This window comes from Lynx canadensis, chromosome B4 (genome assembly GCF_007474595.2).
Source record: "Lynx canadensis isolate LIC74 chromosome B4, mLynCan4.pri.v2, whole genome shotgun sequence".
Lineage (NCBI taxonomy): Eukaryota > Metazoa > Chordata > Mammalia > Carnivora > Felidae > Lynx > Lynx canadensis.
In genome coordinates this window covers 54,470,549-54,573,255 of record NC_044309.1, presented here as the reverse complement: position 1 = coordinate 54,573,255, position 102,707 = coordinate 54,470,549, and the positions used below count along the sequence as shown (strand labels likewise).

The 102,707-nt window shown below is 37.3% G+C and overlaps 3 protein-coding genes and 2 non-coding genes across 9 annotated transcripts; 1 reads left to right on the top strand and 4 right to left on the bottom strand.

Moving 5' to 3' along the window:
- Positions 1-4,122: 4,122 nt before the first annotated feature.
- Positions 4,123-17,104, bottom strand: GOLT1B (golgi transport 1B). Its single transcript, XM_030321908.2, has 5 exons — positions 16,958-17,104; positions 11,407-11,498; positions 9,627-9,805; positions 8,421-8,502; positions 4,123-6,562 (listed from the first exon to the last, which is right to left on the bottom strand). The coding sequence occupies exons 1-5, from the start codon at positions 16,980-16,982 to the stop codon at positions 6,524-6,526; spliced, it is 417 nt and encodes a 138-aa protein (XP_030177768.1). The 5' UTR covers positions 16,983-17,104; the 3' UTR covers positions 4,123-6,523.
- A 136-nt stretch (positions 17,105-17,240) lies between these two features.
- RECQL (RecQ like helicase) lies at positions 17,241-74,613 on the top strand. Of its 2 annotated transcripts, XM_032593934.1 has the most exons (16): positions 17,271-17,374; positions 18,473-18,666; positions 24,164-24,210; positions 39,739-39,936; positions 41,058-41,237; positions 43,849-43,955; positions 47,974-48,172; positions 58,900-59,066; positions 59,787-59,868; positions 61,061-61,209; positions 61,299-61,416; positions 61,938-62,076; positions 63,995-64,086; positions 72,543-72,762; positions 73,060-73,189; positions 73,780-74,613. In XM_032593934.1, exons 3-16 carry the CDS (start codon positions 24,195-24,197, stop codon positions 73,936-73,938), a joined length of 1,956 nt encoding a protein of 651 aa, XP_032449825.1. In that variant the 5' UTR covers positions 17,271-17,374; positions 18,473-18,666; positions 24,164-24,194; the 3' UTR covers positions 73,939-74,613. The 2 variants fall into 2 exon arrangements, with proteins under 2 accessions (XP_030177761.1, XP_032449825.1); XM_030321901.2 differs by lacking the exon at positions 18,473-18,666 and having other exon boundaries at positions 17,241-17,374.
- On the bottom strand, positions 69,338-69,410 carry TRNAK-UUU. Its single transcript has one exon. It is a non-coding gene; the product is annotated as a tRNA-Lys (tRNA).
- LOC115519555 lies at positions 72,239-72,341 on the bottom strand. The gene has a single exon (XR_003970561.1). It is a non-coding gene; the product is annotated as a U6 spliceosomal RNA (small nuclear RNA).
- Positions 73,175-89,662, bottom strand: LOC115518431 (pyridine nucleotide-disulfide oxidoreductase domain-containing protein 1-like). 4 transcript variants are annotated; one of them, XM_030321904.1, is made up of 6 exons: positions 89,470-89,608; positions 80,188-80,311; positions 78,040-78,188; positions 75,583-75,717; positions 74,610-74,873; positions 73,175-73,290 (listed from the first exon to the last, which is right to left on the bottom strand). In XM_030321904.1, the coding sequence occupies exons 3-6, from the start codon at positions 78,118-78,120 to the stop codon at positions 73,222-73,224; spliced, it is 549 nt and encodes a 182-aa protein (XP_030177764.1). In that variant the 5' UTR covers positions 78,121-78,188; positions 80,188-80,311; positions 89,470-89,608; the 3' UTR covers positions 73,175-73,221. The 4 variants fall into 4 exon arrangements, with proteins under 4 accessions (XP_030177764.1, XP_030177766.1, XP_030177765.1 ...); XM_030321907.1 differs by having other exon boundaries at positions 73,206-73,290; positions 74,708-74,873; XM_030321906.1 differs by lacking the exons at positions 80,188-80,311; positions 89,470-89,608 and adding an exon at positions 89,615-89,662.
- Positions 89,663-102,707: the final 13,045 nt, after the last annotated feature.

Below are 102,707 nucleotides of genomic sequence, written 5' to 3'. Positions count from 1 at the left end.
AAAACAAGTTGAGGTGAAGCAATAAAAAAGAAGAGAAATTTCCAGAGATCATGAGGCCATGGAAGCCAGCAGAAGATCTAACAATGTTGGAAGGTCAAGCTAGATGAGCACTAGGAAGTGTGCACTGGATTTGGGAATGTGATAGCTTTTGAGGCCATAAGCTATATTGGAGTGGGTCTAAAGTGAATAGGATATGAGGAAAGAAAGACAAGTGTGCACAATTTTTGGGTTAGTTTCACTACATTTCACTAAAAGGGGGAAAGAAAAAGTGAATTTTTTTTTAAAGAGTAGATGCTTGAGGATGGTGGAAGTGTGTTACTAATTTTTGGCCTTTCGGTAATATCTGAACCCTTTCATTTTTAGGGAATTCCGAAAGTTTTCTAAATTATGAATTATGGAATAAGAATCTTGGTGGGAGGCAGAGTCTTCCTTCTATTGTACAAGCTGAAAATGCCAGGCACTCACTTTCCCAGCCTCCCTTTGAGCTAGGATATGAGCACATGACACAGGCTTCACCAATCAGACATGCCCACTTGGATGGGAAATCTGGAGCTAAAATGGAGGAAAGTGGGAATTAGGAGAAGTATGTTCTGGTGCCGAAGTGGTTGTGGTAAGTTTAAGTTTCTGGGGGCAATATTGCCTGCCTACAGGGCTAAAGTCAGATTCCAGGATGGTGATACCACCTGCAGTGTCCTGCTAAAATCAGGTTTGTTGGTGTGTCTGAATAACAATTAAGAAACCATTTACCGAACATGTATGCTGATCGAGATGACCAGGGGAAGGGGACATTAATGATGCTGAACATAAGGTAACTTCAAACAGGAATGTGTAGAATGCAAGAGGGAAAGGATGCAAAGTATATCAATATTCAGTCGAAACAGTTACATACATAGGCAGATACTGAACAAGGACTTGAGTACCCACCATATGCTAAGGTACCATAGATAAGCAAGATAATCCCTTTCCTCTAAAAGTTAGAGTAGTGCTCCTCAGGAACTAAAATGCATATGAATCACTTGGAAAACTTGTAAAAATGCGGTTTCTGATTTAGAACAGCTAGGGTGAGGTCTGAAATTCTCATTTCTAACAAACTCCCCGGTGACGCTGATGGATGTTACTCTACTGATCCTGAGACATTTTGAGTAGTAAAGCTTTAGATGATATAAGTGACAAAAATGAAACTTTGTGAGTCTGTGTGGCTGGGAAAATGGCTAGCAATAGAAATATCAGGGAGTGTACGGGGAGAGAACAGATACAGTTGATTTGGGATTGAAGTTTGAGGGGCTGATGCTCTCTATCTGCAAATAGATTGTGTAAGAGAGATTAGGATTTGGGCACTTGATATTTAGACTTGCCAGCTGTGAAGACATGAACATAAGGTTAGGTTAGTAAATGAGAATGGAATATAGAAAGTAGTCTGTAGGTAGAAACTCGAGGAATATTTATTCCCTTTAAAGCATAAGTCAAGCAAGAAGGAGACAAAGCTGCTCCTGTAGTGTTTCCCAAGGTCTTAGAAGAAGGAAAACATTAAAAACTAAGGACTAAAAGGTTACCATCCAAACTGGATAAAATCATAATATTTCTTTAAATATTAGATTTTAGGATTTAATTTCAAGGGATGGTAGCAACTTCCAAAAATGAGCAATAAACTAGATAAAATTATATATTGTTTCAAATGAAGTCCTAAGTGAAACCCAAATGTTAGGTCACTCAACAAACAAATAAAATGCCTCTTCCCCCTCTCCCTACCAAAAACACAGAAACATTTTTAGGAAGAGGGACAGGAAAGTGAATCACCAATAAAACCATGTTTTGAATTTATAATTTGAAGGAAAAATGTATGATGTGGCTTGTTTATAAAGGTTTAGCTGATGAATTCACAAGCAGATGCTTTACGTCAAAGCTGCCATTTTCAGTGTAATACGCACAAACGAAGAGAATGGTTTTGACATATTATCAATATTGTAGTCTTATCAAAAGCGGCATAATGCATTTGTTCTAAAATGGCATTGCCTCCCAATATATTTTTTGTTAAATCACAACATTTTAGGACTTTTACATATCTAAACTTAGAGATAGGCTAAGAAAAGTTACTTGATCAAAAAACACTTGAGGGATAAAACCATTCAATTTTGTTCTGCTGATATTATGACCAGGCACCAGACAACTTGGATAAACCTTTTTTTTTTTTTTTAATTTTAATGTTTATTTATTTTTGACAGAGAGAGAGAGAGAGAGAGAGAGAGAGAGAGAGAGAGAGAGAATGAGCGGGGGAGGGGCAGAGAGAGAGGGAGACATAGAATCTGAAGCAGGCTCCAGGCTCTGAGCTGTCAGCACAGAGCCCGATGCGGGGCTTGAACTCATAGACCGCTTGAACTCATAGACCGTGAGATCATGACCTGAGCTGAAGTCGGATGCTCATCTGACTGAGCCACCCAGGCACCCATTGGTTAAACCTTTTTTAAAGACATATTCAACGAAGACCATTTTGCCTGTATTACTGATGCTACCTGAATTCTTCCAATCGGCTGCAGTGTGCCCAGGCCATTTATACAATAATGGTCACTGTTTAAATCATATTTTTACAAGGTTAGTGATTATTGTGTTCATATAGGCAACACATCTATTTTGGGTAAAGTTACTTGGATAATATGGCTATTATACTAATAAAATATCCAAATTACTTCTTTGATGACAGAATAGAGGATTTTGGTATATATGAATGAGGTCATTGGTTCAATCTTCTACTTTGGCTTTATTCTATGCCAGGGCCAGTCTGCCACGTAGGTCAGCTGTCTCACAAATAGAAGTATCTTTCTCAAAGGGCTACCCGTTTCTGATTCAGGGACACAGAAAAGGCCTGCTATCCAAAATAAAACTCCCTATTCATTGGCCAATGTCTACTGTCTTTCTTTTACTTAAGGTTTTGAACCTTGGGAATCTCTTTTCCATAACCAAATAATACAAAACAAGTGGAAAGTTCTGAGAGGACAAGGATGGACCAGATGTTTCGGTATAGTGGGTCAAAGAAGATATGACAGAGGTGCACTTTTGATTTGGTCTTGAGAGCTAATAAAGACAAGGTTGTGGAAGAGTGTGCCAGAGGCTCCTGGGTGGACCACTCAGTCCGTTAAGCATCTAACTCTTGATCTCAGCTCAGGTCTTGATCACGTGGTAGTGAATTTAAGCCCTATGTTGTGCCCCATGCTGGGTGTGAAGCCTATTAAAAAAGAAAAAAATGTGTGCCAGTTGTTGGGTTTGGGGCATCCTACTTCTGTGTCCAATCTCTTACATGGGTACAGGTAACAGAAGGGTAGAGGTTGGAACATTTTAGCACAGAGGACAAGGTTAGAAAGATAAACAGATTTAAGACTTCTGGTTTGCCGGACAATAGTCAAGACTTGACGTTCAATTATTGGATTCAACAAATACTTATTGGGTACCTTAAGTGGTAGACATAGCCAGTGATTTTTGGTCTTACCAAAATTTATAATCAAAACACCGCAGAAGTGGTTTCGTCACAAAATACTTACGAATTGTTACTATTCTTTCCATTTTGAGAAAAATAATTTAAACATTTCTCCAGTTTCTAACTGCCAACTTTTTAACCTACGGTTTCTTTGAGTACATCTAAACAATTTGGAAATGAAAAATGCAATGACCATTTTATAGAAAACTGCATATAAGGCTAATTTAAAAAAAAAATGAGGCAAGCTATTGTGCAATGCTAAACTAATTTTTTAGGATTTCATTATAAAGATTTATTTGACTGCTCTTAAGGACTGAATATGTATCCTCCCCAAATTCATTATGTTGAGACCTTAACCCTTAATATGAGGGTATTTGGAGGTTGTGTTTTGGGGGAAGCAGTTAGGTTTAGATGAGGTCATGAAGATGAGCTCTCCATGATGGGATTAGTGTCCTTATAAAAAGATGAAGAGACTAAAGCTGTCTGCCACACGAGGACACAGCAAGAAGGCAGCTGTGGTCCTTACCACTGAGTCTACCCTCACCTGTCTTTTTGGACTTCCCAGCATCCAGAACTGTGAGAAACAAATGTCTGTTTACACTACCCAGTCTACAGAATTTTGTTATAGCAGCCGGAGCTAAGACAACCACCAATTAATAGAAAAGTACCCTTTTATTGAGAGGTAAGACAAGTGTATTTACAATATTCAATTGTTAGATCATATAATCTGACTGTGAGACTTTTTAAAGCAGCAGTATTCCAGGAATTACAATTTATAAGGGGAAAAGTAAAACATTGCAAGTATGTTTCTGTTACAGAAAATACATTTGAACAATGCCAGATACACTTAAGGCTAAGTAGTATTAGACCTTTTCCTCCATCTTTATAGCAATGATCAAAGTACATTTTTGTCACAAAGACAGAAGGCTAATTTTGGAAAGGAAGAAACAATACAATGTACAGTGCTTTCAATAGAGCCTCATCAGTGGTTATGAATAAGAAATATACAGTGCTGCCGAGCAGTCCCAAACTCACATTTGAGATTAACTGTGGACTCTTTGAAAACTGAAAACTGCTCCAGCCTCTCAATCTTACTAAGGACTGGGAAATTATCAAATCCTTTACACAACTTCTAATAATGCTTCTGAAATAAGATTTTGAAAAAGTTATCTGTTACAGTGCAAAGAACATTTTGATAGAAATTCATGTCTACAAAGGAGTTAAATAATACACATGTTCCTTACATTAACAGATACTGTTCTTGTTCTAAAAAGGTAGAATTATCTAGCCACTGAAAATAATATGGATCAGTCAAAAATATGTAGAAGAGTCCTACAGGGCAACTTGTATAAGTCGATCCCCAAAATATGTATATATTTGACACTCTCCCAAATGAGGATATTACTTTTTTGAAGAACATTAGACACAACACTAGGTCTCTTATTATTCCATGAACTATTGAGGTAGGAGTCTCATTTTGTCAATATCATCTAGTTTCACAGATTATGTCATAAGTCAAATACCAGTACCAAAAGGCAGTAATCCACAAGACTGAACCATTAAACTACATACCAAGTCTTTCCTTCTTTGGACAAGCAAGAATGGGAGTTCCCTGTGTATTGAGATTTAACTAAAAATAATATAAGCTATGATATATTTTGTAGACATGTTTCTAAATAAAAATCACAAATTTCAATTATGATTTTGTGCATTAAAAAGCTTTGCAACTGTTAAAAAAAAAAGGTAAATAATGCAATCATTAGTGGTATAACAAATAGTACTGTGGCTGTTGAAATGTGTTCTTACATCTACCAGAAAAGCTGTCAACTTGGAAAACTACCAAGAAACAACCACTGTTTCTTACTGCCAGTCAAGCATCAATAGTAGGAAAAACAACATATTTTTTTAGTGTCATGTTTTTAAGAAACTATAGCCCATTTAATTACAGTAAACTAAACTTAGCATGTGAATTCTGGTATTTTCTCCATGAACTCAAGACAAAGCATCTTATGAAGCATTCGTCATGCGTATTGATGTTTATGTTATGAAAAAGCTAAAAGTAAAGGAAAACTCAATTTTACATGAAAAGCCCTTAACAAATACCTGTAAGTTTAACTTTTTAACATATTACATCTTAAAGTAAACATTACCAATAGTTATTTATGAAAAGCAAAACAGTAAAACCACTGCTAAAATCAAAAACAAAAACAAAAACAAAAAAGAAAGGAAAACTACACCATGACATGGAAAAAATCCATTTGGTTTGCATCATTTAGTATCTTAAATAAAAGACTATTCAATGTAACAGACTACTTCATGGTTAAGAATGCTTTTTGTTAGATGCTTACATGTAATGTAGGATATAGATAACCAAGTTAGACTCTCAAGACTTATGAGTAGTTCTGGAGTGTTCAGTTATAAAGAATAAATGACCTTTGCGTATTCCAACAGTGAATATCTAGTTCAGCTTTCATCTGGCTCTAAAATATTAAGAATCAGAAGAACCACAAATGTTTTATTTTAGCCATATGTTTACAAAAAAAAAGTGATTCATACATCAAAACTGGGTTTTCCTTGGTTTTAATACATTAAAATGACATAATCCAATCTAACTCATGCATCACTTTCAGAGACACAGTGCAACTGGAAATATTTTTGCCATTCCAGTGGATATTTCTAAAAAGCAAATGCCTATGCGTGCTCCTGCACCTTCAAAATAAAAAGGAAAGAAACAGGCACCACAGTTCTCCAAGGATGGCTGTTTTTCGCACATTGTGGATAAACAATAAAAATCGCCTTCAAGAGTTTCAATAAGTACTGTAACCTAGAGTTCATCTCCTTTAGTTTGCTTGCTGACTTCTCAGATCACTTGATTAGAAGCCTGTTCTCATTGCTTCTTTGTTAACTGCTATTGGTACTTTGTAGACTATGCGTTTTAAACTTCTGTAAAGAACATTACAAGCTATTTCATGTAATTTAATTTTGTGCTGAATATTCTTCAAAGGATTTTATAAATAATACAATATTTTAAATGAGTCTTCAATTCACTTGTTGTTATACCATATTGTTGCTTTCTCCAACTTTATCTACAAACTGCAAGGAGAAGAAAAACAGATAATTAAAAGAAAGCCCAGAGCATTACAAAAACATTATATCAACATTTTATATGTTGATTTAAAAAACCCAACTTCGTAAGATTCGTGGCAATTTAAGGTGTGACTGACAATGATTAATCCAGTACTACTCACCACAATCTTCTGACATGTAAATGTGTATAAAAATTTTTCTTTTCTGAGGTTGTTTTTGCATGACATGTTATGCATATGACTTTAAGGGTGCAACACAAGAAATGCAACACAATGAATAAAAAAACTGGATAAAATGAAGGTAACACTGCTAGCTTAACAAAACAATAAAAAAATAAAAAGCTGAAATGTCAGCCATTCATGCATTAATGAACCCAATAAGATATTTCCACTGACCATTACTGTGGATCTCTTCTGGGCCTATGTAGTCTTTGAACAAACAGATTTAACTCCATTAAGTTCAACAATTAACAACAGCTATTGACTAAAAATACTTTAAATGTGTATTCTGGACTTCAGACTGAAAGTGGCAATGACATTAAAAATAGATGTAATGAGGCAAGCACAAATTAATAATTACAGAATATAAATTTTAACACACGTTAATGTTAAGTGGTTATTTACTTTGGCTACTCCACCCCAAATATAAAGCAATTGGGCCTTCTTCAGCATTCCAGATGGTGATGCAAATATTGAAACAAAATAATTAGTGGATATATTAAAAGTTGTGTAACCCAAGTGGTCACAATACTATCAAACTCTAGCAATCATTTAACCCTTCTTTTCATTTCACTATTCACACTTTTACTTAAGAATTTATTATAAGAAAGTAATAATGATAGGAAACATAACTGACAGCATTGGGTGTTTATGCAAACAATGAAGGATCCTTAAATTAAGGACATGAATAATGATTACAACTGCATAACTAGAAATTTCAGTAAATTCAAAAGCTATTCTAAGTAAAAACAACATTTACTACAGTATGAGTTTGGAGATTAATGCAAATGAAATCAGAATATACATATTCCAACCTTTTATATTATTATAAATAGGTAATGGGTGCACTAAAACTAAATGTTGCTTTGAAAGTACCATGGATTCATTAGGATTTTCAGTTAAATTTATGTGTAGAGAAAGCACAACATTCTCTCTCCAAAAGTAACATCAAACATCAAGGTTGTCCGGGCTGTAATATTCTGACTCTAAAATCGACTTGAGGTTGAAAATGAGATTTTTGTCTTACAGTGGTACCTATTCTTCTGTGGGTGAGCCATCCTTTAGCTCTCTGAGAATCCAGTAAATGCTATGGACTTTGTTAGTAACATCTACAAATGTCTGTAAACAACTTTAGGATGTTGATGGCCCATCTTGAAGGAACAGATTTGATGAGATCATTCAAACTGTGGAACAGAGTTGGGAACAGCATTTTATCATCTGACTTCCAGTATAATTAGTGCTTGATTTAATTGTCTTAATGCATGCTATTGGTGATACTAAGAAAGAAAATAATATTTACTAGAAATAATGATGTCCTTTTTATATAATGGCTTCTAAAATTAGAGATCATATAAAAGTTAATTGAAAAGTACCAGAACTTTCAAAGAGAAAGGCAGCATATAAATTTGAGTTACATTAAAAAAAAATAAATAAAACAAGAATATTAAATGGATATAGTGAAACAAAATTCCAGGTTTTATAAGGTCAGCAATGATTATTTTCTCTGGTATTCATGGTAATCTATGGCAATGTAACAATTTATATCATAATAAAAACATCAATTACTTGTATTTCTAGAAGTAAAGAACATCACAGTATTTATTTTGTAGGTTTAAAAATTTTATTTCTAATACATGATTACTTACTGATCTAATTCCAGGTAAATTCAAGAGGGATCCAAGGACTGGTACTCTTCTAATAAAGCCAATGACCACAGGAAAGAAGCCCCTAGGAAAAAGGAAAAAAAGGTTCTCAGAACTTACATATTCTTTATTATCAAAATCAATTGCTAACCAAGTAAAAAGAAAGGATCCTATTAAAATTTTAAATGTTTTGGAGACTTCAAATTTCAAATGTTACCTTTAGTGGTAATGTTTCTTTCCTCTCCCTGGATTTGATCTTTCTTAATTATGCTCATATAGTATTTTGCTTATACATTTGTAACAGCATTACTACTATTATTACTACTACTATATTCTTTTTTTTTAAGTTATTTATTCATCTTGAGACAGAGAGAAAGTGCAAGCAGGAGAGGGGCAGAGAGAGAGGACAAAGTGAGAATCCTAAGTAGGCTCTGTAGCAGTGCAGAGCCTGATGCGGGGCTCGAATCCATGAAACAAGAGATCATCACCTGAACTGAAGTCAGATGCTTAAACGACTGAGCCACCCAGGCTCCCCTACTACTGGATATTTATAGTCTAGTGCCCATATCAGAAATGAGAGATTTTCTAAGGCGGATTTGACACTTAATTCATTTTCATGTCTTCCCATGAAGAATATGGTATTTGGCAGATAGAAGACAAAGGATATACATTTCCTGAATAAATAAACTTACCTTATATAAAGGTATTTTCTCACATTGCATGCTATTATTTACTCACTTAGTAACTAGCATTTGTAAAATGTTAACTGGTCAAAATCTAACATAGTTCATTTAGCACAAAATTTTCTAATATGAGTATGTACTAAAAGAATTGTCATCAAGTGGCAGTAACTATGCAGTATTAGGTTCTATGTATTAAAATGCTGTATGTATGTATCACTGTTTAGTTGATAAAAATAGCAGACACAGTGCCTTAATAGAAAAGACAGTGCCTTAAAATCCCAATAAAATGAATTTTATTGCATTGAAAATACAAGATAATGTATACTATTTATACATTTGATAAACACTTTTATAGTTGACTGAATTATCTAAAGCTGTAATAAAAGATTCAATGTAAACAAAAAATCCATTTGAGAAAATTATGGTCTTTGTATTCATGCTGATGCAAATATCTGGGCTTTTGTAATAATTATTTGAGGTACTGATTCATTGAAAGAGAAAAGGTAAAATAAAAAAATTGCCTTACCTGAACAATAGAAAGAATCCATAAATTTCAAAGATCATGCCTATCAAAGGCCAACCAATAAGGACTACAAATACTCCACCCAGGAAAAATCCTGTCGCTTTCATTTTATGTTTTTGGAAGAAGAATCTGAATGTTCTTTCTAAACCAATTACAAAAGCCAAGCCAGCCACAAATAAAACCTAGGAGAGAAAGAAAATGCAAGATAGAAAAAGCAGTTACACACACTGCATGAATTTGAAAAGCAAGGTCAAAGCTAAATATAATAAAAAGAAATACATCTGGCTCTTAGTGTGGGCAACTGGCTGGAGAAAACTACAGTGCACACGAAGAGGCAGAACCAAGGAGTGTGCTAAGCATGCTAATGTTGTAGTTGTAGTCCAGTCTTCTCAGTCCTCTTCTATCTTGATTAAATGCAGAAAAAGAGAACTAAAGATTAGATGTTACCGAAGGGCATGTGCACATGCAGTGGTTTTCCCAGGTAAACTAGATGGAGAGGGCTTGGCTAAGCAGATGAGAAGCAGGGCAAAAAAAGAAGGCTGCCCATAAATATGTCACCCGAAGGTATTCCTGGTTTTGCACACTTCACCCTAGGCTAGAGGTGTTCTGTGGGTGGGAGAAGTACTGACATGGCCAAGATGATGAAGAAACCATGAAAAGCCAGGAAGAGGAATTAGTATTACTAATTCCAGAATATCTGGTGGCAGAGAAATAAAAATAAAGCCACGTTCTCAAATATATATTTTGTATGTTTTCAGATAGTGAACAAGAAATGGTGATCTAGTAAAAGCTTGTTTTTTCCCAGGCTTTACTCCCAATACTTGCCTTCCTTCCTATCTTTTTTTTTTTTTAATGGGATGAAACATTTTTATTTACTTATTATTTTTTTTTGAGAGAGCGAGCATGCACACACGTGTGCACACATACATAATTAGGGGAGGGTGAGAGGGAGAGAAAGAATACTAAGCAGGCTGAATGGCTCAGCGTCCACAGGGTGATGGTGGTGGTGGTTTCCAATCCCTTGAACCTTGAGTTCATGACCTCAGCAGAAATCAAGAGTTGAAGGCTTAACCGACTGAGCCTCCCAGGTGCTCCATTTCATAACTGTGTTTAATGAAAAATTTTCATACAAATATTGATTGAACCTAATGGTTAAGCTTTGTATTCTCAGATACCAATGCTACTTATATGTTATTAATTAACCTGTCGATTTTGAACAATTTTGTTACCCTTTATATCTTCCAATTTCCAATTACAAGCCCAACAGTAATACACACTTCTAAGATATTTCACTCTTGCACAACCTCCACACATGGACAACAAAGTACAGTCCAAATAAACAATATACACGTTTCTTAGGAAGTCAACTCTTAAAATATACAGATATAAAGAGGTTTAAATGGCTTTTAAAAACCTATTTCATGCTACTGAACCAAATGTCTAAAGTCATATGTTTTAAGTTAAACATATTTATAAATTTACCAAGACATGGGGGCTACCAAGTCATTTATTTTGAACTCCTATTTAGAGGCAGCCTTGATTTAATCTATTGTATATCACACATCAAACACTTAACAGAGTAGTTATTCAAAAACTTCTTTAAGTGTTTACCTTTTATTTAAACAGAAAACAGGTTTTACTCCTGATGGAAACAGAGAAGCTAACAGGAATCTTTACATGAATAATAGGGAATTGTTTCCCCCCAACCTAACAGCAGGCAATAATTCATTTGCAGTTAAAATTTCCTTACGAATTTAGTTAAAATATATATTGAAAAACTCACATTTCCAATAGCCAGTAGTGCTTTGTCAAAAAAGAGAATCATTCCAAAGAACAGGAAAAACACTCCAAATCCTGTTAATCCCATTCCAATTTCTGCAATATAAATTATATAGTTAAGGGTAGAGAAAAATTAAAGTTACATTAAGATCCCTATAAATTAAGTAAGAAAGTTTCTCAGTTTTTCTTTTGGATGATATAAGAAAATAGGTTCCTAACATTGCAGGTTAACTTTATGACATTCATTGAGGTCTATAACAAAGTAACATCAGCAAATAACCTCAACATATAAAATATGAATTTATGAGAGACAGCACTTCTCATAAACATATGCATAACAGAGAAAGATAATCAGGATTCTAAATCTTGGGTTGTAAATTTTTTCCCTCCCAAGAACTCCTCTGTCACCAGGCATAAATATATGAGTTTACTTTTACTATTTATCTCTTTCATATTCTATGATATTATTTATATGCACAATATCTCCAGTTACTTCTTCCTTCTTTTCATCTAACTCCTTCTTTAACCCAGTGGAAATGTTACAGTGGGTCTGCACGGTATACTTCACTCCATGATACACTTCTTACAACAACAGTATTTTGAGAATCACATTGCCATCTCCTCAAAAGTTAATTTTCAGAAGGTTATGTATAACTTTTAACTTCTTGATGGTATGGGTTTATCTTCTATAAATTACCTAAACCATGAATCCAATCACATGTTTAGTGTACGAGTCCTAAAAGCAGCACTCCAGAGTTTCAAAGAACACAGTTGTACTTAATATTAATATTCTGGAGTTTTACTCTTTTTATTCAAAGACTCCGAAATGCCTGTATCTCTTCTAGGTACTATCTGATGGTGAATGAAGCATAAGCACTGAAGTTTATGTTCATCCTGTATATAAAACTAATAATTTTATTACCTTCACATTCTCTTGGTCTTCTCTTTTCAGTCTGAAGATTCCTAACTTTCTAAGATTACAGTTATCCTTTTCTGTTAATGCTAAAAGCATAACCCACTAAGTCACCTTGATCATTTTAGTTTTGCTGTCAGGAAATACTCACCAATCCTTATTTTACCTAGACGCTTACTATCTGCTTGAAATAATCAGAGCAAAAACTACCATATTTTTGGAAACTCAATTTTATTTTATTTTATTTTTTTAATGTTTATTTATTTTTGAGAGGCAGAAAGAGAGAGACACAGAATCTGAAGCAGACTGCAGGCTCCGAGCTGTCAGCACAGAGCCCTATGAGAGGCTGGAACTCACGAACTGAGAGATCATGACTTGAGCAGAAGTAGGATGCTTAATTGACTGAGCCCCCCACGCACCCCTGGAAACTCAATTTTAAATACACCATTAATGATTTCTGATCTGTTACTTAACTTTTTGGCTGTGGCTCCAGAAAGCCCAAATCTAGGTCACAGCCACTTAAAAAAAAATTTAAGACTTGTAAAATGTTCTGATGAGTTGAATACTTCTATCATATACCTTTTCTATATCCCCCATGTCCTCAATTTGCAGTTATCTACTGCCTTCCATTCCAGCTACCTTTTCTTCCAAAGTTAGTCTAAAAGAATTCAGGTACTAGTCTATAAATATACTGATAAATGTATTCCACAGACACAAAATCCTATGAAAATGTGAAGCTAATGCTTTCATGCTTAAATCCCTTAAGAGAATTCAACAAAATAACTGTTTAGCTGTCAGACATAATTTCCTAGAGGAAAACATGGACAAAAGAACAAGTAAAATTCCATTGTATAACTATTTAGTAGTTAGGATTTAGTCATCGACAGCTGAGTTACTTGAGTATGACTAACTTCCAACTTTTCATAAATTGTCCTAATGATTTCATAAAAATTTTGAGAGGTTTGTTCAGCAGAAAGGAATTATATAGAAATACACCTACTATGTACTGAGAATTTACCATGAATTAGCCATTAGGAGGTGCTTTGCATGCCTTACATAACTTAATCCTCCCAATACTAATGCAAGGTAGGTATCATTACATCATTTTAGAGATCGAGTAAGAGGAGTTTAGAGAGATGACTTAATATACCTGGAGTCACACTTCTGGCTAACCATTTGGACTCAGTCCCTGTCCTTACCTATTACATCATACCCCTTCCTACAGGATTTTCTTACCTTTTTTTTAGGTTAAATATGTTTGATTAAATGAAATTCAAGGGCACTGGAGCATACTGAGCTTCTGGGAGAAGCATCTCTAGGTGACTCAAGTTTAATAGGATTAGTTTGTTACCTAACACAACTAAGTAGGTGTTAGTAGAAGTATTAAAAATTGACTGCTGTGAAAAAAGATAATATCTGGATATGGTTTCATATTCACTGAAGTGTTTATACAAATATGTTGTAATTCTTTTAACAAAAATGTGAGGTGAAAAGTAGCACCTGCCCCACGTATCACAGATTAGGAACTCATCTGTTCATAGAATCAGCAAATGTATGTATGTGGTGCCTTGGAGGTGGCGGGACAGCTGGGCAGGAAGAGTGATGGTTGCGTGGAGTCAGGCTAGAATTCAAACCCTGTTTCTGGACTCCACAGCTTAAAAACCATAACAGGGGAACCAAAACTATTTCATCCAGTGTAGTCCAGGAGGAGACAGTTGCCTGTGACATATTTGCCCAAACTGGTACTGGCATCATGTTGCCAAGTTATTTCCGGACCTGAATGGGCCAAAAGTCTCTAACTGGCCTCACTGTGCCCTTTTCTCATCTCCCGAATTCCCATCTTCCCTAGGCTTATGCATTCATAAGCCCTCTGGTTAGTAAAGCCCTACATGGAGTTGCCCGCTCATCACCAGGATCATATCCAGAAAAACAAATTTACCTTCCTCTCTTGCAGCTATCAAATCTGCATTCCTCTTGCCCATGTGTGTGGGTTTTTTTTTTTAAAGAACAATCTAATAAAAACAACTTAATGAAATTTGTCTAAAATAAAAAGAGAACTTATTGTGGAAACTTTATAAGGAAAGATACGCTTAATCCAATAGCAATCACTAACATTTTGGTATCTTATTTAAAAATTTTAATATTAGCTTTCTCTTTCTTCCTATGCCTTTTAAAAAACAGAAAATTTCATTATAAAGAACTCGACTGAATATCAGCTAATTGAACCACTCAACTGAATATTACGGTAGAATTTCAGACAAAGTGACATAATGATGTAAAGATTTACAGGCAGCATGGGAAATACCCTACTCCATCCCCTCAATAAATCTTGTGTTTTTATGGAGGGGGTGGGGAGAGTGCTATTATAGAATCCCTTAAAACAATCATGAATTGCTATTGATTCTGTTCAGTGCTCTGTCACCCTCTCCCAGAATCAGGATTCCAGAATAATCTCGGCAAATCACTTGAATGATGGCCAATTTCTGCAGTTAAACACACACACACAAACACCATTTGAAATCCAAGAGCTTTTGGTTCACTAACCATTTTGTGTTCCAATCCACTGTCCTAACTAAAACATATGGCAAATGAACATCAAAGAGTATAATTTAACCTTTCTCATCAATTTAATAAGGGGGAACACTCCCTACCTATTCTGCCCACATTCCAACTCAATCCCCTGGTTCTGGATTTTGGAAGAATGTAAATCAGGCACCTGTCCCTATAAGAAGTCTTCAACAGAAGAGAATCTCTGTGCAAAGGATAATAGTTCATAGTTTTAATCTGTGTAATAATCAGACTCAGATAAAAAAATAATACTTTATAGTTAGAATAACTGTGTAGAGATTAAGTACTTCTTCTAATTAGTAGAATTAGAAATAAATTTCAGCAATTTAGGTATACAATTCTCCTAATTTCCTGTAACAACCTCATTTTAATTTTGGGTCTCAGTCAAGAGGAACAGAACACGGCATCACAAACAGAATAGGATCTGACTATCCTACACAGTCTCTCTCAAAAAAAAAAAAAAATCAATGCATAATTGTGTAGGATAAATATCTACTGTTGCAACTATTCTTGCTATGAAAGAATTACATCATTCTAAGATAGATCTCAAATAAGATTTATGTCAAGTCTTCTTAGATGCTAGTATGGTCCAGTGAACACAAAGTTTCTGAGCCAGGAGAACTGGGATCAAGCCTTGCTTCTGTCACTTTCCTTATGACCACACATTGAATTTCTTTTGAGCCTCTTTTAATTTATAGAAGAGATATACCTCTCCCTGCCTTATAGGGCTCTAATAAAAATTCAGTGTAATGATTTACATGAAAGCACTTGATAAAATAAAAGAAGATGCCTTTATACAATTGCTAGTTTCTATTATAACAGTAAGGGGGGGGGAAGGAGAAAAAAAGAAAGAAAAGAAAAAAGGAAAAAAAGAAACAAAAAAGGACTTTATGTTTTCTAATCAGAGCAGGCCAACAGACCAAAAGGGGTCAGTGCAGGTGGCACGAAGGTGTAGACCCATCCAACCACTGGAAGGAAAAGCACCTGATTGGGGTGGTAGTGTATATAGGACACAACAGAAGCTCTGTCAAGTTCAACTCAGCCATGACTTGAATCCAAACTTTAAGACTCCGCTTTAATATAGAGCATTTTAAATGAAACTCTATTTTCAATAGACTGTTTAGATTTTAAAATCTTGAAAATCAAAGTAAGTTAAGCATAATTAAGAAAAAAATCATGACAGATAAAGCAAGGTGAGACAAAAAGACTATCATGACCATTAAAAGATAGGACCCATTGTTGGGCAGATATGTAAATACAAAAACTATTAAGATTGACAAAAGCGTGAGAAAAGTAGAAGTGTTATAATGAAAGAAATGGTAACAGATAGCAATGCTAACCTTAGATATAAAATAAGCCTGGAGAACTCTGTGGTAGGCAGAAAGAAATGCTAAAATAATAAAACAAACCACAAAGCACAATAGACAACATTAAGGAAAGAAATCGTTTAACTGAACACAAAGTGGCTTTTTACTACTGCGGAAACATTAGGTGGTAGAAAAGTGAAGTCGTTTCAAGGAATTTTTGGAAGGTTTCCAGAGGTGGCAAAAGGCGAAATACTCAAAATATTTAAGTGTAAGCATATTTTTTAAAAACCCAAACACCTACAATAGGTGACATCTAAAATACCGCCTCCCAAACAACCGGCCAGTAACTTGTAGAGGACCCCAAGTTTGTCATGTGCAGAAACGTCCCCAAGGATGAACCGCGGGTACCGCGCATCAAACTTTCTCTTGTGGCCATCTGCAGGAACAAAGCGTCCATCTCACTGGGGGTGAGAGCGGCGAGACCCTGGTGCAAGACAGACGCTCAGCATAGGCTTCCCCCCACTCCACATCGGACTTCTCCCTAGACCCCGCCGACCCGCCTCCCAGACCAGGTCTGCCACTGCAAGTCCAGCCCCCGACCCCTCAAGGCAGCCCTCCCAGTCCCGCATCCCTCGCTCAGTCCGGCAGGCCGCCGCCCCCAACACGGAGCTTCATTCATTGACCCGGGCAGAGGGGCGGGCGAGCGAAACGAGCTCGAGCAACGGGTGTGTGAGGCTCCAGGCGGGGATACCGGGGCGAGTGCTTACTCTGGGTGTCCGTTAAGGAGATCATGGCTGCAGCGGTGAGGGGAACGGCTACTGCACCTCCGGGCGCCCAGGGCGTTAAGCAAAGTGGGGAGAAAAGAAGCCGGGAAACAACCCAGGGGAGAGCCGCCACGTCTTCCGGAAACACGCAGCCACCCCTACCCTAGCCTCAAGACAGCTTCCCATTGGCGAAATCCGTTCCCAATATAGACCAATCATCCTTAGTCTTATTCGGTGACGCAAATGGTGGCCACACCCCTTCACCAATTAGAGAAGAGTGTTACTTGCAATTGGTTGAGGAGACCGAACCGGAAGGGCGGATGCTCCCAGCTAGAGAAAAAGGAAAGCTTGGTGGCGGGAAGTTTTCATTGGAGAGTGGCTGAAAGCAGTACCTAGTGGTCCTGAGCCGGGCGCTTTGAGGTGGGAGACCGAGGAAGCGGGTGGGGTGGGGTAGGGGTGGAGTGTGGAGGGGTGGGGATCTGGGGGTAACTCTGCTTTGAATGGGCTAACCTTTCTTTTTCCTTCCTGAGGGCGAGGCCGGTCTGTCGCGGATCACTTCCTTTCACCAATATATTGGCAGGAGAGAAACCGGCGTTAATCGTCGCCCGTCTCTAATGGAGTTCGGGCCTTTAGGGGCACCTTGAACTTTCTGCTCCTCTCTTTTTATCTCTAGCCTTTCCCATGCAGGAAGCTTGGTTACCAAAGTCTGTTTATTGGCAACCACCATTTATTGGTGAACAGCACGGTGGACGCATAGGCCAAGTGGAGGGTATTATTAAATTAATGTTGTCTTTAAAAAGCAGGTGCTGGGGAGCCTGGTGAATTAGCCTGTGGTACCGTAGTGACGGTTACTCCAGTATCAATGACTGGCTGTGACCCCGTGAAATATTTGCTGTGGGTGCTGTTAAAAGTTAAGAAATAGCGGGAGTAAAACCAATGAATCACTGAAATAGTAATTAAAGTTTGTGGTGCACCCACCAAAGAGACAGCTAGGGAACCAGGAGCACTCAAGCCAAAAAGGGAATGAGGCTCTTGGGTATATTGTTATAAAGCGGCTTATGTACTAAGAAGTCAGTGACCTTATTCCTCGCAGTGATTCGAATATTAACCTTTTCTTAAGGTAGGGAATTGGTTAGTGGTTATCTCATATCAGCCTTGGGAAACGTTTCAAGTTTTGTTTATGATTTCTGGAGGCATAAAAAGGAAATTACCTAGGTCAAGTTAGTCTTACAACAACGTAAGGTCAATTGACTTTGTTTGACTAAACTGGTTTTGTCCCTTTGAGGAATTTTCAAGGCTCTTCTCCGTTTGTTTTTGATTTTAACATTTTCCCCCTTTTGGTTCTCTCAGCAGGGTGAGAGTATGATCAACCAGTATAGTGTTATTTTCAGGTTCTACCATTGAAGTACTCAGGCTGAAGAATCACATTTTTGCTGTTGTCATTAGTTGGATTATTAGGCTAAGGGCCACGTGGTCACCATCTTCATCATTTATGTGGTTATTGTTGATTTCATACAGTTGTCTGATCCTGATGGATACCATTTGGTCTGTGAGTGGCTGCTGACAGGCATTTAAAACCTTGGAGAGTATGCAGCGCATTAGAGGTGATTTAAGGAGAACAATAGCCAAAGATTGAAAATTTCCCAGAGCAGATTCCCAGGTGCCAAGATTTAACCAAGTAAATAAATCAAATGGATTTCAGTTTTTTAAAGGTATTTACATAAGCATAATATGATATATTAACAGTCACATCTTTGTCATGACTCAGGACTGGATGAAGGTGAAGATGTTTTATTTTAAGTGGCTGTGTTGCAGGTGAACTTCCACCTAAATTAAGCCTCTATGGTGTGAGCAATCAAGTAATTTAAAGAGAGGCATTTCTGTGGAAGCAAAAGAAAAATAAAAGCTAATATTTTAAGAAGATTATAAATTCAGTGTCTGAGTTTGGAGAGAAACCAGTTGAGAAAATTTCTAGATGTTGGGTTCAAATTATCTTTAGATGGATGAAGGCAAGAGTAACAATCTGACAGATTTTCCTGGTTTGCAGTTTGAATGTCACTGGTGATCTTGCTGAGTGACCACATAGCAACAGGCACGTTGTCCTCCTCACATGAGCTGCTTTGGTGGTTTCTCTGAAGTTTACATCAGGTTGTTCAGCTTTAGTTTGCATGGCTTTGAGAAAAGGGCAGTTTTATTTTCACAGTGATTGCAAGTTACAAGAATGGGAGGAAATTGGAAATGTTAGTTTGGAGAGTTCTAGCCAGATATTGGAGGAAACTAGAATTCAGGATCCAGTTCAGTTTATAAGTAGAAAATAAAACCTTAAGGAAAATTAATAGCACTAGATGTATTACCAAAACATAATCATAATTTTTCCGTCATCATCCCATTTCTATTAGGGTAACTACAGTTAGGCTAATTTGTTTGCAAATTGAGTCTAGTTTCAATAAATTTGGCCTATTTACATAAGTGCTGCAAAAATAGTGACTGACCATATAGGCTCTTTTAAATCTGCTTTGCTGGAACTTTTTCATAAAGAATCTTAGATTGAACTTTTCAGGGCTCTTCAGGCTAAGCAGCCAAGCTAAGGACTTGTCTAATTGTGTCCTATTACAAGGAAATCAGATCGAGCTTAAGTAAATACATATATTGTCATGAAAAATAGACTATTTAATAAAAGGTTTTAAATTCTGGTGGGATCAGGTAGAAAGAAAAAGATAAATGTTTCAACCTTTGTTTACAAAAGTAGTTTTTACTGAATCACTGTAAGCTATAGATAGCTTAAAAGAGAGGAGAAAATGGAGCTTTTTATTTTTTTTTTATTTATTTTTTTTAAATTTTTTTTCAATGTTTATTTATTTTTTTTGGGACAGAGAGAGACAGAGCATGAACGGGGGAGGGGCAGAGAGAGAGGGAGACACAGAATCGGAAACAGGCTCCAGGCTCCGAGCCATCAGCCCAGAGCCCGACGCGGGGCTCGAACTCACGGACCGCGAGATCGTGACCTGGCTGAAGTCGGACGCTTAACCGACTGCGCCACCCAGGCGCCCCGAAAATGGAGCTTTTTAAATCTGGAAAGCAGGACATTGAAGAACCAGCAATATTTTAAATGAAATCATAAAAAATTACAATCATCTTCGTTAGTTCATTCAGTCTCCTGTAATTCTTGTTTTGCTTCACCTTAGGGTTAATAGCTTTATGAATCAGTTTTTCATTAGATTTTTAGAAATTCTTACCCAGTTCACTGTTATGATCTTAAAGTTAACAGAAACCTGTACTTCTTAGTCTTTTCCATGAATCTCTTTGCAGATGAAGCACTATCGTAGGAACAGTTTTGCAAAAACAAACTTAAATCCAGTTCAATTTTAGCTAGACCACACAAAAAATTCCTTTCTCAAGATCCCTTTTCCATAAACCTTCTACACTTTATATCCATCCAGTTTTTGTTACGTCTTTTTTTTTTTTTTTTCTCATTCTGGAATAATCATTTTACTTTTGGACAAAATTACTTCCTTTATTTCCTTTACCAAAACAACATACCCATGTTCTTCATATCTTTCCTTGTCCAAAAACATGTTCTATTTTCTTTAACTACTTTTCATATACTGTTGTTTTCTTTTAATCTTACTCTTTCTAGTAGTTTTAATTAAATATATTAATTAGATTTAACTCTTATCTTTAATTCCTAGTAAAAAACAAGAATTAAGCAATTGTGGACTGGCAACTTTATACATACACAATTATAAAAACCTTTTAGAGATCTATGTTTTTTATAATATAGTTTTTAATGTGACAAAGGATATAGTTATTAATAGACCCAAGTATCTATTGTCTGTCTGTAAAAATTAAAAAGCCAAAAGTTGGGGTTGTTCTAATGAATCCTAGGCCACTAACGTCTGAGTGACTCTTTTGAGACTGTCTGAGCAAGTGAGGCTAGGGTAAAACAATGTTGGCAGGTGCCAATAGAAAGCAATTTGTCATTAATAAAAGGAGAGTTGCCAAAGCTTGAATTTATTGGAAGAGTTCTCCTAGAAGATGAACTAGATTTAGGTTATCTTGTAGCAGATGATACAAATGGAACTAGAAATTAAACATAAATAAGAGCCTTGCATAGTAGTGCAAGGGAGATGCACAATGAAAACCATTCACTCTGAGGTAGATTTGAGACACTGTAGTAGTACTGAGGGACTGCCATGATGGGAACCAATTCAGAGAGCAGACTTTAAGCATCCTTTAAATGGCATTTCCAAAACACTGATTTGCTCAGGTCAGTTTTAGTTGGCCCTCAGACTTGATGAAAAGTATATTGAATGGTATAGTTATACTTTCTTTTTAACTTTCTGTAGTTCTTATTAGCTTCAGGGAAAAATTATTAGTTGAGGTTGTATGTCCTTAGTAATTTTCTTATATCGGCTAATTACTCATTTTAACAAAAAGAGCAGTTACCAAGCTCCAAACTGTAGCAGGTAGAAATATCATTGGTTTATGTTTATTACAGTCATAGGTATGGTTACTTTCTGTTTTTAGCAAGTGACAGTTTTTTGTTTTGTTTTTTTTGTTTTCATTTCTGGTAGTGATGTATAGTTTTATTTCAGTAAAAGTTTAAAGTTAGTTTCCTTAAATAAAGTATTAGTAATACTACAATACTGTACAAAAAAAAGAAAAGCTTAAAGTAGATAAACTTATGTTTTGCATTTAATGATTCAGTATATTATCTCATTTGCAAATGATTTAGATACTCAACAAATATTCATGATTTAGTTTAACTTGTTATAAACTTTTTATTTACATTTATTTAAATTATTTATTTTTACCAATTATTCTTGGATTAGACATTAAACAGCTAACCATCACACTATTTTTCTTATCAACAAATTTTGAAGTCATGCTTGCTTTTGTTTTAATGTTTTTGTTTTTGAGAGAGCGAAAATGGGGGAGGGGCAAGGAGAAGGGAACAGAGAATCTGAAGCAGGCTCTGAGCTGACAGCAGCGAGCCTGATATGGGGCTCAAACTCATGAAACACTAGATTATTACCTGATCTGAAGTCGGGTGCTCAACCAACCAAGCCACCCAGACACCCAGACATGCTTGCTTTTTTTTAAGTCAACAAACTTAAACTAGGTTTTACATATCAAAGGTTGTATCAGGTCATGTGAACTTGAAAAACATTTTGGTTTGTTTTTATATGTCTGAGGGTTTCAGGAGTACTTAATTTATAAGTGCTTATTTTTCTTTAAGCCAATTAAATAGAGCTCCTTACATATTCTGGCAATAGCATCTGGAATTAGAAAAATATTACCCATCTATAACATGCATACATAGACATACATAAACATACAGACAGAGGCAAACAGATCTTGTAGCTTTTGTTTAAAAAAGTTTAGCCATGAGCTGATAGCCATAATATTGCAAAATTCACCAGTTTAGAAAAGAACAGTTGGATCTAAATTGTCTTTCTGGGAAGTTGAGGTTACCTGCTCAGATAGCAAAGTTGTTTGTTTTCCCCCTAGTAACTTTTTTTTTGTTTGCATGATGCAAAGATCTTTTAGAGCTATTTTTGCAGTCATTGTGTCTTTTAGAAGTTTCTGCTTATCAGAGAATGCATTCTGTTGTCTCTGAGAGGTTTGAAATCTTCTCTTGTCAAAGGCACAGCTTTAAGATACACTTCTCTAAGTTAAAGTTGCCCTCCAGTGGCCGCTACAATTCTAGAAGTTCACCCATTTTTCCAAAAAGGCACAAAATCCTGGTCCATAGACCAACCAGGTAGAATACATCTTTACCTTTAAATTCCCTAAGAGTTCTTAGATATGAGGGGCCCTGCTTTCTAAAAGCTATTCTAAAACACAGGGAACCATGTGTTTCCCTGCCCTCCTCTCTTTGGAGTAGAATAGGAAGATTTACCTAGAAGCTTCAACAAACAAAATACAGGTATGCAAATTAAAGTCAGCTCAAAATGGAGAGAACAGAGCTCAGATATAAGAGAGACTTGACTTCAAACTCTAGAGTCAGTGAGAAAGTGAATTAAATGGACTCTGTGGGTTCCATGACCATAGGGGCCTCAGAGTTAAGGAGGAAGGGAGGTTGGGGGGGGTGTCTTTGGATTCCATTAAAAAAATTTTTTTTTAATGTTTATTTATTTTTGAGAGAGAGAGATAGAGGGCAAGTTGGGGAGGGGCAGAGAGAGAGAGGGAGACATCAGAATCTGGAACAGGCTCCAGGCTCTGGGTTGTCGCACAGAGCCTGACGTGGGGCTTGAACTTGGCAACAGCAAGATCAAGACTTGAGCCGAAGTCAGACACTCAGCCAACTGAGCCACGCGGGCACCCCTTTTGGATCCCATTTTTACACCACAGACTGTCAAAAGTTTAGAATTACCAGAGGTAAAACCAATGAATTATTGAAGTAGTAATCAGGAAAAGTTTATTGTGCACACACCAGAAAGACAGACTGCAAACCAAGAGCATTCAAACCAAAACATGGAAGGAAGCTCAGAGGTATATTGTTAGAAAGTGGTTTATATAGTGAGAAATTCCTGCTCTCAAGCCTCCTCTCCTTCTACTTGTTCATCTGTATGTAGTCTTAAGTTTTAGTCATTCATAGGTATTTAAAGTTCCTTAATTACATACCATGTGTTTCCCCCACTTCTGATATTTTCATGTTTTTTCCTGAAATCTAGTCCCTCCGTGGAATACCAGTTCCTCTTTTAAGATTGAACCTAAATTGTAACTGTAAAGCAGGTATTCAATAAAATGTTGAATGATTAATTTGAGTGTTTATGTGGGTGGATTTTACCTAATCTGGGATGTTTGAATCTGTTATTTATAAGATAGGTTTTACCATCCCAATTTTACAGATAAGGAAAGAGGTGAAGAGGAACAGGTTGTTTAACTTTGCTAAGATCATACAGTAATTTATTGCTAAAACTGTTTAACCTCAAAGCTTTCTTTTTTGCTAATTGCTTTGTATGTGGTGTTTAAGTGTCATTGATGTTATACTTGTTTATGTGATTTTGGACACTTCTCTGAAATCTAGAGAATTCGCTATAAAAATTAGTGTGGGAATAACCATGTAGTCCTTATTTTAAAAGTCACTATAATATATAATTTACTTTCTGACATTTTTCATGCTTAGTAGTGATAAATTATTGGGTAGGCATTATCAATACTATGGTTTAAAAAAATTTGCTGTGATTTTTCTTTCACTTTTAGAAAGAAGTTTGTATCCCAATTCAATTTTAGGATGGAAGCCATTTCAGGTTAGTGGAAATGATTACATTTTATAGTATATTCTGTTTTGTTTCTAACTGCATGCTCTTTGAAAAAAATTGTTTTTCTCTGTACTTTCAATTTTGCTGTGAACCTTAAACTGCTCTAAGAGGAAAGTCTTAATAAAAATAAAGAATAATAAATTATAAAAATATTTGTTTTAAAAATTCTGATTTTTATGTTTTGTGTTTTTTTTTAAATTGTAAAACATACCAAAATGTACCATTTTAACTAATTTTAAGTATACAATTCAATGGGAGCAATTCACATTATTGTGTAACCATCACCAATATCCATCTCCAGAACTTTTTCATCATTCCAAACTGAAATTCTGTGCCCATCGTACAATAATGCTCTCTTACTCCCTTTCTCCCAATTGCTGGTAACACTACTCGTACTCTGTATGAATTTGACTACTCTAGGTACCTAAGATAACTGGACTCATGCAATATTTGTCCTTTTGTGTCTGGCTTGTTTTCTTTAGTATAATGTCTTTGAGCTTCATCCATTTTATATGTATCTTTTTAAGGTTGAATAACATTGCATTGTATGTATATACCACCTTTTGTTTATCAGTTTGTCTGTCAGTGGACATCTGGGTTGTTTTACCTTATGGCAATTGTGAATAATGCTGCTATGAACGTTTAAATACAAATGGGCTTGAGTCTCTTTTTTCAGTTCTTTTGGGTATATATACTTAGAGGTGGAGCTGCTGAATCACATGCTCTTTCTTCTATTTAAGTTTTCAGGAACTGCTGTATTTTTCTCCATACTCACTGTTCCATTTTACATTCCCAGCAGTAGTACAGAAGGGTGATGTTTTTTGATAGAATTATGGGAACCTCAGAAATCACAAAGTAGAATATATCAATCACTCCAAATCCCACTATTCAAATTAATACTGTAATATATGGATGCATTATTTTTCAACAGATTTTTAGTTTGCAAAGAGTTTTTATTATTTTTTTAATGAAGTATAATTAACATATAATGTTATGTTAGTTTCAGGAGCACAACATATTCCTCAGTTCTATCCATTAATCAGTGCTTATCATGATAAATGTAGTTACTATTTGTCACCATAAAATATTGTTGTAATATTATTGACTATACTACCTATGCTGTACTTTTCATTTCTGTGACTTATTTTATAATTGGAAGTTGGTACCTCTTAATCCCTCTACCAATTTCATTATTTTCTCTACCTACTTCCCGTTTGCCAACCACCAGTTTGTTCTCTGTATGAGTTTTTTTTTTTTTTTTTTTTAAACATTCCACATGTAAATGATTTCATATGGTATTTGTCTTTCTCTGACTTATTTAGCCTAATACCTCTTAGGTCCATCCATCTTATTTCAAATAACAAGCTCTCATTCTTTTTTATGGCTGAGTAATATTCCATTGCATGCATATATATATATATATATATATATATATATACACACACACACACACACCACATCTTCTTTATCCATTTGTCTATCAATGGATGCTTGGTTTGCTTCCATATCCTGGCTATTGTAAATAATGCTGCAGTGAACATAGAGATGTGTATATCTTTTTGAATTAGTATTTTCATTTTCTTTGGATAAATACCCAGAAGGAGAATTGCTAGATTATATGGTATTTCTACTTTTAATGTTTTTTGGAACCTCCATACTGTTTTTACATATGCATGAAAGTTCTTTTTTCTCCACATCCTTATCAATATTTGCTACTTCTTGTGTTTTTGATAGTAGCCATTTGGACTGGTGTGAGGTGATATTCTATTGTGGTTTTGATTTGCATTTCCCTAATGATTAGTGATGTTGAACATCTTTTCATCTGTCATCTCTGTCTACAGAAAAATGTCTATTCAGGTAATCTGCCAAATTTTTAATTGGATTGTTTGGGTTTTTCTGGTATTGAGTTGTGTAAGTTCTTTATGTATTTTGGGTGTTAATCCCTTATTAGATATCATTTGCACATATCTTCTGTCATTCACTATGTTGCCATTTTGTTTTGTTGATGGTTGTGCAAAAGCATTTTATTTTGATGTAGTCTCAATAGTTTATATTTGCATTTGTTTTCCTTGCTTGAGAAAACTTAGATAATGTTGCTAAGGGCAGTGTCTAAAAAATTTCTGCATGAGTTTTCTTTTGGGAGTTTTATGGTAAGGTCTCACATTTAGGTCTTTAATCCATTTTGAGTTTGTTTTTGTGTATTGTGTAAGAAAATGGTCCAGTTTCATTCTTTTGCATGTAGCCACCCAGTTTTCTCAACACCATGTATTGAAAACACTGTCTTTTCCCCATTGTATATTCTTTCCTTCATTGCCATAGATTAATTGACCACATAAGCGTAGATTTATTTTTGGGCTCTCTTGTCTGTTCTATAATCTGTGTGTCTGTTTTTGTGACAATAGCATACTGTTTTGATTACTATATTTGTGTAGTATATCTTGAAATCTGGGATTGTCCAGCTTTGTTCTTCTTTCTGAAGATTGCTTTGGCTATTTGGGGTCTTTTGTGGTTCCATAGTTTTGGAATTATTTGTTCTAGTTCTGTGAAAAATATATTGGAATTTTGGTTGAAATTGCATTGCATCTGTAGGTTGCTTCAGGTATTATGAACATTTTAACAATGTTAATTCTTCCAGTCTGTGAGGAGAGAATATCTTTCTATTTATTTGTGTTTTCTTCAGTTTCTCTTAGCAGTATCCTCTAGTTTTCATTATATAGGTCTTTGATCTTTATGGTTAAGTGTATTTCTGAGTATTTTATTCTTTTTGGTGCAGTTGTAAATTTCTCTTTCTTCTACTTCATTATTAGAGTATAGAAATGCAACAGATTTCTATATATTAATTTTGTATCTTGCAACTTCACTGAGTTTGTCAGTTCTAGTAGTGTTTTAGTGGAGTCTTTAGTGTTTTCTAATAGGGTCATGTCACCAACAAATAGTAACAGTTTTATTTACTCCTTACCAATCCGAATGCCTTTTGTCTAGTTTTTTAAATTATCTGATTGCTTCTACTACAAAGCTGTAATGATCAAGACAGCATTGTATTGGCACAAAAACAGACACATAGACCAATGGAATAGAATAGAAACCCCAGAACTAGACCCACAAACGAATGGCCAACTAATCTTTGACAAAGCAGGAAAGAACATCCAATGGAAAAAAGACAGTCTCTTTCACAAATGGTGCTGGGAGAACTGGACAGCAACATGCAGAAGGTTGAAACTAGACCACTTTCTCACACCATTTACAAAAATAAACTCAAAATGGATAAAGGACCTGGAAGTGAGACAGGAAATCATCAAAACCTTAGAGGAGAAAGCAGGAAAAGACCTCTCTGACCTCAGCCGTAGCAATCTCTTACTCGACACATCCCACGGGCAGGGAATTAAAAGCAAAAATGATTACTGGGACCTTATGAAGATAAAAAGCTTCTGCACAGCAAAGGAAACAACCAACAAAACTAAAAGGCAACCAACGGAATGGGAAAAGATATTTGCAAATGACATATTGGACAAAGGGCTAGTATCCAAAATCTATAAAGAGCTAACCAAACTCCACACCCAAAAAACAAATAACCCAGTGAAGAAATGGGCAGAAAACATGAATAGACACTTCTCTAAAGAAGACATCCGGATGGCCAACAGGCACATGAAAAGATGCTCAACGTCGCTCCTTATCAGAGAAATACAAATCAAAACCACACTCAGATATCACCTCATGCCAGTCAGAGTGGCCAAAATGAACAAATCAGGAGACTACAGATGCTGGAGAGGATGTGGAGAAACGGGAACCCTCTTGCACTGTTGGTGGGAATGCAAATTGGTGCAGCCGCTCTGGAAAGCAGTGTGGAGGTTCCTCAGAAAATTAAAATAGACCTACCCTATGACCCAGCAATAGCACTGCTAGGAATTTATCCAAGGGATACAGGAGTACTGATGCATAGGGGCACTTGTACCCCAATGTTTATAGCAGCACTCTCAACAATAGCCAAATGATGGAAAGAGCCTAAATGTCCATCAACTGATGAATGGATAAAGAATTTGTGGTTTATATACACAATGGAGTACTACGTGGCAATGAGAAAGAACAAAATATGGCCCTTTGTAGCAACGTGGATGGAACTGGAGAGTGTGATGCTAAGTGAAATAAGCCATACAGAGAAAGACAGATACTATATGTTTTCACTCTTATGTGGATCCTGAGAAACTTAACAGAAACCCATGGGGAAGGGGAAGGAAAAAAAAAGAGGTTAGAGTGGGAGAGAGCCAAAGCATAAGAGACTCTTAAAAACTGAGAACAAACTGAGGGTTGATGGGGGGTGGAAGGGAGGGGAGGGTGGGTGATGGGTATTGAGGAGGGCACCTTTTGGGATGAGCACTGGGTGTTGTATGGAAACCAATTTGACAATAAATTTCATATATTGAAAAAAAATAAAATGTACCAGGTTAGGAAAAAAAAAATTGTCTGATTGCTGTTTCTAGAACTTTCAGTACTATGTTGAATGAAAGTGTTGAGAGTGAACAACATCTTGCCTTTTCTGATATTAAAGGAAGAGCTCTCAGTTTTTCACCTTTGGAGTATGTTAGATGTGGGTTTGTCTTATATGGCCTTTATTATGTTGATGTATATTCCCTCTAAACTCAACTTTGTTGAGAGTTTTTATCATGAATGGATGTTGAATATTGTCAAGTGCTTTTTCTGCATCTGTTGAGATGATCATATGAGTTGTATCCTTCATTTTGTTAATGTGGTATGTCACGTTGATTGATTTGTGAATATTGAATTATTCTTTCCTCCCCAGAATAAGTCCCACTTGATTGAGGTGAATGATCCTTTTAAGGTATTGTTGAATGTGCTTTGCTAATATTTTATTCAGGACTTTTGCGTCTATGTTTATTAGCAATATTGGTCTCTGGTTTTCTTTTTTTTTTGGTAGTATCTTTGTGTGGCTTTGGCATGAAGATAATGCCAGTCTTGTAGAATGTATTTGGAAGTTTTGCTTCCTCATTTTTCCAATAGTTTGAGGAGAATAGGTATTACTGTTCTTTAAATGCTTGGTAGAATTCACCTGTGAATCTATCTGGTCTTGGACTTTCCTTTGTTGGTAGTTCTTTGATTACTGATTTAATTGTGTTGCCTGTAATTGGTCAGTTTCTATTTCTTCCTGATCAGTTTTGGAAGGTGGTAAGTGTCTAGGAATTTATCCATTTCTTCTAGTTGGTCTTATTTTCTAGTATATAATTTTTCATTGTAGCCTATTATGTAATCTTTTGTATTTCTGTGGTCTCAGTTGTTATGTATTTGCATTTCTGATTTTATTTATTAGTTTTCAGTTTCTCTTTTTGTTTAATATTATTTATTTAGTTAGTTAGTTAGTTAGTTATTAATGTTTATTTACTTTTGAGGGAGAGAGAAACAGAGAGAGTGTGTGAGCAGGGAAGGGGCAGAGAGAGGGAGACACAATCCATAGTAGGCTCTGGGCTCTAAGCTGTTTCCCTCGCATATAACTTTTGCTTCTTTCTTGCTACTTTTAAAACTCTCTCTTAATCTTTAATGTTTGCCGTTTTAATTATTATATGACTTGATATGGCCCTCCTTGGCTTCACCTTGTTATGGGCTCTCAGTGCTTCCTGAACCTAGATGTCTGTTTCCTTCTGCAGGTTAGGGAAATTGGAAAAGTTTTCTGCCCCCTTTTCTTTCTCTTCTGCTTTTGAGGCCACTAAAAATGCAAATGTTATTATGCTTGAGGTTATTGCAGAGGTCCCTTAAACTATCCTGTGAAGTGTTGATTCCTTCTACTATATTTTTTAATTTCAGTTATTCTATTCTTCACTTCTGATTGGTTCCTTTTTCTATTTTGTATCTCTTTGTTGAAGTTTCACTGAATTCATCCACTCTTCTTTCCAGTCCAGTGAGCATCTTTATGACCATTACTTTGAATTCTTCATTAGTTAGATTTGCCATATCCATCTTTCAGTCTTTTTTCTGAGGTTTTGTCTTCTTGTGTTGGGAACATATGCTCCTGTCTCATGTTTTTTGACCTTCTGTGTTTGTTTCAGCTACTTCTCCTAAACTTGAAGGAATGGTTTTGTGTATGTATAGTTGTCTTCTGTGCAAACTGTGTGTGCTTGGTGACTTTTTGCTGGCTGGCTGAGGCTTTGACTGGTGTGGGCCAGGGTTTCTGGGGCACTCTGTACTGATGTTGCTTTGGTGGGATGGCCAGAGCTGAAGTGGGCATTGGCTGAGGCAGTCCCAGGCCTTTCTGTACAGATGGTGCCCTGGCAGGAGAGCTGTAGCTGAAGTGGGTGCAAGCCAGGGTGTCCCAGGGTTTTTAGCATAAGGGGCACCCGAATGGTGTGGCTGGAGCTGAAGTGGACATGAGTTGGTTGTGGTGGGGCTGCTGGAACAGAGGCAAGGTTTGGGAAGGAGGGGAGTCCGAGGGCACTCCATGTAGGGGGTGCCTTGGCAGAGTGGCTGTAGCCAAGGTGTGTGCAAGCCAGTGGCTCCTGTGCACACTGTGCAAGTGGCGCTCTTGCAGGGTGGCTGGAGTGGAAGAGAGCAAGAGCCAGGAGGGTCCTGGAGTGCTGTTCACTGTGGTGTCCTAGCATGTCATCTGGAGCCAGTATGGTACAGATTTGGATTGTTCCAGGGTGCTTTGGGCCTGTGTCACTTTGGCAAGATGGCCATAGCTGTGGTGAGTGCTGACCAAGGGTTTCCTGGCATTCATTGTACCGTGGCTGCCCTGGTAGGTCGGCTTGGGATGGTGTGGGCTAGGGGACCAGGACTCACTGAGGCAATAGGCCAGTTAAGGTGCCTAGACCATGCTCCCATCCATGTAATCAAGGTGGAAAGTAATGTATACTCGCCACTCAACCAGCCCCTTCAATCCAGAGAGATTTCCAGCAGCTTCCCTGCCATTGGTGGAGTTCTAGGGCTGGATCCTTTATATTTCAGTTGTTCTGTTAAACTGTGGCTTTTTTTCTGTGTCCTAGGGGGTTCAGGGCTAGTATGACCAGGGCTCGCAGAGGCAGCAGGCCAGCTATGGCTTCTGGAACCCGCTCCCGTCTGTGCTGTCAAGGTGGACTGGGAACGTTAACCATGGCACTTGCCAGCGCCTCAGATCTGGAGAGAGTTCTAGGAGCTGCCCCACCATTTGGTAGTGGCCTAAGGCTGATTCCTTTATATTCTAATTTCCCTTCCAAACTGTGGCTGTTTTTCTGTGTCCCAGGGCAGATGAACCTGCTCCCGGCCCTTCAATAGTATCCTTTCCCACTGTAGTTTGCAGCATAGGGGCTGGGAGTTTTCTTTGTTACAGTGTATGTCTCTTGCTGTTTTTCATGTGCTCTATCTTTTGTTGTGCAGAAGCTGTTCAGTCTGCTCGCAGTTCTTCAGAAGGAATTGCTCTGTTAATAGGCGTAGATTTGTTGTGTCTGTGGAGGAGATGAGTTCAGGTCTTCTATGTTGCCATCTTGGATCGGAAGTCTCTGTCAGTTTAGGGTTTGATCAGAGAAGCAGAGGCACTATGCATGATACAAGGAATTTACTGGAGGGATTTAACCTTATTGATTGTGTGAAGTGGTCAAGCTCTTCCCTGGTGTTTTGTCACCTGTGTGTTGGCACTTGAAGTCCACGCCAACGGTCAGGAAGAGAAGGTGATGTACAGTGGGGGTGCAGAGGCAAACTGCAAAACCTGTGAATCATGAATCGTGTTTCTTAGCAGAACCTGTATTAGTCTCAGTGCCTCACAGTCTCCAGTGTGGATGATTCAGGAGTGGGTGTACATGCACATGGACTGGCATACTGCTTGGCTGAGGGTTCAGAGAAGCTGAAGGAGAACCAACAGCATCTGGGGGAGCTACAGACTCTGCTCTTTCCCCGAGGATATCTAGCAGCACCCAGAGTTGTGGGCTCGGTGCTTGCCCTGTGCCAGTGAGGTCATCAATCCTGGCCTTAATTAACCTTTTCACATATGGAAAACAAGGGCACTCTTTCACTTCTACCTTCCATATATCTGGCTGCCCAAGGAAACAACTGTCCCTTGTACAACCAAAGACAAACTCTTCTTCTCCCCAAAAAAGGGCACAGGTTCTTGTTATTCATCTTTGGATGATGCTCATTCCTCTTCCTGCTGAATCACATCCTTCTTGGTAATCCTCTAACTTAATTCCTGAGATATGAAGTCAGCTACTATTAGCACATTTTATTTAGATGTTAGGAAAATAGGAAAAGGGACCTAGATATATACATACATACATACCTACCACCAACAACAAAAAGGAAGAGATGCTTATAGTTATTACAGTCCTGTTTCTCACCTGGTCATGTGGTCATTAGATGTTATTTTATAACTATGTTCTTCACTTTTGTATTCCTTCTTTGCTGTCAACAACACCTCACCTGGTTACAAATCCTTGCCCGGTGTGTGGACTTGACTTAGCAGTTTGCTTGGATTTAGCTTTTGTAGTTTTGCATTAACTTTGATCACAGAACGTGGGAATACCAAAAGGTACCCTAGAGGTTTTCCTACATTTCACACATACTCTTCCTTATTTCAGTAGTGTTGTAGCAATCCAGTTTCCCTTGAATAGTCAGAATCAGTCACCAAGCCAGTACAGTAACCTCCATCTTTCCTGTTGATTTACTGGCATGAGGAGCTCAAAGTGGTCAAGAGGCAGTCCACTTCCATTTATTTTTATTTTTTGTTTTTTAATTTAAATTTTAGTTTTAGTGAACATACACCGCAATATTGGTTTCTGGAGTAGAATTCAGTAATTCATCACATATAATACCCAGTGTTCATCACAACAAGTGCTCTTAATACCCATCACCCATTTAACCCACCCCCTGCCCACCTCCCTCCATCAACCCTTTTGTTCTTTATCGTTAAGATTCTCTTATGGGGTGCCTGGGTGGCTCAGTGGGTAAGCATCTGACTTTGGCTCAAGTCATGATCTCATGGTTCGTGAGTTTGAGCTCCACACTGGTCTCCTTGCTGACAGCTCAGAGCCTGGAGCCTGCTTTGGATTCTGTGTCTCCCTCTCCTCTCTTGCCACTCCCCTGCTCACACTCTGTTTCTCTCTTTCAAAAGTAAACATTAAAAAGTTCTCTTACGGTTTGTTTCTCTCTCTTTTTCCTTTGTCTCTTCCCATATGTTCACTGTTTCTTAAATTCCACATATGAGTGAGATCATACAGTATTTATCTTCCTCTGACTGACTGATTTCACTTAGCATAATACCTTCTGGCTCCATCAATGTCGTTGTAATGGCAAGATTTCATTTTTTTTGAGAGTAATAGTCCATTGTGTATATATACCACATCTTTTTTATCCATTCCTCAGTTGTTGATGGACATTTGGGCTGTCTCCACAGTTTGACTATTGTTGATAATTGCTGCTGTAAACATCAGGGTGCATGTACCCCTTTGAATCAGTATTTTTGTGTCCTTTGGGTAATACCTAGTAATGCAATTTCTGGGTTATAGGGTAGTTCTTGAGGAGCCTCCATACTATTCTCCAGAATGGCTACACCAGTTTGCAATCCCACCAACTTCTGTTTAAATGGAACCACTGCATTTTCCCCTGGTAGAAGCATTCCTTCCTGATAAGACCTCTAAACCAACAAGGTTCAAAGTTTCAGGGATGGGAAGCAAACATTTTATTAGTGGATCACTAGTAAGTGGTAATAGTAAGAAGAGCCACTCTCATTTCCACCCTGATCCCTAGGCTCAAGAATCCGATCTATAGGACAAACAGCATTATTCATTGTTTTGGTAGGTAAGGGCAGTTATACTGGCTTCCACTTAGTCTTTCCTAAGAGGGGACTGATATATGTATTTGGCCCATTGCTGAATGTATCTATTCTGATAATATGATCTAGAACTGGAGAAATAACCATAGAATGGGTTAGAGGATCTCCTGAGCCCACTGTATGATGGACATGAGCAAAACCGCATTGATCACGTGATTTGCATAAGTCCAGTCCCTGTTTTGACTGGTGGATCACCATGGCATTTGTCTTCCAGGAGCTGTCCATTCAGAGTTAGTGTCCAGTAATTTATGAGAAGCTATTTTCTTTTCCCCAATACATAATTACCCTGATACGTTTCTTTGGAGAACACTAGTGAGAAGATTTACTATATAAATTTTTAGTTGTGTCTTTTCTCACAGGGTCCCAATCTCTATTCAGGGGACTCTGGGTCTATAAATTGGTTCTTTTCTGGGAGCTGGTTGAAAGACTCTGACTCTATAGTGATTCAAGTCAAACTTAGTTTACCAGAATCAGGGCTTTGCATTCTGCATATTCAAATCAAGTAAACCGTTTCAAGGACATCATGATCAACTAGCCAATGCCAGAGTTCTCTGCGGATCAGACTATTCTGATTACTGTTTCTGCTCTGTTGCCTATTATAGCAACCACATATATCTTTTCTTTGGTTGTGAACTGAATTAGCCCTCATACCTTGGAAAATCCATTATTCTCATTGATTCTGTTGATCTGCTTCAAAGGCAGTACTTCCCTCGCTGTCATTCCCAGCTTACAGAGGACAGTCACTGTGAGCTCTTCAGGGAAGCTGGGTAGCATTCTCCTTTCCTGAAGCCTCTGGATCACCTCCTTTAGTGTATACCCAGAAAGTTCTAGCCCTTCAGTATCATTGAGATCTACACCTGTGTCATTCTATCTCAACTTTCTAATAATGCATCTTTGGAGCCAGGTTTCTGGCAACCAACGAAGTAAATTATTAGAGCCACTCCTGGCCACTGTACTACTGCACTAAACCATAATTTCATATTGAGTCTGTATCAGTGAATTTAGCTTCATTTAATATTCTATTCACTCTGATTTAGTACCGTTGGGATCTGTTCCCTCACATATTCCCACCATATTTCTGGTGATATAGGCATACCTCAGAGATCTTCAGATTTGTTTCCAACCACTGCAATAATAAGTCAATATCACAATAAAGCTAGTCAAATGAACTTTTTAGTTCAGTGCATATAAACATTATGTTTATACTGTTCTCTATTAAGTGTGCAATAGAACGTCAAACAATGATGTTCATACCTAATTAGAGATACTTGATTGCTGAAAAATCCTAGCTATCATCTGAGCTTTCAGTGAGTGTAATGTTTTTGCTGGTAGAGGGTCTTGCTGTAATGTTGATGGCTTCTGACTGATCAGGGTGGTGGTTTTGAAGGGTGGGGTGGCTGTGGCAATTTCTTAAATAAGACAACACTTAAGTTTGCTGCATTAATAGATTCTTCCTTTCACGAATGATTTCTCTGTATGTGTGATAGCATTTCACCCACAGTAGAACATCTTTCAGAATTGGAGTCAGTCCTCTCAAAACTTGTCACTGCTCTATCAACTAAGTTTATGTAATATTCTAAATCCTTGGTTGTCCTTTCAACCATCTTCACAGCATCTTCACTGGGAGTAGATTCCATCTCAAGAAACCACTTTCTTTGTTCATTTAACTTCTGTTAAAGTTTTATCATGAGATGGCAGCAATTCAGTCACATCTTCAGGCTCCACTTTTTTTTTTTTTTTAAGTTTATTTATTTATTTTGAGAGAGAGAAAGAATGAGCAGGGGAGGGACAGAGAGAGAGAGAATCCCAAGCAGGCTCCACACTGTCAACACAGAGCCAATGCAACACTTGAACTCATGAACCGTGAGATTGTGACCTGAGCCGAAACCAAGAGATGGACGCTTAACCCACTGAGCCACCTAGGTGTCCCAGGCTCCACTTCTAATTCTAGTTCTCTTGCTATTCCCACCTCATCTGCAGTGACTTACTCCACTGAAATCTTGAGCCCTCTAAGTCATCCATGAGGGTTGGAATCAACTTCCAAATTCCTATTAATGTTGATATTTTGACACCTTCCCATGGATCATGAATTTTCTGAATGGCATCTAGAGTGATGAATCCTTTCCAGAGGTTTTCAATTGATTTTACCCAAACCCATCAGAGCAATCCCTATCTGTGGCAGCTATAGCCTTATGAAATGTATTTTATAAATAATAAGACTTGAAAGTAAATGACCCATGAATTACAGATGGATGTTGTGTTATCAGGCATGAAAACAAGATGAATCTCTTTAAACATCTTCATCAGAGCTCTTGGGTGACCAGTGCATTGTCAATGAAAGAAATCTTTTTTCTGAGCCCTAGGGCTCAAATAGAGCTCATATATAACCCACGTTATAAACAGATGTACATAATTATAGATTCAGGCTTATAGTACACAGGCAGAATAGATTTAGCATAATTCTTCTTGCCCCTATGATTTTTGGAATTATAAATGAGCATTGGCTTCAACTTAAAGTCACCAGCTGCTTTAGATCCTACCAAGAGAGTCAGTCTGTTCTTAGAAGCTTTGTAGCCAGGCATTGTCTTCTCCTCTCTATGAAAGTCTTACATGGCATTTTCCAGTAGAAGGCTACAATAAAAATCTGTTGTTTCTTGTGGCCACCTTAATTAACTATTTTAGCTAAATCTTCTGGATAACTTGGCGTTTCTACATCAACACTTGCTGCTTAACACTTTTGTGTTGTGGAGATTAAACCTAGCAAACCAACCTTGACTAGCTTCAAACTTTTCTTCACCTTCCTCACCTTTCTGAGCTTTCGTAGAATTTTAGTAAATGTGGTGCCAAAGTGAGCACTCAGCCTTCCTAGAATTGAAGAGAGTCAGGGCCTTGCTCTGGATTAGGCTTTGGCTTAGGGGAATGTTGTGGCTGGTGTGATCTTCTGTTCGGATTACTAAACCTCTCTTCATATCAGCATTAAGGCTGTTTTCCTTTCTTACGTTTCATACGTTTACTGGAATAGTACTTTTAATTTCTTTCCAGAACTTTTCCCTTCCATTCACAACTCAGCTAACTGACTCAAGAGGTCTAACTTTCAGCCTGTATTGGCTTTTGACATTCGGTAGTCTTGGCCCAGTACCTATAGGAGATAAGAGGTTCTTCTGGGACAATCATAGAGACTTTGAGGTTCCTTTATACAGATCCTACATTTCTCTCAGGTTTTTCAGCATATTTAGGAGGGGCCAATCAACCGCGTTATTCTCAACAGAAATATTCTGTGACAGCAAACACTTGGTCACCCAGAGCCTTTCCCTCCCTAGATACTTAATTACTGGTGTCTAGATTGTAATCTAAATAACTTTGTCTACTACATGCCATGGAATACCAACTGAACTGCAGGCAAGGGTCATTAATGCCTTTAAATCTAATCAGATCAGAGACTATTCTAGGTGGCATAGAAGCAATTTAGAGAACCTGCTTTTAAGTTTCTTTTCCTCTGGAACAACATTTGGTATTGGTTAGGGTTCACTCAGGGAAGCTGAATCATGAGTGATTTAAGGGATTTATTGTAGGGATCAGTTCCTGTATGATCATGGGGCCTGGTTAAGCAGTCCATTGCTAGTCCTGAAGTCAGCAGTGCCAGCAGTAGGAACGGGAAGATGGAGATGGAGTGTGGGAGGGTAAAGATGAGCTCAAACCCAGGAGGACAAAATGGAGCTTGTCTGCCTTTCACTTGGACTCATGTTGGTTGTGTAACCGCCTCCAACACTCTGACTCCACATGCTGGTGCCCTGCAGAAGAGCTAGTACACTTGCCATAGAAAATTGCACAAGAACATCGCCAGGGATTCAGGGAAGCTGAAGAAGCTGTGGGCCAAGCTGCTGCCCCAAAGAGGTTCAGTAGGAGCTGGTGGAACTGGGTTCTGCTTTATGCCAGGAAGGTGAAGCAGCAGATCCATGACAATGTGAATGAGCCCCAGCAGCACCTGACATTATGCCAACCATCTGAATGTAAACCTGACTGCTGTTACATTTTTACCTTCCAGGTCTGAAGCAGAGTTCACTTGTGACCAATCCTAACCAGAATCATGCAGGGAAGGCAATTCTGGTATTGGCATAATACAAAAACACGATAACATCCTATTTTAAATCATAACCATGAGATTTCATCTTATGAAAATTTGGGGCATTAAAGCTGGACACTGATTAAAGCAGGCTAATGTTTTAGAGAGCATCAAGGACATCTTTAAAAATTTTTGGTTTCTATTGGTATGGTGTCAAAAAGAATCTCACTTTGACTTTAATACTCGGATTGATTAGAATCATACATTAAGTCTGCTTTATAAATTAGTGATGATGGACTTGTCAATTCCAGTAGCACACTCAGTTTTTCTTTTAATTGTTACATCAGCTTGTTTATAATCTCCAATGCCTTATCTTGCCAACATATGAACCCAAATATGTTTTCATGAAATAATAGCTAAGTAGTTATGGGCTGAATATCACTCATCATCAGGGAAATACAAATCAAAACCACAATGAGATACTACTTCATAACCTGTCAGAATGGCTAAAATTAACAACTCAGGAGACGACAGATGTTGGTGAGGATATGGAGAAAGGGGAACCCTTTTGCACTGTTGATGGGAATGCAGACTGGTCTAGCCACTTTGGAAAACAATATGAAGGTTCCTCAAAAAATTGAAGATAGAGCTACCCTATGACCCAGCAATTGCGCTACTAGGTATTTATCCAAAGGATACAAAAATGCTGATTTGAAGAAGCACAACACACCAGTATTTATAGCAGCACTATCAACAATAGCCAAATTATGAAAAGAACCCAAATGTACATCGACTGATGAATGGATAAGGTAGGTGTGGTATATGTATACAATGGAATATTACTTGGCAATCAAAAGAAAGAAATCTTGCCATTTGCAACAACATGGATGGAATTAGAGTGTATTATGCTAAGCGAAGTAAGTCAGAGAAAGACAAATTAAGATTTCATTCATGTGTGGTGTTTAAGAAACAAGCAGATGAACATAGGGGAAGGGAAGGAAAAATAAGGTAAAAACAGAGAGGAAGGCAAATCATAAGAGACTTTCAAATACACAGAATAAACAGGGTTACTGGAGGGGAGGTGGGTGGGGCAATGAGTTGAATGAGTGATGGGCATTAAAGAGAGCACTTGTGATGAGCACTGGGTATTATATGTAAGTGATGAATCACTAAATTCTACTCTTGAAACCATTATTGCATTATATGTTAACTATCTTGGATTCAAATTAACAAAAAAAAAGCTTCCTTTTGTTTCAAAGTTTGGTCACTTAAATGACTTAGGAGACTGTTGGACCACTGCCCTACAACACAGTAAAAATAATGATCATTTATTAAATGCATAACTATGTGCCAGTTACTATGTTAAAACTTTCCATATATTATCTCACTTAATTCTTTAAAACAATACTATGAAAGCTAGATATTGTCCCCTTGTACAGATGGGGAAATTGAGGCTTGGTTTAGTGCTTAGCCTGAGCTAAGAGAAGGACCTAAAATTTAGGTCTATGTGACTCCAACACACATGCTCTTAACCACCTTTCTCTACTACTGTAAGTTTGTCTATAATTCTGATGGTGAGGAATAGCCAAAAATCAACAGAGATACCTAAAACTAATTAATTATTGCATCTTTTTTTCCTTCCTCATAGCTCTAACTGAAGAATTGGAGTCTGTAACCAATGAGCTACATGCAGTAGACGTTCAAATTCAGGAACTTCTGGAAAAGCAACAAGAGCTTATTCAGAAAAAGAACATCCTAACAAACCAAATAAAGCAGCATTTTGAGGATTCTGATGCTGGGGAAAGCAGTGAATGGGATTCTTCACCTGCTGCTTGGAATAAAGAAGGTTTGCTCTGTTTTTGTTTGCTAGTCTTGTTTCTGCTTGTTTCTTTACACAGGAGTTAAATCATTGTTCCTGGATCAGTGCTTTCTAGGCACTTGGAAGGGAAACTGGCTGTTCCTTAAGTGCATGGGAAACCAGTAGGCAAACCATTCTTTGCCCATGTTCTTTTTGAATGAAGCTTTTATTATTCACACTTCATTATTTTTTCCAAATGTGGTTCTTTTTTTAAAATTTTTTTTAATGTTTATTTTTGAGAGAGAGAGAGAGAGACAGAGCATGAGCAGGGGAGGGGTACAGAGAGAGGAGAAGGAGACACAGAATCCGAAGCAGGCTCCAGGCTTTGAGCTGTCAGCACAGAGCCCTGACGCAGGGCTTGAACCCACGAACCATGAGATCATGACCCGAGCCAAAATCGGACGCTTAACTGACTGACCCATTCAGGCGCCCCTCCAAATATGGTTCTAGCAGCATCAATCAATGCTTGGAAAAAGAAGATTTTTTACTAAATTTTCTAAGTTTTAATTAGAAAAAAGTTAAACAGTTAAAAAAAAATTCAAACTTGCCAAAGTCTAGTTCATTTTCCTGCCCTAGTGAACACCTTCCTTGATTCAAGATCTTGCCAAGTCTCATGTTTATCATGAACTATCACTTATACTGGAGTTCGTAACAGTGCTTTTGTAGCCCTTGCTTTTCAGGGGATTTGCTTCTAAACAAGATATTTACATAAAAAACTCCGCATAATTGTTAACTTGATGGTATTTGAGATTTTTATGATACTATGAATTCCTTGATCAACAATCAGACTGGTTTTCAAATGCCTGGTCAAGGACCTTCCTCTTCTGTGTAGGTTAATTCTCAACTGGCAAATGTTTTCATTTTTTCTGATGGATTGTTTCTTACTATATATCATTAAATCTTTTTGCCTAAGCTTCGGAGTTAAACTAATCTCAAATTGTCAGTATAAAGGTTAAATTGTCAGTAATATTAAAACTTACATACATTCTTAACTGCTTTTCTCTAATATAAAAGCTGCCATTTACATTTGTATTGCATTTATAATCCTAAATAATTCTAATATTTGGCTTATTATTATTATTATTGTTTTATTATTATTTTTTGTCTAGATTTTCCCTGGTCTGGTAAAGTTAAAGAGGTTCTGCAAAATGTCTTTAAACTGCAGAGGTTCAGACTGCTTCAGCTTGAAACTATTAATGTAACAATGTCTGGAAAGGAGGTATTTCTTGTTATGCCTACAGGAGGTGGAAAGAGCTTATGCTACCAGTTACCAGCATTATGTTCAGATGGTATGTATTAATAAAGATTCGTTTTAAGTTGAACAAAGGAATTTCTCTCTCTTTTTTAAATGTTTATTTATTTTTGAGAGAGAGAGACACACAGAGCACGAGTGGGGGAGGGGCAGAGAGAGGGAGACACAGAATCTGAAACAGGCTCCAGGCTCCAAGCTGTCAGCACAGATCCTGACGTGGACTTGAACTCATGAACCATGAGATCATGACCTGAGCCAAAGTCGGACATTCAACCGACTGAGCCACCCAGGCACCCCAAGGAATTTCTCTTTTAAGTCTTAAAAAAAATAATTTCTAACCGTACTTATGTATAAATCAAGTGCATTTTTAATTTCATTTATCTTAATGTTAATAGACATTTTAAAAGGTTCACTTAAAGAGGGAATGTTAAAGACTTTGAGCAGAATTGGTTCTTTTATATGGTTCTTCAAACATAATTAAAAAACATGTTGTGGGACAAAAAGTACTAGAAAAGGAATCTATAGACCTAGAGTCTAGTCCTAGATCTTTATTGAATGTCAGCTAGGGGTGTTAGGCACTGGAGATAACAGTAGTGAGCAAAATGGGCAAGGTTCTCATTTTCACAGAGCTCATAGTATAAAGCAGAACTTTCTCAAACTATAATGTGTGTAAGGATTACTGGTGACATGATTGACATGCAGATTCTGAGTTTGTGTGAGACCCAAGATCTTGCATTTCTAACAAGCTCCCAGGTACTGGGTTGCTCTTTGAGGACTAGCAGTGGTATAGATAGAGAGGGGTCAGCAAACTTACCTTTAGAGAGGCAGTCAGTAAATGTGATAGGTGTGGTTCATATGGTCTCTGTGGCAACTACTGAACTCTGCCATTGTGGTACAAAAGTAGCCATAGACAGCATGGAAACAAATGGATATGCCTGTATTCTATTAAAACTTTACTCAAACAAGCAGCTAGTTCTTAGTTTATTGATACCTGGACTAGAAAATAGAGGTAATTGTAGGCAATTGCAATAAAAGTTTTGTGATAAAGGTTTTTTTATTTTAATTAATTAATTTTTAATTTTATTTATTTATTTATTTATTTATATTATTTATTTATTTGAGAGAGAGAGAGAGCACGAGCAGGGAAGGGGCAGAAAGAAAGGGAGACACGGAATCCAAAGCAGGCTCCGGGCTCTGAGCTGTCAGCACAGAGCCCAACGCGGGGCTTGAACTCACAAACTGTGAGTTGGACACTTAACCAACTGAGCCACCCAGGTGTCCCATGAGAAAGGTGTTAATAGGGAATTAAGTCAGTGCAAAGATCTGGTCTAGGGACTGTCCAGAGAAGGCTGTCCTGAGGAAGTGGCATTTGAGCTGAAAGCTGAAGGATAAGTAGGCAAAGATAGACAGGAGAGGAAGGAAGAATGTTCATGCAGGGGAGCAGTATTTCTGAGAGCCCAAAAGTAAGAACATGCATGGTAGGGAGTATCAGTAATCTGGAAGAATTTCAGTGTGGCAGGCAGTGAGGGGCAAGGCACATGTAAAGAGTCTTGAAAGATATTATAAAAATTTCCTTAGATGAGTGGGAAACCATTGAAGGTTTTATATAGGTAAGAGACTTGCCAGAATTGTGGTTTAGAAGATGGAGGAATTCCAGAAATAATTAGGAGGTAGATTCAGTAGGACTTGGTATTCATTGGATTGGGGGTAGGAGAAGGGATAGTGTAGAATGTTGCCCAAATTCTAGGCTGGGACAAATTGTTCACTGAAATAGGTTACATTTGGAGACATAATTTACATGGGAATGGAGAGAGAGGGAAGATGAGTTGAGGAAGGGGAGGTAGTGAATAGGACATTCTTTGGAAAGAATTGCTGTGAAGGGAAAAAGAGAGGGGACCCTAAATTAGGTGTCCAGGGTTTTTCAAAGATGAGAGAGGCTTGCCCATGTTTAAATGTAATGTGAAGTTATCATTGATGAGGGAGAATATGAAAATACAGCAGAGAGACTATTTGAGATGTCAAAATCACTGATAAAGTCCGAACCTGGTATATTTTTTAATTGGTCTGCTCTCTGGTTTATTTTAAGGAACAAACTGTAGAAACATAAGGTCAGTGATTTTAATAATGTAGAATAGCTCTTACAGCTGTGCACAATTTCAATAATAAGAGAAAGGGGACACTATCAGAATTTCATCCAGTCAATAAATGTTCACTGGTTTCTATGTGGCATATATTAATCTGGTACAGTAAGTGGAAGAATAGTCTTGTAACTATCATTCTTAATTATACGGGTTGCTTATGTTTTCTTTGGAAACTTTGGAATAACTTTTTTCTGATATAACTGCTTACTACTTGACTTGATTTATGTTATTTTGCTAAGGTTACAAGTGCTGATTGTTAAAAATGATAGTAAAGTAAAAATTCACAATCATATCTATTTTTATCTTTATAGTAACGAATGAGGGAAGAGATTTCTGTCTAATCTTATATCTGCTTATTTGACTAATGATCATTTATTTATATCTATCTCCTCTATTAATGAGGCTAAAAAAATAGGTAGTATATTGATGTTGTGATGTCCTCAGGTGAGTGGTTGAAACTCATTCTGGAGGTAGTATAAAATTTAAAGTAGATACTTTCTCTTTTAGGTTTTACCCTTGTGATTTGCCCATTGATCTCTCTTATGGAAGACCAGTTAATGGTTTTAAAACAATTAGGAATTTCAGCTACCATGTTAAATGCTTCTAGTCCTAAGGTATGCTTCTGTGGTTCTTTTTTTTTTTTTTTTTTAATTTGTTTTTTAAGTTTATTTATTTTGAGAGAGAGAGTGTGTGAATGCCTGTTTGGGAGAGGGGCGGAGAGAGAATCTCAAGCAGGCTCCATGCTCTTAGCACAGAGTCTGAAGTGGGGCTCAATCCCGTGAAAAAGATCATGACCTGAGCTGAAACCAAGAGTTGGATGCTTAACCAAGTGAGCCACCTAGGCATGCCCTTTTTTTAAAATTCAAACTCTTCACTAAAGTAGGAGCCTTGGTTACAATTGAATTGGTTATAAAATTATAAGCTAATAACTATATCAAGAGTTACAAAGTACTGTTGATGGGCCAGTTCTAGTCTACTACCTATTTTTATATGGTCTGTGAGCTAAGAATGGTTTTTACATTTATATTTATATTTTTTAATTTAATTTGGTTTATTTGAGAGAGAGAGAGAGCATGAGCAAGGGGGAGGGGCACAGGGAGAGACAGAGAGAATCTTAGGCAGTCTCCACACTTAGCACGGAGCCTGACACAGGGCTTGATTCCACAGCCCTGGGGTCATGACCTGGGCTGAAATCAAGAGTTGGATGCCCAACCAACTGAACCACCCAGGTGCCCTGGTTTTTATATTTTTAAATGGTTAAAAAAAAATTAAAAAGAATAACACTTTGTGAAGTGTGAAAATTATAAGGAAGTCTGTAAAGTTTTATTGGAACACAACAGTGCTCGTTCATTTATGTGTTTTCACACAATAATGGCAAAATAGTTGTGATAGATACTGTATGGCCCACAAAACCTAATAATATCTACTATCTGGCACTTTACAGTAAACATCAGCTGAGCTGTTTTTTTTTTTTTTTTTTTAATTTTTTTTTTTTTTCAACGTTTATTCATTTTTGGGACAGAGAGAGACAGAGCATGAACGGGGGAGGGGCAGAGAGAGAGGGAGACACAGAATCGGAAGCAGGCTCCAGGCTCTGAGCCATCAGCCCAGAGCCTGACGCGGGGCTCGAACTCACGGACCGCGAGATCGTGACCTGGCTGAAGTCGGACGCTTAACCGACTGCGCCACCCAGGCGCCCCATGAGCTGTTTTATATTATCTATTAGAAAATAGTAAATAAGAATTCCTAATTATACAATATTATTAAATAAATGGTGCACTACTAACAAGATAACCTGTCCCTATGGAATCTTTTTGGTTTCGAAATGGACTCTCTTACTTTCATCTGTTGAATAAGCATTTCCCAACTATTCTTTTTTAAAAAGGATGTTATTGAAATTTTTTAAAGTGCAGAAAAGTAGTGAGAATCATAATAAAACTATAAGTACCCATTAACCACCTTTAACATTTATCAACATATGACCAATCCTTTTTCAATTATATACCTGGAATTTTCCCTGCCTCCTCCCCTTGGTTTATTTATTTGAAACAGTTCCCAGATATCATATCATTTTAGTTGTAACTCCTTTAATATATATCAGAAAAAAAAATAATTGCAATGGCATTATCATACCTAAAACAATTTAATATTGATTCATTAAAATCATCAAGTAAATGGGTGTCTGTGTGACTCAGTTGGTTAAGTGTCTGACTTTGGCTCAGGTTATGATCTCAGGGTTTGTGGGTTCGAGACTGCCATCGGGCTCTGTGCTGACAGTGTGGACCTTCTTTGGATCCTCGGTCTCCCTTTCTCTGCCCTTGCCCTGCTCGTTCTCTCTTTCAAAAATTAAAACATTAAAAAATATTCACATTTTGGGGCACCTGGGTGGCTCGGTTGGGCATCTGACTTTGGCTCCGGTCATGATCTCACAGTTCTTGGGTTCGAACCCCGTGTTGGGCTCTGTGCTGACAACTCAGAGCCTGGAGCCTGCTTCGGATTCTGTGTCTCCTTTTCTCTCTGCCCCTGCCCCACTTGCTCTCTGTCTGTCTGTCTCTCTCTCTCAAGAATAAACAAACAACAAAACAAACAAATTCACATTCCTTTGTCTCATCAAATCTTACTTTTCTTTTTTAAAATCACGGTCCAGAATAAATTCATGCATTATGTTGTATTTTGTTGATCTCTCTGTAGATTCCCCTTATTTCTTATTTGTTTCCCCATGCAAATTTAATTTTTTTATTGAAACTAGGGTCTTTTTCTAGTTTGCTACATTCTGGTTTTTCTGATAACCTTCTTGTGATATTGTTTAACTTGTTATTTTTAGTTAGACTTAAAAGCGTGACTGTATTTGGTCTTTTCTTTTTCAAGACTTTATTCCCCATGGCATAAGTAGGAGGTACATCATAACCTGGTTATTTTGTGTGATGTTAAGTTTGGTCAGTGGGTTCAGGTGATAACTGCTTGTTCTGTTATTATCAAGTTCTTTGTCCCCTTTTCATCTATTGACTTTAAAGCCACTGATGATTATTGCCTGCCTTTAAGTAACAGCTCTAATTAGGGGCTTACAAAGTGGTGATTTCTCCTTCTGTCACTCCTTCTTTTATTAGCTAGGCATTTTCTATAAAGAACTTTTTCCTTATAAACCTTTGCAGGTTGAGAATTGTCTCCCATTCTTTCCCAGTTGTCAGAGAGTTGTTTTCTTAGCATTCTCCAAAGGTGGTCAATAAGATCTTTTTTTTTTTTTAAAGTATCATTATAAACTTATGAGTATCTAGCGTATTTGATAGATCTTAATCCATATTATTGTTTTTTGTGCTGAAATAGCCCCATCTTTGAGCAGTGAGCATCTCTTCAAGTTGGCTCCTGAATCTTTATTCTTCATCCCATAGTTTTTGACTCCTTGCTTTTTTGTGAAGTTACTCCATGCTCAGTTTGCATATTTCCTCTCAGACCTGGCATCAGCCATATCTCCAGGTAGCCCTGGTTCCTTGGTTTTTCCCATCTATTTCTATTTTATTGAAACTGTCATGTCCTAACTGCTCTCTTATTCAATGGGTGAATGTGGAGAACATTGCTTTCTAATACTGTACTTCTTTAACACTGAAAAAGAGTTATAATTTGAACTGTATCACGACTGAAAAGTTGGAGAGAAAATAAAGAGAAGGGATATGTCAAGTCCAAATTTCTGTTTGCTTTCACTAGCAGTTCATAGGATGTGAATACAAATCTTTTTAACCTTGCTGCTCCACTTTGCCAGAAATTCTGGTGGTTTTTTTTTTTTCTTTTTTAACTCCTCCATTTCTGAGGAAATAGCCTTATGTTTGCTCCCCTAAGATTTCTGAGACATTTAGGACCAGTTGAAATGTTTAATGTACTTTAGTCATTCCTTAAGAAACTTAAGGATATCTTGAGGAATTAGCAAATGGTTTTGCTGGGATACTGAAAGCAGTTTGGACTTTGTCCATCACGTTCACCATTGTTTCTTTACACTTCTTTGGTCCTAATTAGGTTAGAAGGAAAAATATGACACCTAATGTGCTAAATATTTTATGAAATAGAGCATTAAGAACCTAATAACTGTGAGCTTTTAGGATTTATTTTTATTATATATAAGTATATATTTTATTTTATAAAATCATAATTCAATGAATAAGATACTTTATAAAACCTAAAGAGATTGCGTAGATTTGATAGCATCATTACAGTAGCTAATAAAGAATAGATTTTGTTCAGATACATGAAGAGATCACAAATACAATGTTAAAATTAGTAAAACCCAACTTTATAACCATCCCTATTGCATTTAACTCATATTTTGGCATTTATATGAACAACTTAGAATTATGTCTTCATAGAGTAAATGCCTATTGGAGTGTTTTCATTTTTACTTTTCTCTTTTTTGTCAAATGAGAATATTCTTTTATCAATATTTGGTTATAAGTAAATAACTAAAATGCTATTTACAGCTGCCCTGAAGTTTAGTACTGGGACATGGTCACAATTTTAATGAACTCAACATCTGCTAAAACAGTTTAAGGCTGTTGCTTTGAGTAATGAGCATCTTAATTTACTGCTTAGCATCCCCACTGGCTAGCTCAGTTCCGTCATTATGTCTGTTTCTCCTTCCAACAGGAGCATGTGAAATGGGTTCATGCTGAAATGGTAAATAAAAATTCCAAGCTAAAGCTAATTTATGTGACTCCAGAGAAAATTGCAAAAAGCAAAATGTTCATGTCAAGACTAGAGAAAGCCTATGAAGCGAGGAGATTTACCCGAATTGCTGTGGATGAAGTTCACTGCTGTAGCCACTGGGGGCATGATTTTAGACCTGGTATGTATGATGTGTCTAGAAAACTCCTTGATTCTAGGGACTGTTTTCTTATATGATGGAAATCCCTGCTTCCATTAAAATTATTTTCTCAGCCAGTTATTACTCATTTTCTCTTGCCTTAACTTACGGGGAACCAAGAGGCAGAATTTTAATCTCTACTCCCGCCATGGTAGTGCTTAGTCTGATTGCCTTTATCCCTTGAAATGTATGTTTCTTAAACATTATTCTCTCCCATCTTTAGCCATAAAGATTTACTGACATCCAGGTTCTCTCTCACATCTGTTGAGGAATTAGGATCTCCTTCAAGGTCGTCTTCAGGGTCTTTGGCATCCACTTCCAGATCTACACTCAACTAACACCTCGGGGTTAAAGTTCTGTGGGATATTTGAGTAACCTGTTTCTTTACTTCTCCAACTTAATCCTACATGGCCAGAAGCAGATCACTCAGACTTATTCTGTGCAAGACAGTCTTAGATTTAAAAAGTCCTGCTTGTGATTTCAACCTCATTTCTTTCTGAACCTGCTTTCACACTCATATGGCTCCCCTGGGGTCCTCTTTAATCCATCCTTATATTTGCCCACTGCTCTAGGCCTCACCTGATGGTCACTGTTTCCTCCTTCCAGACTCTTCTGTTGCCACTTTTCTGTTGTGTTTCTCGTGGATTGCCTGGCATTTTACCTGCTTCAGTCTCTGTGCCAGACTTTTCTTCTGGACCCATCCAGGCTTCTGCTTTCTCTATTCCTGCTGTTTCAGTACTAAGCATTGGTGGGAAAAAATTGCAGAACTGCATTAATTTCCACCTCAGTTCAGCTTTCATCGTACCCCGCTATCTTTTTCTTGTTCCTGTTTTGTCTCCTGCATACATTTCTTCCAATGAGCTTTTAATGCCGCTAACTTTTCTTTAGGTCCTAACTCATACTTAGCAGATGCCTCCCAGAGCCCGGAAAGTAGGTGCCAGCAGGTATGGATGTCTTCTCTTTCCCCTTCCAAACATTAGTAATCTTGTTTTGTCTTATTTTGTTTTTTCTTAAGGCAAAAGGGACCATTTCTTTATAAGTTACCATGACTCCTTCCGCTTCATCCTTTCCTGCCTTCTTAACTTTGACTTTGTCAAAGTCTTCACTCCTGCATCTTCAGACTTTACAAAAACAAACATTAGAAGCCCAAGTAGTCTTTGGACTTTTCCACCTCTTTATGGCATTGTCCTATTTCTGTTCTTCTTTTTGCCTCCTCCTCTAAACTCTCTCCCCTTCTCACCTTTATTCCTTTTTGACTTCACTGAGTCGCTTCTGCCTCTGCCACTCTGCTTAGGGGTGAGCTGAGACCTCACTCCCCACTGCCTAATCCTGTGGGCTCATCTGCATTCCCCTTCATGCTCACTTTCAGGAGCATTTCCTGCACTCACCTCTCTCCTTGCCACTTTCGCCTCCCTCAGTGACAGAACGCTTTCCGCGCTCACTGCTGCCTTCTTCCTTTGCTGCCACCTCAAATGTTAGTGTTCTCTATGGTTCCCATCTCTTTGACCTTTTCTTACACTTCCCCAGGCCTAGTGGACTTGTGGCCTGAAGACACATTCACTGCCTTCAGAATTATTTGGGACACAGGTAATTTTTAAAATTTTGTTTTAAATGCCTCAGTACATATACTGTCCTTTCTACAAAAGACCCCACCATCTTAATCAGACTACTCCAAAGAGTTGTTACCTGGTAGCTAGTGGAAATGCTAGGTTTCTGACCCTTACCTTATATTTCCAACCTCAGTGCTGATCACTTAGGATGAGAACCATTGCTTGTGTATTACCATAACTTGTGTTGGCTCTGTAGATTAGCTGCCAGCTGTAATCAGTTTTTCCCATGTCTAGTCCTGTTACTCCTCAGCTGTAGATTTATATTCCTAATTGTTTATTAGAAATGTGTACCCATTTAAAAAACTGTTTGAGAGATAATTGACATATAACATTGCACTTATTAGTCTTAGTTGTGTAAGATAATTATTTGACATACGCATATACTGGGAAGTGATTATTACAGTAAGTTTAGTTACATCATCAATACACATAGTTGCAAAATCTTTTTTCTCTTTATGAGAACTTTTAAGATTTACTCCCTTAGCGACTTAACATACAGTAATTGAGCATTACTATAAGTTTGTACATTTTGACTCCCTTCACCCATTTTTCCCACACTATGCCTCACTTCTGGCAACCACCATTGTGTTCTCTGTATCTTTGAGATGTTTTTTGTTTTGTTTGTTTGTTTAAGATTCCACATGTCAGTGATATCATAACAATGTCTTTCTCTGGCTGACTTACATCACTTAGCATAATGCTATCAAGCTTCATCCATGTTGTTGCAAATAGAATTTTCTTTTATGGCCAAATAATATTCCATTGTGTGTGTATGTATATACACATAGCACTTTTCTTTATCTGTACATCAGTGCACACTTACATTTTTTCCATGTCTTGGTTATTATAAATAATGCTACAGTGAACATAGTGGCTTAGATATCTTTTCAAGATAGTGATTTTGTTTCCTTTGGGTAAAGACTCAGAAGTGGAATTGTTAGATCATAAAGTAGTTTTTTTTTAAATTAAAAAAAAATTTATTGTTTGTTTTTGAGAGAGAGAAAGAAAGAGTATGAGCAGGGAAGGGGCAGAGAGAGGGAGACACAGAATCTGAAGCAGGCTCCAGGCTCTGAGCTGTCAGCATAGAGCCCAACACAGGGCTTGAACTTGTGAACCATGAGATCATGACCTGAGCCAAAGTTGGACGCTTAACCAACTGAGCCACGCAGATGCCCCTATTTTTAAATTTTTGAGGAACCTCTGTACTGTTTTCCGTAGCAGCCACATTAATTTACATTGCTAACACCAGTGCATCGGGGTTTCTCTTTTCTCTCACGTTTCTTATTTCTTGTATTTTTGATAATAGCCATTGTAACAGGTGTGAGGTGATACTTCATTGTGGTTTTGATTTTCATTTCACTGATGATTAGTGATGCTGAATACTTTTTCATGTACACATTGCCTATTTGTATGTCTTCTCTAGAAAAAATATCTATCCAGATCCTCCGCCTATTTTTCAGTTGTAGTTTTTAGGTATTTTTGCTATTGAGATAAATGAATTCTTTGTGTCGTTTTTATGTTGACATTTTATCATATAGTTGCAAATATTTTTTCCTAGCCCATAGGTTTTCTTTGCTGTACAAAAGTGTTTTATAGTTTTATGTAGCATCGTGCTCATATATACACACCACATCATCTTTATCCATTCATCAGTTGATGGACGTTTGGGCTCTTTCTACAATTTGGCTGTGGTTGATAGCACTGCTATAAACATTGGGATACATGTGCCCCTATGAATCAGCATTCCTGTATCCTACACTTGATCTTAGCCAAAAGGCCGAGAAGCGATAGCATTCCTGTATCCTTTGGATAAAGTCCTAGAAGTACTATTGCTGGATCGCAGGATAATTCTATTTTAACTTTTTGAGGAACTCCACACTATTTTCAGAATGACTGCAAGGCACATTTTACATTCCCACCAACGCCCAGAGGGTTCCTCTTTCTCCACATCCTTGCCATATCTGTTGTTTCTTGAGTTGTTAATTTTAGCCCCTCTGACCGGTGTGAGGTGGTATCTAATGTGGTTTTTGATTTGTATTTCCCTGATGATGAGCAATGTTGAGCATCTTTTCATGTGGCCTGGTTAGCCATTGATGTCTTCTTTGGAAAGTGTCTATTCATGTCTTCTGCCCTTTCTTCACTGGATTATTTGTTTTCAGGTGTTGAGTTTGATAAGTTCTTTATAGATTTTCGATACTAACCCTTATCCAATACACCATTTGAAAATATCTTCTCCCTTTCGTCAGCTGCCTTTAGTTTTTGGATTGTTTCCTTTGCTGTACAGAAGGGTTTTATCTTGATGAGGTCCCAATAGTTTCATTTTTGCCTTTATTTCCTTTGCCTTCGAAGATGTGTCAAGTAAGCATTTGCTGTGGCTGAGGTCAAATAAATAGGTTGTTGCCTGTTTTGTCCTGTAGGATTTTGATGGTTTCCTATCTCACATTTAGGTCTTTCATCCATTTGAGTTTATTTTGTGTATGGTGTAAGAAAGTGGCCCAGTTCATTCTTGTACAAGTTGCTGTACAGTTCTCAACACCATTTGCTAAAGAGGCTGTTTTTTTCCATTGGTACTCTTTCCTGTTTTGTTGAAGTTTAGTTGGCTGTATGTTTGTGGGTCCAGTTCTGGGTTCTATATTCTGTTCCATTGGTCTTTGTGTCTGTTTTCATGCCAATACCATAACTGTCTTGATGTTTACAGCTTTGTAGTAGAGGTTAAAGTCCAGGACTGTGATGCCTCCAGCTTTGGTTTTCTTTTTCAACAGTACTTTGGCTATTCGGGGACTTTGTGGTTTCATACAGATTTTAGGATTGCTTGCTCTAGCTCTGTGAAGAATACTGATGCTATTTTGTTTGGGGTTGCATTGAACTGTATAGATTTTTTGCGTATTTATAGACATTTTAACAATATTTGCTCTTCTAATCCATAAGCATGGAAGTTTTCTCCATTTCTTTGTTTCTTCTTCAATTTCTTTCATAGCTTTCTGTAGTTTTCAGCATACAGATCTTTTGCCTGTTTGGTTAGATTTATCCCTAAGTATTTTATGGGATCGACTCCTTGATATCTCTTTCTGTTGCTTCATCTTCAGTGTATAGAAATTCAGCTGATATCTGTAAATTGATTTTTTATCCTGCGACTTTGCTGAAATAGTGTCATGTATCAGTTCTAGCAGTTTTTTGGTGGAGTCTTTCAGGTTTCCCATGTCGAGTATCATGTTATCTGTGAAAAGTGAAAGCTTGACTTCTTCTTTGCCAATTGGATGGCTTATTTCATTTATTGTCTGACTGCTGAGGCTAGGTCTTCAACACTGTGTTAAACAACAGTGGTGAGAGTGGACATCTGTGTTGTGTTCCTGATATCAGGGGAAAGCTCTCAGTTTTTCCCCATTGAGGATAGTATTAGCTGTGGGCCTTTCATATATGGCTTTTATGATGTTAAGGTATATTCCCCTCTGTCCCTACTTCTTGGGATTTTATTAAGAAAGGATGCTGTATTTTGTCAAATGCTTTTTCTCCCTCTATTGACAGATCATCTAGGTAGAAAATAAGTAAGCAAACAGTGGCTCTGAATGACACATTGGACCAGATGGGCTTAACAGATCAATTCAGGTCTTTTCATCCAAAAGCAGCAGAATATACAGTCTTCATGAGTGCACATGGAACATTCTCCAAAATAGATCACATACTGGTTCACAAAACAGTCCTCAACAAATATAAAGGATTGAGATCATACCATGTATATTTTCAGATCACAACTCTTTGAACTTGAAATCAACCACAAGAAAAGAACATCCTACTAAGGAATGAATGAGTCAACCAGGAAATTAAGGAAGAACTTAAAAAATATATGGAAGCCTGTGAAAATGAAAACATGACAGTCCAAACCCTTTGGGATACCAGCAAAGTCAGTCCTAAGAGGAAAATACATTGCAATCCAGGCCTATCTCAGAAGCAAGAAAAATCCCAAATACAGAATCTAACCTCACACCTAAAGGAGCTAGAAACAGAGCAGCAAAGAAACCCTAAAGCCAGCAGAAGAAGAGAAATCATAAAGATTAGAGCATAAACAATATAGAATCCAAAAAACAGTAGGACAGATAAATGAATCACTGGTTTTTTGAAAGAATCAGCAATTGATGAACCCCTAGCCAGGCTTCTCAAAAAGAAAGAGAGAGGTCCCAAATAGATAAAATCACGAATGAAAGAGGAGAGATCACAACCAACATTAAGAAATACAACAATTATCAGAGAATACAATGAAAAATTATATGCCAACAAACTGGACAATCTGGAATAAATGGACAAATTCTACTCACCCACACACTACCAAAACTCAAAAGGGAAGAAATAGAAAACTTGAACAGACCCATAACCAGTGAAGAAATTGAATTGGTTATCAAAAATCTCCCAACAAATAAGAGTCCTGGGCCAGATGGCTTCTCAGGGGAATTCTAGCAGACATTTAAAGCAGAGTTAGTACCTATGCTTCTCAAGCTGTTCCATGAAATAGAAACGGAAGGAAAGCTTCTGTACTCCTTCTGTGAAGCCAGCATTACCTTGATTCCCAAGCCAAAGACATCACTAAAAAGGAGAATTACAGGCAAATATCTCTGATGAACATGGATGCAAAAATTCTCAACAAGATACTAGCAAATCGAGTCCAACAGTATATTAAAAGAATCATTCACCATGATCAAGTGGATTCATTCTTGGGCTACAGGGCTGGTTCAATATTCACAAAATCAATCAATGTGATACATCACGTTAATAGAAGAAAGGATATACCCTATGTTTTCTTCCAGTAGTGCTCTGGTTCCAGGTCTTATGTTTAAGACTTTTTAAATCCACTTTGAGTTGATTTTGTATATGGTGTAAAGTCCTGTTTCATTATTTTGCATGTGGCTGTCTAGTTTTCCCAACACCATTTATTGAAGAGACTGTTGCTTCCTGATTGCATATTCTTGATGCCTTTGTCATAAATTGACCATATATATGTGGATTTATTCCTGGGTTCTCTATTCTGTTTTGTTGATCCAAGTTTCTGTTTTTATGCTAATAACATATTGTTTGATTATTATACCTTTGTAATATGGTTTGAAATCAGGGGAGTTTGATATCTCCAGCTTCATTCTTTCTTAAGATTGCCTTGGCTATTGGGGGCCTTTTGTGGTTCCATACAAATTTTAAGATTGTTGTTCTAGTTCTGTGAAAAATGCCATTGGAATCTTGATAGGGATTGCATTGAATCTGTAGGTTCCTCAGGGTGTATGGACATTTTAACGGTGTTAAGTCTTCCTGTTCATAGACACAAAATATGTTTCCATTTATTTGTGTTCTCTTCAGTTTCTTTTATCAATGTCTTATAGTTTTCAGGTGTATAGATCTTTTACCTCCTTGGGTAAATTTATCCCTCAGCATTTTATTCTTCTTGATGCAATTGTAAATGGAATTGTTTCCTTTTCTTTTCTTTTCTTTTCTTTTCTTTTCTTTTCTTTTCTTTTCTTTTCTTTTCTTTTAAATGTTTATTTATTAGAGAGAGAGAGCATGCATAAGCAGGGAGGGACAGAGAGAGAAGGCGAGAGAGAATCCCAAGGAGGCTTCATGCTGCTAGCACAGAGCCCAACGTGGGCTTGATCTCACAACCGTGAGATCATGACCTGAGCCTAAATCAAGAGTCAGATGCTTAACTGACTAAACCACCCAGTCATCCCTCTTTTTTTTTTTTTTTTTTTAAATATTTACTTTGAGAGACAGTGTGAATAGGGGAGAGGCAGAGAAGTGGAGAGAGAATCCCAAACAGGCTCCATGCTGTCAGTGCACAGCCTATCACCTGTCAGTGGAGCTCTATCTCACGAACTGCAAGATTAATGACCTGAGCCAAAATCAAGAGACAGATGTTTTAAACCGACTGAGCCACCCAGGTACACATGGAATTGTTTTCTTAATTTCTCTAATAGTCTATTAATAGTATATAGAAACACAACTTATTTTTTGTGTATTCATTTTGTGTTTTGCAAACTTTCTTTAAATAGTGACAGTTTTACTTATTCTCTTTAATTTGGATACTGTTTATTTCTTTTTCTTGTCCCATTCCTCTGGCTAGGACTTCTAATACTGTGTTGAATAAAAGCAGAGAGAGGGGGCATCCTTGTGCTGTTCCTGAGCGAGAAGAAAAGGTTGGAAACTAATAAGCTTGAGAGGAGGGTCTTTGTGGAGCTGAAGCTCAGACCTCTGAGGAGGCACAGCTACCTGGTGCTGGAGCCTCTTAATGGAGGCAGAGGTGAGGTGGACCTGTGATGAAGCTGGTTCTTCAAAGTTTGGAAAAAACTGTATTTGGCTGCTACTACAAGAGACAGTGCTGGTATAGGGATGAAGAAGCCTTGCTGGGTGACATTCTTGAGAACACAGGCAAGCCCACAGGAAGCAAAAAGGAAGGAGCAAGACCCTAGTACTTCCCTTAGCCTTGTAGTCTAGGGCCAGCTGGCAAAGCAGAAAGATAGTGTGCACATTCCCTGCATCAGCACTGCAAACAGTGTATCAAAAGGTGGAGTTGGAGTTGTGAACAAATAATGTAATAGCTAGTCCATCATCCTTGGTTTATCCTACTCCTTTTTTTTTTTTTTTAATTTTTTAATTATTTTTTGAGAGTGAGAGAGACAGAGCATGAGTAGGGGAGGGGCAGAGAGAGAAGCAGACACAGAATCGAAGTAGGCTCCAGGACTCTGAGCTGTCAGCACAGGGCCCGATGTGGGGCTCCAACTCACGGACTGCAAGATCATGACCTGAGACGAAGCTGGACGCTCAACCGAGTGAGCCACCCAGGCGCCCCTGTTTATCCTACTTCTGCAGATCCAGTCCATCACCAAGTCCTATCAACTCTGCCTCTAAAGTGAATCTCAAGTTTGTCCTCTTCTCTTTGTCCTGTTGCCTCTTAGGTACACCTGGGCTCCTTTCCCCTGACCTACTACAATGATTCCCTAACTAGTCTGTGATTCCAGTCTTACCCTTTACAGTTCATTCTTCATACAGCAACCAAAGTGATCTTTTCTAAGTATAATCAAATCCTGTTACTTTCCCTTCCTAAACTACCCAGCAGATTCTCTTTGTACTTAGAATAAATTCCATATTCCTGACCGAGGTCCATAAGGTGACATGTGGTCTGTCCTTTGTTTACCTCTCTCCAATTTCCTATTCTTCCTCCCATCCCTCGTTATACTTCCATTACACTGGGCTTACCACTCTGAGCCCTTCTCACTCTCTGATAATAACATATTTATGGTTTACCTCTTTGTTTTTTCTGGTTCTTTGCTTGAATCGTTCCATTTGCAAAACGGCTTTGTCTTGTTCACCACTTAACATTCAGTTCCTGAAGACATGCTTGGCACAAATGGATGAATCTTGGGCTCTTTCCCTCCCTTCTCTCCCCTTTTTCCCCACCCCGCATCCCCCAGAGCCCATATCCCAATAGTTACCAGGACCTGTCGGGCTTTGGTTCTTGGGTTTGTATTCAGTCTTTTCTTTCTGCTCTATCCTCAGTGTCATGCCTTGTTTCCTATTCTTAGTGGGTTTCTGGTTTGCTGCTGCCATCTCTTGACTGATCTCCATTTCTTTATGTTTTGTCTCCTCCAGCCCATACCTTGCACTACTGCCAAAACATGAGTCTATTATAACCCTTTTATGCTTCAAAAATTTCCTATAAGATAAAGTCCTAGTTCTTAGAATCAACTATGTTGTTCCCAGTCTTACTTAAACCTGCCTTCCTGTACTCTTCAGTGTAACCAGTATCAGTTAAGGTGCAGGCAGGAAAGCAGAGCCATTGTGAATGGCAGGTGATCAGGGATTTATTCTAGGAAGCAGACCCTGCACAACTGTGTGAAGAGCAGGGAAAGAGAAGGTGTGAAGGAGGTGGAGGATGGTCTCTGATTTCCTGAAGCCCTGGTGTGGAGGACCAACTGAGCTTGTAGGGAGGTCTGCAACTGGCATGGCTGGGGCCAGAGGGTACACAGACAGGAAGCTTGTGAGAGGTCTCTGGTAAGCTCTCTCTGAGTAGCTGTCAGCTCTGTGAGCCTGCTGCCTGCCAGGCATCCAGTGGGGACTGGTGATGGGTAAGACCTACAGTTGGGAATAGAGCTGAAGGAGGAGTAGAAAAAACTAGGACAAGTTAGAACTGGCTGGGCCCCTCTGCATCTATCTGTCCCTCATCTTATCTGCTTGAAAGATCTTCAGAGAGTAATGGGAACTGGTTCACTTCTGGCCTGCCACACCTTGTACACCGTTTGTTCCTTTTTGGTCTAGTTCTAGCGTGGATCCATACGAAGGAATGTGGTTACCAGCTTACTGGAGTTGACAGTAATACATCCAGCTCGACACCCTGTGGGTTGGTCTGACTGACCTGCTTGCTGTTTTTGGAATATGCTAAGTAATTTCATGCCAGTGTAATTTGCGGTGTAAGTGCTGTTTCTCTGCCTGGTGTTTTCTTCTACCCTTCCTAGTAACTTCTGCTTGTCTTGAAGACCCAACTCACATGTTACCCTCCTTGAAACCTTCACGACTTCCCCAGCAGTGACCTTCTCCTCTATTTTCATAGTCCTCTAGCTTTGCAGTTAGCAGTTTCTACCACAGTTCTCTTCTACTTTCTGCAAAGAGTTAATTACATAAGGACTACTTACCTAGTGATTTAAGTGTTGATGACAAATATGAGCCCAGAATGGTTTCCTGGAAATACATTCTATAAAAACTAGTGCCCTCACCAAAATTTTTCTGGTCTGAATTTGCCACACTTGCATGATAGTGTTGGTAGAAGGAGTTTGCCTGATGGCCTCTTTTGTCTCTTGTTTGTTGTGAGAGATTCACACACTGTGGCCACTCCCACTGCCTCTTAAATCCACTAGTCAGAGGTTGTAGACCAGTGCACAGCTTACTGGAAATGTGTTGGTTTTCTCTCTTCAACAGGGAGTTCTACCTGTGGCCAAGAACAGTGTTTCTGAAGAGCCAGGGAAAAGTCTCCTACAGCCTGCCTACTCAGAAAGGCCAGGCAGCACATGCTGGATATATACTGCTTACATGTAGAAAGTGGGCCACTTTGTATGTTTTCTTTTCCAGATTACAAGGCACTGGGTATCTTGAAGCGGCAGTTCCCTAACACGGCCCTAATCGGGCTGACGGCAACCGCAACTAGCCATGTTTTGAAGGATGCCCAGAAAATACTGTGTGTGGAAAAGTGTTTTACTTTCACAGCTTCTTTTAATCGGCCAAATCTTTATTATGAGGTGTGTAACTTTTATGTCAATGTATTACTTTCATGAAGGATTACAGCAGAGGTTACCTTTTCATTATGTTTATAAGTAACAGGTAACTCTGTTTAAAAGTTTTTAAAATGAGGAAGTGATGAGAAGCATATTCATTGATTCGTGCTTTCTTCTGTATCTCTTTTGCTGCATAATCCTTTGCTGGGTTAAATAAAAGACATTGCCTTGTGAAGTTGATGCACATTATTGTGCAAGGATGGAGGGAAGATTGATGCCAAGGACCCTAACTACATCTCTATTGAAGTTAATTTCAAAATAGTTCAAGATTAATATACCATTTGCTAATACTCTATTCAGATTATGTGACATGTTTTTTCTTTCTAATTTCCTGAGTGTGTGTGTGTGTGTGTGTGTATTATATCCTTTTAAGAATAGATAATATTTTTCTGAGTCTCCATTCAAGTTATTTATGCCATGGTTTATGTTTTTATAAAAGTAGCATCAAAAAATAAAAAGGTCTCCATCTTTACAAGTTCACTGCTTCTGTGCCTTCTTATTCCTGGCAAATTCAAAACCAAGGATCAAGAAGAGCCTGGGAGGTGGCAGGGTCAGGAGAGGTGAATGAAAGAGCAAGGAAAAGGCACAATGCCTATAAAAGATTGGCACCCTGAAAGTTGTAAGTCAATGTTTACATGGATGGTACTCATTAATTTACTTTGTAATAAGTTAGCTTTCTCTTAGATTCGGCAGAAGCCCTCCAACACTGAAGATTTTATCGAGGATATTGTAAAGCTCATCAATGGGAGATACAAAGGGCAATCAGGTAATACAAAAACAACTTTGAAGACTGAGAGAAAAGTTTCAAAAAGTAATATCATACTGATTTACTGATGAATGATTAGCCACCAAAAATATTAGTGCATGGCAGAAGATATTTGAAAATGTTATGTTAAAATTAATTTGCTTGGTGGGGGCGCCTGGGTAGTTCATTTGGTTAAGCGTCCAACTTTGGCTCAGGTCATGATCTCATGGTTTGCAGGTTTGAGCCCTGCGTTGGGCTCTGTGCTGATAGCTCAGAGCCTGGAGCCTGCTTTGGATTCTGTGTCTCCCTCTTTCTGTGCGCTGCAACCCCCCCCCCCCCGCCACTGCCACTCATGCTCTGTGTTTCTCTCTCAAAAATAAACATTAAAAAAATTAAAAAAAATTAATTTGCTTGGTGATCTTAGAAATTGGGTGTGTCATTTACTAATGGGATGGATTATAAGAGTCATAAAACTATTTATTTTTGTTTATTTGCACCTAATTGCTTTAAGTAGTCATTAGTGGACCTAATGGCATAATGCTAATTATCAACAGCACATTTAGTTAATTATCCACTGTGTATTAGAAGGTTAAGCACTGACTTTCTGAATGGATGTAAAATAGTCCTTGATAGCAAAGGACAATTAAAGAATAAATAGTGCACATTGAGTGAGGTATCTGTAGATGGAGTTGAGAGTATTTCTGTTTCCTGGATTAATGCACAGATGAGCATTACTGAAGCACAGAGTTTGTGTAAAGGTAGCATTTCAAAGCTGTTCTACAGATTTTCAGGAGACATTAATGAGTACCCAGGGTAAAAGGAGCTCCAGGGTCAAATAAGTTTGAGAAAATCTGCAGCTATTTATCCTCTTGGAGCTTCATGGGGTATACCAGCACATTAGAGGTTCTGGCCAGTCCTGCAAATATAGAGAGAAACCTGTTCAATGCCGTGCTTCCCAAACTCCTTTGCACATGAAACTTTTCACATCATACTTGAGAGAAAAAAAGAGGTAATGGGAACCAAAACTCGTGGCCCAGGGCTTATTTCTGTTTTAGAGCAAGCTGCTGATCAAATCTTGAATTATATCAGAAAGTCATTATGTATTCAAGACCTTGGCATTTTTTCCTAAATCTTTTTCCCTCATGCGTTGTGTTAATCAGTATCTTGAATATGTGTGTATATATATCTAACAATTGGACATATTTTATTACAGGAATCATATATTGCTTTTCTCAGAAAGACTCTGAGCAAGTTACAGTTAGTTTACAGAAACTGGGAATTCAGGCAGGTGCATACCATGCCAATATGGAACCAGAAGATAAGACCAAGGTTCATAGAAGATGGTCAGCCAATGAAATTCAGGTTAAGTATATATCTTCAACAGCATCCTCATTAACATTTAAAAATATTTTAAGTTTATATAATTAATATAAAATGTTAAAACATTTTAGGTGGTGGTGGCCACGGTTGCATTTGGTATGGGAATTGATAAACCAGATGTGAGATTTGTTATCCATCATTCAATGAGTAAATCTATTGAAAATTATTACCAAGAGAGTGGACGTGCAGGTATGTGTAACTTCTAACCAGAGGGAACTTTTAACAAAGCTTTTCCAGAAAACACATTATATATGTTTAATAATTCTGTATTTTAAATCTTTAGTAGCTAGTATTTTTTAGAACAATGAAGTCATTTTTACAGTTTTATACTTTTTTGGTACTTATGTATTTGTGTGCTTATTTTACTTGTATTGGAGTGTTATGAATTGTTTCCTATGTTTTCTAAGATAATTTGATGTCTATCTTTAACTTCTGAATTTTTAATTAGTGGCTTCAAATTGATAACTTCAATAATTGGATTATTTATGCACATATTTTTTTTACTAATAAAGCTGATTGTTGATAGCTCTCATTAGTTGGTTTTTCTTTTTATAATTTCAGGGCAGCTGTTACAAATTGCACATATCTGAAATTTCTAGATGTGATATATTTAGACTGTGAAGCATTGCCAGCTAATTTTATATATATTATTTTTGCATATTTTGAAATTTTCAAGTAATTATGCAATCTCAAGACTTCTCACACTACAGGTCGAGATGACATGAGGGCGGACTGTATTTTGTATTACGGCTTTGGAGATATATTCAGAATAAGTTCAATGGTGGTGATGGAAAATGTGGGACAACAGAAGCTTTATGAGATGGTGTCGTACTGTCAAAACATAAGCAAGTAAGCCACATACCTTTTTATAACTTGTCATTTAAAAATAAGCACAACATGAAAGTCTGGGAAATTACTTTGGATACTTGCTCAGTAAGTAAATACACTGGTAGAATATCAAGTACAAACCTATAAAAGCAAATGTCTAAAGGGTGGGAACCAGTACGTGAACCCTCAGGATCTGCCTTAATTCCAAAAAATGTATTCTCTCTCTCTATTTGATAATCCTCCAAAACTTTCATTGGAGTTTTTTTGTTTGTTTGTTTCTTTAAGTAAAACAAGTATACTGAGATGCTGATTTTCTTTCAATTGAAGAATAATTGAAGTACAATATTGTATCCGTTTCAGGAGTACAACATAGTGATTCAGTATTCTCATATATCACAAAATGGTCACCACAATAATTCTAGTTACCCTCTGTCACCCTACAGAGTTGGTACAATATTATGGACTATACATTAGATCCCCCTGTCATCTCTATTTTATTTGTAACTAGAAGATTGTACCTCTTAATCCCCTTCATGTATTTCATCCATCCCCACTTTTATTGAAAATTTTGATACAAATTCACAGTGAGTTCAAGCCTTTTCTCTCTGGCACTGACATACAGCTACATGCTTTACCAGTTGTGAAAAGGTATTTATGATAGGCATTTTGAGAGCTGAGCTCTGTAACATGTACCATCTTACCAGCTGATGGGTTGATGAAATAATTGAGAGCAGGGTTAAGTTTCTCCTTACTAAATAAAATTTAAATCTAGGATGGTTTTAGTTAAAGCATATAGTTCCTTGGTGGCTTTTCAGTATTAGTCATCTTTGTACTCTTATTGCCCATCATGTAAAATGGACTCAAAATTTTTGAACTGATAGGCAGCTATCGAACAGTGACAGAAAACGTCATTTCTTCCTGTAGGTGGTACAATAATCTAGTTAAAGAAGTAAGAAAATGAAAATTTTCTTAGATATCCAATAGATATCAAGAAGCATATTTGGGGGTTTAGAGTCAAATACAAGAAACTACTAAGATACAAGAAACTGCTTTGCTATCAGGAAGATTCTTTTAATAGTTCCCAAATATTGAATCTCAAGGGAATCTCAGACAACTTCTGAAAGCAGTGTTTATCAAGTATATATGGAAAAAAATATGTGATAGGCAGAATAGTCTCCCAAAGATGTCTACATTCAAATTCCTGGCAACTGTAAATTAACCTTCCATGGCAAAAGGGAATTAAGACTGCAAATGGAATTAAGGTTGCTAATGAGCTGACCTTAAAATAGGGATATAACTCTGGGTTGTTTGTGTGGATCCAGTATAATCATAAGGGTACTTAATTGTGGAATGAAGCAAGAAAGGTTAGAATGATATTCATTGGCTTTGGAGATGGAGGAAAGTGGGGCATGAACCAAGGAATTCAGGCAGTCTCTAGGAATCAGAAAGGACAAGGAAACAGATTCTCCCCTAAAGCCTCCAGAAGAAATCCATCCCTGCTGATACTCTGATTTTAAGCCAGTAAAAACCATATCAGACTTCTCATGTATAGAAATGTAAGACAATAAATTTGTGTTAAGCCACTAGATGTGTGGTAATGTTATGACAGCAATAGGAAACTAATATAATATATAACTCCGTTTTGAAATAGGAATTCTTGGGGTGCCTGGGTGGTTCCGTCAGTTAAGTGTCTGACTTCAGCTCAGATCATGATCTCACGGTTCAGGGGTTTGAGCCCCGCATCAGGCTCTGCGATGACAGCTCAGAGCCTGGAGCCTGCTTCGGATTCTGTGTCTCCCTCTCTTTCTGCCTCTCCCCCATTCGCACTCTGTCTTCCTCTCAAAAATAAATAAACATTAAAAAAAATAATTAAAAAAGAAATAGGAATTCTTAAAACTTACTAGGTCATTTAATAATGTATATATCAATGTGTTTGCAGGTGTCGCCGTGTATTGATAGCTCAACATTTTGATGAAGTATGGAATTCAGAAGCATGCAACAGAATGTGTGATAACTGTTGTAAAGACATTTGTGAGTTCATGTTTTTTTTTTTAATTTTTTAATTTTTTAAAGTTTATTTTGAGAGAGACAGAGCATGAGCAGGGGAGGGGCAGAGAGAGAGCAAGAATCCCAAGCAGGCTGTATAGAGTCAGCACAGAGCCCGGCATGGGGTTTGATCTCACAAAACTGTGAGATCATGACCTGAGCCGAAATCAAGAGTCCGATGTTTAACTGACTGAGCTACCCAGGCGCCCCTGAGTTCTCTGTCTATTGAAGTACAGTTGACCCATAATGTTATATTAGTTTCAAGTATATGGCATAGAAATTCGATAAGTCTATATATTGTGCTGTGCCAGGTACCAGTGTAGCTACCATCTGTCACCATGCAATGCTATTACAGTTCCATTGACTATATACTCTGTACTGTACCTTTCATCCCCATGACTTATTCATTCCATAATTGGAAGCTTGTACTCCCACTCCCCTTCACCCATTTTCCCCATCCCTCTACCTCCTTCCCCTCTGGCAAACATCATTTTGTTTTCTATATTTATGGGTCAGTTTTTGCTTTCTGCTTATTCCTTTATTTTTTAGATTCTACATATAAGTAAAATCCTGTAGTATTTAACTTATTTCACTTAGCATAATACCCTCTCGATCCATTCATGTTTTTGCAAATGGCAAGATCTTTTATATGGCTGAGTAATATTCCATTGTGTGTATATTCCATTGTGGTAATGGACACTTGGGTTGCTACCATATCTTGGCTTTAAACATAGGATTACATCTATCTTTTCAAATTAATGTTTTTGGTTTTGGGGGGTAAATACTTGGTTGTAGAATTACTGGATCATGTGGTAGTTCCATTTTTAATTTTTTGAGGAAGCTCTATACTGTTTTCCACAGCGGCTACACCAGTTTGCATTGCCACCAACAATGCACAAGGTTCCCTTTTCTGTCCATACTTGCTAACACTTGTTTCTTATGTTGTTGATTTTGGCCATTCTGACAGGTGTGGGGTGATATTGTGGTTTGATCACTGTGGGTTTGATTTGCATTTCCCTAATGATTAGTGAGCATCTTTTCATGTGTCTCTTGACTATTTGTAGGTCTTCTTTGGGAGAATGTCTATTCAGGTCTTCTCATTTTTTCATTGGATTATTTTTTTGGTGTTGAGTTGTATAAGTTCTTTATATATTTTGGATACTAACCCTTTATCGACTATATCATTTGCAAGTATCTTCTCCGATTCAGTAGGTTGTCTTTCAGTTTTGTCGATGTTTTTCTTCACTGTGCAAAGCTTTTTATTTTGTTGTGGTCCCAATAATTGTGCTTTTGTGTCCCTTGCACGAGAAGACATAGCCAGAAAAATGTTGCTATGGCTGATGTTAAAGAAATTACTGTTTATGTTCTCTTCTGGCATTTTATGGTAACAGGTCTCACGTTTAGGCCTTAAATCCATTTTTAGTTTGCTTTTGTGTATGCTGTAAGAAAGTGGTCCAGTTTTCCCAATACCACTTATTGAAGAGACTATTGTATATTCTTGCATCCTTTGTCATAGATTGACCATATATATAAGCATGGGTTTATTTCTGGCCTATTCTGTTCCATTGATCTGTTTTTGTGTCAGTACATTATATTTTTAATTTTTTTTCTTGATGTTTATTTATTTTTGACAGAGAGAGAGACAGAGACAGAGACAGAGCATGAGTTGGGGAGGGGCAGAGAGAGGGAGACCCAGAATTTGAAGCAGGGTCCAGGCTCTGAGCTGTCAGCACAGAGCCCAACACAGGGCCTGAACTCACAGACTGCGAGATCATGACCTGAGCCGAAGTCGGACTCTCAACCGACTGAGACACCCAGGTGCCCCAACGTTATTTTGATTATTACAAGTTTGTAGTATATCTTGAAATCTGGGATTTGAAATCTAGCTTTATTCTTCTTTCTCAAGATTTCTCTGGCTATTTGAGGTCTTCGTGGTCCCATACAAATTTTAGGATTATTTCTAGTTCTGTGAAAAATGCTCTTGGTATTTTCATAGAGATTACACTGAATCTGTAGATTGCTTTGTGTAGTAGGTATTTTACCAGTATTCTTCCAATCCATGAGCATTGAGCATCTTTCCATTTGCTTTTGTAATCTTCAATTTCTTTCATCAGTGTTTTGTAGTTTTCGGAGTACAGGGTCTTTCGCCTCCTTGGTTAAGTTTATTCCTGGGTATTTTATTATGTTCGGTGCAATTGTAAATGGAATTGTGTTTTTAATTTATCTTTCTGCTACTTCGTTATTAGCATATAGAAACGTAGCTGATGTGTATTGTTTCCTGCAACTTTACTGAATTCATTTACTCTAATTGCTTGTAAATGCAGTCTTTAAGGTTTTCTATGTATAGTATTATGTCACCTGCAAATAGTGACATTTTAGTTTATTCCTTACTAATATTGGTTTCTTTTTCTTGTCTGAATGCTGTGGCTAGGGCTTCCAGTATTATGTTGAATGAAAGTGGTGAGAGTGGACATCCTTATCTTGCTCTTGACCTTAGAGGAAAAGCTCTCAGCTTTTCACAATTGAGTGTAATTTTAGCTCTAGATACTTCATGTATGGCCTTTGTTATGTTGAGGTATGTTTCCTTTAAACCTTTGTTGAGTTTTTGTCATGAACAGATGTTGAATTTTGTCAAATGCTTTTCCCACATCTATTGAAATCATCATATGGTTTTTACTCTACCTATTGTAAAAGAGTATCACATTGATTGATTTGCAAATATTGAGACATCCATGTATCCCCAGAATAAATTCCACTTCATCCTGGTGAATGATCCTTTTAATGTATTGCTGAATGTGGTTTGCTGATATTTTGTTGAGGATTTTTGCATCTATGTGCATTGCTGATAATGGCCTGTATACAGCTTTCTTTTTAGGTGTTGTCTTTGTCTGGCTTGGCATCAGGGTAATTCTGGCCTCATGGAAAGTATTTGGAAGCTTTCCTTCCTCTTCTAGTTTTTGGTATAGTTTGAGAATAGGTATTAACTCCTTTTCATATGTTTGGTAGATTTCACCTGTGAGCCCATCTGGTCTTGGACCTCTGTTGATTGTTAAAAACGTTTTTGTTTTTCTTTTTGTTACGTAGGATCCATACCGAGTGTGGAGCCTAACACGCGGCTTGAACTCACAACCCTGAGATCAAGCCCTGGTCTGAGATCAAGAGCTGGACTCCTGAGCCAGCCAGGTTCCCCTGTTGGTAGTTTTTTTTTAGTAATAAAAAACTTCCATATTATTACTAGTAATTGGTCTGTTCAGACTTCCATTTTCCCTTATTCACTTTTGGAAAATTGTACATTTCTAGGAATTTACCCATTTCTTCTAGGTTGTCCAATTTGTTGGCACATGATTTTTCATATTCTGTTACAATCCTTTGTATGTGGTGTCAGTTACTTCACTTTCATTTTGGTTTTTTTTTTTTGTTTTTTTTTTTGTTTTTTTTTTTGTTTGTTTGTTTTGAGAGAATCTCAAGCAGGCTCCACACTGGGTGGAAGTCCTCTTTTGTTTTTTGTTGATGAGTGGTGAGGTTAAGGTTTAGCAATTTCGTTTATCTTTCCAAAGACCCAGTTCTTAGCTTACTTGATCTTTTTCTTTGTTTAGAGTCTATTTCTGATTTGACCTTCATTATTTCCTTTCTTCTATTTACCTTGGGTTTTGTTCTTTTTCTAGTTCTTTTCTTTCTAGTTCCTTTAGGTATAAAGCTAGATTGTTTATGGAGATTTTTCTTGTCTTGAGGTAGTCGTTATAAATTTACCTCTTAAAACTGCTTTTGCTGTTTCCCAAAGATTTTGGGCAGTTGTGTTTTCATTTTCATTGTCTCCATGTATTTTTTTAATTTCTTCTTTCTTTGCTTACCTGTTGATTGGGTAGTATCATGTTGTTTAGCCTCCACATGTTTGTGTTTTTCTTGTGACTGATTTCTAGTTTCATGCTGTTGTGGTTGGAAAAGCTGCATGATATGATTTCCATCTTTTAAATTTATCGAGTTATTTTTATTTTGTCCTCTAATATGATCTGTCCTAGCGATGTGTCCCATGTGCACTGTGTATTCTGTTTTTGGATGGAATGTTCTATCTATATCTGTTATGTCCATCCAGTCCAATGTGTCATTCAAAGACAGTTTCCTTATTGACCGACTGCCTGGATGATCCATCCATTGATGTAAGTGGTGTGTTAAAGTTCCGTACCATTATTGTATTACTATCAGTTTCTCTCTTTGGTTATGTGTGTTATGTATTTCGATGCTCCTGTGTTGGGTGTGTAGATATGTACACTTGTTATATCTTGTTGGATTGGTACCGTTATCATTATGTAATACCCGTCTTTGACTCTTTTTACAGTCTTTGTTTTAAAGCATATTTTGTCTGATATGTGTACTGTTACTCTGGCTTTTCTTTTTGCTTCCACTTGCATGATGTTTTTCTATCTCTTCATTCTGAATCTACATGTATCTTTAGGCCTGAAGTTAGTGTCTTATAGGCAAGATATAGATGGGTCTTGTTTTTTAAAATTTTTTTTTTTTAACATTTATTTATTTTTGAGACAGAGAGAGACAGAGCATGAGCAGGGGAGGGTCAGAGAGAGAGGGAGACACAGAATCCGAAACAGGCTCTAGGCTCTGAGCTGTCAGCCCAGAGCCCGATGCGGGGCTCGAACTCACGGACCGCGAGGTCATGACCTGAGCCGAAGTCAGACGCCCAACCAACTGAGCCACCCAGGCGCCCCGGGTCTTGTTTTTTAAAAATCCATTCCACCACTCTATATCTTTTGAGTGAAACATTTAGACCATTTACATTTAAAGTAATTATTGAGGGGCGCCTGGGTGGCGCAGTCGGTTAAGCGTCCGACTTCAGCCAGGTCACGATCTCGCGGTCCGGGAGTTCGAGCCCCGCGTCAGGCTCTGGGCTGATGGCTCAGAGCCTGGAGCCTGTTTCCGATTCTGTGTCTCCCTCTCTCTCAGCCCCTCCCCCGTTCATGCTCTGTCTCTCTCTGTCCCAAAAATAAATAAACGTTGAAAAAAAAAATTAAAAAAAAAAAAATAAAGTAATTATTGATAGCTAGGTACTTACTGCCATTTTGTTGATCGTTTTCTGGTTATTTCTGTAGTTCTCTGTTCTTTTCTTGCTCTCTTTGTGATTGATGACTTTCTGAGGTGTTATATTTGGCTTTCTATTTTATAATTTTTAAAATATTTTTTCACATCTTTTTGACTTTTTATTGTCTTATTTTTTTAATCTCTATGCTGAACATGGGGTTTGAACTCACAACCCCAAGATCAAAAGTCTCACACTCTACCCACTGAGCCAGCCCAGCACCCCTAATTTTTAAATTTCTTTTTACTTTGAGTCAGCACAATGTTATATTTGTTTCAGATATACAACATAGTGATTCAACAACTATAAGTTATGCTGTGCCCATCACAAGTGTAGTTACGGTCACCATGCAACACTGTTACAGTACCATTGACTATATTCTGTATACTGTACTTTTTCCTTTTTTTTTTTTTTTTAACCTATTACAGGTTTGTGTTTATGGTTATCATGAGGTTCATATGTAACATTCTAAGTATAAAGCAGTATATATGAATATATATGCATATATATTTATATATGAATATTATATATAATATATATTTATATATAAACAAATATATGCATATATATTCATATATAATATGAATATATATTCATATATATTCATATATATATGAATATATATTCATATATATTCATATATAATATGAAAGTTTACTCACTTGATATTGGCCAACAGATCCCTTGTTCTATCCTCATTTTAAAAAATTCTTTATTTTTGCTGTTTAGCTTTGAGTGCATTACCCTGTCTTCTAAATCACTGATCTGTTCTGTATCCATTAATCACTATTTGATTCCCTCTAATGAATTTTTCATTTCAGTTATTCTTCAACTCTGGTTGTTTATATTTTTCAGTTCTTTGTTGAAGTGCTGAGTTTTCCCATTCTTCAGTCCAGTGAGCATCTTTAAGATCATTACTTTAAGCTCTTCCATTAGGCATATTGCTCTTCTCTGTTTTATTGTTTTTGTGAGGTTTTGTCTTATCCTTTCATTTGGAGCATATTCCCTTGTTACCCCATCTTGCTTGACATGGTGTTTGTTTCTATGAATTAGGCAGAACTGCTACTTTTCCCAAACTTGAAGGAATGCTCTTGGTGTGTGGTGGTCCTCTGTGTTGACTGTATATGCCTGGTGACTTTTGTTGGCTGGCTGGAGCTGTGGCTGGCATGGGCTGGGGGTTTCAGGGCACCCCATGGTGGGGCTGCCTTGGTGGGATGGCTGGAGCTTAAGTGGGTGTGGGCTGGGGCATTCCTGAGGCTCTTTGCAGAGACAGGTTGTCCTGGCAGGACAGCTGAAGCTGAAGTGGGTGTAGTCAGGAGTGGTTCTGGGGTTCTCCATGTAGAGGGCACCCTGGCAAGATGGCTGAAACTGAAGTGGGTGTAAGCTGGGGTGTTCTGGGATGTGCAGCAGGTGCTCTGGTTGTGGCAGGTGGAACTGAGGTGTATTGTTGGCTGGAGAGGTCCCTGGGTGCTTTGTGCAGGGGGCAACCTGGCAGGGCAGCTGGTAGTTGAAAGGGCATGGGCTGTGGCAGTTGTAGGGCTCTCTGAACAGATGGTTCCCTGGAAAGAAGCTGAAGTGGGTGCAAGCCAGGGTGTCCTGGCAGGGCAGGTGGAGCTGAAAATGGGCATCTACTGGGGTGCCTTAAAAAGCTTCCTGAAGCCAAAGCAGTGAGGGCCTAGAATGTTCCAAGGTGCTTTGTGCCTGCCTCAGTGTGGTGAGACAGGTGGAGCTGTAGTGAGCGTTGACCAGGACTTCCTGGTGTGCGCCACCATAGGGCTCTCTTGGTGGGACAGCTGGGGATGGTGTGGGTTAGGGGCCCAGGGCTCACTGAGGTGGTAGGTTGGTTAGGATGTCTGGACCCTGCTCCAATCTATGATGTCAGGGTGGTGGGAGGGTGCATAAACTGTGACACATATTAGATCTTCCAACCCAGAGAGAGTTGTAGCAGCTCCCCTCCCATTAAGCAGGGTTCAGGGCTAGTTCCTTTATATTCTAGTTGCTCTTTTCAGCCATGGCTTTTATTTTCTGTGTCTTAAGTGCAGATGAATCTGCTCCTGGTACATTACTATTCTCCTCACTGCAGTTTGCAGCATCAGGGGTGGGGTACCCTTGGTTACCATGTCTCTCTTGGTGTTCTGTGTGGTCTTTAGTTCAGTCAGTCCTCAGTTCTTCAAGAGGAATTGCCTATAAATCGGTGTAGATTTGGTGCACCCAGTTCAGGATCTTACTAAGTTGCCATCTTGGATTGGAACACTCCCTAGTTCATTGTTTTTAAATCTTTATAGGCTAACATATATAGCTAGGACTACATGGGGGCAATTATTAGACGCCAAAATGGATTAAGCAAGCTGTGACTAGCATTTTCTAGATTCAAAAGTAACAACTCAGTTTTAAAACAAAGGCAAAAGGAAAATTGGTATGTGAATGAATGTATTTTATGTTGCTATACTGAAGGCATGTTAAATGTTTAAATGAAGGGAAAAGCTTAAATTCTTCTAAATGCTACTGCTATTTGTAAGAAAAGGCTAGTCACTAAGTCACTAATTAGGAAGAGAATTTATTGTAAAGGAGAGATTACAGTCCAATCATTTTTGATCCAGATAATGCGTAACTACTCATAAGATACTAATTTACCAGTGTTTTGGTGTTGTATTTTAACTTTTCTCATCCTGTGTGTTGTGTCCAAGGAGCGGGAATAACCAGTTCCCCCTCACAGAGTTCTTATGCCTTGGTGGGTGAAGATCACTTTAGTCTTAACTTTGCAGCTAGATAACCTTGTTTATGAGTTTATTATATTGTGTTATACTGATCACATGAATAAGAGTCTGATACGTAAATCAGGGTGCTAGAATCAATAATTAGGAATATTTAACCAGGACGTTCTTGTCTCTAAATCAGTACCAAGGAAGCCATAGTTTTCAGAATATTGTTTAATGAGCACAAATTAGGTAAATACGATGAATAGACTGATTCTCTATAAATCTCTCAGGTCTGGCAGACACTTATTCCTAGAGCATACCCAAAGGCCTTCTGGTAACCAGCTGCTTTACATCACTGTAAATTAAACAATGCCTTTTATCCTTGTGCAGGGGCCATGCTAGTCTTCTCTGTATCATTCCAATTTTAGTACATGTGCTCCCGAAGCGAGCATGTAAATTCAACAATGTCTTATTGAGACTATAACTTAGGCTATTCCTCAAGTCTATCAGTAAACTAATTTTGGTTCAGAACAAAATAACACATCAGTGTTTAGGGTGGGTCATGTTGAGGATTCGTTTCAAACCAGTTTAACCACTTAGACTAGCTTGTCCTTGCTGTAATTTCTAGATCTCATTTGCCTGTCTCATTATAGCGTGTGAAGTAAAGAATGTAACAGCATACTGCAGAGATCTAATCAAGATTTTGAAGCAGGCAGAGGACCTGAATGAAAAGCTAACTCCACTGAAACTGATGGATTCTTGGATGGGAAAGGGGGCAGCAAAATTGAGAGTGGCAGGCGTTGCTCCTCCCCAACTTCCTCGTGAAGACCTGGAGAAAATTATTGCACACTTTCTTCTACAGCAGTATCTTAAGTATATACAGATCCATTTCTTGTCCTTTGGTGTTGTCTTTATGTTTCTCATAACTGCAACAAAGCAAGTGGTTTTCCAGTTGTCTCATGTGAAACTCTTTAATGCCATATAAAATTTACCTAATAAACTTTGATCATTGTATGTCAAAAAAAATACAACTTACAGAAAGTATTTTAATTTTTCACAAGTTTCATATTCCACATATTAAAATTATTGCACTTTTGGTTGTTTTTATAAATTTTAGTTTTTCTGTAATTTCTTAAAAGCTTTCTGATTGTTGGCCTTTATCTTCCACAGAGAAGACTACAGTTTTACAGCTTACGCTACCATTTCATATTTGAAAATAGGACCTAAAGCTCATCTTCTAAATAATGAGGCGCATGTTATTACCATGCAAGTAAAGAAGCCCACACAGAGTTGTTTCAAGGTAACTGACTCTTTATATAATGAAAAAATACATTAAAGCTTATGGGATGCTTTAAATGGTACTGTGCTGGGTCCAGATGAACACAGGAGACAGGCAGGAATCTAGGCATGGAAGAAAGAAAACATTACCTTTGTTTTATTGTAGAAGTATTAAGTAACAATTTAAACTACTTTACCTTTTAATATAGACTAGAATTTCCAACCTTTTAGAACATGAAAAATCCATTTTAGTGTTGTCTAGTTTGTGATGCACCCTGCCCTCACAATATTGGTTGTGATCAACACTGGTTGAGAAGTCTATGTTTGTAGCAGATGTCGAAAACCAATGACTCTTATGCATGAAATACTCTCGTCTGCAAAGACATGCCATGTATCATTGTCTCTATGGATTAGGGTTTTTCTGACAGCATATCCCTTTAGGATAGGGCTCATATTTGAGTGGATATTTAAAGGTAAAAAAAAAAGAGAGAGACCACTAGACACTTAACTAAAGAGCTACTGGATATAGAAGGACCAGGGGGATTGTTAATCTGAAGAAAAAATGGAACAGCTGAGTTTTGATCGGAATGTTTGCTTTGTTTTTGTTGGCAGACTGAATTATCTGAAACTTGTCATTCTGAAGGAGCTGATAAAAGGAGGGAAGAAAAAAATTCAGGTAACTTCCAGAAGTCTGCAAACATGCTTCAGCGATCTAAGAATACAGGGACTAAAAAAAGAAAAATTGATGATGCAGGAGATGAGTGTTTCTAAATTTTCCAAGAAAATAGTTATGCATGTGTACACCATTATTTTGTAGTTAAAAGTTTAAGACAGTTTTATTAATATTTTATACATATGGAACTTGCCTGAAGTATTGAAGACTTCAATATTTAAGATCATGAATTATATAAATTAACAGTATAAAACGAGAAAAGTAATTTTATTATTTTTTGAGAAAAATAATTTTAATGTAAAATATTTTTATCCCTTGATATACCTAATTGTATTCTTTTGATATTAATGTTATCATAAGGAATATTTATGTAGGCTTATTACAGAAAAGTGATTTCAGCTCATAACAGCTATACAATCAGAACATAAAAGGATATTAGCAAGTAAGATCTTGCTACCTCCTTAAAGTAAAATTGTAAGCCTCTTGAAACGACAATCCTCTCTGACATTTCACAATCAAAGAATGACTTTGGTATACCAGACCAAGTTGTCAGCTAAGTAGATAAAGTAGCTAAATCTGCTCCAAAGCAGTTACACAGAAATGATTAACTTAAATCCTTACATTTACATAAGTGGTCAATTTGTGTTGGAAAAAAAAAAATCTGTAAATTATTTGATCTTTACCATTTTACTTCTATTTTAATACTTTTCCACTACTCTCATTATGACTTCTGTATTCTTAACTTCATTAAATCCATGTGGTTGTTTACCTTATTGTGACTTTCTTGTGTTACTTGGAACTTTATGTAATTCTTGAAATGCCTTTTTAAATCAAAATAATGTATATCAATATTTGGATCTAGCAGACCTTCTTCATATGATGAAAGATCCATATGATTTAAAATTAAGACAGCTCCCATCATTCTCCCATTCTGCATGACGACTTTGATGTGTTCTTGTCCTTTGGTACATCTCAGCATTAATTCATGATCTGAACCTTGGCCCCATGTATGGTATTTTCCTGGTAGTATAACCTATATACAGAGATAATAAAGTTATTCTAATGAGTACCAAAAAGGAAGCATAATATGCAGTTACACTGTGTTATTTTAGGATGACTAGCACAAAAATCTATTCACAAAATTTTATAGCTAAAAGTGTCATTCATTGGAGAGGGTGCCACAGAAAACATTTGAATGACATTACATTTATTGTTCAGATGACACTACCACACAATCTATATGAAAATTAAAAATATGTAGTAAATTAAATATGTAGGATCTGGACTGTATATTAGAGTCATGACTTAAATATTTAATAAGGAACTGAGTTATATCTTGCATGGGCAAATTATTTAACCTCCTTAAACCTTGTGTGTATTCCTCATCATTAAATTACCAAAAAAAAAAAAGCAAAAAAAAACCTACCTCAGAATAATGTAAAGAGGAGTAAATAATAAGTTTGGCAAAGTACCTGGTTCATTCTTAAGTACAGTAGCTATCACCCTTAAAAAGTGAGACTGAATCCCAAATAAATGTAGAAATGCACTAATGGGAAACAACTCCAGAAGAGATTTTTTCTCCCTTAGACCAGCATTAATACCAGGTTTGATTTGCAAGAATTGAGAAAACATGTCATTTTTCTAAAATGATTAAAACCATGTAAATTCTTATTCAATGAGAAAATCAGGTAGTTACAAGACTCACAAGCAGAAAAAGGTACTAATTTGCTTATCTATTTTACCTTATAGTTGAAAAATGTTACATGAGCAAAAAGTTCAAAGCTGAAGTCCATGTCAATAGAGTATCCTAAAGTAGCTGCAGCCATGCACTTGGCTGCGTACCGCCCCATCTGTCTAGCCTGGGTCCACAGTCTCATCTGAGATAAAAAATGTTATGAGATATAATTTTCAATGTCCTTACTTAAAAAATGCTAGCACCTTAACCTGACAAAAATTCCTTAAAAGGGGTTCAATATTGACAGTCCTTGAGATTGGTTAGATCTAGCTAGCCAGATGACTAGTTAGATTATGTTTGCCATGGAAGCAATCACCAGTCCACACTAACCAAAACTGACTTGGCTATTTGAGAATTCTATCCAAATTACTGCCCTAAAATTAAAGGAGAATACCAACTCTATATGTTTCAATAAATTCTCTATCAAAAATAACTAAAATATTTGAGGCTATACTAGGTAAGAATAACGCTAATAACCAGTCTCCTCTTGCAGAGTAAGTTTATCACACAAGAAATGACAAAGTATCACTGAAATATATGTCCCTTTTCCTAATCCTTAGATTTTTAATCCTGAGATTGAGGCTTCCAATGCAGTTAAACCTCAATGGTCATGCAGACCGATAATACTAGTTGGTGTCTAGTCTCAGGAAATCTTACCAGATTTCAGCAACCCATGTTGGGAATTCATTTTTAATTCTTCCCTTTAAAACATCATTAATTTCTCCTCTACAGTATTTTTATTATATTTCTACCAAGTTTTGTGAATCCCTGATAGAACACTGGCCCTGAGAGTCAAGAGATTTATTTTATTTTTTTAAATGTGGGGCTTGAACTCACAACCCTGAGATCAAGGCCTGAGCGGAGATCAAGAGTCAGATGCTTAACTGACTAAGCCACGCAGGCACCCCGGGAGTTAAGAGATTTAAATGTCAACTTTTTTACATATTTAATTTTTATATTTTTATTTAATTAACTGAGCCTTGATTTCTTCACTTAAGACATAAATGTATCCCATCTATTAAATGAGAATTAAATAAGCTAAGCAATTAGTTTCTTTATAACTGTGTGTGACTAATGTTCTTTCATATGCAAAAATCATACCACAGTCACAGATAGGATTTTCATTTCTGGTAGAAGTGATAATTTTTTTTTTTTTTTTTTAATTCAGTCTCCTGTGTAAACAAGGTAGGTGTGATGAAGTCATAGCCTCCCTATGGTAAGGGAGCAGAGTAAACAGAGCACAGTACTAGAAAATGGCTAATAGAAGTGGCTTGCAGTATAACACTGCCTGGACTGTTACCAAATGTATTCTAGCCTCAAAATCCCTTCAGTTTGTGTCTTGGACTATGTAAAACAAATTATTTAGTGTACTTATTTATTGCTTCTGCAAATTAAGAGACAAGGTCTATTAGATTCACTCAAAACAAGAGACACCTGTTTATTTTTGGATATTGCCTATAGCAGAATATGACACATTAAGGATATAATTTATTCTAGAGGGTTTAAAATGTTAAAAAAATCCCCACAACCCCCAACTCCTAATTGAGAGTTGATGACAGATATACCATAGAAGTGACACAGAATGACTCCAGAGGAAACTGAAAACAACCTAGCACTTTAGAAACAGGCTGAAAGCACTCTTATATGATTGTTAGCCCTGCTGTAGGTAAAAACACACAAAGTAATGAAGCTGCCTCTTAAAATACATCTAGTTCTTCACGACTTCACGCTCCATGGTTGATCTGAAGGAGTGATATCCCAACCTTTGGAGCTGGTCTTTTACCAACTGTTGCCTGGTTCATTTATCTGTGTCTCTACTCCCCCTGAGACAACCTCACCTATGACCACAGTCTGAGTATCTCTTCAAGGATTTCTGCTCCACCATTAGGAGGGCGGCAACACTGTGAGGGCAGGAGGAAGTCTACATCCAGTTGAATGGACGTGTTCAGCTGAGGAAGGCTGTTTACTATAGGAAATTTTTTCAATCCTAATTCCCCAGGGACAGAATAGGGTCATCAGGGTCCCATAGGATCATCATTTATCAATTTGGTTTATACCTCAGTAATTATTTATTAATCTAAAGCTGTGTTGTCCAGTCTGGCAGACGCTAAATACATGTAGCTATTTAAACACAAGTGCTCAATAGAGATACATAGTTAGTGACTACCTGACTGGACACTGCAAAGGTACAGAACATTTCTGTCATCGCATAAAGTTCCATTGGACAGTGCTGGTAAGTATCTGAAAATGACAAGCAAAGTAATAGCCCATAATTCTTAAACTACTGTTCCATCACTATACAATAACTTACTGAAAGGGAAAAATTCTTTGTCACAAAAAACGCTATGACAGCTTCTTAAAATAAAGAAGTTGGAAAACCAGATATTTACATTTGCTGGTAGCAACTCCTTTACCGTCAGATGGAATCTCTGCTACGAAGATGTGATCCTGGATGCTGGCTTACCTGCTGCCACACTGGGCTGGGCTGCCATGATGCAGTGCAGATGTCACCTGCAGCATAGATATCAGAGAGAGACGTGTGCATGTGATCATCCACTTTCAGGCCACCATCTTCGTCTAGATCAAACTAAACAATGTTCCTTATGAGAACACCTGGGAAGAAAAGTGAAAGATGGCTTTGTCATTTTTAATTTTTTTTTTTCAACGTTTATTTATTTTTGGGACAGAGAGAGACAGAGCATGAACGGGGGAGGGGCAGAGAGAGGGAGACACAGAATCGGAAACAGGCTCCAGGCTCTGAGCCATCAGCCCAGAGCCTGACGCGGGGCTCGAACTCACGGATTGTGAGATCGTGACCTGGCTGAAGTCGGATGCTTAACCGACTGCGCCACCCAGGCGCCCCAGTATGCTGATCTTTAATGAGAAAGTAAAAAATAGCTGCAAGTTTAGATAACTCAGCTCAATTTCCAGGGAATCAAAATGCTACTAAGACAGACCAACAAAAAAATTCTTAGACTTTCAACATCAAGAACACTTAGTAACCATGTGAGTACCCCACTCATAATTACAATATTCCTGTTTTGTGAGCTTCAAATGCTAAAAGGCAAAAAAGACAAGATAGTTTCTCTAAAAGAAATCACTTGTGAATCCATAGGTGTCAGTCCACAGTTATTTATGCTTAATCCACAGTTATTTATGCTTGGGAGTTAGAAATCTTATACAGTATTTTAAAAATATTCACAGCAGGACATAAACTTCACCTTACATTGTTGCTACAGAGAAAAGGTTCTATATTTGGAGTAACTTCTGTAGCACCGACCATGAAATTGCAGCTGTATATCTTTTCATTGGTCAATTATGTAGGCCATACCTCTAAAAACAAAAATACAAACCAAACTTTATTCTCAAATGTAATCACCACCAGCTATCTATAGCATTTCGTGATAATGCATAGAAGAAAGAAAGAAAAAGGCGAGAGAGGACTTTAAAACAACACCCCTTGGGGCGCCTGGGTGGCGCAGTCGGTTAGGAGTCCGACTTCAGCCAGGTCACGATCTCGCGGTCCGTGAGTTCGAGCCCCACATCGGGCTCTGTGCTGATGGCTCAGAGCCTGGAGCCTGTTTCCGATTCTGTGTCTCCCTCTCTCTCTGCCCCTCCCCCGTTCATGCTCTGTCTCTCTCTGTCCCAAAAATAAATAAACGTTGAAAAAAAAAAAAAATTAAAAAAAAAAAAAACAAAAAAAAAAAACAACACCCCTTGAGGGGGGCACCTGGCTGGCTCAGTCAGTAAAGCATACGGCTCTTGATCTTGGGGAGATGAGTTCGAGCCCCACGTTCACTGTAGTTTGATTAAGAAAAAAAAAAGACCTAAATAATGTCTATAAGGCACATTTGCTAAAACAATTGTAATGCAATCAATATTATCTCCTTGTTTTGGGAATAATTACAAAATAGGGCATTCTAAACATTTTTCCTTCAAATTTAAGCGTAGAACTTCTAACTAAATTTAAATTGCTAATTACCTTATAAATTCTTTAAAAATATTAATATATTGGGGCGCCTGGGTGGCGCAGTCGGTTAAGCGTCCGACTTCAACCAGGTCACGATCTCGCGGTCCGTGAGTTCGAGCCCCGCGTCGGGCTCTGGGCTGATGGCTCAGAGCCTGGAGCCTGTTTCTGATTCTGTGTCTCCCTCTCTCTCTGCCCCTCCCCCATTCATGCTCTGTCTCTCTCTGTCCCAAAAATAAATAAACGCTGAAAAAAAAAATTTAAAAAAAAAATAATAAAAAAAAATAATAAAAATATTAATATATTATACTCCATTATTTAGGTTGCAAATCACATATTCCCAAAGTACAGTAATGAATATGTGTATAAAGAAAGTTATAACCTTCAGCTCAGTCATTACATCTGGGATAGTGCACCATGGAAAGAACACAGAACATGAGCATGAACTAAAAAACAAAAATTATCACCCAAAACTAAAACTGAAATAGGTAGTAATAAAACACTATTTTCTGGTTTATGGATCATAAAACAAACCTCTTCTATAATTTAGAACTTAACACTCTAAGTGGAATACTTTGATTCAAATATAGAAAAATCTAAGAAATATTCATGTTCCTTTTCCATGACCCAACCTCAGAATGTTACCTGAGCACTGTCTGTATCCTGGGTTCCTGATACAAAAGGATTTCCTTCGTGTATCAATTTTGGTTTAGCTCCAGCACAAAAAGTTCTTATACACATACTGACTGCCATCTCCTGTTACAATGTACTGTAAAAACATAGAGCCATGAAGGAGAGAGGAGAAATATATTTATACATGGGTAGAATTTCATTTTAAATAAAAAATTCATTAAGACAAAAGCAAAAAAAAAAAATACATTAAGGTTGCCTTTCGTGATACTCAATACTTTGTTATAGCAATTGAAAATCAAAGTAAACCTGAGAACCCATTATCCAATCCAGTGAGTCACCATCATTTTAGGTCCGTGAACCATTTTGGGAATCTGGTGAAAACTAATCTTTCTCTCTTGGAGAAAAAAGGTACACTCACACCAGATTTTGCATAAAATTTAGGTAATCTCATGATATTCAGGAAGGCATGTTGACCTCAGGTTAAAAAAATTTTTTAATTGAGCATTCTGGGGGCACCCAGGTGGCTCAGTTGATTAAGCCGCTGACTTTGGCTTAGGTCGTGATTTCTGCGATTCTTGAGTTCATGCCCCGTGTCGGGCTCTGTGCTGACAGCTCAGCACCTGGAGCCTGCTTAGGATTCTGTGTCTCCCTTCCTCTCTGCCTGCCCCCCCATCCCCAACTTGCACTCTCTCTCTCAAAAATAAATAAATGTTAAAATTAAAATAAAGAAATAAATAAAATTTGAGCATTCTGATATTATACCTGGGGCAGGCCTTATTGAGAATTTCTGATCTCAATGGGAGTTACTAAGATCTAGTAATTCTAATCATATCATACCTTAATGTCTGCCATGGGTACAGGGGAGTAAAGTGTGGTAGAAAAGGTTACAATATGTCTTAGTATAAAAACATTGGAAGTACTAAAACAGTATTTAGATTCTTCTTAAGTACAAATAACAATCACTTTACCAGCAAACATGCTCCTTGATATTTTCATATAAGTGAAAAGTGTGTTAACCTTAAATCCTAGCATATACTGTTTTAGGGTTATTTATATTAATTTTTTATGTTTATTTATTTTGAGAAAGAGAGGGATAGAGGGCAAGCAGGGGAAGGGCAGAGAGAGAATCCCAAACAGGCTCACACTGTCGGTGCAGAGTCCGAGGCAGGGCTCGATCCCACGAACCGTAAGATCATAACCTGAGCTGAAACCAAGAGTCGGATGCTTAACTGACTAACAGGCACCCTTATATTAAATTTTAATATCATTGAGGCTAAAAATACACATTCAAGATCCACTGTTTTTGTTCCTTAATATCAAATGAAAACCTACATATAAGTAGTAGCCTTTAGAAAAGCATACATGCATACACACACACACACACCCACATACAACTATGAAAGATGGTGGAGTGGGAGTGGTTTACAGGTTAACATTGTGCCATGTTATAAAATATGGCAAATCATAAGACAGCACTTAATACCCACTGAGCCATTCACTATCCATTTAACTCTTTAGCTGCATTGCAAATACATAAGGCCAATAATTCAATACAGTATACTGCACATAGAAATTCTCTATGTCTTCCTGCAGATAATGTGGTTAGAATTTTATCTGATCAACAGTAGTTACAGACACCGACCAAATTTAAAAAATAATTTACATTTGGCTACTGTAAAAACAAACATTCTTTTCATTGGCTAACGTTAAATTTTTGCAAGTAGACACGAAGATAAAAAATCTCTAATTCATTAAAGAATATTCAGGACATTTAAATAAGAGAATACAGACATGATCTCATGTAGGACACTTCAAATGGTAATGGGTGGCACTCTGATTTATTCAAAGGTGCTAATATAACTGCCTCACAATTTATCAGCATACATTTGTGCCCACCTCAGTGTGCAAATTAAATGACATGGATGTCCTAGGCGATATGTACCACTATGAGTATTAGAAATTTATTCTGGTTTGGGATTCAGAGTTTTAATGTTTTTCTCTGAAAAGTTAGTACTTTTTATTTTTTTCCTATCAAGTTATTTGTGTTTCAAATGTGTTACCTACCCGTTTTCTCGGGAGAACTCCCACATTAGAGTTGCTGTAGAGAAACAACTACAAACTCTACTACTCATCTTAACCTAAGGCTCACCTGAGGATATTGTTTCTCATCTGACAACACCTTTCTTCCGACTGCCTTATTCATTCCCACATCCAATAGGTTACTGAGTCCTGCTGAGTTTATAGTAAAAATCTCACTCATATCTGGGCCATTCTTTCCAACTACACTGTCCTTGTCTTCATTCAGGTCTTCTATCATTTTGGACTATTGCAACCACCTTCTGGTTTGGTTGCTGGCCACTATCACTCACTCCACCCCACTTCATCCTCAACATTGCCATCTATCTTCCTAAAAATATATTACCATCCTTACCTTCACGTAAATTCTCTTTATTTCTCCACTGACGGTAAAATAAATTTCTTGGCATGATGTAGACAGCTCTTCACAGTCCTATTTGTTTGCTCTAGTCTGCCAATCTCCTCTCCTTATCTCTACCACAGACAGTACCTCTGACAATGTTACTCTTCCACGTGCTTTTCTTTGGGTCTTTGAACAAGCAACCTCCTTTTCCTACAATGTCCTTAATTAAGAACTCTTAATTCACCCACCTTTTAAACACAGTTCAAATATTTTCTCCTTCTGTGAGGTCCTCCAAAATCCCTAGTATCAGAGCTTTGATAATATTTCAGTGACTGTGCTTTCACATGTACATATAATTAATACATGTGCATGTCTATATTCCCTATGACAATGAGACCTCCCAGGCCAAGTTCACTGTAATGTTCCTGTTGTATCCCAGCACTTCTGCAGTGCCTAGAACATAGTAGACACTATATAAATGTTAATGCTAATTTGAAATGTAAAACCTAAAATGCTAAATCCAACTAATTATATAATCCCAATAAACTCAAAAAGTGTAAGTTTTTCTAATAATGAAACCAATGTTACTAAGCTTTATATACTAGGGGCCTTAGTAATGGTGGGAGTACAGATGGGGTCAAAAGAAAGCAGGCAAAAGCTCATCAAGACTGAACAATGGTGGGGGGGATGCCTAAGTGGTTCAGTCGGTTGAGCGGCCGACTTCAACTCAGGTCATGATCTCCCAGTTCATGGGTTCCAGACCCGTGTCGGGCTCTGTGCCGACAGCGTAGAGCCTGGAGCCTGCTTCGGGTTCTGTATCTCCCTCTCTCTCTGCCCCTCCCCCGCTCACACTCTGTCTCTCTCTCTCTCTCAAAAATAAATAAAACATTAAAAAAATATATTAAAAAAAGACCGAACAATGGACTGTCATTAAAAATCCTTTTTTTTTTTTTTTTAAATGTTTGTTTGAGAGAGACAGAACAAATGTGGGAGAAGCACAGAGGGAGAGAGAATCCCAAGCAGGCTCCATAGTGTCAACACAGAGCCAGATGCAGGGCTCAAACCCACGAACCATAAGATCATGACCTGAGACAAAATCAAGAGTCCTACGTGTAACTGAGCCACCCAGGCATCCCAAGAAAAAAATCCTCTTACATGTTCCTTACTCTTCAGTTCCTTTATTCTGGATTCTATAACCTTAATGTTGGGAAAGCAATTTTCTAACATGGTTTTCTGTGGCTCTTCAACATCAAACTCCTCCAATACGTCAGAAACCCTATTAGATCAAAAAGGTAAAAAAAAATGTATGTTTTTAAAAAATATTTCCTTTTAAGAATTTTAATAAAAATATTTTTGTTTTTATACACTACTTACTTCATGTTCATAAAACAAGAAGGCCAGCTAATTGCACTATATGCAGTGAAAAGTAGGCAAAGTCCACATTTTAAGACTTGAATTCAAGTCAGCCAAGTCACTGCACGTTAGTTTCCTAGCCTGGAAAATCAGGGCTAACTCTACTTACTTCTGCATACTTGAACCACATAGAATAGACAAGAATAGCTTGTCTATTTCCATATCCTTATAGTTTTCTCTGTCCACTTACTAGCTAACTTTATTGTGATCTAGTCTTTGGACTCTTTCCTGCTGTCCAAAACCATTAGCATCCTCTTGGGTTCACTTTTCTTCCTATGCAGCCAAGACTCCGTTGTAGATCATTTCATGTTTTGCCCAAACTTTTACTTCCTTGCTCTCTTATCTTTAACCATTAACTACCCTAAAACTCCTAATCACAGATTGAACTACCTGCTTTCTCCAGTCCTATATTCAGTGTGTGGTGGAAGGACCACACCTTGCAGACTGGCATTTGACTTCAGCTGTCCATTAAATACTACTTGGAAGACCTACCTACTCCATGGCCCTAGCAGTTCTCAACCTTTCAGTCTCAAGACCCCTTTACACTCTTAAAATGACTGAGGACTCCAAAGAACTTTTGTCTGTGTGAGTTAAACCCAGTGATATTTGCCACATTAAAATTAAAACTAAGAAAAAATTAAAATATTTAATTCACTTAAAAGAATAATAAATCCAATACATGTTAAACAGATATAATATCCTTTTAATAAAAAATAATACTTTTTTTCCAAAACAAATTGAGAAGAATGGCACTTTTACATTTTTGCAAGTTTATTTTTTTTTAATTTTTTAAAAATGTTTTTATTTATTTTTGAGAGAAAGAGAGAGACAGAGCATGAACAGGGGAGGGGCAGAGAGAGAGGGAGACACGGAATCTGAAGCAGGCCCCAGGCTCTGAGCTGTCAGCACAGAGCCCGACATGGAGTTCAAACTCAAGAACTGAAGATCATGCAGACGTTTAACCGACTGAGCCACCCAGGCACCCCTGAAAATTTCTTTAATGTCTGCACTGAGAACTGCTTCTGCATTCAAACTATTACAATATGTTAATCTGGCTGAAGTATCTGAAGACAGTTCACCCTCACACAGGTATGCAGCCTTTTCAGAGAACTGTATATTCTTCTTTGATGTTACACTAACACGTGTGGTTTCCTAAAGATTAGTTGCAATGTAGAATTTGAAACCATATCAAAGAATTTTTCATATTCTGTTCTCGTGAAAGCCATTGGTCTATCCTGAACTTTAAATGGATCTTGTAACATCACATTTGTCATCTGGACAATATTGGTTCACTAAGTTTTATAGAGATCTTCCAAATGTTAACAAATTTCAAATCACTACATTATCAAAAAAACACATTCATTATTATCACCAACAATCTCATCAGAAAATTCTTCAAGTTTCATGAGGCTCACAGTGAAGAATATGAGGTTTCCAAAATTCTGATTTTGGCTTGAAAACTCTGATTTTGTCATATTGGCTCAAATACCATCAACTGTATTCCTTATTTACTTAAACTATCTTATATGCCAGTATATACTCTGGGAAAACAAAACCATTTTAGTATTAGCTTCGAAAGAATTTAGAGGCTTAACTTACCATTTTTTTCCATCATTTTCCTTCAGCTACAACCTTTTTCTTTTTCACTTTAAACTTCTTGAAAGAATTTTCTTAAATCATCCTCCACTTCAACTCCACCATTTTCTATTTCTCTCACTACTATACCGTTAAAACTGAGCATGTTCAACCAAAAAACTATTAGAATGAATAAATTAATTCAGTAAGTTCCAGAGAACAAAATGACATACAGAAATTGGTCTAGTTTCTATACGTTAATAACAAGCTATCAGAAAGAGAAATTAAGAAAACAATCCCATTTACAACTGCATCATACAGAATAAAATACCTAGGAATAAATTTAACCAAAGACACAAAGAGACCTGTACACTGAAAACTATAAGCCACTGATGAAAAAACTTAAGAAGATATACATAAATGGAAAGATCTATCATGCTCATGGTTTGGAAAAATTGATATGTTAACATGTCCATAGTTCCCAAAGCTATCTACAGGTTCAATACAATCCCCACCAAAATACCAACAGCATTTTTCAAAGAACTGGAACAAAGAATCCTAAAATTTGTATGAAGCCACAAAAAGACCCTGAATAGTCAAAGCAATCTTGAGAAAGAACAGAGTGGGAGGTATTATGCTCCCCGATTTCAAACCATACTACCAAGCTGTAGTAATCAAAACGGTATGGTCCTGGCATAAAAAAATGGGACACACAGATTAATGGAATGAAACAGAGAGCCCACATATAAGCCCACACATAGATGGCCAACTAGTCTATGACAAAGGAGGTAAGAATATACAATGGAAAATTGTCTTGGGAAAACTGGACAGCTTACATGCTGAAGAATGAAACTAGACCACTATCTTACACCATATACAAAAATAAATTCAAAATGGATTAAAGACTTGAATATAAGATGTGAAACCATAACATTCCTAGAAGAAAATATAGGCAGTAAGCTCTCTGACACCAGTCTTAGCAATATTTTTTGAACCATTTTCCTCAGGCAAAGTAAAATGAAATGACATAAAACTAAAAGGCTTTTGCGGAGAGAAGGAAACCATCAACAAAACGAAAAGGTAACCTGAATGGGAGAGAATATTTGCAAATCACACATGCAATAATGGGTTAATATCCAAAATATATTTAAAAAACTTATACAACTGAATAAAAAAAAACTCAATTTAAAAAATGGGTAGATTGAACATTTTTTCCAAAAACATACACATGGCCAACACACGTCGACACATGAAAACATGCTCAACATCACTAATCATCAGGGAAATGCAAATCAAAACCACAATGAGATACCACCTCACACCTGTCAGATTGGCTGTAATTAGAAAGATAAGAAGTCACAAGTGTTGGTGAGGATGCGGAGAAAAGGGAACCACTGTACAGTCATGGTGGGAATATAAACTGGTGTAGCCACTATGGAAAACACTATGGAGTTTCCTCAAAAAATTAAAAATAGAACTACCATATGATCCAGGAATTCCACTTCTGGGTATTTATCCAAAGAGAACAAAACACCAATTCAAAGAGATATACGCACTGCTATGTTCACTGCAGCAGTATTTACAATAGCCAAGGTAGGTGAGAAACCTAAGTGTTCACTGATAGACGAATGGATAAAGAAGATGTGGCATATGTATATAAATATTCAATGAAATACTATTCAGTCATAAGATAAAGGAAATCTTGACATTTGTGACAACATGAATGGACCCAGAGGGTATTATGTCAAGAGAAATAAGTCAGAGAAAGACAAGTACCATATGATTTCAATATCTGTGGAATCTAAAAACAAACAACAGACTCAAAGATACAGGAAACAAACAAACTCAGGTTACCAGAGTGGGAAGGGGTTGGGGGTTAGGGGGTGGGAGTGGCCAAAACAAAAATTAAGAAGAACTAACTTCCAGTTATAAAATAAATAAGTCAGAAGGATGCAATACACAGCACAGGGAATATAGTCAATAATAGTATAATAACTTTGTATAGTGACAGAGGGTAACTATGCCTATTGAGGTGATCACTTCATAATGCATATAAATATCCAATCACTACAATGTACACCTCAGTAAGAGAATATTGCATGTCAATATTCAATAAAGAAAAAAACCCTGAGGGGGTGCCTGGGTGGCTCAGCTGGTTAAGCATCTGACTTCAGCGCAGGTTATGATCTCATGGTTTGTGAGTCAAAGCCCCGTGTCAGGCTCTGTGCTGACAGCTCAGAGCTTGGAGCCTGCTTCAGATTCTGTGTGTCCCCCTCTCTCTGCTCCTCCTCTGTTTGTACTCTGTCTCTCTCTCTCTCTCAAAAATAAATATTAAAAAAAAAAAAACCCTGAGCATCTTCCATTCACCTATACATCCTTAAAACCCACCAGATTCTTTTTAATATCATCTTATTTGAACTTTCTATAATACTTGATAATATTACCACTCTCTCCATCTTTCTTTTCTGTATATACTCTGCAATTTATTTACCTACTTTCTCTTTTCATTGCTACATCTAGCTCTCAAACCTTTTTTTAAAAAGTAATCCTGCCACTCAACATGGTGCTCAACCTCAGGACCTTGATCAAGAGTAGCATACTCTACAGAATGAGCCAGCCAGACACCCCTGAAACTTCTTTGTACTACTACAATCACCTTTCAACTGGCCTTGCAGTCTCATTTTAACCCCTCCCCCAAGTGCATTGTAACTAATGATCTTTCAAAATGTATTTGATCACATTAGGCCACTGCTCAAAATCATCTCATTACTCGTAAGTTCTTGTTACATTTTCATCAAGGCTTATAAGACCCTTCATGTTCTGGTCTCTGCCAACCTTCCCAGCTTCATGTCTGATCACCTCCCCAAGCACCATGTTCTTTAAGCTTTGCTGCTCTCAGTACTGCCATGCTTTCCACCTAAGATTATATCCTCGCCTCCCTTTGAACCATCTAGTTCTTCTTGTCCACCTGGTGAACTTTTACTCATTTTCTACATTGAGACAAAAGGATACCTCCCCCCTAATTCATGCCCTACCAACTCCACTGATATCCTTAAGCTGGCAAACACATTGATGAAATGATTTATTTACATGTCTCTTCCACTAGCCTGTGAATCCCTAAAAAGGAAATACAAGGCTCTGTTTATAATTGACTAACCAGCCCTTAGTACAGTACCTGGATAACAGGTGTTTACTTTGTGAAAAAACGGAAAATAGACACCTAGGATTGAAAGTGTGAAAACAACTCTCGAATTTCCTGCACTACTTCTGTGACTTCAGTGATTGCTTATGTTTACTTTATATCCACAAAATAGTCCTTTTTGGAATGTATATATTTGGTCTGATTATTCACTATAATCAGAAAACTATTCCCCAGCTGCATCTATTCCCTTGTTGGTTGTTTTATAAAACATTACTGGAGATGAAATCTCTTCTATCTTGGAAATTCAAAGTATAGGAAACAACATGAGTTCATCAATTATTTACGATAAACTAAGGCTCTGGCATCTACGTGGAAGCTGAACTCAATCAGCTAATTAAGAAAGAAGGGTGAATGTTCTGACCAAGTACTTAATCAGTTTTAAACCCTCTTGTCTGCTCAGGTTAACTATCACCACAGTCTGGTTCACTCAGCTTTGGGGTCCCCCCAACAACTTGTCCCCACTTCTCCCTGCGCCTAAGGCGAACCTTGCGAGGTACTAAGAATTTCGCCCAAGGGCCACTACGCAGTCTCTAATAACTGAGACGAAGAAGGAGTGCGGGGGGCGGGAGAAAAGGCAGCGGCTATAGAGGGATCTGGAACGAGGACTTGGGTAGAGGCGGGAGGATGCCTTGAGTGCCACCACCTGAGCCGGGGAAGAGGCGGAACTGTTTGCGGGTCAGCCTACCTGCTTAGTACCGGTGACACCCGCGATGCCACCTCCAACCACCACAAATTTCCCCGCCTCGAGAGAGGGCGTCCTGCCTCCATGAGGTCAGACTCCTAGTGGTTTACTGACCGCGGGTTGCCCAGGCCGGAGAGTTTGTACTCACAGCGCTGGAGCAAAGATGGGCGGCTACTTCCGGTGCCTGTGCCTTAGAGTGAAACTCTGAGCTACGGGTACCCCGTAGCTCACACTTAATTCCTTGCGTATCCGCTTCCGGCTGCAATTCGGAAGTGCAGAGACATCTCTGATTCTGGGGTTTCATTTTACTGTTACTACCACTGACTGTGGTTTTTCCACGTTGATTTAGGGGAAGGGGAAAAAGAACTCAAAACAAAGCAAAGAAGACGGGTCTCCAAGAGAAGCTTGGCAAATTGTCTAAACACAAACCAGAGTTCTCACAGGACAGAACACTCTCAGAATAAATGAACTGCCCTGAAGTTTTCACTATTCATTCCTGCGAGAAACTTGGCATAGGGACAGTTCTTAAACTCTTAATGACGTAGGCAGTATCATCCTTCCCAACATTTCGCCTAGCAATCCAAGGTTGTGTATTTTGGAAGCATATTATTCATGACATATTAAAGCAAAGCAATACTAGTGAATTGCTCTCAGAAGTTATTTCCGTTTACAGTTTTGACCTCGGCTAAAATTTCCAGTACTATAGTGAGTTGCTCGCCATTTTGTCAAAATAAATTAACGTTCCTCCCAATTTTCCAGTAAATAGCATGTGTGAAGTCTGAATTAAATATTCCCAATCTTAATTTTACTGCTAACACCTTTCTGTGGTATTCATTTGTTTTGAGAAGTGGCTAATTTTTAAAAAAAATTTTTTTACCATATGCACATTATTAGAGTATTCACTATTTTTGTTATTTACTCTTGCCTTTGCTATCTCATATAATATTTTCCCTTGGGTTGTATTATAATATTAAGAGGGTACAATTTCTCTAGCTCACTCTAAAACTGGTAATTAGAACCCCCGTTTGATTCTTTGAACTCTGGAAATAACCATTCTATATAAACAGGAAAACCTGCCATGTAATTACTGATATTTACTGATAACCTAACAATTACTGTGCTTTGATTTAATAAACTAAATAGTAGGCAGTTCAATAATGATTCTAATTCCCACTACTAGCTTAGACAACCAAACAAAATATTTATAGGAGGAACTAGTATTTTAAGCCATTGCAATCCAGTCTTGTTTACTTCTGTAGCTTCTTATTTTCACATAATCTCACTCACACTGTGCTCTAACTAGATTGAACTATGCTGGCAGCACCCAAGATATGGTATGTTCTTTCTGTTGTTGTTGTTTTTTGTTTTTTTTTTTAATTTTCAAATGTTCGCTTGCTTGCTTATTTAATTAATTAATTAATTAATTAATTTTTGAGAGAGACAGAAAGAATCTTAAGCAGGCTTCACACTGAGCATGGGCTTGTAGGGCTTACTCCCAACACCATGGGATTGTGACACGAGCAGAAATCAAGAGATGGATGCTCAGCTGACTGGGCCACCCAGGTGCCCCTGGTTTGTTCTTTCTTATCTGAGCATTTGCACATAACTTTTTCTGTGATGCTCTTCCTCCAACTAATTTTCCCTAGCTAAATCCTCACTGACCTTTGGTTTCAAGAAGCCATCACCTCCCCTAAGAATCTTTATTGAATATCCTTAAGACTGAGCTAGGTGTCCTCTCTATATTTTTCAATAGGACCTTGTCATTCGCTGAATTTAGATTCATATCACTTTATTTTAAAACTACCTACTACATCTCCTGACTCCCATGCATCACCCACATAAACTCCTTAATCTCGGGGATTATTAGTCTCCCTTTGTATCCTCAATTTTTAATTAGTAATGAGTGCTTAATATAAATGTCCTGAATGAACATGTAATTAGGTGGAGCATGGGACTGCCTGGAAGTTCCCTCAAGACCTTTCATTCATTTTCCAAGGTTAAGGTCTTCCTGTATATTATGAAAGCTACTCCCCCTTTAGGATGGGCAAAGAGAAGAATAGACTGGAACTCAAGTTCCCAGAGGAAATGGAGAAAGGCCACTGGGATGAAATTATTGTTTAATTATTTTGATGTTTAACTTTTTCCATTTTGATGTGTAAGGGAACATTTTAACATCAGCTACGTTGAAGATAAGAGAAATTCAGGTTATTTTCTAATAAATAAATAGAATATTTCCCACAGCTGGTTATTATACTAAGGGAAAAGTAAGGAACAACACTTTATATTTATATTTTTTGTTTATTGAAACCCCTTGTAATTCCTATAACACAAGTGAAGGTATAAAGAAGCGTATTTTCCTGAAAATGAAAAAAAAAAGACTAAATTATGGCATCAAATAGATGTGGCTAATTCATTTTAGTTGATATAAAATACTGACATTATAATTAGGTTGTATTAAGGGGTCCCTGGGTGGCTCAGTCGGTTAAGCGTCCAACTTTGGCTCAGGTCATGATCTCACAGTTTGTGAGTTTGAGACCCACGTGTGGCTCTGTGTTGACAGCTCAGAGCCTGGAGACTGCTTTGGATTCTGTGTCTCGTTCTCTCTCTGCCCCTACCCTGCTTGTGCTCTGTCTCTCAAAAAATAAATAAACGTAAAAAAAATTTTTTTAGCATTAGATTGTATCAAATAATTTTATGTATTTTAGAAAGAAAAAAATTATGTTGTATACAAGACAGATTTGCATGAAAGTTTAAGTAAATTTATCCTTTTTAGTCTGGAAAATACTTTCAAGTTTACATGAAACTTTGGAATTCCAGCTGTCAAAATGATCTTCTATCAAATCATGCTTGGTAGCAACAATGATTCACATTGATCATGCCAACTCAAACATATCAAGATACAAGTGAAAAGAAATTGGCATTTCATCATTAGAAAATGGGAGACACAAATTTAACTGATTTCTGGTTAGGTTTTGGTGAGGTCATTTATTGTGTGGGTCACATTTTGAAGAACAATGTTTTAAAAAACATTTTGTATAACATGAAGTTTGTTATTGTGGCTGTGAAACTGCATTCATAGAGGGAAAAGATTTTCCTCAGAAAGATGAGGCATTTATTTAAAGATACACATCAGCTGGCTGTGCAATGATTCATTTTTTGACATCTTTGAAGTAATCTAATGTATTACTGGTTACAGAATAGTTACAGCATCTGGTGTTTGTGGAGAATTGGGCAACCATTCATTTCCTCCTTTCTTTTCCCCCAGCTATCTGCCCCAGGAACCTACACTATCCTTTTTTTTTTTTTAATAGGAATGTTAATGTTAATGCCAATTATCAGAAAACCATGACTTATGGAATCAAAATGTAATGATCTTCCTCACATTAAAAAGGTAATTTTGAAATGTGTCAAAATATTATACAAACCTAACAATATTGTAAAACGTAAATAAATCCTTTACCAGTATTCATATTTCCCTTTTACATCTCTAGATCCTTTTGTTCTCTGTCCCATGATGATCCATTTCTTTCACCTGTCCCTAAATGTACTCATTTCTCAAAACCCTATTCTCTGTGAAGTTCTCTTGTCTTTCTATACTGTCTTTTTAACACATCTGCTCCTTGTGGCCTATTGAATGTCCATCACTCCCTTCTTCTTTACTAACAAATTCCCAGTTTTGTAAATTGACAGTGTGCTACCTAAAAATAGCTGTCTTTCCATACCCTTTTGCTGCTGAGGTGGCCATGTGACACATCCTGGCCATTAAGTAAGTGGAAGTGAGCCAGAGATTCAGGAAACCTTTGTTCTCCTGATACAGGTACTGCTAGTTCCTCCTTTTCTCTTTCTCCTTTTTCCTGTCCAGAATGTGGATGTGAGATTAGGGGTAAAGACACCATCTTGTGACCATGAGATCAGAAATATGAAGATAAATATATATTTTCTAATGATGTAAGGGGAGAGATGGAAAAACCCTCCTCTTAAGGCTAAATTGAGCCCCTTTCAAAACTCTGGATTGCCTGTCTCCAGCCCTCTTGTTGCTTAAGACAAATAAATCTATATACTTAAGCCACTATTAGTTTTCTGTGCTTTTTGCTGAACATATTTCTAACCTAGACCTCTTTTATTTTATTACCTAAGGGCAGAAACATTTGATTCACTCCTGTTATATCTTACAGCTATATATATTCCTATTGCTCATCTCTGACTAACTTTCTATGTGCTATTTGAAAGAGTACAAAACTGAAGGTAGTATTTTATATTGTTTTCAAAGTCAAATAAATTGCTTTTATAGTTCAAAGGAGTTCAATGATTTATTGTGGTATTTCTCACTGTGATTTATCTGCAACATTTTGCTGTAGGCATGATGTGATTTATACTTTGGGGACCCTCCTGACAGTTTGATTTTCTTATACCATTCCTGACTGCACTGATGCCAATTCATGTTAATCGTTCCTGCAAATCCAGTCCAAATTAATCTTTTCGTAAATTTACCTTGTGAGGGGCCGTGTCATATTTTATCACACACAGATTTCAGTTTACTACCTTTTCTACATTGAGGTTGCTTAGCAATGAGCAAGAAGTAGGATACCATACAGACTAACGTATAATTAATACCTATATGTATCCATATGTATGTACACATCTGGATCTATATCTGCATGTCTATATTTATGTCTAAGTCTGATTGAGATATCAAATAGGTACATAAATACAACTCTTTCCAAGGCAATGGCTTTATCCCCCCCTCCCAAATATCATGGATCCTATTTAATAATTTAATGTAGTGAATTTCTAAGTCTGAATATATTTATTTAGTTTCATAAAAGTTTGTATTAATCATAATTAGCTATATATGCTCAATAAGCTCAGTAACATTTACTTCCATAATGAAAAACATAATGAAGTGAATTAAGAGAAGTACATTTAGGTTACACAAATGGAAATAAGCATGATCATTCTGATGTCATTTAAAAGTTTAAAAATAATTACACTTTCACTGATTTATTAATTTAACAAATATTTACTGAGCATTTGTTATAAGCCAGACACGGTTCTTGGCACCTGGGTGATAGCTGTGAATAAAACAAACAAAAATTTCTGTCTTACCAGTGAAAGACAGATAGTAAAATAAATAAAATATACAGAGCTGTATGTTTAAAAGTGTTAAATTTATGGAAAACACTTTGAACAAGAAAAGTGGGATGAATAATACATGTAGAGTATTACAATTACATTGCAAACAATGTAAAATTGTTTACAATTTTAATCAAAGTGAAAAGGGAGGTCTCATTGAAAAGATGGTACTTGAGCTAAGACATGAAGGGAGTGAAAGATCTATATGAATGTCTGGGAGAAAAAGATTATAGGTGATGGGGCAAGGACAAGGTAGTGGGCAGTAAGTCAAAGCCCCCTAAATGGGAACATATCTGGCATGAACAACGCAATGCCAGCAGGCCAATCTAGCTGGGGAAGAGCCCCAAGGGGGAAATAATAAGATATGAGGTGAGAAAGGATCAGGGAAGTGATGGACAGATTAAGTAGAGCTTTGTAGGCCATGAGAGAACTTTGGAATTTATTTAATGAAATGTAGAGTCATTGCAGGGCTTTGAACATAAGAGTGACCTGCTCTGAAGGCAAGGTTAAGAGCAGAGACAAAATGCAGCAGGTGAGAGGAGATGGTGCCTTGCATCAGGAAGAAGTATTTGTATTCTAGATATATTTTGATGAAAGAATCAACAGGATTTGGGGAGGTTGACCATATACTTTTATATTATACTAAACATTTCTAAAATAGAAAAGGGATGATGTTATTAAGTATTCCACCAAGACAAGAGACATAAACCAGAACTGTCCTGGAGAAAACTGGACATAAAATCATTACAGATATTAGTGACCTTGAAAAAGCTTTTTTCTTCCTCCCATTGCAGAACAATTTCTGCTCTTCTTTCTTTTCAATCCCACCCCAGTCAGGCTTTGCCCCATAATCCACAATAAGTGATCCATTTTGCAATTGTTTGTCCTGGCTCAGAAAAATGTCCTCCGGGCAAAATCAGCATTGAATGCCGGGAGAGATGTGTTGGAAGAGAAAGAGAAGCAAGTATTGCTCCAGGAATAGTTCTTGCTTAAATAGAAGAACAAGAGATGGAGAAATCTGCATGTAGAACAAGGGTACATATGTGTGTATGTATGTATGGACATATGTATTTTGAGTGAGAGAAGGGGCAAAGGGAAGATCAATTCTGTTTTGTGCATGTTAACTTTAATATGTCCACTAGAGATCCATTAGAGATGTTGAGTAGACATATATCTGAAGTTTAGTAGTAATACCCAGGCTGGATACATCTGTTTGGGAATGGTCTGCCTGTGGGGAATGTTTATAAGCCAGTGAACTAGGCAATATCCCTGAGGAAGTAAATATAGATGAAATAGAGAAGAAGACCAAGGACTGAGTCATGAGGTATTCCAGTGTTAGAAGATCATGCAGAAGAGGGGGGTCCTTCAGAGGAGACATAAATAAATCACCCATAAGATAGGAGGAAAACCAAGAAATATGGTGTCCCGGAAGCCAAGTGAAGAGAGTTTCCAAAAGAAAAGAATCATAGACTTTGTCAAATGCCACTGATAAGTCAAATAAGAGAAGACGGGAAGATGTCCGTTAGATTTAGTGATGGAAAGGTCGTTGGTAGGTTGACCATATAAGTTATCATTCAAAATTGACTTTTCTAAAACCAAAAGGGAGGGTGGATATAACTAAGACAATAAGAGCAAGTCAGAACTGACCTGGGTAAGACTGGACATAAGTTAATCCTAGTCATTAGTGACCCCTTTACAGAAATACTACTTCTTTTTTCCTTTTCTCTCTTTTTTTAAAATTTTTTTAATGTTTATTTATTTTTGAGACAGAGAGAGACAGAGCATGAATGGGGGAGGGTCAGAGAGAGAGGGAGACACAGAATCTGAAACAGGCTCCAGGCTCCGAGCTGTCAGCACAGAGCCCGACGCAGGGCTTGAACTCACGGACGGTGAGATCGTGACCTGAGCCGAAGTTGGATGCTTAACCAACTGAGCCACCCAGGCGCCCCTCTTTTTCTCTCTCTTTTTTTTTTTTTTATATGTTTTTATTTATTTTTGAGACAGAGAATGAGCAGGGGAGGGGCAGAGAGAGGGAGACACAGAATCTGAAGCAGTCTTCAGGCTCTGAGCTGTCAGCACAGAGCCTAACGCGGGGCTCAAACTCACAGACTGTGAGATCATGACCTGAGCTGAAGTCAGACGCTTAACTGACTGAGCCACCCAGGTGCCCCTCTCCTTTTCTCTTAAATTTGACCAAGTCAGACTTTTGCACCCACATTTTATAGAAATTGATTAGTTTTGCAATTGTTTATCTTAGGTAAAAAACAAATGTGTTCTGGACAAAAGCAGCATTGAATGATTGCTAGGATTACATCATATTGTATTTTCTGCTAGATTTTGATTTTAGTGGATAAATTTACTTCAATGTGTAAGTTGATCTGATTTACCTAGGTCAAGAGTCAGCAAACTTTCCTTGTAAAGGTCAAGATAAAAAATATTTTGGCTTTGCAGGACATATGGTCTCTCTCATGACTACTTAACTCTCTCATTAAAGCAGCAAAGCAGTTATAGAAAATATGTAAACAAATTAGCCTGACTGACTTCCCATATAACTTTATTTATGGACACTGAAAATCATATAAAATTTTCATACTTTAAAAATATTAAGCATTTAAGGGGCGCCTGGGTGGCGCAGTCGGTTAAGCGTCCGACTTCAGCCAGGTCACGATCTCGCGGTCCGTGAGTTCGAGCCCCGCGTCGGGCTCTGGGCTGATGGCTCAGAGCCTGGAGCCTGCTTCCGATTCTGTCTCTCCCTCTCTCTCTGCCCCTCCCCCATTCATGCTCTGTCTCTCTCTGTCCCAAAAATAAATAAACGTTGAAAAAAAAAATAAATAAACGTTAAAAATAAATTAAAAAAAAATATTAAGCATTTTATATGGAGATAATGGAAGATCACATGAATTTGTAGGAAATACTACAGAAAAATCTATGTTCCCTTTACCCAGGTTTCCCCAATGGTAACTTCTTGAAAAACTATAATACAATATCACAACCATACAGAACATTTCCATCACCACAGGATTGTCCATACTTCCTTTTTATAGCCACACCCACTTCTCTGCCACCCTCATGATGCTTTAACTCCTAATAACCACTAATTTGTTCTCTACTTCCATAATTTCATTATTTAAAGAACTTTATAAAAATGGAATAAGACAATAAGTAACCTTTTAGGATTGGCTTTTTTTTTTTCACTCAGCATAATTCTCTGGAGGTTCATCTAGCTTGTTGCATTTACCAATAGTTAAATGTTCTAAGTGGAACCCCCCTTACCTCTTTAAATCTTTATATATGACTGTTCTATATTCTGTGCCTGAAATTTCCAGTATCTGTGGCTCTCAGTAGTCTGATTCTGTTTATTTCTCTGACTCTCACTCAAAGGGATCTGTCTTTCCACTGTGTGTGGAGCTAATTATTTTATCTTAATCATGAAACTAAATTGAGGAACATTTTTCTGCAGGTAGGATTTCTTCTGCTTCTGTGGGCACCTGGGGGCACTGCTGACTTGGAACCTTCCTCTAGAGTTTTGGCTCAATGACGGAGACTCATGTTTAGTTTCCCTCTGTTGCTTGTGGACTATGGTATAGCATCCCAATACTAGTATTGCTCTTGTCTTCATCCTTAGAGCAACCCGGGTGTAGGTTGGGAATGGATAGGGTCATAAAGTTTACCATTCTTATATACCTCCTCTACCTTTATAGACCCATGGCATGTTGAAAAAAGTATGTTTTCTTTCCAGACGCTGGAAGTGTTCTTGAAAAGATATTGTGCAGTGATACAGTCTCTAAGTGCTCTAATCTGATATATTACTGGAAGCAAAGCTCAACATTCTATTTCTATAAGTTTATTGATTATCCTTACATTTCAATACATATGTACATCGTACTGTTCTAAATGTATGTTTTTTCACCACCGTCCCAAACAATTCAGGAAATTTACCATGGTTTAACTTCTTTTTGATATGCACCAATTCCTATCTTATTCATAGTTTTGGTCATCGAGCAAGTATACTAGTTCACATAGTTTTTATTTTTTATATTTTGTTTTAAAAATTTTAATAAGTTATTTTTATAAGTGTCAAAATTACACATGTATAAATGTCAAGTTTTACAAAACTTGCAACAAAAATATAGCATGTGTTAATTTTTCCCATTTCCAAATACCCCTTATTAAAGAAAACTATTTTTAATATTTTTCACTGTTTTTTTTTTCTGGTAATTGGCTTTTTTTTTTTAAACTAAGTAACTGGCTTTATGGTTGTTATCTACTTCTCCCTATGGAAGATGTAGCTCTCTTAAATAACTCATTATACATATATCTATACATATAATACTACTTTTGATAGCATCCCAATACAATTATAATTTTGATTAAATATGTATTCAATGCTTATATAGTTAAAACTATATAAATATTGGTCATAGCTGCTATTACACTAAGACTACATTTCTTCTCCTGTACAAACTTTTTGTTTTCCCTGGGTTAATAATTGCTTTGCATTTTTATTTGCTTAGTTTTCTTGGTTCCAATCACTTACTTTCTTCCCAAACTGTCCAAAAAATTAAAATATGACAGGAATATAGAAAATTAATATATTGGGTAACTGCTATGTGCTATTTACTTCTCTTTTGGAGTTAACATTCTAGATCAGTAAGTTCAAACACTTAATATTCCAACTCAATAACTTCAAACCCATTACTAATGTATTGGGTTTCGTTTTTCCTTAGAATTCTCTTTCTTTGAGTCCTTCATTCCCCTGACCCAGTTGAACTGAATTAATAACAAACTTAGTAAAAGGAAGAAAAATTGAAATAATGAATTAAGAAGGTAGAAGCAGGTCCAAATATATTAGTAATTAAAAAAAATACAATTAGACTAAACTCACCAGTTAAAAGATACAGATTGATAAATAGGGAAAATAAAGGGGTGTCTGAATGGCTCAGCTGGTTAAACATCTGACTTTGGCTCAGGTCATGATCTCACAGTTCAGGGGATTGAGCCCTGCATCCAACTCTGCAGTGACAGTGTGGAACCTGCTTGGGATTCTCTTTCTCTGCCCTTCCACCACTTGCATGCTCTCTCTCTCTCTCTCTCTCAAAAAAAAAAAAAAAAAAAAAACAACTTAAAATTTTGGGGATAAATAGGACAAATAATCTAACTGTATAGTGTTTACAAAAGAAACACCAAGTATAAGGACATGCAAAGATCAAAAGTAAAAATATGAAAACAATTTATATCAGGCAAATGTTAGCTGAGATTAAGTTTTTATAGTTATTTATATCAGATAAAATAGACTTTAAGGTAAAAAATAATTATTAAAACTAAAATAAATCATCACACAATGAAAAAGATTCAATATGCCTTGAAAATGTAGAAATTTTAAAACTTAAAATACATTAATCACAATTGATAGACATTAGAGACATTAATATATCATCCACTATTGTACTGTAAAATGATAAAACTAAAATAATTTAGTGACAAGTCTGATGCCCTGTTTTCAAGAAAAAACAATTCATAGGTTATAGGATTACAGTGCCTCACAAGCAGTGGAACACTCTTCCCAAGGGATTTGAGGCAAGAGGGAGTTTTGTAGAACTTTATAAGGGGCAACTCAGAAACAGGGTCCTGTTTTCTAGAGTAAGGGAAGCTAGCTAAAGCTAGGTTGGAGGATTGTGATTGGTGTAAGGATTCTTTGACAGTTGCTTCCTGTATGAGTAGGTGGACTTAGGTTTACATTTGTGACATGGGCTAGGTTCCTGGGGTGACCTCCATTTTGTGGGTCCTGACATACAAGTTAACAGTACTGAAATGTCCGTACACTCTTCTGATTATTGATATGCCAGACATATAAAAGGTTAGAAAGATTTAAAATATCTGAACAATACTATTAACAAGCCAGAACAAGTTAGAAGTGAAACAAAACATATATAAAATTCCCCACATATTTGCAAATTAAAAAAAAAAGTGCTACCAAATAAATCATATGTTAAAAAATCATAACAAAAATGGCCTAGAATTGAATGGTAAGAAAAATACTATTTATCAAAACCTGTGGTACTTCAAGAGAAATTTATAACCATAAGGACTTACATTAGCAAAGAAGAAAGCAGTGTGCTTGGGTGGCTCAGTTAGTTAAGCGTCCAATTTCTGCTCAGGTAATGTCTTGTGGTTCACTAGTTCAAGCCCTGCATTGGACTCTCTGCTGTCAGCATGGAGCCTGCTTGGGATCCTCTGTCCCCTTCTCTCTCTGCCCTTCCCCTGCTTGTGCACTCTCTCTCTCTCTCACAAGTAAATAAACATTAAAAAAAGAAGAAAGAAAGACAGAAAGAAAGAAAGAAAGAAAGAAAAGAAGAAAGCATCACAATCAGTGAACTAAGTATCTTAAGAAGTCATAAGACCTTTTTCCTGGCATGTTCAAGGACTGAAGTCCAAGAGTGCAAGTCACAGCACTATAACATTGTAAAATCTTGGCCTTTATTCTTATTCCTTTTTTTAAAAAAATGTTTATTTATTTTTGAGACAGAGAGAGACAGAGCATAAATGGGGGAGGGTCAGAGAGAGAGGGAGACACAGAATCGGAAGCAGGCTCCAGGCTCTGAGCCATCAGCCCAGAGCCCGATGCGGGGCTCGAACCCACGGACCATGAGATCGTGACCTGAGCCGAAGTCGGATGCCCAACCAACCGAGCCACCCAGGCGCCCCTATTCCTATTCCTTTACTATGCCATGCATTACTGGGAAACCACCAGTTCTTCCGTTGTCATGGTCAGGGAGTAAGATCCAAATCTTACAGAACTTAGGGTCTGAGCCTTCATCTTAACACTCTACCATGATGATTGCCTCAAGATCCAAACAGTAGCTTCTAGACATTTTACCACCTAGGATAGTATTTGACATAGAACAAGCACTCAGCAAATATTTGTTAAATGAAAAAACAATAATATCAGCAAGCATTTGAGGTAGGTTCTATAATTATCCCTTAGAATAGGTTAGAAACTGAGGCAAATGAATTTGTCAAAGATCACAACTTGCCAGTGCTGGAGCTGGTTTAGCTGATGCTTGTAAACATTCCATAGCATTTGTATCATTTTAATCCAAACCATCCTTTCTACTTCATCCCAAATTTTACCTGCATCTGACTACTTCACCACATGACATAGCCCCTAATCTTTCACTCATCCAATATGGCTGGCAAGTTACCAAGGTGGATTAACTGGTAAACATTGGTTTTTTTCCCATTGGCCTACTGTTCAGAAATGTTGGTGGCCAATGGGAGAAAACCAATGTTTCATAGAAATGAATGCTCCTGTCCACAGCATTGATCCAAGTTTATTGCTTCCAAGTTTATTCCTATTTTGGTATCATCTTTTCTTAGCTTACAGTTATCCAGAAAATTGAACAACATATTAGCATTTTGTTTAATATGTGAGCAAATTGGTAAGTAATTCTTTGACTTACAAATGCCTTGTTAAAGTACAAAAGAAAAACACTGAAAGCTCAGCAAGTGAACTACTTATTACTTAACTTTTACTTATTCACTGAGTTTTTCTTTAGCTTTTTAATATGATGTTATAGTCAGAGCCACAACCATATAAGGCTTAATTGTTAAAAACAAACAAACAAACAAACAAACAAACAAACAGCAAGGGAGGAGCCTCTGGTTCCAAGTGACTAATCTTTTCTATAACCTGTTTTATGTAACCCTCAGAGCCAAGGAAACTTTATCAAAGGATTAAAATTTACATAAACAAAGATATCTTTATTTATAACTCTGATTCTCTGCAGAGCAAGAAGCTCCAGATTACATGTGTGCAGAGCTTTATACATATTGGTTACTCAATGAGTAATTTTTAAAAAAATTTGATGATCAGACGTAAGTGTAAAAGCAGCAGTGAATGGAGATGATGGTGAATGCTAAGGTAAAGGGAGTTCTTTGATTTAGGTTGTTGTGAGTTGCAATTCAGTTATTTTTGCTTGGGAAAAATGTAAGGTCAGTTTAATACTCAGAAATATAAGACTCTTTGGTTTTCTAATTATCTTGTCTATAATTTCCTGGTAGTGACAAAAATTCTGTGTAATGCAGAATCATGCAATCATAATAATATT

Excerpts from the sequence above, each read along its gene's own strand:
- GOLT1B (XM_030321908.2), bottom strand. The coding sequence starts at position 16,982 with ATGATCTCCTTAACGGACACCCAGA. Across the intron at positions 11,499-16,957 it reads CTCCTTAACGGACACCCAGA|AAATTGGAATGGGATTAACA; the intron begins GTAAGCACTCGC and ends TTTATATTGCAG. Across the intron at positions 9,806-11,406 it reads CACTACTGGCTATTGGAAAT|GTTTTATTTGTGGCTGGCTT; the intron begins GTGAGTTTTTCA and ends TTTCTCTCCTAG.
- RECQL (XM_030321901.2), top strand. Across the intron at positions 41,238-43,848 it reads ACCAGCATTATGTTCAGATG|GTTTTACCCTTGTGATTTGC; the intron begins GTATGTATTAAT and ends TTTCTCTTTTAG. Across the intron at positions 62,077-63,994 it reads TACTGTCAAAACATAAGCAA|GTGTCGCCGTGTATTGATAG; the intron begins GTAAGCCACATA and ends ATGTGTTTGCAG.
- LOC115518431 (XM_030321906.1), bottom strand. The coding sequence starts at position 78,120 with ATGCACACGTCTCTCTCTGATATCTATGCTGCAGGTGACATCTGCACT. Across the intron at positions 75,718-78,039 it reads CCAGCCCAGTGTGGCAGCAG|ATGAGACTGTGGACCCAGGC; the intron begins GTAAGCCAGCAT and ends TTTTTATCTCAG. Across the intron at positions 74,874-75,582 it reads TAACATTTTTCAACTATAAG|GTTATACTACCAGGAAAATA; the intron begins GTAAAATAGATA and ends CTCTGTATATAG.